The following is a 121896-nucleotide window of genomic DNA, read 5'->3' as shown; positions in this document are numbered from 1 at the left end:
GTTAGTGGGGGTTTTGGGGTGCACTGGGGGCTGGCTGGGGGGTGGCTGTGTTGGTGGATGCACCGGGGGCAGGTTAGAGGGGTTTCGGGGGGCACTGGGGGCTGGCTGGGGAGTGGCTGTGTTGGTGGGTGTGCCGGGGGCAGGTTAGAGGGGTTTTGGGGGGCACTGGGGGCTGGCTGGGGAGTGGCTGTGTTGGTGGTTGCGCCGGGGGCAGGTTACTGGGGTGTGCTGGGGGCTGGTTTGAGCAAGGCTGTGTTGGTGGGTGCACCGGGGGCAGGTTAGAGGGGTTTTTGGGCTGCACTGGGGGGTGGCTGTGTTGGTGGGTGCGCCGGGGGCAGGTTAGAGGGGTTTTTGGGGTGCACTGGGGGCTGGCTGGGGGCTGGCTGTGTTGGTGGGTGTGCCGGGGGCAGGTTAGAGGGGTGCACTGGGGTGCACTGGGGGCTGGCTGGGGGGTGGCTGTGTTGGTGGGTGCGCCGGGGGCAGGTTAGAGGGGTTTTGGGGTGCACTGGGGGGTGGCTGTGTTGGTGGGTGCGCCGGGGGCAGGTTAGAGGGGGTTTTGGGGTGCACTGGGGTGTGGCTGTGTTTGTGGGTGCGCCGGGGGCAGGTTAGCAGGGTTTTTGGGGTGCACTGGGGGGTGGCTGTGTTGGTGGGTGCGCCGGGGGCTGGTTTGGGCGAGGCTGTGTTGGTGGGTGCGCCAGGAGTCGCTTGGCTACGTTGGCCGTACGGGGGTGGAAGGGACCCACGTCCCGCTGGCGGACGGTGACGCGTGTGTGCTCCTGTGCGGCCGGGCAGTGCCGCTCCCCGGAGAGAGTGGAGCAGCAGGCGAGCCGGGCCCGCTCGGGCGGAGCAGCAGAGCGCATTGCCCAGCCCCGCCCCGCCCCGCCCCCGGCGCACGCTCCTCCCCCCTCCCCGGCTGTCTCGCGGCTGTGCCCGGGAAGGCGGGCAGACTGCAGCCGAGCGCCCCGCACCTGGCAGCTGCGGCAGCCGCTGGGCCGGATAGTTGGCGCTGCCCGGCAGGACCCATGGAGCCCGGGGGCACGTGGATCGCTGTGCTGCTGCTCAGCCAAGGTGAGTTCGGCAGCGGGCTGCTGGAATAGGGGGTGGGGCATCCTGGCCCCGCCGGGATCCCTTTGCTGGCGGCCAGGGCTGGAGCCCGGAGATCGCCCCCTAAGGGCGCAGCCGGGCGTGGGGCAGAATTGCGTCCTCGGGATGAACTTGCTCGGAAGCCCAGGCGGCCAGGCAGGCTGGTGCTGCGGTGCCGGACGTTGCTCAGCCCGCACCCGGGGGGCGGGTGCTGGGACGGGATTTCACAGCAGCTCCCACCTGCTGCACAGGCCGAGCCCCTGCGCGAGTAGAACCCAAGTGCCGGATGCACCGGCTCTATTTCACCGCTGAAGTCCTGCCAGCTTCACGCTGCCACGAACCCAGCCCACAGAATCACAGGGCTGGAAGGGACCTCAGGAGGTCATCTAGTCCAGCCCCCTGCTTCAAGCAGGATCAACCCCCACTAAGTCATCCAAGGCAGGACCTTGTCCAGCCGGGACTTAAAAACCTCAAGGGATGGAGAATCCACCACCTCTCTAGGCAACGCATCCCAGTGCTTCACCACCCGCCTGGTGACGTAGTTTTTCCTAATATCTAACCTACACCTTTCCCTCTTCCACTTCCGACCATTACTCCTTGTTCTGCCATCTGACACCACTGAGAACAGTTTCTCACCCTACTTTTTAGAGCTCCCCTTCAGGAAGTTGAAGGCTGCTATTAAATCACCTCTAAGTCTTCTCTTCTGTAAACTAAACAAGCCCAAATCCCTCATCCTGTCCTCATAGGTCTTGTGCTCCAGTCCCATAATCATTTTTGTTTCCCTTCACTGAACCTGCTCCAGCAAATCCACATCCTTTTTATACTGGGGGGCCCAAAACTGGACACAATATTCCAGATGTGGCCTCACCAGTGCCGAATAAAGAGGAATAACTGCTTCTCTAGGTCTGCTTGAAATGCTCCTCCTAATGCACCCCAGTATGCCGTTAGCCTTCTTGGCTACAAGGGCACACTGTTTACTCATATCCAGCCTTTCATCCACCATAACCCCTAGGTCCTTTTCCATCGTACTGCTGCTGAGCCAGTCAGTCCCCAGCCTGTAACAATGTTTGGGATTCTTCCGCCCCAGGTGCAGGACTCTACACTTCTCCTTATTGAACCGCATCAGATTTCTTTTGGCCCAATCCTCCAATTTATCCAGGTCCCTCTGGATTTTCTTTCTACCCTCCAACGTATCTACCTCTTCCCCTAGTTTTGTGTCATCCACGAACTTGCTTAGGGTGCAATCCAGTCCCTCATCCAGGTCATTAATAAAGATGTTGAATAACACCGGCCCCAGAACTGAGCCTTGCGGCACTCTGCTTGAAACAGACTGCCATCCAGATATTGAGCTATTGACCACTACCTGTTGGGCCCAACCATCAAGCCAGCTTTCTATCCATCTCATAGTCCAAGGATCGAATCCATATTTCCTTAACTTATGGACAAGAATGTTGTGGGAGACCATATCAAAAGCCTTGCTGAAGTCAAGGTATATCACATCCACTGACTTCCCCATGTCCACCGAGCTTGTTACCTCATCATAGAAGCTAATCAGATTGGTCAGGCAGGACTTGCCCCTGGTGAATCCATATTGGCTACTTTTGATCACCCTCCCCCCTGCCCAGGCTCCAGTGTACTCTGAGCTCCTTCTCAGTTACTTTCCCTTGGCTGCCCTCTGAGGATAAAGTGTTGTGGCATCTGTACTGTGAAAGGGGATAACACAGACTCCTAATCAGGGCTGGAAAGGTAAATACTAAAGAAAGGGGAACTGTCCATTCCTTCAGCCTCTTCTTTATATAACTACACTAAGGGACTGGAAACCGATTTATAAACTACTGGTAAACTATATCCAAGAGATGTTTGCCTTACGCAAGTGTCACAAATCTTTGTTTTTCAAGATGTCCTAGAGAAACTGGTTAGCATCCAGTTAAATTTGCTCTGTAACAGGTCATGTTGTAAGTTTCCTGCGTCAGTGTTCCACTTTAAGCCATTTTAAGTGGGGGCATGATGTTCTTTCTTGTGGATTCTTTTTTTTTTTTTTTTTAAGATTTTCACTTCCCTCGACTCTTTTTCCACCCAGTGGTGCTGAATCCTTAGGACAGCAAAATGTGAACATCCTCTTCTTGTTCTTGGATGACTGTGTAACTGTTATGTATATTTACATGGGAAATTATAATTCATGATTTTCAGTTCTCGTAAAATTCCTCCCAAACACTTTGGCTACGTCTACACTAGATGCTTCTCTCTACAGACGTTACTGTTGGAAGAGATGTTCCAACAAAACTTCTGACAACAGATCCTGTCTACACGTAAAAGCTGATTGGTCTTTTGATCCGCTCTGTCTACAAAAGGGTCCACCAGAGCATCTACACAGCTTTTTTGTCAACAGCTTCTGTCAACAAAATGCATTTTGTGTGTAAATGCTCCATGAGTTTTGTCTACAAAACCCTCTAGTGTAGACGGAGCCTTTAGGTTTAAATATTACTACTTCCATGTATCTCTGTTTACCCAGTCTGCTGAAGAAGAGCAACCAAAAGCAAGATTTTACTTGTGAGGTGTTCCAACTTGTTCTGGGAAAAGTGGTGGAATGTGTGACTGGAGGGTGTGAGTCAGAAACAAACATGTTAACCTGTGGTGAGATTTATGGTACAGGCAACCAGTAATATTATAATGAAAGAACCTCTTAAGCCATCAAAGTGTGAAACGCCCACTCTGCATTTTTGTCTAATCCATCCTTTATTCTCCTGGTCACAGTGACTGCATACCAGGGGGATAAATACGTCCACTAATTCACAGAGTAAAAGATCTGAGACAGGGAAAGGCATTCTGAAGAACGGTGTTTAAGGGGGTGAATGAGAACTAATTCTATGAGCAGGTTCCCCCTAACAATAAAAGCTGTATGTAAGGGGATGCGTCCATGTGTATATTAAATTATACATGTTGCCTAAGCAAAATATCAATTCCTATGGTTCAAATCTGCTGTGATTTCAGTTTGAGATTTATTCTGAGGGCTAAAAGCTCAAGTAACTGCTGAACTGTTACTTTCCTAGGTCCTCGTCCTGCTCCCCCTGAACTCAGTAGCAAAACAGCCACTGATTTAGTCAGACTCTTGCTTGACTTAAGTGATATAAGGCCAAAGACCCTTATTCTTCTCCCAGTCAAACTGATGTAAATGCAGGATAACTGCACAGTCTTTAAGGAGGCAGCTCTCAGTTTATGCTAGTGTAGCTGAGCGACAAGGTGGGTGAGGTAATAATTTTGAGTAGACCAACTTCTTTTGGGGAAAGAAACTAGCTTTTCAAGATGTACATGTGATAGAAGAATTACCCAGGTACAGATTAAGCTCACTTATCTCATATTTGGATAGTTCCATTTAAATCAATAATCTTCTGTGCAGTCCTAAATTTAGTGCGGACTCACTTATTTGGAGGGAAGAATGGAGGAACCATTACAATGCTGTTGCATTCAGTCAGATATCTAGATGTTTTCAATGGATCATACCACAAAATGGCTGGAAAACACTCCCAGTGAAAGTGCTGTGGATTTGGTTTGTGCTGGCTTATGTATATGCTTTATTTTCTACATGATCAGTTCCACCTCTCTCTGGTAATTTGAGACTACAGATGTTCTCGCTAGTTGTTGTTGGGTTTTTTAATCTTTTTCTGAAAGCTAGGCTAGGTTATGTTTACTGTGGTTGGTGAATTTTATGTTTAGAAAGTAGATAGCACATTGTGGGTGCTGCAGTACAAGTGACTTGACTTGACTAAAACCCTTGTACTCTGGATGGAGCATAGGTCATCTACAAGTCTCCTCCACTTCACTCTATCTTGGGACAAAACTTCTAGCACCAATAATACGTATAAAAAGTTAATACCTAAAGGGATATCTGATTGTATGCCAAACTACTGCCTTCATTATATTTTAGCAGAATACCTATATTTGGTTGACAGTAGTGGGTTGTTTTTTAGTTTATCAGAAATGAATAATTTGCTATAGGCAGAGTTTGGCAGTACTGCCTCTTCTTAGAGCCCCTGGCACTTTCTGTTATAAGATTCTGGTTTTAGTGGCTTATAACTTTGCCAAACTGTAACTGTTTGGGCTGAAATTTTCCATGCTGGATGTCTGCATCTGGTTTAAGTTTTTGGGAAATTTAATCCACAGGGCAAGCTGTCCTGCTGCAATGCTGTTTCCCCAGCAAGAGCACTGGGAACCCTCATTTGTTCTGGCCTGGTGGCCCCACAAAACGTTAATCTTCCCCTGCTCAGTACAGACCTACTTTGGCAGATACATTTCCCGAAGGTTGTTTCCTAACTGACCATACTCCAGCCCAGGACACAGCAGGTGTAGCTGTGTGATGCTGCAGCTGTGCTTCTGGCAGGCTTGCGCCTAAACAGAGAGCAAGGAAACTGTCTCCCCTGTGGTCTCAACGATTCCCCCACCCTCTTCACCTCCCAGATGGCCCAGTCAGTGTGGAAGATAAAGCTGTCTGATTGGAATGGCCCAGAAGGGGTCTATGAGAAGTAGATGATTGGAGTCCAGTGAGGAAAGAGAAACCCATCAGATGAGGAATGAGGATCTGTCCAGGAGGTAGAAATTGGGAATTGCTGGAAAAGGCAACTGGTTACAAGGGATTTGGAGATTGATAGGGAATTGGGAATGGTTGACGAAGGAAACGGAGCCTGGCACTGATGGTAGAGCCATGATTGAAACTGGGGACTAGGATGAGATATCTGAAGAGTAGGTGAGAAAAATGGCACTGGGATGAGGCATCAGAAGTGGGGGCAGAGCAGACTGGAAGAAGGACAGGTTGGATGAGCGGGGCCAGAAGAGCCTGTGCTCACTGGAGCATGTGAGTTTTTCCAGAGCCTCGAACAGAGCCCAAGATTTCTGGGTCTCACCATTCTTCTCTGAAATCCCCTTTTAGGGGATGTTATAGTGAAGGAGACTGTTGTGTTTGGGACTCTTGCCTCATTTGTCCCAAGAATTGGAAGGTGTGTATCTGTTGTGGTTGCTTGGAGATGGTAGGCCTAAGCCCATTGTAGCTAAAAGGCTCTTCCTGTTATCTGAGGGTGAGATGCCAATGACTCTGAGCTGCACGTGTACACTGGGACAACAAATGAGAACAACAGGAATGGAAATGAAAGCCATATAGGGTGAAAACCGGGTAACTGGAACGGGCTCCACTGCTCTGCAAAGACCTCTAAGAAGTCAGAGGACACCACAAGGGGTAACTCTGTCCAGAACTCAGATAGAACAAGGGAACAGAAATAGACGGTTGCTTTTGACCTTTATTTGTGCCTCAGTTTTCCATCTGTAGGATGGCAATAATAAACGCTCCTCATCTCCTAAGGATGTTGTGAAAATAAATTACTAGTAATTCATATGTATGAATCACAAATCCAGTACCACTGCGATGAGCGCCATATCTGAACCCATAAAGAAATTAATAATTCTCTTTTTAGAGTGAGGTTTGGTTAATGTGAAGTAAATAAGGAACAGGGCTACATGTTGAATAATGGAGAGAAAGCAACATGTTTTATGAACGCTGTCCATTGTGTGCATGAAATGAGTTGGGGTCCCTGTGGAAAAAGTAGTATGTGATCATGTATTTAAAGGCCATATCATAATGCATGTGCACAAAGCAGCTGAACTAGGGTTGCACAGACAACCTTAATTGAGGAATATGAGACTTTGCAAACCTAGTGTTCCTTTGTTTTTTAGTGGAGCTCTGGGTGTGCAGTATTAACTAGAATTGGCTAAAGGTAGAACTGTTTTTGCAAATTCCTCCCATTCTAAACTATGAGGATTGGGTTATTAAAGTAAGAGTATGAATCTTTGTGAAACCAAAGTTGCCACTGATTTTACCTGTCTTTGATTCCTATGTGTTAGTAAAAGCATTTATTAAAAGTTATTTCTTAAGAGATTTTGTTCTTTACAGTATTATACATTTCAGTATCTCTTCTTTCACAATGACTTACATAAGACCTATATTTTACAAATTAAATTAATAACAGTTAAATTAATAATAAAAAGTAAAATAGTTTTAGAAAGTATGCAATGAATTAATTGTAAGCAAAATATGAATGTTTATTTCTACATAATTTGGAAATATATAAATATGGGATTCATTGACTTACACTTTAGATTTAATGCTATGTTGCACTAGAAATATCTGGTCATGAGACATTTTCCAATATGAATTTATTTTTTAAGATTCAGTAGAAGTCTTGGTATTTCATATGATCAGAACACTAAATAATCAAATACTCCTCACAGTTTAACTTATTTCTTGACCGCTAGTCAATATCCATTACATTTTTCATTGGCAGTCATTTTAAATAAAAGAACATATTTTACACTTAAACTTCAGATAAATAGGTGTTTGAGAGAGCAGCGAAGTAAATGTCCAAACAGTTAAATGGGCCTAAAATACTGGACTTTCGAGATAGTGAAATACATGGGGGTTTATATATTTTTAACAGAGTAAACTAAGTGATTAGCACTGGGTAGAAGTTTTGGATGTTCACAAGCCAGTGCTGTCATTTTCATTTAAGTTTCCTTTGTTAGGCTTTGGGCAGGCTCATTCCCATTTCCATGGTTACTGTGTCAAAATGCAGACAGGACACAAGCTGGATTCTGATCAGAATGCTTCATGCAGTTGCATACCAGCACACGCTGTCTGGTTGTTTTAGGACATTTTCACCAGCAGTTTTAAAGTTTCTTCACACTTACCATGTTTCCTACTTGATTTAGGATTTCCGGCCTCATAAAGTGAGAGAAACAAAGAGCAAGATAAACTTGGTTTTGTGTGACTAAACTAGCTGTGGGTTCCCATTCAGATGAGCCAAGGACACTAGATAAGCTTCTCAAGCTTAAGTTTTGGTTTCTACAAAAAAAAAAAAACATAACAGAATGATCTTTGTTTACAAGCCTCGAAGGTAAGGAGTGGCACTTGAGTATATTAATAATTGTTTGAACAAGCCTCTTTGTGTAGAACACCCACCCGTAACGCTGGAGAAGAGGAATGAAGTGAAATTAATGTGAACAAATAACACCATGCAACACTGGACAAATGGCAGTCTGTCTGTACTTAAAGTATACACACACACATCCATTATATATACACATCATTTGAAAGTTATACGATGGAACATTCTATGCAATCTTATATTTTTGGGGTGACAAATTCCACTACACCCAGTAAAGCCAGCAGGAGCTGTGTATGCTTTGCCTTTCTGCAAAATCAGGCCGGAAGTTTTGTTGATAAGTTTTAAAATTATTTAAGCATTTAACAGAGTGAGCAATTGCAATCCTTGGCAGAGGAATTAACCTGCTCCACAACAAAGGACGGGATTTGTTTTGGTTTTCTCCTGAAGAGCTATACTTTTTCAATAAGGATTCAAATTCTGGGTCAGAAGTACTCCAAGCTAAAAGGGGAACTATTTAGGCAAAGAAATAGAATAAAGAGATGAGCTCTTTGAGGGCTGTTGTGGAGTATTTAGGGTAGATCAATGGCATCTGCAGGGCTATGTAGATTAATTTTTATGCATTCTTTAGACCCATTCAAATCAATGGACAACCACCTCTTGCCATTTCTCTGCCTCATGCTGTCCACTTGTTCACCTTTCCATGTTCAGCAACTTTTACATCGTTAGAAAGAAATGTCACATATTAAATAACAAGGTGTGTTGGGGCAGCTGTAGGGGAGGTGGGCTGGTAACCAACTTTGGGCCACACATGGCCCATCTGGGTTCTGTGTGTGGCCTGCAAGACACATTGTTGACTGTTTCCCATGAGAAGGGTTGCCAGATTCAGCTGGTTTCCATCCATGTTTTTTTCCCCCGGACAGCATCACAAAAGTGGCACACACGTAAAGGAAGGGCACGTGAAGTGAGATGCATGCCGATTGCACAGTGCGCTGACTGTGAGAGCTGTGTGCTCCCACTACGTCCAGTCAAAGCACTGCTACATTTCAGCTGGCATACCCAACAATTTCTAGGTACACAAGCGCAGTTAGACAAACTGCCCGATCCTGAGTGACTGGCTTGGTTACAACAATCTTGCAGCCCATGGAGATGAAGGAGAGCTATTCATGGAGCCCACTCACTAGCCTGGGTTACTCACTAGTGCAATAGACAATAATGAATGGTCCTTGAGAATGACCAATTGCCCATAGAGGCTGCATTTCCTGATGTCATGGAAAGAGCTGCACAGCCACTCCTGGAGGCTGAGATTCAGAGGATGTTTGCAGGCACTCGCTCATTTTCCATGAAGGATTTCAAGTTTGGGGACAGGGAAATGACAGGGTTCCACTAAACCTTCCTGCCAAACACTATATATGTAACACCAGCAAGGGGTATAATATAGACATTTAGCTTGGGATGTTCACTATACTGATGACACAAAACTTGAAATGGAGACAGGACAATTTTCACCAGTGGAGTGTCTGGTCCTATGACTTTTTTCTTTAACTCAATATAGACTGTCCTGTGAATCGGTGTTTTAATTTGGGTGACAGAGAGTAGACAAAATGCAACCCAAATAAGACTGAGGAAGAACTCATGGATGCATACAGGCAATCATAAACAAGGAACTTGCGAGAGACTTCTGTGTGCCTCTGATTCAGGAAGTATGTTGGGACAAGTGCCACACTTTAATTGTAGAATCTATTAAGGCTTTTCTTCAGTAAGAGACATACCCAACTTTAAGATCCTGAGTGGTTCCGTTGACTTCAGTGAGGCTACTTGCATGATTAAAATTAGGCAGATGCTTGAGTACAGGGCCGAATCTTTAGTAAATTGTTATATCCTGAAATTGTACATCACTGTCAAATATGCTTTGGCTATTATAAACAAAGAAAGATGGGGAAAAATAGTTCCCTTCCTGAACTTCTCTTTGAGCAGGCTTAAGTGTAACATGGTATTGTTCATAGTGTAGTTTGTGCTAAAACATAACAAAATAACATGTATAAGGTTTACAGTAGACCCCTGAGATATGCACACTCGAGATGTGCATATCATGGGTTAACCTCACTCAGAAAAGCGGGGAAATTAACCAGCTCAGCTGCCACCCCTGACAGGACCGGGGAAACTGACACGGGGCAGCTGCCCAGTCAGTTTCCTGGCTCTGCAAGCGGTGGGGAGCTGGGAGCCAGGCTGCTGCCCAGTCCCTAGCTCCTCTTCACTCTGTGGAGCCAGGAAACTGGCCAAGTCTGGTGCCCTCATCATTTTCTTGGCTCCCCTGAGTTGTGAGAGAAATTTGACTTATGCGGGGGTTGTGGGAACGCAACCCACGCGTAAGTCGGAGGTCTACTGTACAGAGAATTTGGGTAATGTTTCATTGTTTGTACTGAGATACTTGCAGTTCCAATTTCAAGACAAACATAATGGTAAGTATTTAACAAAGGAAGTTGCTCAATATCCTCAACATTTCAGTAAGCAGGTGTGGAGTGATTTTTTTTTTTAAGCTCTTATCTGTAAATGGTTTGCAGGAATTGTGGGCAGTGTTTCAAGTTAGTCAACAAAGGAGTGGCATAGTAAGGCACTCTGGAGCGTCTTTATGTTACACGAGCAGAGGTAGCCAGTGCTGCTCAGCTCTTTAACTGAAGTCATTTTCTGAAAATAAATGAAAAATATAAATGCTGCTGGCATTTTTCAAAAATGAAGAAAAATGAAGGCTGGGATGAGGGACAGGGGTGAGTGACCTGGGGCAGAGAGAGGGTGGGGTCTCAAGGGGGGGTTCGAGATGGGTTGGCACTGCAGAAGTCATGACAGGTGGGAGGTGCAGAAGTTAGGGCAGGGCTCTACGGGCAGCGAGCTGGGAGGTGGGGGTGAATACTGCCCCCCCATGGCATGAGGGTGATTCTGCTCCGGTGGCAGTTCCTCTCAGGGCTGTGCTCCCCATCCAGTGACTCCCCCTGAGAGGGAGGAATCTGAAGCTGTGTGCTTGTCAGGTGGGGGCTGGGGCTCTGCAGGGTGGCCTCCTGCAGCCCCTCCCCCTGAGACTGCAGCACACTGAGGGCAGCCCTCAGCCTGCTGCTGCCCCCCCAAGCATGCAGCTTCTCCAGGGGGGTCTTTGCTTGGGGTAGTGGCTGCCCCATCCTCCAGTCTGTTGGGAGTGGGGCAGTGCTCTGCAGGCTGACGTGGCCTCCAGCTGCCTCCACCCCACCCTGCACTGGTCTCTGGGGGGCGATGCATCCATATGCAAGGGAGAAGAGGGAGGGGAAAGGGATGACCTAGCCCACGTCTCTGCAGACCTCATCTCTCCTTCTCCCCCACCCAAACATACTCAGACGCCACTTCTAGGCCATGACTACGCTGACACTATTTTGAGCACAATATTCTAGTTCCAGAACCCCTCGTCGTATGAGGGGTAGCAGAAACTTGGAAATAGCCACTTATTTTGAACTTCAATGCTGTGTGGATGCCACCAACTTCAAAATAAGTTAATTCAAAATAAAGTGTGCAATTTGCATTGCACAAATTACATACATTATTTTGAGTTACGGCTACAGTGTAGCCTTAGCCTCAGGTGCTGCAGGACTCTTCATTGTTTTCACAGATCCAGCCTAATGGATTTGTTAGGGCATATGTTTTTTGTGGGTAAAACCCACTTCATCAGAGGCACTGGACTGGAAATACAAAGGTAGGTATATATGTAAGAAATTGCTGCAAAAGAAAGAAGTGATTCTCCATTATAAGTTAGGGTGAGCAGTCAGGGTGCTGCTTTTGGTATGATTAAAGGGGTAATAAATACCATCACCTCAATAAAATTCATGCTGCTTTTCCTTTATTAAGAGAGATCACCAGCTAAAGGAAGATTAGTTGACAGTAATTATTGAGAATAACGTCTACTCACCTTCCTCTAACTGGTGATATCTCCTAATATAGGAGGAGGAGCAGCTGGAGTGAATGCTTCATGAGAAATCATTTTTTATCACATGGAAACAGATGAAGTTGGTTATTTTTATTAATGTTTTTGGAGGTGGCATAATTTGAGATTGTGGGGCTATTTGTTAATGCTGCATTTTTCTTAATCTCTGTTCACATCAGAGAAACTAGAGTAGTCGAAGGACTGGGCTGTAGGCACTCTGTAATTGTTCCAGGCTAAATGAGAAGCAAAAGTTTCCGAGACCATTTCTGTGGCATTCCGTAATTTATTCTCACTTGAGTTTACACTAGGCATGTGTCAGGATAGTGTAATGAAATGGATTTGCACACTTGCACTTTTTGTTATCGAAACCAAGCAGGAAACTTTCAGTCTTTCAGGAACTACTAAAAAAGTAGTGCGTCCAGGTGTCTGGTCAAAAACAGAACCCAACAGCATCTGCTCAGTTTTCTGCGGGTGGAGGAGGGAGGGAGGTGCTGGGACATCACTGGCACCAGCACCTAATTGGGCAGGGCTGCCACCTACCTGTGGTGCTCAACCCTGCCTCTACAAGTGAGCTCTTCCCATCAGGGCAGGGAAGAGAGAGAAACAGAGTGACGGGACAGGGGGAATGATGTGGGGAGAGGTGTTTTGGCCCTCCTGTTGGAGTGTCCAGTTGGCAGCCTTAAACTCAGCCCTTGTACGTCCAGTAAAATGTTGAGGTTTCTTAATATCATATCCGCTCCTGGGATCGAAGTAGGAAGCATATTTCATAGAAAATGTCAAGAGAAAAGCAAATCACCTCTAGTATCTTGGGAAGCTGTAATTAATTGAAATACATCTTCTAACTCCACAGTAGGAAGATAGAAGAGTCAATGAGAAAGATCCAGTAGGACTTTCCCAAACCTTCCCAGCATTTCACTCACAATTTGTGCAGACTTTAGTATATTGTATACTTGTATGAAGTGGTCTCTGTCAAAACATTGGATACTGTGATAAATTGCAGTTACCCAGTTGCAGTTCCTCTGACTTGCTGAACTATGCTAGAGTTTGGCCCTCTTCCAGCAGGAAGTCATAAAAGTTACTCAGCTAAGCCAAAAATAATCTGTAGAACTGCTGCTAGATGTGTTCCAATTATTTTAGTTTTTGTTTTCACCTGTAGTAACTACATTGAAGTGCATAACGTTTGTTAATTATAAAATGGCTTCAGACATTTTTCCCTATGCAGGGCTGCAACAAGGGGAGGGTGGGGTGCAAAAGGTGCAGCTGCACCAGGGGCCAGTACTGCAGTGGCTGGGAGCTCTCAGCCTTTTAAATCACCCCTGGAGCCCTGGACAGTGAAAGATCTGCAGCCCTGGTGATATTGAAGGGCTGGCCAGGGCAGGCTTCTTCTGGGTGGGCAGGGGAGAGGGGGAAGGCGGAACCAGCTCACCCAGCATCTAGTGAAGACTTTCAGCAACCCTGAGCCTGTGTTAATTATTAAATGGTTTCAGACATTTTGGCCCACACAGGGCTGCAACAGAGGGTGCAGGGAATGGGGTAGGTATGGCAGTGACTGGGAGTGGAAGCCCTGGGCCTTTTAAATCACCACTGGAGTGCCAAACAGTGTATGCCCTGCAGCCCGGGTGGTGCTGAAGGGCTGGCCCAGGGAGGCCTCTTTGGGAGAAACAGTGATGTGGAAGGCACTTATTTTTCTTAAAGTAACTCATTTATTGACACTATGTATACAAGTCTGTGAACAGAAGTAGACCCAGATGGTGCAAGCATAATACCCTCTTCCAGAAATATCAAGCAGCCAACTTGAAAAACTCTAGTGAAGGTGATTGACGGCAGAGTACACAGTACTGCTCTTTGCCACAGCTTAAGCTTCAATATAAAATGACTGACAGTATTTTTTCAAACTTGCTTGCATGTTCAGGTCTGGTATACAGCTTACATTTAGATCAACCAGGAGCTATACACTCACAGCTATGAAAAAGTTCACTCTCTGTGCAATATAGCTATGGCAACCTCCCCTCCTGGCCTGCAACAGAAGATGCAGTTAGGTCAATGGAGGTGTATTAACTAGCTACTCGCTCTTGAGGAAGTAGATTACTGATAGTGAAAGAAAACTGTGGTGTGTAGTGTCTACACTGTCGCTATAATGTTTGCACTGCAGTGCATAGTTGCTATGCCACTGTAGCCCTTGTAGTGTGGACACACCCTTGAAAGAATTTAAAACTTCCTATGACAGCACAATCTGGTGACCCTCTCGTATAGCTCCTGATGACTCCTTCCTATGACACTATATTAAGTCATACTGTATTTCTTCCTGAGTTGTTTCTTTTTGTCTTTCTCTCTCCCACTTATCTTTCTCATCCTTTCCCTATGTTTGATCACATTTCAAACTGAGATTTGCCCCCTTTGTTCTGATCATAAGATGTAATGGGGCTGCAACATGAATACAGATTCCTAGCAGAGAATTCCCCTGGTATATGGGAAATTCCCTGCTGGTAGTAGGGGTCTCAGCCTGTGCCAGCTAGACCATTCTCCCTCTTGTTCAGCGATGTTGGGAATGGAAAGTGGCTGTGGTGGAGCCCTGCTGTGCCACACCCCGTCTGCAACAGGCTTTATTAAGAAGCCTACATCCGGGGTGGGGTGACCATCCGTCCCAGTTTTGGCAGGACAGTCCCGTCCCATACTTGGAATGTCAGGATGGCATCCTGATTTAGTTGGTCAAAGGGGCTAATTGCCCCATATTTTTAGGCAGCTGCCGCCGGCTTCCCCTAGCTGGGGGAGCCAGGACCTGGACCCGGCTGTGGCTGCCCCCCCACCAGCTTCCATAGGCTGGGGGAGCCAGGAGCTGGAGCATGTGGCAGTGCAGCTTCGCCCCAGCTATCAGCCCCACTCCTCTAGTGGTGTGGCTGCTCCCCAGCTACCACCCTGGCTCCCCCTGTGGTGCGGTTGCCCCTCAGCTACCCCTTGGCTGGGGGAACCAGGAGCTGGACCACGTAGCAGTGCGGCTGCCCACCAGCTTCCCCTGGCTCCCCTGCAACTTCCCCCAGCTGGGGGAGCTGGGAGCTGGACCCGTGCCATGGCTGCGCCATGCCCAGCTTCCCTCGGCTGGGGGAGCCAGGAGCCGGAGCGGCAGCATGGTGGCTCCCCAGCTGGTGGAAGCCAGGAGCTTCTCTGGCAGGGTGCCAGCCCCCACAGGGCAGCCACCTCCTGACTCCCAGATTGGGTGACCATCCATCCCCTTTTGGCCGGGACAGCATCATTCCCTGTGTCCCATATTTGGGCGGGGGAGACATGGTCACCCTAATCATGGGTGCAGTTTTGGAGCTGTATGGAAGCAGCTCTTAAGCATCATCAAGACTGTGGTTGCCTCTCAGATTCAGGGTGTTGTAACCACCTCTGTAACATACCATTCTCCCAGCTGCACTAAGAGGAGTTTTGATGCCATTAAACAATACAGTGGACAGTTGCGTGCATATTTAAAGCAAAATGCGGTCATGATTTTGGGGGAAGATCCAGTTCTTTGCTGAGATGTCGACAGTTGTGTGGATTTTTAGCAGTATTAATACTGAATGGAAATACAAATGGTAGCATGGTGTAAATTATATGGGCTACCTCTGTTGATGTGATTATATGACCTGATGGGTACATGATAAAGAAAAAATTACACTGTATTCATTGGAAGAAGGATGACAGAGTCACAGAAAGTTTTCCTACTGGGAGAATAGATTCAATTATATATTCTGCATTTGTACTACATGTAAAACTTCAAAGCAGGTTCCAAGTCATGTGTTTTCTTTGAGTCTGTACCATGTCTTTATAATTATGCTTGCTTTTGCAGTATTAGACTTTTTTCTGTGTGTCCAACATGTAATTAATTACATCAGTGAATTTAATATTTTAGCCAGTGCAGAGCTTTGGTGTAATAGAAATGTGGACTCATTTTAATATGCTGTGGCTTGTGTCAACACTTCGAACTGTAGTATTGTCTTCTCACTGTGTTAAATAAATAATTACTGGAACTTACGTGTGTTTTTAAATTTTCAACTGAAGACAAAACAGTGCCTTTGTGACATATCTGGACTGATAATCTATTAGACACACAACATTTTTGTTGCAAAATCATGTAGTAAATAACCACATACCAATAAAATCCCCTTTTGTTTTTCAATATTTGGTTGATACTGCTAAACATAAGAGTGTTCATGGTCTTGGAGATAATCAAGCTACTGAATAATAAATTTAATTAACTTTCCAGGACTTGTTCAAATATTGCCCTTTAGGCACTTTTTAACATACTGATTTTTTTTTAAAAAAAATCCTTTTGGGTCCTGTGATGGGTGGGAGGGCTGTTATTAGGCATACCAGCCATTGAGTCAACTCAATTACCTATAAAGGGTTAAAACGAGAGACAGTGGATCCCTGAAAATCTCCAGTAATTGTTGGCAGACAGCTTGGTGAGCCAATGGGAAGCGAGAGTGAAATTTGAATTGGTAGCAATTATCAACCTGACATGAAATGATTCTGCAACCAGATGAGGAATTTTTTGAGTAATATTCATACCTAGAAGTGTCTGAATCTTGGGACAAGAGATATGTGCTGCCCATACTTCTGTCTTAGGCAGGGCCAGAAGGGGAGGTGGCAACTGCTGGGTCTCTGCAGCTTCAAACCCAGCTAAGGCAGTGGGTTAAAATCCCTTTTCCCTCTCGCAGATGAAGCAGGGACTTGAAGTGGCAGTGTCCCACATCCTATGTGAGTGATCTAACCACTGGGTCAAAAATCATGTGAGAACATCTCCTTAACTCTTAGCAAGGTAATGATCTACTTTCAAGAGATCATCAGTGGATAACGGCTGTTTGGTATGACTAATATATGATTTCCTGTCTTAAGTTCAACTCCAATATGCAAGCTAGGTGTATTCTTCTGTGAGTTACATTTTGCTTTCTCTTCATATATTTTGGGTTCAGATACAGTTTGAGGAAAATTTATTGAAATTTTGCTTATTTTGTACCCACCAGTTTCACTTTTATGATGATGTATAATAGAATGGATTGTATTCCGGTTGCCTGTGTCCTTGACTGTTAAACCTTTTAAAATCTCTTCCAAAACTGGTCTTGGGACTGCCAAAAAATTCAGGCACAATCAGTGCTTTCATACCCATTAAGGCTGAAGGAATGCATTGAGCTGTGACCATATTTACTAAGCAGAGTCTTCACTGGCTGTTGGTGGATGGGGTAGTGCCCTCCCACCTGACTTTTCATTGGTCTGTGTTCTCCATTACATCTTCCACTGTCCCCACCCCAGCCTCAACTTTCCAGGGTACTACTCAATCCCATTCAGGTTGAACCTCTCTAGTCCAGCACCCTGGGGACTTGACTGGTGCTGAACGAGAGAATTTGTTGTACCACGAAAGGCTAATATTGTATTGTCTATTGCCCAGTTCTTAAGACTTCAAAATGTGTCACAGACTTAAAAAAAAATCCTTAAATACCCCTGTTCTATGGAACCCTTAAACCACTATCCTTAATCTAACTAATCTTAAAAGTTCCTTAAATTTTCATGTAAAATGACTGTTAATACGTAAATGTTAGGTGATGTCTGTGCAGACAGAAATAAATATAAATATCCTTTATGGAATGAAGAATCGCCATTCTTTTCAGCTGTGCTGTTTTTTGATGAGCACGTAGGTATATTTTTATGAGTAGTGCACATAGTCAGAAGTGATCATTATGTTAACTTTTAAATGATTCCATATTAACCAGCTATACCAGTACAGTAAACCCTCAAGATATGTGCGTGTTTTCACCTTGGTGCAAGTGCAATGCTACTGGTCATTGGGGTTAGGTTATTAAACTCTTGTAACGCTGACAGACCTAGGTTGTTGGCAGGAGAGTTTGAACCTGCAGCCCTAAGGACTAAAGCCCTCTGCTCTACCACATAAGCTAAAGGCCAACTGCCGCAGAGACAAAGCTGTAGAACAGACGTCACTCCCCGTAGTACGTGGTTTCAGTGTCTCTGCAGTTGCACTCTGTGTACCCTTACTGTCATGCCCATATAGTACACTGACATGCATTTATATAATCATAGAGGGCTCTTGGTGTGTAGGCGTGGGAGATACACTGATTTTTATTGAGTGTGTCAGAGACCATATTTTTGACTTCTATATGAATGGGAGTTGGCATAGCCAGATGGACTACTTCAGTGGAGTCAAAATTCTTTGTTTAATTTATGTTTAAAAAATGTTAACCTTCCTCTTAACAGGCATTCTTCATAATTGCTGTGAAGCATACAACGTTGGGCTCCCAAAAGCAAAATTGTTTTCTGGTCCTTCAGATGAGCAGTTTGGATATGTAGTCCAACAGTTTACAAATCATCAAGGCAAATGGTAAGAGTTTAGAGTTCTTTGTCTTGTGAAAAGATTAAAAACAAGTATGATGTAACTTTTTTCCTAAGCGCAAACCGTTACAAAGCTCATTTGAAAGTATTTCTGTTGTTTCATTTTCCTTTTAAAAATAAAATCTTGCTGGTAAAATACTAGTTGACTTTATTTGACTAAAACTAAAAGGGGACAAAAGACACAAACATTTAATGTTAAGTATTTTCAAAGGAATGCAATTTGATGTCATTGACAAATAGCATAACTTTTATATTTATGCCCTCTGGGGCATCTGGCATTGGCCACTTTCGGAAGATAGGATACTGGGCTAGATGGACCTTTGTTCTCACCCGGTCTGGCCATTTTTATGTTTTTAGGAGTAGCAGATGTAATATAATTGTTTTTGAAATGACGCGTCAACTGGTATTGAACAAATGTTTCTTCCTTGAGGGCTGGTCCCTACTTTCATTCAGAGCTGCCAAAAAGAGGTGCTGGATGGGAGGGTGGCAAAGGAGGCAACTGCCCCAGGGCCTGGTGCTTTAACAGGCCCTGGAGCTCTCAGCTGCTACCACCACTACCATGGCAGCAACAGCACCCAGATACCCAGGCCTTTTAAATTGCTGCTGGAGCTCTGCATGACATGATCTGGGCAGTGCTGAGAGCTGGTTGGGGGTAGCCAACCCCACAACCTTGCCATTGCCATCCAAAGCCTCACCCCTTTTGAGGGAACCTGGAGCTGAAGCCCCTTCCTTACCTTTTCCATGGCTCAGTGAAATCTGTTGCCAGCTCTCCCACATTGCACACATGGGTACACATGTGCACAAGGCTCCTGAGCCTGGAGAATCTTTCAAGGAGCATCTTTTGGTCAGAACCTACATTTTGAATTTCCTCATGCTCATTACTGAGGCCATAACGGGAGGGGTAGACCAACCTTCTTGTCAGGTCCTTTCTAATGCTACTTTCTACTGATAAGAGGGAAGATTCTTTCATGGATTGAGAATTGGTTAAAAACAGGAAACAAAGAGTAGGAACAAATGGTAAATTTTCAGAATGGAGGGGGTAACTTGTGGCGTTGGCCAAGGGCCAGTCCTAGGACCAATCCTATTCAACTTATTTTCATCAATGATCGGGAGAAATGGGTAAACTGCGAGGTAGCAAAGTTTATGAATGATACTAAGCTGCTAGTTTAGTTAAGACCAAAGCAGACTGTGAAGAACTTCAAAGAGATCTCACAAACCTGAGTGATTGGGCAACAAAATGGCAAATGAAATTTAATGTGTATACATATAAAGTAATGCGTATTGGAAAAAAATAACCCCAACCATACATACAATATGAAGGGGGCTAATTTAGTTACAACAAATTAGGAAAGAGATCTTGAAGTCATCGTGGATAGTTCTCTGAAAACATCCATGCAGTGTGCAGCAGCAGTCAAAAAAGCAAACAGGATGTTAGGAATCCTTAAAAAAGGGATAGAGAATAAGATGGAGAATATCTTATTGCCCTTATATAAAGCCATGGTACGCCCACATCCTGAATACTTTGGTAGACGTGATCGAGATAATGTCAGACAACATGATGACTGTGTTCTGTACATGATAACTGTTTTTTGTACAGACATGGAAGGGCTAAAATCCTTTCACAGTGTGTGGAGGTGCTCAGCTTATGGAACCAGTGTATCGGTTCTGCAGCATACCTCCCAGAACTCACTGGCAGATGACCTCAACAAGCATTTCATCATCAATCACAAGCGGCAGTTACAAAATTCAATACTATGAGGAATCCTGCAGCACCTTTAAGACTAATAGATTTATTTGGAAATAAGCATCATCAAATGCATCTGATGAAGTGGGTTTCTGCCCATGAAAGGTTATACCCAAATAATTTTTAGTCTTTTAGGTGCCTCAGGACTCCTTGTTCTTGCAGATGCATACTAACATGGCTACCCATCTGATACTTGTCATAATTTCGTAGTGAACATACTTACTCAGTGGGCCATCTTGGAAACTGCTAACCTCCCAAGTGAACAAGAAGCTCTGTGTTTATTTTCCAAAGCAACGCAGGATCAGACCTCTGATGACAGTGCCCTCCTAAGCTACGTCTACACGTGTCCCAAACTTCGAAATGGCCACGCAAATGGCCATTTCGAAGTTTACTAATGAAGCGCTGAAATGCATATTCAGCGCTTCATTAGCATGCGGGCGGCAGCGGCGCTTCGAAATTGCTGCCGCTTGCCGCCGCGCGGCTCGTCCCGACAGGGCTCCTTTTCGAAAGGACCCCGCCTACTTCGAAGTCCTCTTATTCCCATCAGCTCATGGGAATAAGGGGACTTCGAAGTAGGCGGGGTCCTTTCGAAAAGGAGCCCTGTCTGGACGAGACGCACGGCGGCAAGCGGCTGCAATTTCGAAGCGCTGCTGCCACCCGCATGCTAATGAAGCGCTGAATATGCATTTCAGCACTTCATTAGTAAACTTCGAAATGGCCATTTGCGTGGTCATTTCGAAGTTTGGGGCACGTGTAGACACGGCCCTACTGTCCTGGACAGGCTATAGCCACTACCCCACATTCTAAGAAAATTCATGACAAAGCATGAGTTATTCTCATTGCAATAAGTTGTCCCAGGCAGTTCTGTTTTTTGTTCCTCTTATGAATGTCAATCTGTAAATGCATCAGTATTCAGTCCTTTCTGGACCTGCTAACTCAAAAGAACGGCAGGATCAAAAATCCCAGCCCTGATTCTCTTTTTCTCATGGCTTGGTATTAGATAGGCATTTGGTTTAGAGCATTCATCTTCAGAGACTGTTCAAATTATTTCACAAACCATATGCCTTCCCCCTGCTTTGAGTTGTGACAGGGTTCCTGGTACAGAAAGAACTAAAGAGGTGGTCAGTTTGCTTCTCACATTATAATCAGCCACAGAATTGTGCTGCTTTCATTTAAAAATTGTTTGAAGTCTTTAAGTTGTGAGAAAAACTTTAAAAACATGAACATGAACTGAGTGTAATTTAATATATTGAATAGTAATGTGTATATATAAACTTCTTAATCACAAACATTAAGGCATTTGTAGTAAAAGAGGTATCTACTATATACAGGCTACGTCTACACGTGCACGCTACATGGAAATAGCTTATTTCGAAGTAGCGACGTCGAAATAATCTATTTCGATGAATAACGTCTACACGTCCTCCAGGGCTGGCAACGTCGACGTTCAACTTCGACGTTGGGCAGCACCACATCGAAATAGGCGCTGCGAGGGAACGTCTACATGCCAAAGTAGCACACATCGAAATAAGGGTGCCAGGAACAGCTGCAGACAGGGTCACAGGGCAGACTCAACAGCAAGCCGCTCCCTTAAAGGGCCCCTCCCAGACACAGTTGCACTAAACAACACAAGATCCACAGAGCCGACAACTGGTTGCAGACCCTGTGCATGCAGCATGGATCCCCAGCTGCAGCAGCAGCAGCAGCCAGAAGCCCTGGGCTAAGGGCTGCTGCACACAGTGACCATAGAGCCCTGCAGGGGCTGGAGAGAGAGCGTCTCTCAACCTCTCAGCTGATGGCCGCCATGGCGGACCCCGCTATTTCGATGTTGCGGGACGTGGATCGTCTACACGTGCCCTACTTCGACATTCAACTTCGAAGTAGGGCGCTATTCCCATCCCCTCATGGGGTTAGCGACTTCGACGTCTCGCCGCCTAACGTCGATGTTAACATCGAAATAGCGCCCAACACGTGATTTTTGGTTCTAAAGTAAAAACATAATATTAAATCACATTTTTTATTATTCAACTTTGAGAAGCAAATACAACAGTAGCGTACGAATGAAATATAATGGTGTGAAAATTTCAAATTAAAACATGTACTGTACAAACATACAAAAGCACACACTACACATCACTCACATAAACATCAACCCAGCCCAACATGCCCACCACCCCGCCTCACATGAAGGTAGTCTCCTCCCTGGGAGGGAGACGGCAAGGTCTGGTTTGTTGTGGGCTGCAAAAAGAACCCCGATTGACCCCCATGCAGCGTGGCCATATGTTTGACCTGCTTGCTTTAAGGGCTTTCTTCAACAGGGCAGTGAAGGAGGGAAGATTATGATAGGGATGGACAGAAAGGAGAGGAAGATTATGGAAGCAAATTTTTTTGTGCTTTAGTAATTAAACTTAAAATATGTATGTTAGGCAAGGGTGGGCTTTTGAAGGATTTATTTGAAATGTCTGAACATCCCAGCATACAAGGCTGAAGATGAATATTCAGATTGTGCATCTTAAAAGAAATCTGTGCAAGGATTTTTTTTTAGTGGTGTGATTTTTATAAGGTTCATGAACAAATGAATGAAATATTTTTAAAGCAAATTTTAAACTAAGGTCTTGTAGACTAACAGGTTTGGAGTAAATGTTATGGTAATACCCAACCATTTGTTTTTGTCACTAAATGGCAGCATATACATGGACATTTGCAAATGCTGGTTAAATGGCTTCATTGCCACTTCATTGCAACAGTTTCAGTATTGTGTTAATATGTCTGGGAGGCTGGAAGGCTTTTTCACTGTTAAACTACTAGAGATTCCCTCTGGAGGAAAATTCAGTATGCTGCAACGGCCAACTGTGAGAACCTGCAGGAAGGCTAAGAATAGAGATAGGAAGAGGCAAGAGGTTGGGCACTAAGGCTAGATCAACACTAGGTTAGAAAGTCGATTTCCAATATGTAACTCTAGCTACGCCATTAGCATAGCAAGAATTGAGATATCACAATAGACTTTGTTGCCTAGTGTAGTCCAGAATCTGTAGGCTCACACCGATATCCCTTACTCCACGTAATAGCATGGAGTACGGGAGTCAATTGCCAAGCCCAGAGAGGTCGATTTTGCTGTGTCTTAACATAGGCAGCAAAATCAAACTCCAGAGGATCAATTGCACTGTGGTCAATCTTCTCTTATGTATAGATAGGATACAGCTAGGCTATATGGGGGTGATAGCTCAGTGGTTTGAGCATCGGTCTGCTAAAACCAGGGTTGTGAGCTCAATCTTTGAGGGAGCCATTTAGAGGTCTAGGGCACATAGATTAAAAAAAAATCTGTCAGGAATGGTGATAGAGCAGGGGACTGGACTCAATGACCTCTGAAGGTCCCTTCCAGTTCCATGAGATTGATTAGCCCTAAGACTCTTAAACCTGCCATCCATGCTAACAATGTAGTTTGTGGGACCAAGAATTAACTGTCTCATGCTGTTGATTCTTTTCTGTCTCGAAACAAAGAAATCAGCTATGCATGAAAATCAATTGTTAAAATACCTTTTTCTCTGAATCACAGGTATATCCATATGCTTCTTTAAGGCAGTCCAGGAATATTACTAACACTGAAGCAAACATCTTACTCTGGCGATTGCTCTTTTTATTTATTATTGAGTTCCAAGTAACTAAAAAAACATGTGGCATATGTTGGCTGTATTACTTTAACATTTATTTTAGCACTTAAAACCAACAAAATGGTTTCAAAAAAGTAAATTGTCAGTTCTGCTTTTAATAGAAGTCCTACAACAGATGGTGGTTTTCCAGCATATTACTTGATTTGAAAAGCAGCCAAAAGATAGACAGACACATGAATAATCATTTTTGTAATACACACCCAAAGTCAGCGACTGCAAAGGAGACACCTTTGTGGCTGCTTTTATTGCTATGTGAAGCCACATAACCTTTTTATTATTATATTATAACTCACTCTAGGGTAGTCAAATAGGGAAGACTGAGTAAATATTTGTCACAGCTTTGAAATGTATCATTAATACCATGTATTTAGAAAGTTACTATGAAGACATTAACAAGAAGAAGTCCAGTGGCACCTTAAAAACGAACAATTTCATTGTAGCATAAGCTTTGGTGAGTTGCAACTTACTTCACTGGATGTATGAAATGAAAAGAAACAGATAGTGGGGGTACAGAGATGTGAGTGTTATATCAGAGTTGATTCAGTCAGGGTAGATATGGATAAGAAGGTGAAAAGACCTAAAGTGGAAAATTACATGTTGTATTGAAACAAAGCAGTCTTGTGGTACTTTAAAGACTAACAAAATAACTTATTAGATGATGAGCTTTAGTGGGACAGACCCACTTTTTCAGATCTGGAAAATTCTGAAAAAAAATTCTGAAAAATCTGAAGAAGTGGGTCTGTCCCATGAAAATTAATTACCTATAGCTCAGTGGTTTGAGCATTGGTTTACTAAACTCATGGTTATGAGCTCAATCTCTTGAGGGGGCCATTTAGGGATCTGAAGCAAATAGGGTTAAAAAAACAAAACAAAAAAGGAATGGTGCTTGGTCCTGCCAAGAGGGTGGGGGACTGGACTGGATGACCTCCAGAGGTCCCTTCCAGTTCTGTGAGATGTGTATCTAATAAGTTATTTTGTTAGACTTTAAAGTGCTACAGAACTGATTGTTTTGTTTTGTGAAGATACAAACTAATGTGAAGATACAAACTTTTGTGAAGATACAAACTAATACAGCTACAACTATTACAACTACCTCTCTGTGACTAGTCACCATGTTGTATGTATGTAACAGTCTAGAGAGGTTAAAATGTTCTCCCTCTGGTTTTTCTAAGTTACCGTGTCAGAGCCTTGATGAAGATACATGAATTTGCCTTTAGGTTGTCTGTACCTGTGCTGTGAGTGCCATTAGGGCTGGCCATGAAAAATGTTGTTTCAACATTTGTGCGATTTTTCCTAATATGAAGCAAAAATGAGACTTTTCAAAATGTTTCATGGAAAACAAAAAAGTGAAGCCAAGCCCTGAATGGCCCATATCTCTATAATTAAGCCCCCCAACCCCCACCCCAGGATGTAGCAGACCCATGTCCAAGTCCATAACCACTGGGTTATGGTTATTGTATAGTTATTGAACTATTTACACAAAATGGAACAGCTGAACAGGAGAGCTTGAGACTGACTGCAGCCCTGTAGCAGTCTGGTGTGGCCAGGGAACTCACTGGGTTGTGCAAGTACAAGGTTCAAATCCCTGCACTGAATCAGGCAGAATAGGGACCTGTGAATCTGGGTGTGCCATGTGTTAAGTTCTAACCATTGGCTATTCTGGAGTGTGTCTGCCTTTATCCCCAGAAATTCCTGTTCAGGCTGTATGTAAATTTCCCAATACAAGTTTCAGACCTGAATGGAAAAAGAGATGTTGTAAAGTTCCCAAGAGACTTTAGCCTCAGACAGACAGATTCGTGCCTGTTGGCATCCCTTTTCTTCAGACAGGCTTTCCAGGTTGGTTCCTGCCTTGGTACGAGAAGCATCATGGGCCTCAGACTGAAGTATTGTCTTGGCTTGTTCATTAGTCAGGGGGAGCAAAGAAAAGGAAACAGGAAATTTTATACTGACAGCTACTAAGATCTTCAGCCCTTAATTGTGAACACAGATGGGGCCTTTTGTGGCATAGCAGAGCATATTACAGAGTTGCTGGTGTATCCCAAAGATAATTAATGTTGTACTTTTGATCTACCCTTACCAGAGTCTGTGTCATTTATCATTGTCTCTGCACATTTCATTACTTGTGAAATTCAGACTCATTACTCTGTGGATATAAAATACAAGTCAGTTTCAAAGGCTGACTAATATAATTGACGGTAGTGTCTCAGTTTAGTCATTATTTAATTGCATAATTCTTTATAAAACTACATCCTATTCAGAGCAAGTTGATGAGTCTTATTAGATCTTGTATAAAGTGTGTGTGGTATTATTTATTTAAAAACAAGTGTTTCCAAAGTTTTAGTAAGCATCATGCATTCCTGGTAGTAAACGTCATGTATTCAACTTTATTTTATGCTTTACAAATAGAACATGCTTTCTTTATTTTAAAGAGATACAAAGCATTAAGCTTCCAATCTAACCTCCTCTTGCTAATTTTCCTATTTCCAAAGTTTGTTTGTTTGTCTTTCTTTCTTTCTTTCTTTCTTTCTAATATATAACATAATATAACGCAAATGGTACAGTTACAGCATAACAAGCATTCATTGGACATGTGGTGCTTAACTGAAAAAGTTACCCCTTAGAACTTACAGAGTAAGAGAAAAATATTTAATCATAACATACAAATGTAAGCAGCAGTGATGGGTGAAAAAAACTGTTAATGGTGAATGCCTTCAGCTTTGTCAGCTCATCTGTCTTAAGAGGGAAACCTAATGTTTCTAATACCAAATATCATGGTAATGGAGCTGGCTGGTCCTTTTCCCCCCTTTCTGTTCTTACAAATTGCCCCCACTTCAGGTCTTGGATCCCTTTCTGTTGCCTGTTTCTGGAGGAATGGTGAGATTCTACCCTCTCTTAGGACGGGATCTGAATGCAACGTATCAACGGCTTTTCCCTAGTCAGTTCCAGCTATGTTTCAGGCATATGTACGTCCTCCATTTTGGGACCTTTGATTAGTGATATAGTGACCAACAGCCGTCTTCAAGCATTTTCATTTAGCATTTGGAATAAAACATTAGAGAAGCATGTGTGATATTAGACCCCCATATTTTTATGGAAATATGTTTTTGAAGCGTCATGCAAAAGGGATCAAGTAGCCTCTCACTCAAGAGCCTGTGATCCCCGGAATGTGTATATTCTGTTTGTTCACATGTATCATTCTTGTATGTGAAGTTAAAAATATGAAGTGTAACCATGTTTATTAAAGTCTTCTAGTGTAAGCCATAAGAGATGCTTAAGGAACTTAATGGCTCGGTGCTGAAGACAATGACCTGTATATGCTTTTGTTTTATGTAAGCCCAAAATGTGATTGGTCCAACAAAGACGTGACCATTCCACCTGCCATTGGAATCCATCTTGACTTTGGTGTTTTCTTGTTGGGTTAGGGAGGATGAAACAAAGGATTCCCCCATCAAGGGCCACTAGAAGGGGGCTTTCTGTGACACAAAAGGAAAGGAGGGACCTTGCAGCTAACCATCTGCTGCTTGAGGGGGCTTCTTAGGTGAGTGTCTTGCAGAGCCCTCCCACTCCCAGCCAACACCCCGGCCCAAGTAGGAGGCTAGGGTGAGGGGCAGCTTGGGTGCTGGGGGAAGACCCAGTGAGGGGGGCTGTAGCATAAGACATGAGCAGCCAGGCCAGGGATGCAACAGGAAGGGAAAATAGTTATGGGGACAGCCTCCATAGAAGGGCTTTTGGGGTAGGGTGCAGAGCAGCAAATGGCTCAGTCCCCTCCTCCTACAGCCCCAGGGATGTACATGTTGGCAGCTATGCCACCAGCATGGCCTCCCAGGGCTTTTAAGTCACCCAAGGTGGCAGGAGGACCTGGGACAATGTTCCGGGAGAGTATGGGAGGCAACAGGGGGCCCAGGGAAGCATGCGGAGTCAGCAGCACCTGGAGACCTCCACTTCCTAGGAGCCATTGCCAGAGGAATGGTGCCCCCAGATACGTGTGGCACCCCACACCTCTGCTTCCTCCAGAGCCTGCACCCACTTTCCCTCCAACTCTCAAACTCCCTCCCAGAGCCTGCATCCAGGACCCCATCTCCTGTTCCTGGTCAGAGCCAGCACCCAAAATTCTCCCCCAGAGCCTGCGCCCCAGACCAATGGTGCCGCTAATCTTTTCCCTCCATATGCAGAACAAGTGTTTATATGTGCCCCATGGCATTTGTGAATGTGCACCACCAGTAGACACAGAAAAACTGAGCTGTGGGTGCTCTGCTAATCAGCTGGGTGGCATTTAAATCTCTCTTGAGTGGCTGCAGAAGTGCTCAGCTTAGAGAGAATACTGTCCCCAGACTGCCATTGCATGCACATTTCCTCCCAGAGCCTGCAGCCCTGTCTGCATCCAGACTCCATCCCAGAGCCTGCCCTCCTTCTCTTCCCCCAAACACCCTCTCAGAGCTTTAGACAGTTGGCGGGGGGGAGCGGGCTTGGGGCATTTTAGCTACCACCAAAATTTTTGCAAACCTGCCACCCCATTTGTCTGTGCAGTTCAAGATGTTTGGGTTTGCTATGTTTCATCGGAGGTGGGGTGAAAATGATGTTCCTGGTTTGAGTCTGCAGTTTGCTTGTGTCTTGGTGGGGCTTGTACAGTCAGAGGAGCTTGTGGGGGAACTCAGGGGCAAATTGGGTAGCATCCCCTGTAGGCTCTCCTGACTCTGGATGACATTACCCTAAAACAGGTGATAAGGAGGCAGAACGTGGCCTTATTCAAAAAAGGGAAAACCAGTGAGAGATGCTGGTCCCCAAAGAAGTATAGCAAGAGCAGGACCGTTGCTCTAAGCTGTACCAGGAGGTGAGACCATGCAGCTGTTCCACAGAATGCTTGATTTTGGTCCAGCCAATTTCTCAGTCTTAAACGTCTGTTTTCTGCACCCTGCAGACATGGTAGAAGTGCAGAGAAAAAATGACAGGGTACTGCATTGATTGTACCATTTCTCCTCTCTGTACGTCCATGAAAAGCTTTTAAGAGCTTTGCTGTTCCTGAGGCAGAGTTCTTATCATGTAAGAATGAGCGTAATGGGGGATTATACCTCAGCAGGGAGCCTTCGTGTCTTTACAGGCATGCAAAGTCCAGGTCTGTCTCACATAAGCTAAGAATACGAGCCAGACTTTTTCTCCCTGTAGCCACTGTCCCAATAAACGTTTCTATTTTTCACAATTGAACGTTTTCATTACTCAAATCAAATGCAGGAAAATGGCTACAGGATACAGGCTGTGATTGCCTTGGGCTGTTGGCCGCCATTTTGAGCCAGTGATAGAGTTTGAGGGACAGGGGCAGGAGGGTGTTATTCACTGGACAAGAGAGATACAAAGAAGAGAGGAAAATAGGTAGATAGGTATGTGCCTTCAGTGGTGTGGCTTTTGTAAAGGACAATAGTCAGGGCTTTAGCACAGGTAAAGCCAATTGCCTGGCTGTAACAGCTGCTATTTTGATAATGTGTGTGGGGAGGCTGGACAGTCATGGGAGAAAAGGTTGTAGAGCTGGAGATGGGGAAAGGTTCCTAGCTAGTGGTTAATTTATGTCTGGGCTGAGCCCTGGGCCTGTAGGCTTGGTAGCTCATAACCCTGGCACCTGTGGGCTTATTGTGCCAATTACAAAAGTGTAAAAAAAAAGAAAAAAAAGTTGGTTGAGCCTCAGCACCTTTTTCATTACAAACTTAGCACTGCTCCTAGCTCACCTCCAGTTACAATGATGGCATCTGTGGGGCCTCTGGAAGAGAAGCTAGCTCAGTGGTAATATATTTAAAAGGTAAACAGTTAAGTGATGAGGTTCCCTTAGGATCGCTCTCCTAAGTCACAGCCTTGGTTCCTATGTGGGAATTAGACTTGCTTCCTACCTGGCTAAAGATCTCTTCACTGGCCTCCTTCTGATAACTCTTGCTCCTCTGCCTGGCTAGTGGGCCAGCAGAGTTCACAGTTTTCTTGGGTTAAGTAGTGGTGTAATTGATCAAAACACTCCCCAAAATGGACAGGTTCCATTTCCACTGTCAGAGCTTTACATGATATGTTTGGCTTTAATGAACATTTATAAGGATATAGAAATGGCCATAATGGGTCAGATCAGTGGTCCACCTTGCCCAGTATTCTGCCTTCTTCCAGTGGCTAATGCCAGATGCTTCAGAGGGAATGAGTAGAACAGGGCAATTATCCAGTCATCCATCCACCCCCCTTTCATTCAGTCCCAGCATCTGGCCATCAGAGGCTTAACCATCTTTGCTAATAATCATTAATAGACCTACCCTCAATGATCTCATCTAAATCTTTCTTGAACCCAGTTCCACATTTGGCCTTCACAACATTTCCTGACAACGAGTTCCACAGGTGGGTTGTGCATTGTGTGAAGTAGTATTTTCTTTTTTGTTTTAAACCTCTTTCCTGTTAATTTCATCAAGTGATCCCTGATTCCTGTGTTATGTGAAGGGGTAAATAACATTTTTTCATTCATATTTTCCACCCCACTTGTGACTTTTATAGGCTTCTATCCTAACACCCTCTTAAATTTCAAGCTGACCAGTCTGTCTTTTCAACCTCTTGTAATATAAAAGCTGTCCCATACCCCCAATAATTTTGGTTGCCCTTCACTGTTTTTTTCCCAGTTCTAATTTATCTTTTTGAGATGTGTGACCAGAACTGCAAATAGTATTCAAGCTGTGGGTGTACCATATATTTATAGAGCAACATTATAACATTGACTATGAGCTATCCCTTTCCTACCTTTGGATTCACTTTTTTTACCGCTAACACACATTGCACAGCAAATGCAGACATAACCAAGTTAGCATAGTTTTGGCTAGATCAAAACTGGCTTGAATGAAGTGAAGCCACAGTACATCAGGAAGCTGCACAAGTTAGTCTTGCCTGCCCGGGACCCCGGGTATCTATACTTGAGTAGCCCCTCTGGCATCATTGATTTTACTGTTCTCATGGTTGATATTATAGAACATGGTGAACCTGTCATGGGAACCCAAGGGTTAACGGTGACCAATTGACATGTTCTTAAATACCGCTTGTCCCTTTCTACAACAGGTGCTGAGTCATGTTTAACATCAGGTTAATTTAAAATAGCATGTTAATTTAATAAGGTTTCTAATGTGATTTACTTTCCCAGTATAGACATGGCCAAAGTTTTTCAGAGGAAATGAAAATTAGTGCAGTGGGTTATGAGAGCTTCTGGCCTTACTTGTACGTCTACACTGCAGTTAGATACCAAGGGATAGCCCATGCCCACTGATTCAGGTTCACAGAGTTTGAGCTACCAGGCTGTGGCACAGACACGCAGGCTGGAGCCCAAGTTGAAGGCCCTAGAACGTTGTCTTCAGCTAATCCTGAACATCTACAAACACAATTCAATAACTGCTTTGTCTGAGCCTGAGTCAGCTGGAATCAGTCTGCTGTGGTTATCTAACTGGAATATAAACAATTCCTAAGATTACATCTACAGAGTCTGCAGCAAGGAGCCTCTAAGACCAGGTGGTCATGGGATGGGACTTACACTGCAGCCCTAAGAATATCTGTGTAGATGTAGCTCAGGCTTTGAAACTTGGGAATGGTGGCAGCCTCCCTAGGTTTCAGAGTCAAAACTCCATCTCAAGCTGCAGCCAAAAAATATAGTCTACACTTCTGATTTTAGAGCATTAGAAGGAGCCTGAGTCTGCTGACCAGGGTTCAGAGGCTTGCTGTCATGAGCTACCGCAGACTGTCTAGCTGCACATCCACACACGGAATGGGAGGGGGCAGGTGTGTTAAGGGTGTGAACACACCCTTCCGTCCAAATATGGGTTCTCTGCCTTCCTTCCTGCTGTGCTGTGCAGGGGGAACCTCTGGGGTATGATGGAGGAACCCAAGGCACCCTGGGAGCTGTAGTTCCTTCGCCAGCTTCCAGGGCTCGAGAGCTGGCCCAACATCAGGGAAGGGACTATGTTTTCAAGCGTGCCCTTGGCTGCTAGCAAGAGCAAAGGGAGGGGAACGAATATTTTGGAATATTGTTTTTCACTTAAGATATTACAGCAAGATCCCAGACGGTAATTTCTGCAAAACCTTTATAAGTGTATACATTTTTAGTATGTTATAACAAAATTATGTTACCAATTACTGCTTCCACTCAAATTGTTTCATTAACCTATCTTATATAGTTTCTCTACATGACTATTTTGAACTCTTTTATATTTAAAAAAATTGTGGTTATGTACAACAAAAGCACCCCCCTCCCCACGGAAATTCCCACATAGGGGCCTGAGATGTACCCGAAGGAGCAAATAATTCCGCTAATTAGTTTTCCTGGAAGAGCAGAGATAGGGAATGATCACAGAATAGCAACACTTCCACTGTCAGGGAACTTCTGGCAACTGACAAATAAGGAAACAATAACTGTTAATTTACTATTATAGGCATTAAAATGACTGCAGGTCAGCTATTTAAGTACAAAATTGTTTTGTTTTTTTTAATTGGAGATACACATCTTCTAGAACTGGAAGGAACCTCAGGAGGTCATCTAGTCCAGTCCCCTGCCTTCTTGGCAGGACCAAGCACCATCCCTGACATCTATTCGCCCCAATCCCTAAGTGGCCTCCTCAAGGATTGAACTCACAACCCTGGGTTTAACAGACCAATGCTCAAACCAGTTTTCTTTTGCTGGTTTCATATTTTCAGATGTTTCTATATGAATTAAATATACTGTAAATATCTGGCTTATATATAACACATGATTACAGGATGACTCCAACACAGTTCTGACAAGTATGTGACAGATATAGATTAATATATGGAGAATTTCCAAAATCTATTAAGGACAGTCATCTTGTTTCAATAAGTAGCTTGTTTTTCATAGCTTACATATATTTTTGGAAACTTTTAGAAAAAAATTACCAATAGTTGTTCATAAGATACATATTTACAGAGATTGACATATTTACAGATTATATGCAAAATAGCATTGCAAAATATTTAAGTAGATAACATCAACTTGAAACATCATCAATTCTAACAGATACATTTTGTTTCAAATGTTATTCATGCCCCTAAGATTCACTGACAGTTTTTGTTTTGGTTTGGTTTTACAATGAAATTTCCCTGATTTTGGTGTACAGTAAACCCTCAATTTTATGGACCATGATGGACTTCAGGGAAAAACGGACATTTGTCAATCCTCCGCGTTGTTCCCAGAGTCTGCTTAACTGGGGCCTGTAAAATCCTAAATCTCCCCTCCCCACCCCAAAAAAAGTATGTAGAATGACTTACCACTGCTGCGGCTGGAGGGGCTATTGCTTCCATCAGCTGGAGCTGCCATGCACTCCTCCCACTGGGAGGTGTGCATACATGGGCAGATGGCACAGATATATGTGCCCCACCCGTGGAGGACGGAGCATGTGGTGGTGCCGGTGGTGGAGGTGGCCCTTCCAGGCCCCAACGCAGCCTCCAGCAGCAGTGGCTTCTGCTGCCACAATGGAGTCTCCAACCATGGCAGGGCCCCCAGCTGCGGAGGCAGTTCCAGCTCCATCAGCAGTGAGTCGTGGGCATTTTTTTGAGGGGAGGCCTGGTGTGGGGTGGGCAGTAAACCTTCTGATTTAACATACTTTTGGGTTTTAGGGGCACCCCCTCCATTAGTTAGTTAAGTGGGTGGTTTACTATAAATGGTCTTCTGTTATTTTGCCCTGGAGAGGCACACACAAAGAGAGGAAAGTGGCGGTAAAACAGCCGAGAGGGATAGAGTGAAATTTTGTTGATGTATATTAGAACTTTCTTGTATTTTAGGTTTTCTTTATTTACAACAACAATATTGTAACCTCAGTTCACTTCTGGTAAATATGGAGTTTTTTGAATCCAATCTTGCCTCTCCCAGGAATTTGTTCATTGATTACAGTGAGAATAGGATTGGAGCAGAGTTACACGCTGTATTGGACAGCATAGTTATTAGTGTTGTAGTGCAGTCATAAAGCTGCTTTTCTTCATTGCAGTTGGCCTTTGTCAATAATCATAGATCCACCTCTCTGGACTACACAGAAATCTGTCATTCTCACATTTTATAAAGAGATATTTATAATACCATATGACACGTTTGGAATTGCTGGAAGTACATAAAATACTGGCCACTTACAAAACAAAGTATTTCAAGCTTTTTTGGTGTGGTTGTGGTGGTGGTGGTGGTGGTGGTGATGGTGATGTATATAAGCTCTGTTTTTAGCAAGATAACTGAGACAAGCAGCCTTAAAAAAGCTCATATGCAGGAAAGGCTTAGTTACATTCTAAAGTTTTGTTATGTTTTTGCTATCTGACTTATGCTGAGAAAGCGAAATAGGGTTATTTGTCCTTCATACCCTTTTATTTGGTTGCCATTAAATATATTGTGAGGTACTGTTTTGTCTGAATAACTGAAACATCCCTTATTTGTTAAAAATGTAATATTTTTACAAACCAGATTTATTGAATTCCTGTGGAATTGAATAGCAATTAAGTCAAGTGAAGCCTATGGCAATGTAGAAAAGTTATATAGAAATTCTTTTCAAAATACATAATGAAAAATATGGCTGCTATAATTTTTGACTTTTGTTTCTTTCCACTATCCTATAGAATTCTCTGGGAGGTGGTGGATGCAGTCTTCTTTAGAATTCAACTGGGTTGAATTCAATTTAAAAAAAAAATTGAAAGATTAATATTTTCTATTAAACTCCAAAACATTTTGAAATAGGACATTCTCCTTGCAGTATCTTTGGTTTTTCATTGTCCTTCCATATAAATGCTGATTACTGTCTCTGGTTAATATTCTACAATCAAAAGGTGGTTAGGGTGTATAATAAACCAGATGTATAATAAAGCAGGAGGGCTTTCCTTTCTAATCATTAATTAAGTGGTTTCATAATCTGGTGTTTGAGACATCACTGTTATACGCATGAAAATAGTTCTGTTTACCAACATTTCTCCTGCATTTTCTATGGTATATAGAATTTTCCTTTACTTCCAGTCCTAAACTATTGTCACTGTCTGTCCAAGGTTAGAGAAAGTTTAGGGTTGCCATACGTGCACTTTCAGAAAAGAGGACACCTCTAAGAGGGAGTGTCGCTGTAACCATATCTACCAACTCACATTGTATTAATGTACTATATATATTAGTACATTAATACAATATAATTTGATACGTACAGATACATTACCTCTCAGAGGCGCCCTCTTTTTTTGAAGGTTCAAATATGGTAACCCTAAGAAAGTGAAATGCATGTATTTATAGTTCATGTCCCAAGGTATCTGCAATTAACTGGCTAATGTTTGACTTTTGTTCTGCATTCCCCAAATGCGAGGTGACAGAGAAGTCTGAATGCTGCAAAGGGTGGGTGTGTGTGTCACTTGAATTCACTAGAATCAGGGGAGAGGGAATCATGAGAAGACTTTTGACAAATTAACTAGAGGTTACTCATCTTAAAATTCTTGTCTGGGGTGAAAGAGACACAACACAATGTGTTATCATAGTTTACAGAATTTCCGGCGTTTTCAAGGGTAATAGCAGAGTTCAAGCTCAGACTTGGGCAATATACTGTCTCTGTAAAGATGCTGAGTATAATGTCTCCTATCAGTTAAAAAGAATAATTGAAAAGAAATAAGTGAACTGATTACCTGACAACTCTTTAGAATGTTTTTTTACTGTCAAGAAACTGCAGATTGTAATTTCCCAATTTATTATTTGTCTCTCTCTATATATATATATATTTTAAAATTAATTACTGCTAATATATTTGTGATTACTGATACCATTGCTATGTTTGTTTGACTTAGTGATTGATATAACGTATTACTAAAAACCACACAACTGATTAAAACATTCTCTGAATACTTAACTTTCCCATTCCCAGACACTCTCCCCATTTTCCACCAGGGTTCTCTGCTATGATACTTGTGATGTCTTTGTGTGGTGCATTCTGGGAAGTCACAGCTGAGCAAAGCACAATGTTGGGACATTTGGAAAGGGAATCCTTTTCTGTCTTTTGGTTTTAGCCAATCAAGCTACTCAAAACATTTGTATGGTCTAAATCTTGTGAGTTCCTCTTTAACTTATCTATGGGGCTTCAGGCTTTCTCATTGATTTTCCATTTACCTTTAATGAGTATGCTACTCTTCATTAGAATGCAAGGAAAGAGTGAGTCAGTTTCCGTTTGTGTGTGTTTGTTTGTTTTTTGAGGTTGATCGTTGGCTCGCCTTGGAGTGGATATCCAGCTAACAGAATGGGAGATATCTATACATGTCCTGTTGAATCACTTGAAAACACGTGTAAAAAACTGAATTTACAAAGTAAGTTATAATTAATGCAGACTTGCTGCAATTGTCTATTTTGCCTCACTTACATAGCAGGCCAGATTATTTAATAAACTCCAGTTAGGCCATCAGCACAGACGTAACTACCCTGATAAATTTCAGAAGGTCACTGTATTGTCCATGTTTTCTAAGTAACATAACTTTGACGCTACTTGTAGCTGTTTCTCTATAACTCTTAATTTTGCTGCCTTATCTTTCTTTCCTCATAGATTTCCCTGGTACATTTATATCAGCTGTATGGTAATTGTATAATTAGTAGTAGTAGAAATGGTAGTATATATTATTTCTATTACAGCAGTGCTTATGGGTTCCATTTAGGGATCAGTGTGCTAACATTTGCAAACACCTAAAAACAATTTATGGAACAATTTACAGTCTTACTGTAAAATGAAACTGTAGCCAACAATCAGATGTAGCAAATAGTCAGGGCAGCATAAAGAAACAATGGGATGATAAAGAATACCGTATGGTCAGAGACCTGTTTTAAGTTTTATTTTAGGTGCCTCTGGAACAAAGCATTTCTCTCCACATGCAAATCTTCCCATCATCATATATTTTGTGTCTGAAATTTCTATGATTTGGCTTTATCCAGTTGAGAAAAATCTGATATCCCAGGTAGTATAAACAATGAGAGTGGGCACTCAGCCTACTCAAAACATTTGTAATTTATATAGTTAAACTACCGCTAAAGGAGTTTGGCTTCTTTGTCTATTTCTGTGGCTCTTGAAAGCAGGCAATCTTCTCATAAATGCTAATGGCCATGTCTACACTAGCCCCAAACTTCGAAATGGCCACGCAAATGGCCATTTCGAAGTTTACTAATGAAGCGCTGAAATACATATTCAGCGCTTCATTAGCATGCGGGCGGCCACGGCACTTTGAAATTGATGCGCCTCGCCACCGCGCGGCTCGTCCCGATGGGGCTCCTTTTCGAAAGGACCCCGCCTACTTCAAAGTCCTCTTATTCCCATGACCAGATGGGAATAAGGGGACTTCGAAGTAGGCGGGGTCCTTTCGAAAAGGAGCCGCGCGGTGGCAAGGCGCATCAATTTCGAAGTGCCGTGGCCGCCCGCATTCTAATGAAGTGCTGAATATGTATTTCAGCGCTTCATTAGTAAACTTCGAAATGGCCATTTGCATAGCCATTTCGAAGTTTGGGGCTACTGTAGACGTAGCCAATATGTGACAAAGTCAGGTAATATTGCATATTTCTAATGCCAATTATCTGTCTTCTGTTTTGACCCAGAAGATTTTGTGGGATGAATTTTATGAAAAATACTTCGTCCAAATTCTGGTTCCTTAAGCTTAAGTGTTGATTCTGTAACTGAGAAAAATATAATAGCTATGTAGCGGGGTTTGCTACCCTTTAATCTCTCTTATTTTTAGCTTTAACAAGCATCCCAAATGTTACGGAAATAAAGGAACAGATGAATCTTGGCTTGACCCTAATAAGAAACTCAAAAACTGGAGGATTTTTGGTAAGTGACAAAGCTATATTGAGTGAGTAGTAATCAATTAATTTCTACTGCTGACCATTGATGAAAATGTAGCAGCAGAAAGTTTCCTCATTTTTAAATTAACTCTCAGCTGAAAATGTTTCATTAAAGAATATAGCATAATACATATTTCATATTACCTTTGAAACATACATTAAGTCAAGTTCCTCAAATGTCATTTAAGTTGAAAAGTAAAACACTTGTAAATTAGGAGTTGCTCCCTTCTGCATCTATCCAATGATCCTGTGTTGTTTTTCAAACAAAAAAAAAAAGTATATGATCCTGTAATTAAAGGCTGTATCATAATGCGCATGCCCAGGGAACAGAGTAAAGTTTGCAGAGAAAAGAGGAGATGGCCCAGGCTATAGTCATTGATTTTTTTTTTCCTTGTATTCTTTTGACAGCAGTCATGCGAAATGTGAGTGAATTATAATAACCTCAATCTAAGTTCCTTTTGCAGTAGGTCAGTCTGTTAATCCAGGAGATGACAAATTTTGGATTTCAGTCCACTTGGGTAAATTGGTGGGGGTCCACGAGACATTTTGCTGATGTTGATTGTCTGTAGGCATGGTCCTTTGTAGCTCGCAGTAGCCATGGGGTTCACCATTTCCAGCCAATGGGAGCTGCAAGAAGTGGCACAGACTGCGGGCACATGCGGTCTTCTTCTTTCCATAGATCTCATTGGCCAGGAACAGTGAACCGCGACCACTGGAAGCGTAGGAGGCCATGCCTGTGGATAGCAAAATGTTTCATAGCCTGACAGCAGATTACCCTGGTGGGCTGAGAGCCCATTAATCCAAAAGTTTTTCTCTCCTAATTTCCAGCTGGTGCCTTTTATAGAAGTCTATATTTTCAAAGATAGAGCATCCGCTTACGTGAATAGGTCTCCCCCATTGGGTGTCCTCATGGCTTCACCTTCACCATTCCAGCTTGTGGGGGAAGACCAGCTGTACCCACAAAGGGATGTGGTAGCTTGCATGCTGGGGAACTTGAGTGAGAATGACTCTTATAATTCCCTGTGGTGTGGTGCAGCACCTTCAGTACGAGCTACTTCCTAACTGCTACAAGGGAACCCCAGAGAGGTGTCAAGGCGAACTTCATTGAGATTGAGTAGTAGAGCTAAAGCTCTAAATCTTACCACAAAATTAGGTCTTTTTCTTTGAATTTTGGTTGCCTTTTTTTTTGCCCATAAAATCTCATGGCCAACTTTAAAAAATGTTAGCCTAAAGCAGTCGGCAGCTGCAGAATTTTTCTCTAGCTCACAATACAGAATTACAGTTAAACATTTACGCCAATTTTGAGGCAGTGGAAGCAATATGAAACTAGTGCCCTTTTACTTTTAATTTTCAATAGGTGAGGGCTTTTTGAAAATACCACTTGAGAGAGAGACAGATGAATGAGATCTGTAGGCAGTTAAAACTGCACTGGGATGGAAATTCATATATATAAATATATCCTACTCTACTTTTGTGACCCTCTAAAATATCCTGTCTTTTGATAAATGAAGTATGATCCTCTATACCCTCAGATGGCTTTAAAACCTTTCATTCTCCGTTAGCTCCAAATGCAGCTATCACATGCCATCCTTGTATTCTGCAGGTGCTGCAAAAACAATTCCTTACAGTTTACATTATGTACAGCCTGTTTATCTACTGTGAACAGTTATGCTCAGAGTCACCACAGCAGTGAGAGAGCTCAGAAAAGTGGTGGATGATAAACATGTTTATCTATCCTATTGATTCACTGTTATGATGCATATATACTCCAGTTTTAAGATTTATATATCATATACAAAATACACTGCCTAATGTAGTGAAACCACATATATAAAGCAGACACTTTACTATACTTTCTTTTCAGTTTGAGGTAAAAATAAATTCTTGAAGTGGCTCTGCATATTCCCACTTACGGGTACACTGCACTACACTAGCAAGTCCGTTTGGAAAATCAGGCCCTCTTCCAGAAGAACAAATGGAGCATCCACAAATGTGCTCTTTCGAATTCCTTTTGCAGTGCTTTTTCAGGAGGCCCTTTTCCTCTCCCAAATGAGGAGAAATGCTTTTTCCCTAAAGTTTCTTTCAGAAAAAAAGCATATGTAGATGCTCCAGGGGACCTTTGTTTGAAAGAGCAGTATTCATGGTACCAGATTTTTCAGCCCCTGGCCCATTCTTTCAAAAGAGCAGGGTATGTGTGGATGCTTTCTTTTGAAAGAGCAGATTGCTCTTTTGGTCCACTTTTTGTGTGTGGACATGCTCTTTCGAAAGAAGATCTTCCGGAAGAGATCTTCCATAAGGTCATCCTTTGAAAGATCACTATAGTGTAGACACGGCCGTGATGTACTGAGGAGTGAGTCTATGAAGGAGAGCTTCCTAATGGTGCAGGAACGGGGTGTGAGGATAAGAGCACTCTGACATTGCTAGAAGGTGTTTTACTGTAAGGCACCACAAGGCAATTCAGTGTTCATAAGGAGGAATATGCAGAGCCATATGGAAGAACTCTGACAAGTAACCTTCATTTTTCAGCATGTCCCATGTATCTTTTTGATATAATATTTTCTCTGTTGTCCCTTATGTTATTATATTCAAGAATTTATTATCATGGCTGGTCTCTTTTAGCCAATACAAGCTTTGATGGATCACAGTGCTTAAAAATATGTCTAATGTCAAACAAGTAACTCCATTGAAATCAGCGGGGCTACTTGTGCTTAACAGTCATACTTCAGTGGAATTGGCACTAAAAGCTCTATTCTTTGATGCTTTAGGGAGATAAAACTGTGACCAAATCCTGGATTTTTTTGCCTTTTAGATGTAAGAGGCAGCATTATTTATTACCCATTATAAACATCAGTGATAAAAAATGTAGCTATTTCGTGTAGAATTATGTAAATGGTACCATCTACACACCCACGCTTGAGACGCTCTTTGTTCAAAAGCGTTCCTGATCCATGTACAATTCCCTGACAGGATATCACAAGTCTGATTATGTTAAGATTGTTTAACAGGAAGGAAAAACAGGTTTTAGATAAATTGGAATATAATTGTTTTGTACATTAATGCAATGTTTCTGGAGTTGCAAAAATGTGTGCAGGGTATCTGAAGCCTACAATAAAACCAAGAGCCAGAGCTGGCCAATATATGTCTCATTTATAGTGCTGTGTTTCAACACCATACTTTCTTGGCATCCCTAGTGGAGAAGGTGCTTTGGGAATCAGAAGAGTTTTGACTGTCCTCTGGCTGACCCCAGGATCATGGTTTGTGGGCAGAAGGCAGGCATAGAAGCTACTTTTGTTCTACCCACCCCCGTGTGCTGTTCTGGTGTACTGAAGGATGACAGCACACAGAGCTTCAAAGTGTATACTTTATTTTTTTTATTTTACATCGTCCTTAGAAAAAACAAACAAAACCATAAAAAAACCACAAGCCCCTTTGAATCTGCTCCTGCCTAAGACACATCTGTTGTAACAGAATGAATACTAGAGTAGCAGTAGTCAACCTGGTTTATCCTACACAAGTGAGTCACATTTTGTTCTAATTGCCCTTTTTAAAATATAAACAATTGCAATCTACTGATCTAAAATATTCCAGCAAACCATTCTAGGGATAGATTTGTAAATCATACAGCATGTTCAATTAATCCATCTGTCATGAGCCTTAAAAATGCTGTTTGTTTGTTTGCTTTTAGTTTGTTAAAATATAAAATAATCTAAGTAGCCTACCTGTAATAATTGAATACATTCACTGTGCAAGATAGAGAGCAAGTAGGAAACTATTTTGTTTCAGGAAGAAGGGTTTTGTTTTTGAAGGAACCCCATCCACAGGGGTGTCTTTGCTTCTGGAAAAGCATCTTCTGGAAGTGAGAATATGCAAATGAGGTGCAAGATACATAGAGGCGTGCTTCATTTGCATTTTTGATCTTGCTCATTTGCATTCTACTTCTGAAAGCAGAATGCAGTGTAGACACAACCAACCTGTATTCTAAGGGCAGAACATTCCTTCTTTTCTTTGTTTCACAATTCTGTAGAAGTATTTAGGTGGGGCTTTTGAAAGATGCTATATTGTCAGTACTAGAAAGTATTCTCTTGACTAATGATAGATTAGGTATAGTATAACAGTGGCATTGGAAGCTTCTTCATGCTTCCATCAGTATGCCTTAAACCTGTCAGGAAAAGACAAATTCTAGGGTTCTGTTTTTCTTGTTAATCAACTCTGGTTTGGCTGAACTGGTCCTTGTGTTGTGGAAGCCTGTGCAACAAGAACTTGACGGAGACATCTGCTCATATCACATAAGCTACTGAACAGCTCTCATCTAAGAGCAGCTTTAGGGTGTACTCATTTCATGTTTGTCAAATTTAGATCAATAAGCTAGCGAAGGTATGTAAAGGAGCCCACTCTTGTGCATCATACAGTCCTGTTTATACATTTAATAGCGTATATTCAGTTTTGTTTTTCAAATCCATTTTTCTAATTAGGTGCTTTAACTTGTGAATGCTTGTGATGCATAGAAGGAACAGAAAAAAATTAAAGGTTGTAAATGACAAAAAATAGCCTTATGCACTGTTGTTGTAGTCATATTTGTCCCAGGATACTAGAGACACAAAATAAGTGAGGTATTATCTTTTATTGGACGAACCTAACCATGTGTCTCTAAAAGTATGTCTTCACATTTGTCCTTTTCTTTTTCTCCTTATTTTTATAACAGCCCTCTTAGGATCAACACTGGAGTTAGTACAGAGAAACAAAAAAGTTATGTCTCAACCACAGTTTTGAAATATATTTTCGTTTGCAATAAAGAATTCAAAATTTATTAAATCTGTTTTTTAAATTGTATTTATTCATAATGTAGACACAAACTCACACTGCATGAGCCACCACTGCCACACGTCATTAACAGGTAGCACAGGTATTCTGCAGTAGATACTAAAGGCAAACTGTTACTCTGTGTGTACACACGTGCATATACACACACGTGTATATATGTACAGTCTCTCTCTATATAATGTGTGTGTGAATGTAAGAACCAACTCACGGTAACAGTGCCACCTCGTGGTCAGTCTCAGTCAAAATAATATCTACCTGTTAGAGCTATTCTAATCTCCTGTGGTGTATCTGAATGTGGTACTCTCATAAAGGTACCTAAAGGAGTGAAATGACAGGATACATGTTGTTTTTATATTCTTATTTTACTTTTCAAGACTTGTGGGCCCTTGTGGGCCCAGCAGTGTGGAAGTCAGTACTATGCAACAGGAGTCTGCTCCGAAATCAGTTCAAGTTTCCAGATCTTAAGAAGCTTTTCACCTGCTCTTCAAAGTAAGGCACTGCATGTAAAATAGATTCAGAAATACGTAAATCAGTTGAAACGAAGAGAAATGTTGTCATGTACTTGAATCCTAAAGTGATTACATTTGGATTTTTTAAAGTTCAGTGTAAAAAGAGCCAAATCCGTAGGTTCATAGTCAAGGCTTGAGTCTGATCTCACTTGGTAAAAATCGGTAGTAACTTCCTTGATTTTGGTGCATTTACATCTGTGTAACACAGGTATAAGTGGGTTCAGTATCAGGCTGGGATTTTATTCTCACCTCACACAGGCAAACCTCCTGTGTGTTTGCTTCCATGTGGACTAAAGTATGAACACCTAGCTGGGTTTGGCTCCTAAGGGCTACGTCTACACGTGCATGCTACATCGAAATAGCTTATTTCGATGTAGTGACATCGAAATAGTCTATTTTGATGAATAACGTCTACACGTCCTCCAGGGCTGGCAACGTCGACGTTCAGCTTCGACGTTGGGCAGCACCACATCGAAATAGGCGCTGCGAGGGAACGTCTACACGCCAAAGTAGCACACATCGAAATAAGGGTGCCAGGCACAGCTGCAGACAGGGTCACAGGGTGGACTCAACAGCAAGCTACTCCCTTAAAGGGCCCCTCCCAGACACAGTTGCACTAAACAACACAAGATCCACAGAGCCGACAGCTGGTTGCAGACCCTGTGCATGCAGCATGGATCCCCAGCTGCAGCAGCAGCAGCCAGAAGCCCTGGGCTAAGGGCTGCTGCACACAGTGACCATAGAGCCCTGCAGGGGCTGGAGAGAGAGCGTCTCTCAACCCCTCAGCTGATGGCCGCCATGGCCGACCCCACTATTTCGATGTTGCGGGACGCGGATTGTCTACACGTGCCCTACTTCGACGTTCAACTTCGAAGTAGGGCGCTATTCCCATCCCCTCATGGGGTTAGCGACTTCGACGTCTCGCCGCCTAACGTCGATTTCAACTTTGAAATAGCGCCCAACACGTGTTGCCATGACGGGCGCTATTTCAAAGTTGACGCCGCTACTTCGAAGTAGTGTGCACATGTAGATGCGGCCAAGGTGTAAATTGTGTGTTCAGTGTCCTTTTCTCTTTTAGACTGTTCCTCCTTCATAGATGTTGTTGTTGTGTGCGATGAGTCAAACAGCATTTATCCCTGGACTGCTGTGAGAGAATTTTTGAAAAAATTTGTCCAAGGCTTAGATATAGGCCCCACGAAAACTCAGGTAAGTAAAAAACCAATTTTTGAAACATAAGAGACATAACATAGTTTTATTAGCCATGTATGAGAGACTTAAGGGAAGTTAAGTTTGATAATATAAAGCTAACCTGTGGTCTGACCCTGAGAGATACTGAATAGCTAGATCTCCCATCAGAGTCACTAAGGTTTGTAGCTGTTCAGCATCTTTCAGGATCTGGGCTTCTGTCACAATGCTAACTAATGTTTCAAAATGAATATTTTATTTAGATGAATTTACTCCAGTACAAAGATTGTGTCAAAAGAGAGAACTAGATTATTTCCAAGCTGCTTGAAGCTCTATTCTCTATTTTATAATAAAATTGTAACAATCATTAAATTTAAACTGTGCTCATGTATGGAGAGCAGAATACACCTCTTATCACTCCAGAGTTGTGTAGTTCACTAGTTTCAGTGTGGGTAAAGTTATTGTAAAACCTTTCCAAAGCCTACAACTTCGGAGCAAAATTTTCCATGCTTGCGTCTCTCTGACAGTGATGATTTGGGGAAAAGTTTAATAACAGTTCTTAATCTGATGATAAGGAGGAATTATTTTACCAGGCTTTGTCTATCTTTCCCCTCTTCTCTTCAGTTCCTCTCTGGGCTTGGGCTGGTCTCTCCGCCCACTCAGTCCTTCACTGGGAGGCAGCCCAGGCTCATGCTTTTCCCACTTACCAGTTCCTCACCTGGAAGCTCCATATCTCCTTTCTCTTCCCTGGAGGTGATGGTAGAACTCCAGCTGTCAGCCTCAGCGTGGCAGAAGCAGCGCAAAAATAAAGGTGACAAGGGGGTGCTGACTCTGCTGTGGCAAAATGATGGCAAATATTGCTTTTTACATTGCCTCCCTTCCTTCTGTACTGCTGCTGACATGGTGCTGACTCCAGAGCTGGCTGCTTGGCCAGCAGCTCTCTCTGGTTTGCCTTCAAAGCTAAGTGTGGGAGAAACAACTACAGACACAAAGAAAGGAGGGTGTGATTAAAAAAAAAAAAGGTATGAGAATCACAAATCTAGACCATCCCTGACAGTTATTTGTCTCACCTGGTCTTACATACAGTAAAAGCCTTGTTATCCAGCACTCTGATAACTAGTGCTTTCTACTAACTGCCACACAGAATAGGTGCTCTGGGGCTGTGCTGCCAGGCTGGCCTTCTGGCCAGGACCAGCTGCCATCGGGCAGCAGAGCAGGGCTGGCAGCTCTGCTGGGGTGGTGGCAGCAGGCTGGCTTCCCCATCCCTTGGGAGTGGAGCTGGCCCTCTAGCCACTGTCAGCTGTTGGCCCTGCTCAACTAACCAGAAAATTTGATTATCGCACAACCCCTGTTCCATCTGGATGCCAGGTAATGGAGCCTCTCCTGTACCTTCAAAGGCCAGAGATTATACAACATCTCTAGGTAATTTGTTCTGTTGCTTAACTACCCTCCTAATAGCTAACCTAAATCTTCCTTGCTGTAGTTTAAGACCATGGTTTCTTATCCTCTCTTCAGTGGTTAAGAAGAACAATTGATCAGCCTCCTCTTTGTAATGACCTTTTACATACTTTGAAGACTGTTATCATGGAGTCTCTCTCAATCTTCTAGTTTCCAGACTAAACAAGCTCAGTTTTTGTAATCTTTCCTGATAGGTCATGTTTTATAAACCTTTTGTCATTTGTGCTTTCCGGTGTCTGCCTCCAGTTCCTCCACATTTTTCCCAAAGTGTTATGTCCAGAACTGGTTCTCCAGTTGAGTCCTTATCAATACTGAGTGCTAAAATTACTTCTTGTGTCTAGCTTATAACACTCTTGCTAATATGTCTAAGAATGACGTTCACTATTTTGCAACACTATTACACTGTTGACTCACACGTAGTTTGTGGCCCACTATAACCCCTAGATCTTTTTCTTTAGTATTCCTTCCTAGGCATTCATCATTTTCCATTTTGTGTCTGTGCAACTGATTATTCCTTCCCAAATACAGTGCTCTGTAAATTTCATCTTACTGTATTAAACTTTAATCTGCATTAAATTTCATCTTACTTTAAACCATTCCTCCAGTTTGTAAGAGCACTTTGACTTCTCATCCTGTGCAGCTCTTGTGCCCTAATTTGACAAATGATTTGGTTTTTTAATTCTGTGCAGTTGATTTGAATTCATGACAATCTAATTGTTTTTTGCGGTGGTGTTTAGGTGGGCTTAATTCAATATGCTAATAAACCAAGGGTCGTGTTCAGCTTGAACAGCTACAGAACAAAAGATGAAGTTGTTGAGGCAATGTCACAGACCTTTCAAGGAAGTGGAGTCTTGACTAATACTTTCCAAGCAATTAACTATGCAAGGTAAAGTACGCCCATTTTGCTACTTTGGCATATAAAGTTCTGATTTCTGAAGGTGTTGAGCACCTCTTCAGAGCTTAGTACAGGTTGAACCTCTCTAGCCTGGCACTCTCGGGAACTGAGCAGGGTTGAATGAGTGAATTTGCCAGATGATGGGAAGTCAGTATTGTCTAGCAGCATTACCAACACTTCCACTGCTTACTGGGCTCTTAAAGATATTTTGGGGTAAATTACAGCTAAATAACAGCACAGAATTCTGACAGCCAGGACTGGTGGCTGTAAACAAACTTTATGGGACCACAGAAAACTTGGCAGCATCCATGATGAGTGGTTGTCTAGCTAACTAAAAATCATGCCAGATTACGGATGTTGTCAGACAGTGCCAGACTAGAGGTTCAACCTCTACTGCCTCTGGTCCCATTGGGAAACAAAGCGCTCAGAACTTTTCAGAAGGATCAACTTCTGAGAAAGATGCAAAATGACTTAAGGCGCAAATTTTACTCATAGACTCAATGAGCATACACACATTTAAATGTTCACAAGATAAAGCTTTGGTGGTTGTGAGAGAACCAGGTCAGAATCAAACCCTTTCTTCAAAGGGACTTTTGGCTTTGCAGTGTTAACAGCAGTAAAAAGTATAAAAAACTTATTTTATGCAGTCAAGTAATTCTGAATACACACACAAGGAATGATCTGTTAAATAAGCAGGTGCTAGCTTTACACAATAATTTTTCAGAATAGTACAGCTCTTTTAATAGTGTTCTAAACACTACTTGACACAGGGATGTTGGGTTATTCATTTAGAGCCATATTCTGAATGCAACGGGGTCCAAATTTACAGCAGTGTCAGAGGGACCTTTCTCATTTTAGTTTCTATATCTGCAAAATAGAACTTTTGTGATTTCTTTTGCCCTCATGGGGGTATTGTGAATAGAGTGGGTCAATTTTTTTCACATATTTGTTCCCTCACCCAAATTTTCAGGTTTTGATGTTGGAATAGTGCTAAGGCAAAAAGTGCAATATGTGTTCAGCTATTATTAATGAATGATTTTGAGCGAGATTTTTCAACCTGTTTAGGCACTGCTGTGATACACCTACTGATTTAGGATCATAAATCTCATTTACAAAAGTGATTTAGGCACTTAGGAACCAAAATCCCATTAATAGTCCCTGGGCTTTAGATTCCTAAATGCTTAAAACCCCTTTAAAAATTCGAATTAGGATCCTGAATCAGTTGTGCATTGCAATGCTGAGTACAGCAACACCTAAATACCATTAAAAATCTGGGTCTGTGGTGCTACAATTAAACAAAAAAACTCCTACAGCTGCACTTTTTGTAAGTCAGTGATGGAAGCATTCATTAAAATGCACATACAAAATGGCATATGTTATATATGTCCACATTTAATAAATCTAGTGTGTTTTGGTTTGTTTTTTTTTCTTAATAAAATCACAGAGCTCACGCCTTTTCCACTGAATCTGGTGGACGGCCGACAGCCACAAAAGTAATGGTCGTTGTGACTGATGGTGAATCACATGATGGCTCAAGTTTGAATGAAGTGATAACTAAATGCAATGAGGACAAAATAACCAGATTTGGCATAGCTGTAAGTACTGGTATAATTAATACTGAAATTTTGGCAGGACTGACTTAATTAAAAATATTTATTGTTCTTGCATCATTATATCAGTAAGACTGGGATTGGGAGGAAATTATTGTCAGCCACTTGTCTTTATATTTGTTAGAACATAAGAACATAAGAATGGCCATACTGGGTCAGACCAAAGGTCCATCAAGCCCAGCATCCCATCTGCCGACGGTGGCCAATGCCAGGTGCCCCAGAGAAGGAGAACAGAAGACAATGATCAAGTGATTTATCTCCTGCCATCCATCTCCTGCCCTTGTTATGAAGGCTGGGGCACCATACTTTATCCCTGGCTAATAGCCATTTATGGACCTAACCTGCAAAAATTTATCAAGCTCTTTTTTAAACCCTAATAGAGTCCTGGCCTTCACAGCCTCCTCGGGCAAGGAGTTCCACAGGTTGACTGTGCGCTGTGTGAAGAAAAATTTCCTTTTATTAGTTTTGAACCTACTACCCATCAATTTCATTTGGTGTCCCCTAGTTCTTGTATTATGGGAAAAGGTAAATAATTTTTCTATATTCACTTTCTCCACACCATTTATGATTTTATATACCTCTATCATATCGCCCCTCAATCGCCTTTTTTCCAAACTGAAAAGTCCCAGTCTCTCTAGCCTCTCCCCATATGGGATCCTTTCCAAGCCCCTAATCATCTTAGTCGCCCTTTTCTGAACCTTTTCTAATGCCAATATATCTTTTTTGAGGTGAGGAGACCACATCTGCACGCAGTACTCGAGATGTGGGCGTACCATAGTTTTATATAGGGGAAGTATGATCTCTTTTGTCTTATTATCGATCCCTTTTTTAATAATTCCTAACATCCTATTTGCCTTACTAACTGCCGCTGCACACTGCGTGGATGTCTTCAGAGAACTATCCACTATAACTCCAAGATCCCTTTCCTGATCTGTCGTAGCTAAATTTGACCCCATCATGTAGTACGTGTAATTTGGGTTATTTTTTCCAACATGCATTACCTTACACTTACCCACATTAAATTTCATTTGCCATTTTGCTGCCCAATCACTCAGTTTGCTGAGATCTTTTTGTAGTTCTTCACAATCCCTTTTGGTTTTGACTGTCCTGAACAACTTGGTGTCATCTGCAAACTTTGCCATCTCACTGCTTACCTCATTTTCTAGATCATTGATGAACAAGTTGAACAGGATCGGTCCCAGGACTGAGCCCTGGGGAACACCACTAGTTACCCCCCTCCATTGTGAAAATTTACCATTTATTCCCACCCTTTGTTTTCTGTCTTTTAACCAATTCCCGATCCATGAAAGGACCTTTCCTCCTATCCCATGACCACCTAATTTACATAAAAGCCTTTGGTGTGGGACCGTGTCAAAGGCTTTCTGGAAATCTAGGTATATTATGTCCACTGGGTGCCCCTTGTCCGCATGTTTATTAACCCCTTCAAAGAATTCTAATAGATTAGACAGACACGACTTCCCTCTGCAGAAACCATGCTGACTTTTGCCCAACAATTCGTGCTCTTCTATATGCCTTGCAATTTTACTCTTTACTAGTGTTTCTACTAATTTGCCTGGTACTGATGTTAAACTTATCGGTCTATAATTGCCAGGATCTCCTCTAGAGCCTTTTTTAAATATTGGTGTTATATTGGCCGTCTTCCAGTCATTTGGTACCAAAGTGGATTTAAAGGATAGGTTACAAACCACTGTTAATAACTCCGCAATTTCACATTTGAGTTCTTTCAGAACCCTTGGGTGAATGCCGTCTGGTCCTGGCGACTTGTTACTATTCAGCTTATCAATTAATTCCAAAACCTCCTCTAATGTCACTTCAATCTGAGTGAGTTCCTCAGATTTGTTGCCTAAAAAGGCTGGCTCAGATTTAGGAACCTCGGTAACATCTTCAGCCGTGAAGACTGAAGCAAAGAAATCATTTAATCGCTCCGCAATGGCACTGTCTTCCTTGATCGCTCCTTTTATATCTTTATCGTCCAAGGGCCCCACTGCTTTTTTAGCAGGCTTCCTGCTTCTAATGTATTTAAAAAACATTTTACTATTGTTTTTTGAATTTTTGGCTAGCTGTTCCTCAAACTCTTTTTTGGCTTTTCTTACTACATTATGACAGTTAATTTGGGAGTGTTTATGTTCCTTTCTATTTTCCTCACTAGGATTTGACTTCCACTTTTTAAAAGCTGCCCTTTTCTCTCTCACTGCCTTTTTAACATGGCTGTTTAGCCATGGTGGTTCTTTGTTAGGTTTCTTACTGTGTTTTTTTATTTGGGGTATACATTTAAGTTGGGCCTCTAGTATGGTGTCTCTAAACAGTTTCCATGCAGCTTCCAGGGATTTTAGTTTAATTACTCTACCTTTTAGTTTCTGTTTAACTAGCTTCCTCATTTTAGTGTAATTCCCCTTTTTGAAATTAAATGCCAGAGTGTTTGACCGCTGTGGTGTTCTTCCCAACACAGGAATATTAAAAGTTATTATATTGTGGTCACTATTTCCAAGCGGTCCAGTAACAGTTACCTCTTGGACCAGATCCTGCGTTCCAGTCAAGACTAGATCGAGAATCGACTCTCCCCTTGTGGGTTCCTGTACTAGCTGCTCCAAGAAGCAGTCATTTAAGGCATCAAGAAATTTAATCTCTGAATCCCGTCCTGAGGTGACATGCACCCAATCAATATGGGGATAATTGAAATCTCCTATTATTACTGTGTTTTTTATTTTGATAGCCTCTCTAATCTCCCTCATCATTTCAGCATCACTATCACTGTCCTGGTTAGGTGGTCGGTAATATATTCCTAATGCCATATTCATATTAGAGGAACGAATTGTTATCCATAATGATTCTATGGAACATTTTGATTCCTTTAGGATTTTTACTTCATTTGATTCTATATTATCCTTCACATATAGTACCACTCCGCCACCCGCACGACCTGTTCTGTCTTTCCGATATAATTTATATCCCGGTATGATAGTGTCCCACTGATTTTCCTCATTCCACCATGTTTCTGAGATGCCTATTATGTCAACTTCCTCCTTTGATATGAGGTACTCCAGTTCACCCATCTTATTAGACAGACTCCTAGCATTAGTGTAAAAGCATGTTAGAAAACTACCACTATTTATATGTCCGCCTTTCACAGACGCGTTGGATTTTTTTATGCACGATTGTTTCACATCTGATCTTGCCCATATATTATTTCCCACGTTCCCTATCTGACTAACTTCTAGGGAATCCCTGTCTATGGAGCCTCGTGTAAGAGAAGTCTCCGTCCGATCCAGGTGCTCCCCCGCACCAATCGGCTTTCCCCCACCTCTTAGTTTGTTATCTTTGTTATCTTCAAAACAAATAGGATTTGTTTATCCTCCATTATATTCTTCTTTAGTTCCCATTGTATATGAAAGACAAGATCCTTTGAAGTTTGTAAGTTGCTCACTAACGTGAATTCAGAATACTGGGCTTGATGCTTCACTGCTCTGCACCTTGGATAGTCATTTACCACATGTGAAAGCATGGGAAATTCTACCATTCTTCTTTGATAGCTTTATACGTTCACTTTGTGTTCATTCAGCATAGATGGAAATGACTGTGCCATTTGCAAAGCGAGGGAATTCAAATTCTATTTATTTACCTTAATATTTATTATAAATGGCAGAATATTTTGCATTTTTTCTAATGCATTCCAACTTTATCTACATGCGTCAAGAGGCTGATGTAAAATCCATGATGCAAGGTATGAAGGCTCAGGAGAAACTATACAATTTTCCAGTCACGTATCAAATACTTATGTTTGTATGTGTGTGTGAGAAAGAGAGGCTGAGGGAAATGGATCCACATTAGGGTTTCTTTTTCTCTCATTTCAAGGTTTTGGGATACTTAATCAGAAATGAGCTCGATACTGAAAATTTAATTAAAGAAATCAAAGGAATTGCTAGTCTTCCAACAGAAAAGTATTTTTTTAATGTATCGTCTGAGGCTGCACTTTTGGAAGAAGCAGGAACACTGGGAGAACGCATTTTTAGCATAGAAGGTAATGTACCTATTGGGGCTGAGGAGCTGTTGATAGTTTACACTAACTGAGGATTTGCTCTCTTCTTTATCAAAGGATTACAGTCTGACTTTGCATGAATAGTAATGTGACCCATTCATTATTAAAATTTCAATAAACATTACTATTACCTTTTTACCAATTAGATTTTCATACTATCAAAACAAAAAGCAGTCAAGTAGCACTTTAAAGACTAGCAAAATAGTTTATTAGGTGAGCTTTCGTGGGACCGACCCACTTCTTCAGACCATAGACAGACCAGAACAGACTCAATATTTAAGGCACAGAGAACCAAAAACAGTAAGCAAGGAGGACAAATCAGAAAAAGATAATCAAGGTGAGCAAATCAGAGAGTGGAGGGGTGGCGGGGGAGGTCAAGAATTAGATTAAGCCAAGTATGCAGACGAGCCCCTATAGTGACTCAGAAAGTTCCTGTCCCGGTTTAAACCATGTGTTAATGTGCCAAATTTGAATATAAAAGCCAGCTCGGCTGCTTCCCTTTGAAGAACAGTGCAAAAATTCTTTTTCAGTAACACACATACCTTTAGGTCATTGACAGAATGCCCCATTCCATTAAAATGTTGACTAACTGGTTTGTGGATCTGGAGTGTTTTGATGTCTGTTTTGTGCCCATTAACCCTCTGTCTAAGGGAGTTAGGAGTCTGTCCAATTGTATGGCTACATCTACACTAGAGGGTTTTGTTGACAAAACCCATTGGAGCATCCCCACTAAAAATGCGTTCTGTCACCATACTGACAGCACTTTTATTGGCAGCCTTCTGCCTCTCTCCCATGAGGCAGAACACCTTTTTCAACAGAGTCTGTCAACAAAAAAGCCATGTGGACACTCTGGGTCATTGGGCAGCCTTCTCTATTGTGCTTTCGATTGGCCATTTTGTCAAGAGAGCGGCTGGGCAGTCTGGCCACTCTCTGTCAATAGAGCAGATCAACAGAGCAATCCGCTTTCATGTGTGGGAGCAATCTGTTGATGGAAGTTTTGTCGGAAGATATATTCTGACAATAACCTCTGTTGACAGATCACTGTTGTATAGACATAGCCTATGATCATTGTGCATATTTTGAATGAACTTTTGGAAGCAAATTATTTATGTGATAATTTGTTCCAGTCAAGCTTCATCTGACTTGAGTGGCAAAAGGAGTGGCCTAATGTGTGGCAATAATACTGTTCAACAGACTTAATGATTGATGAATAACTTTTGAAATAATGGTTATCGCAACAGGTACAGATCAAGGTGATACATTCCAGATGGAAATGTCACAAGTGGGCTTCAGTGCATATTACTCACAAAAAATGGTATGTATGATATATTTAATCATTTAGTGTGTCATGCTGGTATGATCAAAACTGTATTGACTGAAATATATAATTGTATATTAATAGGTACATTTATAATTTAACCTAATAAGTATAATAAGCAACAGTGAAATGTACACATCTAATTTAATTTATACTTTCTTCCAATACAATCTGGGAAAACAGAGTGCAAGTTGTTAATTAAATTACAACATGGCTGGAGAATGGTATATTTATACATTCATAAAAATACTCAATGTTGGAAAGCAGAAAAATATTTTTTATTATAACAGTTTCCAGAAACAATAATTAATTTGAGTAAGGGCTTCCATTCAGAGCCCTCGTTTTTTTCAGTTTCCTTTAATTTTCTCAGACCAATCCGGATTTTTTAGTATAATTCTTTTAAATTTGGTCAAAATCAGATTAGCTATTTCTCAGTTCACCAAGCATGAACAATTCTCCTGCACTAATTGAATATTTTGAGCTTGAATAACTCAGAAAATTGAAACAAACTATTTCAAAACTGTGGGCATCATGTTACTCTCTCATTTTTAACAGGGCTAGGAAAGAGTTTTTCCCATATCACAATGTAGGCTTTGGTGGAGTGTTGCTTTTTTCACTTTCTGCACCATGAGTGTCAGGGAAACTTTTTTGCTAAAAAGAATAAGGTAGTAGGCCAAATGTCATAACTTCTTTCGTAAGGTTGGATGGATGTTCAGTGCCAGTACTGCACAGGGAAAGCACCTAGGGACCAGATAAATGGCCTGGTAAAAGACTTAAAAGGAGACACTGGATAAAGGAATAGAATGGGGCAAGAGGTTTGGGGATTCCTCTGATTGGAATGGCAGGGAGCCAAACCTCCACCCCCTTTTTCATTGCCAGCTTTAACCTTCCTGCAAGGATGGTAAATGGTAAAATCCAAGCCACGGATTGGCTGGAGAATCTGGATGGAAATAAGGGGGACTTGTGGAGCCTGATGGTAATACGTTAAAGTATCATGGCTTGACCTACACTGTATATTTTATCTGCTGGGTAGTCTCAGACAGCTGTATAGTAAGGTTGCAGCCTGATTAAAACCCATAACAAGTATCTCCTGTCTTTTTTTTAGTGTATCCAGACATGTTAGTAATATAGCCATTTTTAATTTCTTCTCTAAAATAAATCTATGTATCTATCTATCTATCGCTATAGCGATAGATAGTTTACATGAATAAGAAGAATTGCAATATTAATGCAACATTAAGCTGTTGAGACAGTTAATGAGTTAATTTTGGGTCATAGCAAAAATTAAGCAATTGCTGTCAAGTTATTCAGGCAAGTTGCATATGCGCAAATATTTCTGTTCCCGTTTTCCTTTTTAGGGCCTCAGTTCAATGGGTTTCCTAAGTACATGATTAACTTTAAGAACAATAGTGCCAAGTTTACTAACATACAAGTTATGAACTGATCAGTCAATCACACACCTCACTTGGACCTGGAAGTATGCAGTTATGCAGCAGTCGAGACTGCCCCCAAAAGGCAAATACAGTTCTATGTACTATGTTAAAAGTATTCCACAAAAAACATAAAGGGAAACCAGCGTTTTTCTTTTGCATAGTAATGTTTCCAGGCTGAATTAAGTCCTATGTTCAGTTGTAATGATTTGAATCTTCAGAGTTATAAACATTTCAGAGTTACAAACAAGCTGCATTCTTGAGGCATTCATAATTCTGAAGTTCTGCTATAGTCCAGTTGATGGTTTTTGCAAGTAATTACCATATGTAAAGTGTTTATACATAAGCAATCTTAATTGCACTCCTTTTAGTGGTCCATCTACTCAGTCAAATTTTGTCAATGTTTTTTGTCTGCACTGTTGTTCCCAATGATTAAAGTTATTGGGTACACAGGAGTCAGGATTACAGGCAGGTTATGACTACTTCATTTAACACACATCTGAGGGTTAAGAATATCCAAACACAATTAATTTCAACAGACTGTATCATGCTTATGCTGTACCTTCTGTTTCCCTTATACATATTGAAGGTATAAAGAAGGTTGCTCTGTTATTCTCTCTCTCTTTTTTTTTAAAAGGATGTTCTGATGTTAGGTGCTGTTGGAGCTTATGATTGGAGTGGGACTGTAATTCAGAAGAGCTCAAACCAAGTGATTACATTTCCTAGTCAAACATTTGAAAAAATTCTTCAAGACAGAAACCATAGCTCGTATTTAGGTAAGACGGGGGAGGCAACATTTGTTACGTAGCATAACATTGCTTGTGTATCTAACATTTATCAAGCACAGGCAATCATGGCGAATTACTTTCTAGCAGTCTCCTGTTAACAACTGATTTGAGGAGAGAGAGGAATTCTGTACGTAAATGGATTCACTGAAACTGAATGAAACATCTGCTGTTTTTAATTATTTTTAAAACTCTGAATGTTAAATGAATTATGAATGACATAAGATGGAAAACATTGGGACACATACATTACTAGAATGTAAGAATTTACAGAATTTGAAAAAGACTATTTAGTTCATAATACAGGGGTCTGTTTATGTCCCTGATTTCTGTTTGTCTGTACGCTCTCTAGCTGACCTTAGGTCAGAAGCTTATGTTCATTCCTTCATTGGCTGTTTTCCAGTTTGGTTCAAGATTTTAGTAACATAACTACAGTTTCATAGACATTTGACTATATCTGCTATTAGCTTTCTGACTTACTTTTCTGTTGTCACCAAAGCCAATTAGCTGTACAGCTTAGTAACACACAATACACCACACTAATACAATATGTACTTTGGAATTGTAAAAGCCAGGAATGAGTTAGATATCTTGTTATATACAGGACACCACCAGTTTTGTTTGGACTTTCATTGTTCGTTTAGGATAGATGTATTTTCCAGTTTCATGAGTGTTTTCTAATTGATCCCTTGAAGCGGGAGTGGTTACCCCACTATAACTATGTTGCTGTAGGCTGTGGACTTTTCACACCCCTGAGCAATGTACTGATATCAATGTAAGTCTGTAGTGTAGACCTGGCCTTGTTTTACACGGATAGACTTTATGCAATTCAACTTCTTAGAATCATACGACTGAAGGGACACAAGAGGTCATCTAGTCCAGCTGCCTGCCTCAGGGCAGGACTAAGTATTCTCTAAACCATCCCTGACAAATGTTTATCTAACCTGCTCTTAAAAATCTCCAGTGATGGAGATTCCACAGCCTCCCTTGACAATTTAAGTCCTTTGCTTTTTGTCCTGTTCCAAGAGATGAAGAACAAAACTTTGCTCCTTCCTCGTTGCAACCTTTTATATATTTGAAAACTGTTGTCCTGTCCTCTCTGTCTTTTCTTCTCCAAACTAAATAAACACCATATTTTTTTTCTTTTTTGTCTCATAGGTAATATTTCCTAGAACACTGTTCATTTTTGTTACTCTTCTCTGAACTTTCCCCAATTTTTCTATATCTTTCCTGCAATGTGGCGCCCAGAACTGGACACAAAATCCAGCTGAAGCCTAATCTTGAGGAGTAGAGTAGATGTTCATCTACTTGGGAAGTGCAGAATGAGAATGGACACACAGTACTTGTGTGGAGTAGCCACTGAGCTTTAAATTGATGCTCCAACTTATAACCTTAGTAGTCAACCCCTAACTTTGTCTACTTTACTAGATAATCTCACAGCTGTCATGTTGACTTATTTTCTAGGTTATTCTGTCGCTGTTATCTCAACTGAGGACACTGTCTATTTTGTTGCTGGTGCACCAAGATCCAACTACACTGGCAGAATAGTGGTTTATGAGACTGACAGACAGGGCAGAGTCACAGTTGTTCGGTCCTATAAAGGGGATCAGGCAAGTACAATGATTTTGTTCATGGACACACATTTTGTAGATGTCTATTTTTATTGATGCAGCACTGAAACTGGTTATCCATGGTTGTCTACAATAATGTATGTCTTTTTAAAAATCATTTTTCTTGCAAAAGGTTTAACCTCATGTCTGTCCCTGTTGCTACGCTCTTGTCGTGAATTTGAAAGTTTCAGTGACTTTTGTATAGTCTCTCATAGAATCGTGGCAATTAGGTAAGAAAGAAAATTTGTCATACTTTGTGTAAATACCTCTAGTTGGGGGAGGGTATTCTGGAGGGCAGATGGTACTGCAAGATTAATTTGCAAGATCAGGATACTTCTTGTTTGCCATTGTGAAAGCCTTGCCATGGTGGCGAAAATTTTTGAATTGTTTTATGTTCAGAAGACAGATGAAAATACAAAAGTAAATCACAGGTCAGTTTATATCATGCAGATTTTAGCAGAAAAAAGAAATACATTGCATGTCACTCTTTTTTCTTCATTTGTAATCTTATTACACTGTGTTAGTGCCATAACAACAGTATGAAGGTGTCAAAAATAATAAAGAGAAATAGGGTAGGTAAGGTAATAGCTTTTACTGAGCCAACTTCTGTTAGTACAGAGACAAGATTTCTGTTCTCCCCAGCTCTGTATAGCTCAAAAGCATGCCTTCTCTCCAATACAAGCTGGACAAATAAAAGATGTTACATCACCCACCTTGTTTCTCTAATATCCTAGGACTGGCATGGCTACAACAACACAGCATACAAAAAAAGTATATTCAGTAAGTGGCTTAATCTTCAAACAAGTAGGCCTGCTACCCAAGTAGCTTTTCTTGTGTATAGTCCAATTTAATTCAGTTAGACTGTTCACATGTCCAAGTGTTTGTAGGGTCAGGAGCAAAACCAGTGGCTTTTTGTTTTTGTTTTTGTTTTTGTTTTTGTTTTTTACAAAAGACAAATAAATTGCCTTTGTCTTATCCATTCCAGATTGGCTCATACTTTGGCAGTGTGATATGTGCAGTGGATGTTAACAGAGATTCTGTTACAGATGTGCTCCTAGTAGGTGCACCAATGTTCATGAATGACCTAAAGAAAGAAGAGGGAAGAGTTTATATGTTTTCTATCACAAAGGTAAAAATACAAGGCGGGGGACAGGTATAAGTTCATGTTCTGGATACAGTACTAGCACTGAGATCTGATGCTCTGATGAAAGACCCAGAATATTTAGTTCTAGCATTCAAGTTCTTGTTCCGGTTTCCTGGGACACAAGTACTGCTGATGAGAAGCAGACTCCATTGTTGTCTGATTTGTCACCTAAGCCACATTATAGTCTTTCTGCCCCCATCCCCCCCCCATTGACTAAAATTTTTAAAATCGAAGATTAACAAACATCTGGTAGGCATTTTCAGGTGAATACTTGTTTGTAGTAAAGTTCCTGAAATGTTTGTCATTTGTGAATAGTCTTATAAATGAATGGTGGACACCTGAATGTTCATGGTAGAGGTATAATGTGACTCCATGCAGCACAGAAAACACAGCAAAGGGTGGGAAGTGTTACTGTGCTATTAGCTCTAATTGAAACAACTGATGATGGAGTGGGGAGAAAGGGGTCAGTTGCCCCTGGGACAGGTGTTTAGCAGTAGCAGCAGCTGGTACTCTAGGCCCTTTGAAGTGATGTGGCAGCACTGCTCTGGTTGCACGCAGCTGCAAGGGAGTTGGTGAGGGGGAGGTAGTGCCACGGTCTGGGTGGCACTGAGAGCTAACTGGTGGTGGCTCCACCCTTTCCACTCTTGGCGCCACCCCTTCTGGGGCAGAGGGCCAGCCCTGCCCTCCCACCACCTTGCCTTGCAGTCTGCGGTGGCTGTCAGCACAGCTATGTAAAACTAGCACATTTGGTACTTATGCACCATAATCATGTGACCTTACATGTATGTCTTTGAGTAGCAATTCAAGATTGCAAAGCTGTTTCCTATGTAGAAGACTCAATCCCTATGTGCTCTGAAACTTTTCTGCATTTGACTTTTTTAAGCAGGTAGGAGCCTGAGAAACAAGTGCAGTTTCAGAGAAAGAGTGAGGTGCTAGGAAGTAGAACTTACGCTGCGCCAATGAATGTGGAGAGTACTGCAACTGACAGAAAGGAATCCAGACTCCTCAGAGTTCTAATTATGCTTCTGTCAATAGCATTATCTCCCAGGCTGTTAAGCAGTGCCAAAATGTTAATGAGGAGAGCTGAAAAGACTTTGATAATGGGCAAAAAACCAAACAAACAACAATTCTCCTCACCCCCCAAACTGTGATTAATATTTTAGTCTTTGTTAAATGATGACAAAGTTATTTAAAATGTTAATTTCAGAATGACCGAAAAGTGATATAAAAACAATGTGGACTTATTGTAATTTGCCTGTAATTTGCCAACAGGAATTATGTACTAGCTATTGATGATAACCATTCGAACTAGCATTGCTAATATTTTTGTGTACAAAATAATAAGAATACATGGCAAACATAAATACATTTTGGCAGTGCTTTTTAAGATAGATAATGCAATGCTACCATGTAGGCAGTTCTTCAATGCTTTTTTTCTTCAGTTGCAAATGGGATGGTCAGGAATACCAGTGTTTTCACAAATGGATTTTGTGTTAGTGCATAAGAAATTTAATTCTGCCATGAAGCCTCTACAAGCTCCATGCCAGTCCCAAGCCTGGATGAAGGAAGAGGATTGGTCAGATGTGTGTCAATGTGCTGACCATCAAACAACAATATAAATGAAATCTGATGCTAGTACAACTAAATGATAACAGATGCCAGCTCAGACATCACCCGGATAAACAAGGTCTGTGATACCAATTGAGAGATTGGGCTTGGGTCACTAAGTTGGCTCCTGAAAGAAAATTACAGCTAACACATATGCTATCCATTGGAACATGGAACGTCCGAACACTGGGCAACTGGAAAATTAGAGCTGCTTCAGAAGGAGATGGAGAGATACCGATGTGATAAACTCGGACTGGCAGAGATGCGTTGGACGGCATCAGAAGAGATATGCAGTTGCGAAGTCACTTGGTCAGGAAACAAAACAAAGCATGAAGCAGGAGTTGGATTTCTTCTTAGCAAAACAGAAGAGCATTATTAGGCTACAAACCAGTGAGTGCAACAATGATGGTAGCGAGATTCGAAGCAAAGCCGTTCAGCGTCTCAGTCATTCAGGTGTAGGCACCCACGTGAGACAGTATGGAGGAAGAGATTGAGCTATTCTATAAAGACTTGACGAAGACGGTGGAGGAGATACCGAAGAAAGGTGTGTTGATCTTCGGAGGAGATTGGAATGCAAAGGTTGGAACACATAATGAAGGTTTGGAGAGAGTCATGGGAAGGTTTGGATATGCAGAAAGAAACAAACAAGATGAGAAACTGCTAGAGTTTGCTACAGAGCATGAGATGGTGATCTGCAATATGAGATTCCAACAAAAGGACTGGAGGAAGTGGACATGGCGATTGAATGATAGGAAGTCCAAGAACATGATAGATATGATTTTGATTAGAAGAAGATGGATAACACCAGTACAGCAATGCTGAACTTTCCAAGGAATGGATATAGACTCAGACCACAGTCTTGTGATCGCAAACATCAAGGTAAAGCTCAAAAGAAAATTTAAGACACAATTTAAGAAAAGAAGAAACATGACGAGGTTATGTGAGCAAGAAACAGGGAATGCATACAGAACAGCACTCAAAGAGAAGATTAAGAATATCGCCACAGAGAAAGACCTAGATAAGAGAGTCACAGGGATAGCCGTTTTTATAGAAGAGGCAATTGAGCAGACTGTTCCAGAAAAAGAAAAGATCAATAAGAATTGGATTACCCAGGAGATACTGAAGTTGGTTCAAGAGAAGAGAGCACTGAAGATCCGAAGAGATGTTTCTGAGATGGCAGAACAGCAATATAGGATGAAATGCAATGAGGAAAGGAAAGCAGCCAGAAAGGATAAGGAGAAATGGTTAGAGGAGCAATGTGAAGATATAGAGAGGTATTATGGTGAATGTAAGACCAGGGAGGTGTATAAGACAATTAGGAATATTAATAGGAAATGACAACCAAAGCAGATGGCGATCAAAGATGAGATCGAAGAAGTGCTCAAGAACAGGGAGATGATTGTGCAGCGATGGACGAGATATTGCACCAATCCATACAAAGTACAGTTGGACCCGAGTGTCTCAGAGAGACTGGCTGAAGAACTGAAAGAGATATGTGCACTGAGCATCGAGAGCGAGACTGATATTTCGAAGGAGGAAGTAGAAAAAGCAGTGAAACAACTAAAGAACGACAAGAGCTCTGGAAATGATAAGATCACGGAGAGATGATCAAATATGGCAGAGAAAGCATGATTCAGGAAATATACTGACTATGTAATACAGCATGAAAAGAAGGGAAGGTGCCCAAAGAATGGACAAGATCTGTGCTAGTGACAATACCCAAGAAAGGAAGTACGTTGGAGTGCAAGAGCTACAGAATGATTGCCCTAAGGAGTCATCTAGGCAAGGTGCTGATGATGATACTGACTGAGAGACTAAGATCGCAGATAGAAGAACATATAGCAGATGAGCAAGCGGAGTTCAGAAAAGACAGAAGTACCATACAGCAGATATTGGCACTAAGACTGATAGCGGAGAAAGCTCAACAAAAGAACAAGAACGTATATATTTTCTTTGTTGATTTTCAAAAGGCATTTGACAGTATAGATCAGAAAGTGACTTGGGCAGTGTTGGAGTCATACAGAGTGGATAGCAGACTGATACAGTTGTTGAAGGATATCAATGATAATGCGGAGGCAGGAGTGAGAACATGCGGGGAGTTGGGAAGTTGGTTTAAAACAAGTAGAAGTATGAGACAAGGAGATCCAATAACATCAAGTATCTTCATCACACATCTGGAGAGAGCGATGGAGAAGATCAAGGAAGAGGAGAAGGGATATCTGTGCATGGGAAAAGAATTAACAACTTGAGGTTCATGGATGATATAGTTATCATTGAGGAAGATGATCAGAAGCTAACAAAAATGGTGCAGGTGTTAAATGAAGAAGAGAAGTGGTATGGACTGATTATGAACATCGATAAAACAAAAACGATGGTATTTGGAGATAAGGAAATAGGAAGGAAGATCAGTGTCGATGATATTGAACTAGAAAATGCAGAGAAGTTCACATATCTGGGGAGCAACATAACGTATGATCTAGTCGGTAAGAAGGAAATAGCGACTAGAATAGCGAAAGCAAGAGCAAATTTGAAGGTGATGGATAAGATCTGGACAAGCAAAGCAATTAGCTTAAGAACGAAGCTGAGCATCTTGAAAACGCGTATTCAGCAGCATGTTGTACGGATGGGAGACATGGGTGATAATGAAAGATTTGAAAGTAAGAATATTGGCATTTGAAAGGAGTTATTAGAAAGATTCAGAGAATAGGATGGATGCAGGTCACCAGTGAGGAATTATATAGAAAGATACAGCCAAAAGAGAACCTGCTGCAGAAGGTTATAAAACAGAAGATACAACTATTTGGGCATATTCGCAGAATGAAAAACGAACAAAAAATCAAGACCCTGGTATTTGGCATAATGGACGGTTCGAATAGGAGAGGCAGACCCCACAGAGAATGGATAGATGATACAGTAGATGGTGCAGAGCTGGTGTACAGAAACTAAGCCACTCTGCACTGGACAGGGAAAGATGAAAGGAAATAGTGAGAGAGGCATCAGAGGCCAACGGGCACTGAGCCCACGGTTATTGATGATGATGATGCATAAGAAATTCCATTTCTGTTTCAAAGGATTATGTTCAGTTACAAGAATTTCCATTCTCTATGCATAAAAATTGATAATCCAAAGTTGGCCACATTATTTGTGGATTCCAAGGCCAGAAGGGACCATATTGTGATTTGCTTTGTGTGACTTTCTAGTACAGGTTGAACCTCTGTAGTCCAGCACACTCTCTTATGGCAACATCTGTATTCCAGCATGATTTTAGTGAGCTGGACAATCACTTATCACTGATGTGGCCAAGTCTTTCGTGATCCCATGAAGTTTGTTTACAGCCACCAGTCCTGTCTCTCAGTATTCTGTGCTGTTATTGAGCTGTAATTTACTCCAAATGTCTTCTAAGAGCCCAGTAAGCAGTGGAAGTGTTGGTAATGCTGCAAAACAATATTGACTTCCTATGATCCAGCAAATTCTGTTGTTCAGGATGGGTCAGGCCAGACTGGTCACAGACCAGAGAATTCCCCTAAAATACTTCCTAGAGCATATCAGAGAAACACCTACTCAGTGATAGAGAACCCCGATGACCCTTGGTAAAGTGACCCACTAGTTAAATTTTGAACAGCAAAAGAAATTATTAATGGATATTTGAAAAATCATGGACATTTAAAACAATCAGTTGAGGAAACTCAGGACTTTAAAGATTTATAAATACATTTATATGTGCAATTAATACTTCTCTATGCATCTATGCTCTAATTTTTCTGCTATAACATTTGCTAGGACTGGAGGACCCAACAAAGGTATATAAATATGTAACATGGGGGCAAATGAAATTCTGTACTCGCAAGTCCAAGGTAATGCACATTGGCAAATAAAAGTGTAGCTATTTTTTTTCCTTTAATCTACTGACAGAGAGGTGTTGTTCTTGTCTTTTTAAAAGGGAATTTTGGATCAACCAGAACTCTTAGAAGGTCCGCAAGGGTTAGAAGATGCTCAGTTTGGATCTGCTATTGCAACCCTTTCAGATGTTGATTTGGATGGTTTTAATGATGTGATAATAGGTGCACCTTTAGAAAATCAGAACTCTGGAGCCATTTACATTTACAATGGCAATCTAAGGACCATACGTACCAAATATTCACAGGTAAATAACTTTGTTACCTAGTACTTATTCAGAGGCTTGTGATGAGATACAAAATTCGGCTAGAATCAAAATGAAAGATTTGATATGAGGGTTTTTTTTTAGTGGGTGTTTCATCTCCATTAACTACTCTGCCCACCAGCGCTGACAGCCGTGCAGGACCAATGGGGATAGGGGGGTCTGCCTCTATGCCCTGAACAAGGTGTGGCCAAAGGCAGAAGGGGCAGGGCTTAGAGCAGTCAATCCTGATGGGGTTCCCCCCAGTGCTTCCTCAGAGCCATGCACAGAGAGACACTGGGCCCAGGAGCAACTGCCCCCTTTGTGTCTGCACCAGCCCCCACCTTTACCCGTCCCCCCGCCATCAGCAGGCCTGACAACGTCAAGTTCCGCCGTCTTTTGTTGGCTGTTTTCAGCACCACTTCTTTTAATTCCACCATATGCCAAACTAAACGCTCCCAGGAAAACACTTGTGCAACTGATATCTAGGGGCACGGAGACAAGTGTTATGAACATTTGTTGGAGGAAGCCTAGCCAGATCCCATTATATCTGTATTTTTACTCTTGTGCATCAAGTTGACTTGTTTCCAGAAAAGATTTTAGGGTTGATGCACACCAGAAAATATCGGGTTAATTCCAAATGTGGAAGTTTTAGAAATATAATATTTAAGGAAAAGACTTTGAAAGGCACAAATGGGAATTAAGTATTCAAATCCTATAGATTAAAATAATACTGTAGTGTGTTTTTTCTCATGCGAATTGTCCCGATGCAAAAAAAGTTTTGTTAGAAGATTTGTTTATTTTCCTAATCCTTGAAAATTGATTGATGTGAGATGGAAATAAAGCTTTTTAATAATGACCTGTTGGCATGCAGCAATCTGTCTGCTTGGTCAGTTTGCTTCCAAGATTAAAAAGAAATCTTTACTGTTACAGAAGAAGGGACCCTTACCAGTAATAGAGACTCCATCCACAAAAGAATTTGTCTAAACAAATATGTGGCATACTAATAGAATAACTGTGAAAATCAAATGCTTATGCTGCTGTTTGTCAATAATCAAGCTCTATTTTTCTAGAAAATTTTAGGGTCAGATTCTGCTTTCGGACAGCAACTCCAATACTTTGGAAGATCAGTAGATGGCCATATAGACTTAAACAGCGATAACATTACTGATGTGTCTGTTGGTGCTAATGGAAATGTGGTTCAGCTCTGGTTAGTCAATTATATTGGTCAGATAGAGTTTTAATGTTTTTGATACAAATAGTGCATTTGTTTAATGAAATGGCAAAAAATGCTCCAAACTGTTCCTCCCTACTCCCCCGCCTATCGCATGTGTATGGCAATAACGTGGTTCGTTTATCATGGTTATGCTAATATCTAGTTGAAAAATATTGTTGGATTGATGCTACTTTTAGTTGCCATAGGAACAATGGACGTGGCTGTTTTGAAGAGCTGTTCTATAAAGTAAGCAAATAGAGCAGTGAAATAAAATTGACATCTGCTTCTGACAAAATTAAGTTTTTTTGTCCTGTGGACAACACTTATCTGCCAAGACAGTTTATGAGTTTAATCACATAAAGAAAAGAACACAAGCCACAAATATTGTGCTTTCCAAAGCCATATGTTTATAGCAACTAGACATCTGTGACTGGCCCATGCCAGACAACTTGGCTTTGGGGCCATTTCATTGCTGAGTAGACTCCCAGGCTCGGGCTGAATCCCAAGCTCTGTGACTCTCCAGGCCCACGGGGTCCCAGTCCAAGTTTGGATGTCTACACCCCAATGAAACAGCTGCAATCCTGTGAGCCCAGTTTGGCTGGTACAGGCCAGCCATGGGATTTTCTTTGCTGTGCAGTTCAGGGGTGGCCAACCAGTTAGAGAAGAAGAGCCAAAATAGTGGTGGATAGAGTGCAAAGAGCCATATATTATATATTTATTTACATTTATATTTTATATATATATATATAGATAGATAGATATAAAAAATATATATATAGATAAAAATAAACATATCGTATGTGGCTCAGTGCCCTCCCCTCACCTTTCTTTTTTTTTAATATGGATATATATGTATCTCATAGAACTGGAAGGGACCTTCAGAGGTCATTGAGTCCAGTCCCCTCCACTTAAAGCAGGACCTATCACCATCCCAAACAGATTTTTTTTTAATCTCTTTGTCCCAGATCCCTAAACAGACCCTTCAATGATTAAACTTAGAACCCTGGGTTTAGCAGGCCATTGCTCAAACCACTGACCTCCTCCTTCCCCCAAAAAGGCTTGTGTGCGACTTGAACCCAGGCCCTCTCACACTTGAAATGAGGTTCATACCCCCTAGACCAAGCAGTCACCCTCATAAGGGAAGCTGCACACCACCCCCCAAGAGCCAGGCACCCCCAGGCTCCCACTTGCTCTAATTCCATGCTGGCAACTTGCTGGAGCCATCGCCACTGCTGCCACCATGTTCTTCTCCCACCAAGTGGTGGGGCATGTGTGCAAAGTAGGCAGGCGGCACTCCCAACATGTGGCTCTAAGGAGGAGCCGCCACTGTGCCACCACTGCTGCCATGCATTTCACCGCTAAGCGCAGGGTGCATATGCGGTATTGGCATGGCACCCCCAGCATGCAGCTCTGAGGAGCCACATTTAAAAGCTCAAAGAGCCACGGGCTGGCCTCCCCTGGTGTAGACACACCTAATGTGTGCATCACATTGTATGGTGCTGCTAAGTTGAGACGCAAATTGATAAATAGATTCATTCCTCAGTTATCTATCTCCTCACCACATCTCCCTAAGGATATTATAGAGACATATTAGGAAATATGAGTTTGCACTAGTAACAGAATTAAAAACATAAATAAATTGCCACCTCTTGTTTGCATAATAAAATCAAATTATCTAGTATTAAAAATTAATGATGATCTAATTTCTTTTAGCCACAATGGAATGCCTGTTTATGTCATTAAGCATTCCATGTGTAAATTTATTTTAGTTTCATCTATAACAGGTATTCATATCTCTGCTTTTCTCTAGAATTTGACCTGGCTTGATGAAAATAAAGATAATTGAAGTATCCATGTGTGAATTGTAAAATACAAAAAAGAAAATTAGTTGTTAACAAAGCATCATCTTGAATTTGCCTGGCAATATGTTTTTAGTTCTTCAAAATGGTTCTTTGGAATCTTGACCAATTAATATGACAGTTACACTTTTTTCACAAAAAATAATTGAGAAGAAATGTAGTTGCTCTGCTCCCAAATTAAGGTAGTGACTTTTCTAAAAGAACATGAGCAGTTTTCCCTACGGAGAAATACAAAGACTTGATTGTGTATTACTGTCTTATGAAAAATTATTTAAAATATTGAGTGTTAGTATTAATTGAGCATAAATTTCCCATGCTGTGTTAGTTAATGTGACAACATCAAGGAGACTTAAGACAGCTATGGAAAACAATAAGTTGATCAAAGAAAGATAACTGGAACCAGGCTGGCATGATGGGAAATTTTACAGTGGAGACCAATATAAAAACATTATAATCACAGATAGGCCTATCCCAGAACTAAGTTTCTGATTTACTGAGGATCCTTGAAATCATATATAGCCACGTCTTTTTGTTTCAGGTCACAAAGCATTGCAAATGTGTCCATAAGAGCCTCATTTATGCCTGAGAAAATCAGTCTGCTAAACAAGAACACGGAGATAGCAGTCAAAATATGTTTCACGGCCAAATTTAGACCTGCTCATGGAATTAAGCAAGTGGGTAAGAATACCTCAGATACTGCTTACATGAATTAGGTTGAAAGTCCAGCATAGTCTGTCAAGATCTCAAATGAAACCTGCAAGGAAAACATAAAAGAGGAAGACCTCAGACAACATGGAGAAGATCTGTTGAGATGAAGGACAAAAACTGGAGTACTCCTGGAGTCAGCTAGAAGTTTTGTCCCACGACAGAGTGAAATGGAGGAGACCTGTAAATGACCTGTGTTCCACTCAGAGTACAAGGGTTTAAGTCAAGTAAAGTTGTAATTCAGATATACTGAGGAAAATCAAAAACAAATATTAGATTCCAAGCCTATGAAAGAAGAAATCACTATAAATTTATATAGTGGGTGAAGGGTTGCTTCTTTGTTTTTCTTTAAATCACAGTGGTTATCCTTGACCTATTGTCTTTGAAAAGTGAGAAAGGAAATGTATTGAAAAGAGTGCAGAGTTGTCAAGACTGTCTTCTTAGCATCATGAAGTGCCATCAGGGAGAGAGAGAGTAAAGGCATGGGATCTCAGAGACTAATTTTACTGTGCTGAGCTCCCAGGTTGTCTTTCAGCTGTATGCCAATCCTGTCATCAACTTTGATCAGTTTGGAGAAGTAAAGGAGTCAGTTCAGAAGCTGGCTGGGGTACAGGGCTTGTTTCCATTCTGCTGTTTCAAGCAGTAGCAATGATCATATCTTCTCTCTTCAACAAAATTTTTCTCTCCCTGCTAAACTTCTCATACTGAACATGCTGCTTCCTCTGATGTGAGCAGACAGAAGTGCTTCTTGGATATGTCTACACTAGAAACATCTGTCAACAGAAGTGTGTTGGAAAAGATGTTCCAACAAAACTGTCAACAAAAGGGTCCCCCAGAGCATCTACATGGCTTTTTTTCTACAGTTTCTGACAACAAAATGCATTTTGTGTGTAGACACGCTGTGAGTTTGTTGACAAAACCCTCTAGTGTAGATGTAGTCTTGAGTAACAAGAAAAGAAAATTAGACAGGAGAGTCCAAACTACATAATTTTTTAAAAAATTGCAGCCCAATTTTGGGTCTTTCAATAGACTTGTCCATCACTATTTTTAAGAAATGAAGGAAATAGAAAAATGATATAAGTGCCCTTTAAGGACTTATAATTCAGTATTGTCAGAACTCACCAGATCAGTTGGACAGTACAAGCTTTATTGTTTGGCATCCCTGGGATGCTGGACAATAAAATAGACTGGCACACTGAGAGATCTGAGATATGATTGCAAAACATCTGTATTTGGTGTATTCCTGGCCTTGCAGAGTGACCCGTTGCTCAGGTTACATACTTCTGTAGTCTCAGTATATATTTGATTGATTTGTCACTTTTGAACAAGCTTTATGTTTAGCAAGCTACAGAAGCAATAAAATACTTCAGATTTTTTATGGCACAACCAGTTGTTCTATAATAGTGAAGCCTGATTTTGGTGGGAGCTGCAACAAAATTTGGACTCCACACAGATGTGTTATATTCCTTTTGTAGATATCAGATACAATGCAACATTGGATGCTGATCTTCAGTCTTCTAGAGTAACTTCTAGAGGATTATTCAAAGAAAACAATGAGAGATATATGCAGAAAAATGTTGTTGTAAGCTCTGCGGAGACATGTGTTGACCACATCTTCAATGTACCGGTAAGCATTCTCAAACATTCTCATGTGGCTTAAATCATTGAAGAAAGAAATGGAGGACTTTTACATCCCAAAAGTAGAATTTTATTTGGTAGTGTCAGTATCTTACTAAATATCTAAGTAAACCCGTTTAACTTTTCAGCTTAAAAATACAGGACCTCTGCAAGTGAATGGCAAAACTTACATTCTTAGATATTAAGGCAGGAAGGGACAATTATGATCATTTAGTCTGATCACTTTGATAGAGGCCAGAGAACCTCATTCAATAATTTTTGCCTCAACTCCATGATTTCAATGGAGTCAGACTGGACAACTCCATAGCTGGCTGTTCAAAGATAGAAGTGTTGAAAGGTTATTAATAATAATAATAATTATTATTAATAATAATAATAATAATAATAATAATATTTTTTTAAAAAAGCTAGGTAAACAACTTAGGCAGTCTTCTGGTATGTACCAGCCCTAGTAGGCTGCATAAAAGGGCTGCGGGAAATGAGTCAAGCTGGTATACAGAGGTAAAACACCCACTCAATTTTGCTTATAACAGTGAAACAGCGAAATTCCTAGAGACGAAGTAAACCCCTTGCTTGATCCTGAGAATGGTGATGAGATGTGTCAGGGAACTGGTTCTTTTATTCCTGCCTTGAATAAAGAATCTTTAAAAAATGTAAACCTATCTATTTTCAGGCAGTTAACTTTGCTACCATTGAAGTTTTCTTCCTTTCCTAATACACCTAACTGCCATTAGGGCAAATGTTTTGGGCCAGTACGTTGCACCCACCACCTCTTGATGCAGCCTCATTTCTGAGCTGTCAGCCATAGAGGTTGAGATGAGAGAGTTTTAATTAGGCCATACCTACACTTCTGAGAAGATTGAACCAGTCAGGGTCGATCTTCTGGAGTTTGATTTCATGTGTCTGGTAGAGACGTGCAAAATCCATCTATCTGGGGTCAGCAGTTGACCACTGTACTCCTCACTATCATGAGGAGTAAGGGAGGTTGATGCAAGAAACTCTCCTGTTGACCTCTCTCAGTGAGGACAGACAGGTAAATTGATTGCAAATACATCGATTCTAGCTACTCAATTGCCATAGCTAGAACTGAGTATCTGCAGTCAACTTAAGGTCTAGTGTAGACCTTAGTTTGTCATCGAACTGGGAAGAAGCCATTCACTACTAGGAAATCTGGAAGGGGAGAGGATGGGAGACTCACGCCACATGTTTAATGTTTCTCCTTATGTCATTCCTATGGACCCAGTTGCCATATATGGCAAAGTGTGGTGGGGGAAGCAAGTAAGACTGAAACAGCAACAGCAGGGACTTTCCAGGCTCCAGAGTCACATAAACAATTACAGTCACTATGAACCCTGGGTATTAAAAAGGAAATGCTGACACTAGTAGACTCTGCAGAAATATGGCTTAGCAGACCAGCACAGGAAGAAGTAAAAGATTAAAAAGAAGCAATGCTGCAATATTAGAAAATGAGAGGCAACACTTAATTTTAGTCTCTGTTGTTTACGTCATGTTGATCATCATTAAGGGACAATATGTAATACTGTTTTAAATTATCTGCTGTACAGCCACTTGCCAGCGAATATCTATGTGTTTTATAGGAGCCTTCTGATGTTGTAAACTCACTTAGTCTGCGCATTGATATTAACCTCAAGAATCCTGGCTCCAGTCCTGTCCTTGACATATATTCTCCTTCCACTGTGGCCTACAGTGTAAGTATAGGACATTAGTGTTTGAAAGCACACAGTGTTTCCCCAACATTGCTCCCATTGACACCATAGAGATGAAGGGGGAAGTTTAATGGTTAAGGCACAAGAAGGATGTGGTTCATTTCCCAATTTTGCATAACTTTATAAAAGTGGCTTAGTGCTTGTTAGGTCTCAGAGACATCTGTAAAATGGGGGTAATATTATTAAGCTACTCCAGAGGTGACAAATGTAAGCTAGAAATAATCAGTTATGATCCATTAATTATAATTTGAAACGAAAAAATAAAAAAGCCCCCTTTCTGTAGATCCCTTTCATTAAGGACTGTGGTGAGGATGAAATCTGCATTTCTGATCTTGTTCTTGAAGTTCAACAGAAAACTGGTGATGGGTAAGTGTTAAATAAAATGATTATTATCAAAAGCATATTTTAGTCATTTGTGTTCTGAATAAAAACTTAAGAGTTTCTTTGCAATGCAGCAAATATTTTTTGGAAAAAAATATATAAAGAGTATTGCAGTTTCTACTACTAGTAGAGGACGAAAAACTGTTATAAGCACAGATGCATGACGCTGTTGGAAGGCAACTGAATTCTTACAGTTACTTTGCTTTTAAAGAGAATTACAGCATTTCTACATTAAAACTTAATGAAATCCTTGGTAATGCATAGTCAAGGTTATGCAGCTTTACAGAAAGTGTTTATTCAGGTCAGTATTGACAGATGAGTTCACACTATTTAGAACAATTGGAAAAAGTTATTTGAAAGCTATAGCTTTAAGTATCCAGGACTTGGAAAATTGATAGTTCATCTGCGTTGTTGCTTAATGGAAGTATAATGCCTTTTAGTGATCTGAAGTTGCACTAATTACTACATTTATAATACCAAACACTTTTTCAACAGCAAACAGCCCTTTATTGTCAGTAGCAAGAACAGAAGGCTAACATTCAGTGTGAAGTTGAGGAACAAAAAGGAGAATGCCTACAATACCAGAATCCAGGCTACATTTTCAGATAACTTGTTTTTCGCTTCATCTTCTTTACCAGTATGTAGAAATATTCACCTCCTCTCAACTTTTCCTATTATTATTTATGTTTTTTCTGGTTTCCCAGAGAAATGTTTTTCTTTTTAGTACCGTTTTCCTAGTGAAGGCTGATGTACAAAGTATCCCTCCTGCCCAACTTATTCCCTAGGATACCAAAATCATCTTTCAGGTCTCTTACTAGCAGTCAGAACTGAACAGAGCATCTCAGTTCAATGAGGTCAAGGATGGAGATGGCCAGCTCAACAAAAATGCTGGCAGTCCATCTGGTCTGAGTCTGCCTCAGTATTATCATCACTTTTTCCATACCCTGGGACGTGGCATCATGTATCTATTGCTTGACCCCCCAGCTACACTTCTGAATACTGTTGCCATGCTACAGAGAGTTTATACTTGACAAATCAAGTGTGTAACATGGACAGAGTTTTAAAACACAGATTTTGGAACTAGAAATAGCATTACTGGCAAGGTCATGTGTTTCAGCTAGGCAGTCAGATCAAAGATGATCACTCTACCAGAAGCTATGCTTCTGATGGATTTTTTCTTGTGAAAAAGAATGCTACAGATTATTTTGGGGACTGGAATAAATCATGTATCTGAACTCTTGCTCCCAACTATTTAATGAAGGATAAAATCCAGACCCCAATGCCTGGCACAGGTTAAAAGCTGCTACTGGAGAGGTATATGACGAGTAGACTCCAGTAGTTAAAATATCTTATGCAGGATGCTTCCCAGGCTGTCTGTTGTGAGAAAAGAAGGAATAGGAGCATTCATGAAAAGACACATCTTTTGGCCCTGCCCTGACCTACTCAAGACCCATGTTCTCCTATATGCAAATAGCCAGGCCCCATGGTATTCACCTTACATCCAGACCCCAATGCACTGCACAAGCACAATGATTCCATTTCACAAAGATCCAAAAAAAGAAAATGGATCTTTTAAAAAAAATCCATTGGTTTCAAAAAAATTAAGTCTTCAGGAAAATCCATTCTCTCCTCCATACCCGCTGGGTGGGGGGAAAAGGGGAGTCCTGCTTCAGAGCAGAAAGGAGTCTAGAACCAGAATTGCATGGAATAAGACAATGGAAGATGAACTCCAGCATTCAAGGAGGGTCCTCAGTTTAAGTTCATATTTAGGTTAATCTTCTGAAAGGATCAGATCTGGTGCCCTGCACAAGACCCATTTCCACTAGCTTTGTGTGAGGGCTCAGGGATGGAATCCCCACTCTGAGCTTGAAACCTCAGTAAGAGTTGATGCTGTAGGTATTGCTACACCCAGAACAGGTGACTTCTCAGGTTCACTTTGGGGTCATTACTAATAATGCATATACTACTGGCCTCCAATCTATATTCCTTGTTTCTAAATGCAACCTTCTTGTGGGATATTACAGATAAGCAATTGCATGCAGGCCCACTGAGGAGATGTGGGAAGGAAGAGGTCAATTACCCTGGGGCCTGGCAAGTCAAAGGCAGCAGTAGAAGCCAGACCCCTGGATCCTCTAAACTGCTGTCCGAATGCCACTCCACATGCCCTATGTACCTCTAAGCACTGGGGTCTGGGGGGGGCAGCACCTGGGTCCAGGCAGTGCAGAGGACTGGCAGCCCTTCTCAGAGGTGTGGAGCTGGGTTACCCCACACCTTTTGTGGTGACCCATGGAAGTTGTCACCTGCACTGATTGCACAGAAGCAGTTTGCCAGAGGATTTACATACTCCCAGTCTGTCGTGTTCCTACTCATCACCTGACCTGCTCCAAATGTCCCCTGCCCAGCCTGCCAGTAGTTTGCCCCTCCTAGCCCATAGGGAACTACAGCTGGATTGTGGGTGGATCTGGCAGTATTTGGTGGATGACACGTTAAAAAAGTAATGTTTGGGAATTCTCTTGATTTCGTAGCAGAAGCTAATATCTGGGTTTTTTCCTCCAGGCTGATGGGACTGAAGTCTCATGTCAGATGGGCATTGGCCATAAATCAGTCATTTGCCAAGTCAGCTATCCTGTTTTTAAAGTGCAACAACAGGTACTGCTCCGATTTTGTGTTTGTCATAACTACCACAACGCTTATAGAAGTGTTTCTCTTCACTGGTGACAGGCATGTTTCCTGTTAATGCTTTGGTTAGATTCACATCTCTGCATTATATGTAATCTGTTCTGATGGTAACAAATGGTCCGAAGATCCCAGTAACTACAGGGCTGGGGAAGGAAGTGGCTCTGCAACATGCTTCTCCCTGCCATGCTACTGTAATGCTGTGAGGGTGGAGGTGGGAGCAGAAGGTAGGAAGCCGGCACATTTATGTTTTCACCCCAGAACACTGCTTTCCAGGCAGTGGTGGTGGTGTCCACAGTAAATGAGAAAGAAAGTAGTGGGGATGGGATGGGGGAGATTAAGAGCTCTGTTTTACCATGTTTTGAGTTGACAGATAGGCACCCATCAGAAGACTTCAGAAGGGCAGCCTGAGATTTTAGTTAGTACAGAAGGAAACAAGCCTGGAGTAGAGTAACACAGAGATGCCAGTTGAATTTGTGTTTGTGTCTAAGATTACCCAGAAATAAGATGTAGAAGGGGACGAGAAGGCAGAGCCTTGTGGAACTCCTACAGAAAGCTGTAAGATGGATGAGAGGCTCCAGTTAGAGAGACTGGAAGAAACACAGGAGAGGACAGTATCTTGGAAGTCAAAGAGAATAAGAATTTAAGAGGAGGACCATCGTCAACTTGAAGGCAGTCAAGGAGGATGAAGATGGCGTATTTGTTCTGTGATTCTAGCTAGGAAAAAAATATTAGAGACTTTGACCAGCACAGTTTGTTGAGCTGGGAATTACTGCTTGGTTCAGTCAACAGAAACTCCCTCTCCCTGGCTTCAGACATAACCCGTTTGTGAATGCTATGCTACCATGGAGGGAGGATGTGGACCAGCACTTGAATGGAGGTGTGTAAATCCAGGATAGGCAGCAGGGGAAAAGGTCTCCCATTCCATTGCAGAGTCATTTGAAACAACAATAAGCTTACCAGAAAGAACATCATCATCATCAATAACTATGGGCTCAGTGCCCGTTTGTGTCTGATGCCTCTCTCACTATTTCCTTCCATCTTTCCCTGTCCAGTGCGGAGTGGCTTGGTTTCTGTAGACTAGCTCCACCCCAATCTACTATATCATCCATACATTCTCTGTGGGGTCTGCCTCTCCTATTCAAACCATCCATTATGCTGAATAACAGGGTCTTGATTTTTCGTTCATCACTCACTCTGCAAAAATGCCCAAATAGTTGTAGCTTCTGTTTATAACCTTCTGCAACAGGTTGTCTTTCAGCTGTAGCTTTCTATATAATTCCTCATTGGTGACCTTCTGCATCCATCCTATTCTCAGAATTTTTCTATAACAACTCCTTTGGAAAGCCAATATTCTTCTTTTCGAATCTTTTGTTATCACCCATATCTCACATCTGTACAACATGCTGCTGAATACACACGTTTTCAAGGTGCTCTGCTTTGTTCTTAAGCTAATTGCTTTGCTTTTTCAGATCTCATCCATTGCCTTAAAACTCGCTCTTGCTTTCGCTATTCTAGTCACTATTTCCTTTTTACAATCTAGATCATACATTATGTTGCTCCCCAGATATGTGAACTTCTCTACATTTTCAAGTTCAATACCATCAACGCTGATCTTCCTTCCTATTTCCATATCTCCAAATACCATTGTTTTTATCGATGTTCATAAACAGTCCGTACCGCTTCCCGTCTTCATTTAACACCTGCACCATTTTTGCTAGCTTCTCCTCATCTTCCTCAATGATAATGATGTCATCCATGAACCTCAAGTTGTTAATTCTCTTTCCGCATGCATTTAACCATTCTACCTCTTCCTTGATTTTGTCCATCTCTCTCTCCAGATGTGTGATGAAGATACTTGGTGGTATTGCATCACCTTGTCTCACACCTCTACTTGTTTTAAACCAGCTTCCCAACTCCCCGCATGTTCTCACTCCTGCCTCCGCATTGTCACTGATATCCTTCAACAACCGTTATCAGTCTGCTATCCACTCTGTATGACTCCAACACCACCCAAGCCACTTTCTGATCTATAATGTCAAATGCCTTTTGAAAATTGACAAAGCAAGTGTATACGTTCTTGTTCTTTCATTGCGCTTTTTCCGGTATCAGTCTTAGTGCCAATATCTGCTGTATGGTACTTCTATCTTTTCTGAGCCTCGCTTGCCTGTCTGCTGTATGTTCTTCTATCTGCGATCTTAGTCTCTCAGTATCATCATCAACACATTGCCTAGATGACTCCTTAGGGCAATTGTTCTGTAGTTCTTGCACTCCAATGTACTTCCTTTCTTGGGTATTGTCACTAGCACAGATCTTGTCCATTCCTTGGGCGCCTTCCCTTCTTTCCATCCTATATTATATACTCAGTGTATTTCCTGGATCATGCTTTCTCCGCCATATTTGATCATCTCTCCCATGATCTTATCATTTCCGGGCCTTTTGTTCTTTAGTTGTTTCACTGCTTTTTCTACTTCCTCCTTCGAAATATCAGTCTCGAGCTCAATGCTTGGTGAACATATCTCTTTCAGGTCTTCAATCGGTCTCTCTGAGACACTCGGGTCCAACTGTGTTTTGTATAGGTCAGTGCAATATCTCATCCATCACTGCACAATCTTCTCCCTGTTCATGAGCACTTCTTTCTCATCTTTGATCGTGTAGCCAGACAAAGTCTCCCCCTTACAAGCCAGCTTGCTCGTTCATGGGGAATAATTGCAATCCCCGATCCCCATGTTAACACCTGTACTTTGTTAACACCTATACTTTGCTAGCATATAAGAAGTAAACAATAGCCTTTTGTAACCGTACGCTTATACCTGTAGCTTAATAAACTTGTAACTAGTTAAGATCCAAGCCTAACTATTTTGTTAACCCTTTTGTTACTGCAACACAGCTGGCACAACAAAAGAACTTTAACCGTTTGGTTACTACAGCCTGGCCGTGGGTCAGAGAGCTAGCAGGTCCCTGCTCTAACAGTAAAAAACTGGGTTGCTTAGGACCCAGGGGAATCCATCAGCCTGTCTTGGCTGCTTTCAGCGACGAGCTCTCTGCTCTTGTAGTTTTAAACTTGGATGATAACAAGGGCATAGTTGGTACCTCACCGCACATTACCCGGCCACCGGCTAACAGATTGCCATCTGCTTTGGTTGCCATTTCCTATTAATATTCCTAAGTGCCTTACATACCTCCCAGGTCTTACATTTGCCATAATACCTCTCTATATCTTCACATTGCTCCTCTAACCATGTCTCCTTATCCTTTCTGGCTGCTTTCCTTACCTCATTGCATTTCATTCTATATTGTGTTCTGCCATCTCAGAGACATCTCTTCTGATCTTCAGTGCTCTCTTCTCTTGAACCAACTTCAGTGTCCTGTGTAATCCACTTCTTATCGATCTTTTCTTCTTCTGGAACAGTCTGCTCAATTGCCTTTTCTATAGTGATGGCTATCCCTGAGACTCTCTTATCTAGGTCTTTCTCTGTGGTGATATTCTTAATCTTCTCTTTGAGCGCTGCTCTGTATGCATTACCTATTTCTTCCTCACATAGCCTCTCCATGTCTCTTCTTTTCTTAAACTATCTTACATTTTCTTTTGAGTTTTATCTTGATGTTTGCAATCACTAGACTGTGGTCTGAGTCTATATCTGCTCCTTGGAAGAACAGAAACATGTTTTCTGTGCAGGAAAAACATCACTGGATTGAATGTAAGCCCCTACTTCTTAACAGCTTTGGCTAAATTGCACCTGGTAGGGAATATTGATGGCCAAATGAATAAATACGGAGACATAAATTTCATTCACTTGAGTTACAACTTCAGGAGGTGCATAACCAAATAAGCTCATGAATGACGTTGACACAAAGTGGGTGTGTACTAATGAAGTGTGCTGATGACACTAAGAATTTGGCAGCACCGTCAATACAGAGTAGTGAATCACATACAGGAAGAATTGGAGAACCCTGAGGACTGGACTAATAGAAATGGGTTAAAATTTATCAGTTTGAAGGGTCATATGACTAACATGAATTTCTGTAATGCATGGGGGGGCTCATCAGTTGTAAACAATAAAGGAGGAGAAAGATCTGAGTACTTGAGTTGATCAGAGGATGACTATAAACCTTTAGTGTAATGCAGTCATGAAAAAGGCAAATGTGATTGTATGATGTCTCAGGTAACTCCAGTAGTGATAGGGAAGAACTAATGCCATTGTACAAGGCAATGATAAGGCCTCGTCTGGACTACAGTACATAGTTCTTGTCACCCATCATCAAGAAAAAATAATTTAAATTAGAACAGGTATGGAGAAGAGCTACTAGGAAAATCAGGGGAACAGAGATCCTGTCTTACAAGAGGCAACTAAAAGAGACTAGCTTGTTCAGTCTATGAAAATGAAGGCTGAGAGCTGTGCTTAAATTTCAGGGAATCACAGCCACAGGAAGCAAAAAATTAAAGCTCAAAGGCAGGTCACTGAGAAGGGAAGAGCTTCTACCAGAGATACTGCCACAATTCCCCAGGCTCCTGCCACAGGCTCGTGAAGTGCTGGCCTCTGTCCTGCTCCCTCTTGGGTGGACACCACCCAGGCATTGGTCTGTTCATCACTCTAGATGTTTATGTGGAGATATATAATTGAATGTGCTTGTAAGCACTTTTCTTATTGTATAATCTATTTACTTCTGTTTCTCATTTGTGTAGGTATCTTTTGATGTTAATTTTGACTTTAATCTCAAACATCTTCAGGATATGGCAAATCTAAGTTTTCATGCTTTGAGGTAAAGTACATTCTTATCAAGTAATTTCATTTAAAAAGCATCTTCTGCACAGTTAAAACAAATAATTTAACTGTTAGTGCTTATGTAAATTTGTTTTAAATGTAGTTATGACACACAAGTGAATGAACTGTTTTTGATATATAGTGAAAGCAATGAAGAGCAAGAAGTAGACAACCAGGTCTACCTGTCCATTCCTTTGCAGTATGATGCAGAAATTCATTTAACAAGGTATGCTGAATAAAGAAAATCAGTCATTTTTGTCAAAAGTATTAGAAGTATTATCTGAGAGACCTTAGAGTCACTATCTTTATTTGCCTACTTTATCAAGTACTAGAGAATTCATCTTATTCTGTTTGCATAATGTCATCCTGCTTTTGAAAAAGAAGAAGAAAACCAAATGCATAGCTTTATAACTAGTCTGTCGCAAGAGGGGGCGCAGGGCCTGGGGCAACCTCCCCAGTGTCCCAGGCATGGGGCCCTAGGCATTCCCCACTCGCTGCAGGACCTGTCCATACACTGACAGGGGATTATGGAAAATTATCATACCCTCCCAGCATCCTCTGTGACCCTCCTCTGTTTTATAGGATAACAATGGTTTAAAAATGTACTTTGGGTTAGGATCATTTATTTAAATATTGCTCACAATGTTTTAAATGTATGGTATTGTAAGTGAAAGGTACATTGGGTTTTAATGGTCACATAGGCAAAATGTATGCTTTTACAATCCCTATCCCCATCTATTTATATTATTTCTTATGTGGGAAAATTCCTCATTATACTCTACTTGAAGTTGCAGCTTTACTTTCCCTGTCCCTGATATATATCAATGACCCCCTGTAGTTACATGCTGCAGTGAGTATGGAGAAAGCCTACCTGGCACTACAGTGTATAACTACATGTACCTTACAAACCATTGCAGGTCTATGCAAATTTAGACAAGGAGATTAATTTTAGAATTTAGCCCTCAGATACTGTTTTAACAGCCCCAGTTTTGCGAAAGCTCTTGCAATATCCTGAAAGATCCAGATGAGACACCTCACAAGGTATGTCTGTTCCTATAGCAGGATGAATCCATAAGTTTTCTCACAAAATGTTTGCTGACCATCTCGGTCATGTTTGTACCCTTCTATGACAGATATTTTCATGTAAAACACCCTATTCTATAGTGATATTAGTGATAAAATGTATGTGACACTTTATCTGTTATCTTTTCAATAATCATAATTTTGGAAAATACCCCAATGTGAACATTCATTTTTGTTTTCAGCAGCAGTAATACATTCTTTATTTAATGTGTAGATTTGATCATTTCTGGCATTATCTCCCACTTTATGGTATAGCTTTCTTTGCTGCACTACCTTTCAAATTGTCTTCAAGAATTGGGCTCCAATAAGAAACTTTGTATTTCTGAAAAAAACGTTTAATAGTAAACTGAAAACAAAGATACAAATAGTTGAATGTATTTTTGTTATACTTCAAAGGTCTGATGTCCTGATTTATATTCAATCAAAAGGCATCCAATTACATAGCTGCCAAATAAAAATCTATTGCTTTGTGGCTGATTACCAGGTTTGCCCACATAAATTTCTATGAAGTATATTCTGACCCTAATATTCCTTCCACCGTGAATAATTTGGAAGAGATTGGTCCTGCATTCAATTTTTCAGTGAAGGTTAGTAAACATTTGTGTGGATGTAAATAGCTCTTGTCTTTCCATCTAGTCTGTATCCAAAGAGCAATCAAAATGATGGGCCTTGATATGTTTTACTGTACTGCTTTATGAATTTGGTCATTGAGGAAAATTATTCTAAATAGTGAAAGTGTGAATGCTTCACCACCATAGTGCACAAACTTCGCTTGCTTAAAGATAAGATTCCCATTTAGAGATAAGCAGTCCTATGCACATGTGTTTTTCCCATTGCTCACTTTTGCCCAAATCCTACATAGGCTTTTGACTGTGCTTTTCCTTTATGCACTATTAGTAATTAAGTCAATCTACCAGTACCTCTGTAGATGGAAAGCAATGGGACTATTCACAGTACATAAAGTTAAGCACGTTCAAAAGTCTTCACGGGATTTGGCCAATTGAAATAGGACATACTGATTTCTTTAGTTTGGCTAAATACTCAAGGCAGTGTTGAAGGAGATATATGAATTATTCGGATTATTGATAACAGTGCTGGTTATGTAATTCTGCAATAAGTTAAGTTGCAAATATGCAACATGGAAGAAACGTAAATGGTTGTTAAAAAAGCAGTCATGTAGCACTTTAAAGACTAACAAAATAATTCATTAGGTGATGAGATCAAAGATCTGAAGAAGTGGGTCTGCTCCATGAAAACTCACCAGCGTTGTTTAGAAAGTAGCCAGGCATTCAACATTATATGGTATACATTGTTTTCCATATAATGCTCGTATAATGCAATTTCTGCCCAGTTAGGTAAGTATAGCTATAGAAAAAAATTATTACAGTGAAAGTAGTTCAGAGTTTTAATTAGTCTGAGAGAGTTTGGTATAGCTGAATAATATGTTTTTTATCCAGTTATAGGTAAATAAATGAATAACTAGCTATTTTCTATTTAGATTACAACAGGAAGCATTCCAGTGAAGATGGCTTCTATAAAAATTCATTTGCCGCATTTGACTAAAGGAAACAATCCTCTGATGTATCTAACTGCACTGGAAACAGATCAGGTGAAAAATTAAATACATCAATTACAAGTTTTATACCATGTAATAAATGTAATTAGACTCATTAGAACATCTGAATGTGCTTCCTTTTATGTTTGTTGAGAAAAACCAGGGTCCAATATTCACTTGCACAATGTTTCCAAAATATTTCACACCTTGCACATCGGTCAAAGATCATATACATTTCAGTTGGACCCTCTTTCAAATCATAAATCAGTCTGTAAAATTTGATAAACATAAGCACTTTTTCTTAGAATTATAAATAACCTTTTAATTCTGAATTGTAATGGAAATCAGTACATTATTGGTATTTCTCCAAAACGTTCAGCATCATATATATGTATATAGTCAAACTAATATTCAAAATCACCCTTATGCTTACAACAGCTGTAATTCTATGTTTTCTTTCTAGGCCGGAAGTGTCAGCTGTGATGCAAAGATTAATCCTCTGCAAATAGGACAAATGTCTTATTCTGCATCTTTCAAGAAAGAAAACTTCAGAGCTACTAAAGAACTGGTAAGGAAAAGCTGTGATGGTATTATCTGTGGTCCCAGTCCAGCCTTGCATTCTGGATAGGCAGACTTCTTAGCCACGCAAGGCCTTATTAGCATGAGTAATTCTCCACACAGGCTCCACAGTCCATCTGCCTGGCTCATAATGCAGCATAAGGGCCAACATTTGTATTGTGTTGCTGCTTCCTCCTCCTTTGTGTGTGTATGTCTTTCTACAGCTAAAATTTCTGCAGTGTAACCACAGTCCATTTTTCCAGTGCATGCTACTCTGTGTGCATGCATGTATATATTATTGGTTGTGTGCAACTGGTCATCTCTTTGTCACAGAACAGTCCTTAGTATTACTCCTTGCTGCTCACTCAAACTCTGCTCTTTCTGGTGCTTGTGTCTGTGTAGTCTAGTAGTTTCCCTATACCAATTATCTAAGCACTAATACTGCTGCAGTGTTTGGACAATTGAAATCACTAATGCTAACTAAATTAATCCAAATAAATATAAATATGTGCTTATATAGTATTCAGAATCTATGTGAAATGAGACTTCTTTCTGGTGATGCCTCTAGTGTAGGGCTGAGGAACGCTGATGGGGAAGTATGAGTAAGCTTGCACTTGTATGGTTTGTGATGTATCTGCCCTATAGATAAACAGGGGGCTGTAGCCTCCATAACTAGCAATCCAGTATGGATTAGAAGCATGTAATTCTTACACACAGAATAACTAAGTCAAAAAATTTGTTCAGCCAGAACCAAGAGGTTGAGAATTAAATCTGTAGTGTGTATTAAAGCAAATTATGGTTTTTAAGAATCATGCTAATACCTCTTTTTTACCCTTCTGTGAAAGAACTGCAAGAACATGTTCTGTAATACAATTGCATGCAGGCTGAAAGACCTCATACTGAAAGGAGAGTATTTTGTCAATGTGTCAACCAGAATCTGGAACGGGACCTTTGCAGCTGTAAGTATCAAGTATCTTTTGGTTGGAGATGTTATACCCCGGTACATCATGCTAGCCTGTATTTTTGAAATTTAGCACTGAAAGCGCCCCTTCTACAGAAATTCCTTGCTCTTCTTTTATTATTTTGTCAGTTATCCTATATCAAAACATTGCAACTGAAGCTGAAATATACATTAAGCCTGTGTAACAAAACATTTAAAATTCCAAGTAGAAAAATAAACCCACTGCAACTCCAGTGGTGACACACATCCTCCTGGATGCTGGCACCTGGTGTTTGCTTTTGCACACCATCCTATAAACTCAAGTAATCAGAAACTGGAATTTCCATAGAGTTCAAAAAGATAACAAATGACAATAAACCAGTGAGAGTAGGCAGGTGAGACAGTATCTTTTTGTTGGACCCATTTATGTTGGTGGAGAAAAAGAAGCTTACATAGAGCTCGTCTAGGGCCACCATGCCTACAGCAATATTGCAATAAATTTTTTGTGAAAAAATAAATCTGAAAAAAATCTTCACTTTTGAACTGTAGCAAACCTTTATTTAGGCGTGTTGGGATTTTTTTATGTCCTTTTTTTCCCCAGTTTTGAGGATTAATATTGATCGTGTTAAATGTTTTTCAATTTTTTATATTAAGATTTGTGTTAATTTTATTTGAATCTAGTCACTCTGGGTTGGTCGTTTCCATGGCCAGGGGGTGCTTCTCTTCCTGACCGGGGGTTTTGTTTGCCTCACCAGCATCTCACCTTTTCTCCAACTTGTGCCTCTGGAGGCTGGGTGTCACTGGACCTGTGACTATGTGGGAGCACTCTGCAGCCTTTCTGTGATGGGCTGCAGAAAGTTCCCTGAACTGTTGCATGCCCTTTGACACACAGTCCCTGAAGGTATGAAGAGCAGGGAGCAGGCCGCATTCACACAATTATGAGAAGCTATTTATGCATATGTTTCAGTTCATCAGCTGAAATAGACAGGTTACTCACCGTAGTAACGGTGGTTCTTCGAGATGTGTCCCCGTGGGTGCTCCACAATAGGTGTCGGGCTTGCCCGGTGCCGCAGATCGGATCTTCCAAGCAGTTTCTGCCAGACCGCGCATGCGGCGGCGCGCGCGCTGCTCCCTTGCACGCTCCTGGCCACGTGCGCGATCTGGTCCCCGCCAGTTCCTTGACCAACCACCTCGGATGCTCCTGCAAAACACTAAACAGAGATCCGAAGCGGGGAGGATGGGCGGGTAGTGGAGCACCCACGGGGACACATCTTGAAGAACCATCGTTACTACGGTGAGTAACCTGTCTTTCTTCTTCAAGTGTCCCCGTGGGTGCTCCACATTAGGTGACTACCCAGCAGTAACCCAAGATAGGAGGTGGGTAATCGGATTATGTGCAGCTTGTCCCCGAGAGGACCGCTGTCGAGAGACGGGTATCCTCTTGGAATACCCTGTGAAGGGCATAATGTTTGGCGAAGGTGTCACAGGATGACCAGGTTGCCGCTCTGCAAATGTCTTTTAGCGCAATGCCCTTGAAAAAGGCTGTTGATGCCGCCACTGCCCTAGTGGAATGAGCCCTGGGAGTGGCCAATAAAGGAGTCTTTTTGAGTTCGTAGCACATTTTTATGCAGGATACAACGTGCTTCGAGATTCTCTGCGAAGAGAGACCTTCTCCTTTCGATTTGGGAGCGAGAGAGACTAGGAGTGTATCCATTTTCCGGAAGGACTTGGTCCTGTCTACATAGAAGGCTAGCGCCCTCCTCACGTCCAGGAGGTGTAGGCGTGCCTCTTTGTTAGAGTTATGAGGCTTTGGATAAAACGAGGGTAAAACAATAGGTTCGTTAATGTGAAACTCAGAAGAAACCTTGGGAACAAAGGCTGGATGCAGCCGTATGGTTACCGCCTCCTTGGAAAAAACAGTGCAGGGTGGCGTTGCCATAACTGCCGCAAGCTCGCTCACCCTGCGAGCTGACGTAATTGCGAGAAGAAAGGTTGTCTTTATCGTAAGGAGGCGGAGGGAAACCGTGGCCAAGGGCTCGAACGGTGGTCCCGTTAGCACGTTAAGCACCAGGTCCAAGTTCCACGAAGGTGGAAGCGGTTTCCGAGGGGGGTATAGGTTTACCAACCCTTTGAGGAACCTGGTAACCTCGTGTCTGAATGCCGAAATGGCGGCAAGGTGGACCTTTAACGAGGATAGTGAGAGTCCTCCTCTCTTGAGGTCCAGTAAATACTCTAATATTACAGGTATAGGCACTGAAAGGGGGGCCAGCTGTTTGGTAGAACACCAAGCCGTGAAGTGAGTCCATTTCTGCTTGTAGGTCTTCCTGGTGGAAGTCCTCCTGCTACTTTCTAGGACTTGCTGCACTTCCTCCATGCATGTGCTCTCTAGGGAGCTGAGCCATGGATTAACCACGCTTGTAGTTGCAGGCCTTGGGGGTGCGGATGCACTATGGACCCCTGGGCTTGCGTAAGCAGATCCAGCGCCACCAGAAGAGGCATCGGTGGACTGTCCGACATGCGCAGGAGTAGGGAGAACCATTGCTGTCGATCCCACGTTGGGACTATCAGGATCATTCGGGCTCCTTCCCTCCTGGCTTTCTGCAAGACTTTGTGGATCAGCACTGTGGGAGGAAAAGCGTAAAGCAGGGGGCCCCTCCACGAGATTGCAAATGCGTCCCCCAGGGACCCCCGTCCCAGTCCTGCCCTGGAGCAGAATCGTGGGCACTTCTTGTTGTGTTGAGTGGCAAACAGGTCGATCTGGGGAAAACCCCATGCGTGGAAAATCGGTCGTAGCAGATCGGGACGGATCTGCCACTCGTGCGTAAGTGCAAAATGCCTGCTCAGCTGGTCTGCCTTCACATTGTGAGCGCCTGGTAAGTACGAGGCTTTCAAGATTATATTGTTGGCGATGCACCAGTTCCATAACCGGACTGCTTCCGCACATAAGGCACGGGACCGAGCTCCTCCTTGCCAGTTTATATAAAACATGGTGGAGGTACTGTCTGTACTGATCCCGACGACTTTGCCTTGTATATGGTCTCGAAAGTGTCTGCAGGCGTTGAACACTACTCTGAGCTCCAGTATATTTATGTGCAGTGACTGCTCCGTGGAGGACCACAGCCCTTGAGTCACCTCTTCGCCCATGTGTGCTCCCCACCCTATGAGGGAGGCATCTGTAGTAAGAAAAACCGGTATTTGTGGTTGGTGGAAGGGTACCCCTGTTTGCAAGTTCTTGGGGTTTACCCACCATTGCAGGGATTTGCGCACCTCTGCTGTGGGCGACACCACCCTGTGAACGGTGTGTGCTGCCGGTTTGTATACGTTCGCCAGCCAGTGCTGCATGCTGCGCATGTGTAACCTGGCGTTCTGTACTACGAACGTCGCCGCTGCCATGTGGCCCAGCAGCTGTAAGCACGTCAGGACTGGCACCGTAGGGCTGAAGGTGATGACCTGCACGAGGGAGCCAATGGCCCGAAAGCGAGTCTCTGGTAGATATACTCTCGCTGTAATAGAATTTCTGCGTGCCCCTATGAACTCTATGTCCTGTGTGGGGTCTATCTTTGATTTTGCCAGATTGATAACCAGGCCGAGCGAAGAGAACGTGCCTGCTGTGACGCGTATCATGCGTAGTACCTCCTCCTTCGAGGCCCCTTTGAGTAGGCAGTCGTCCAGATACAGGAATATAAATACCCCCTGTCTGTGCAGGTAGGCTGACACCACTGCCAAGGTCTTGGTGAAGACTCTGGGGGCCGAGGAGAGGCCAAACGGTAGGACCTTGTATTGAAAATGTTCTTTGCCTACCATGAACCGGAGGAATCGCCGGTGAGCCGGATGGATAGTTATGTGAAAATACACGTCTTGTAAATCGAGGGCTGCAAACCAATCTCCATCGTCCAGTGCCGTAAGGATGGAGGCGATTGTGATCATCCGAAAGCGTTGCTTGCGCAGGTACCGGTTGAGGCCTCGAAGATCTAAGATGGGCCTCCAGCCTCCTGTCTTTTTCTCCGTGAGGAAGTACCTCGAGTAGAACCCTTTTCCTTGCAGTTGCTCCGGCACTCTTTCCACTGCCCCTATGAGCATGAGATGGTCTACCTCCTGCTTGAGCCTCGCTACGTGGGAGGCCTCCTGGAGGTGGGGCCTGGGTGGAGGTCGTGGCGGTGGGAGCGACTGGAAGGGGATGGCGTACCCCGTGGCTATGATCTCCAGCACCCATTTGTCTGTGGTGATCCTTTGCCACTGGTCGTAGAATGGTCGGAGGCAATGGTGGAATAGCCGCTTCGGATGACCTTGTGCGATGGTAGTGATGGCGCAGCCCTGGATCTGTGTGTCAAACTTGTGGCCTTTGGCCCTGCCCCGAGGACACACGGCTCTGTTGGGAACGTCGCCTGGGAGTTCTGTACTGCTGGTGCTGTTGGTGTCGCCCTTGCTCGTAACCCCTGTGGTACTGGGGACGCTGTTGCTGGTACTGGTACCGTCTTTGTTGAGAGTAGTACTTTTTCTTTCTGTATGGAGGGGTGTAAATCCCCAGGGTCCTAAGTGTGGCTCTTGAATCTTTACTGGAATGAAGGACCGAGTCAGTTGATTCAGCAAACAGCTTCTGCCAGTCGAAGGGAAGATCGACTATCTTTGCCTGCAGATCCCTCGGTATACCCGAAGTCTGGAGCCAGGACTCCCTTCGCATCACCACTGCCGTAGCTGTGGAACGTGCTGCTGTGTCCGCAACATCCAGGGCAATCTGAACTCCCGTCCTCGAGGCCGCGTAGCCTTCTTGCACGATGGCCTTGAGCACCGGTTTCTTGTCCTCTGGAAGCGAGTCCATGAGGGAGGTTAACCTAGTGTAGTTGTCGAAATTATGGTTCGCTAAGTGCGCTGCGTAATTTGCCATTCGCAACAGTAGAGTGGAGGAGGAGTAGACCTTTCTGCCGAACAGCTCTAGCTTCTTGGCATCTTTGTCTGTTCCCCCTGTCCTGAATTGAGATGTCTTTGATCTTTGTTGCGACGACTCCACCACCAAGGAATTTGGTTGTGGGTGGCTGAACAGGAACTCTATGCCCTTCGCCGGCACGAAGTATTTCTTATCCGCTCTCTTGTGGACAGGCGGAATAGTCGCAGGGGTCTGCCATATCGTAGTGGCGGACTCCAAGATTGCTTCATCAAGCGGTATTGCTATTTTGGAGGAGGCCGGAGGTCTCAGATTTTTGAGGAGCTTATGGTGTTTCTCTTGCACCTCTGCTGTCTGGATGCCTTGCGTGAAGGCCATCCTCTTAAACAGCTCTTGAAACTGTTTGAGATCGTCCGGAGGATGGACGTCCCCCGGGGCCGTAGCCTCGTCCGGGGAGGAGAGCGAGGAACCACTGGGGTACGCCTCTCTGGACCCTTCCGGTTCCTGTTGGTGATGGTACACCCTCTCGCTAGAGGCTTGCGAGGGAAAATCTCGGGGTTCCATAACCAGTCCCCCCTGAGATACTTGAGTCTCTGTCCCCGTTCGCGATTGCCCTCGGGGATACGAGATCGTCTGTGGGGATCTTTCCCTGGTAGATTGCCGGTGGTGTCTATGCCCCGCGTGATAGGGGCGACCATGGCAGTATAGGCACTGTTCTTGGGAAGGTGACCTAGACCACTCCCTTGGTGCATACCCTCTGCGTCTGCGGGAGTGAGATCGTCGAGAGATCTGGGACACTGGAGAGAGCGATTTTGGATAGTATTCCAGCGGCTCAAACCCCAGGAAGGGTGAAGGTGGTCCTAGCCAGGGCGAGGCTGGTTGTAAAAATGGCGACGGGGGCTCCGGGTAGGCTAGGGGGGGCCCTGCCTTCTGGTTGGAGTCTGCAGCATAAGCAGAGGGCTGAAAGAAAGCAACTCCGCAGCCCTGTCTGGAGAGGGGCTGCGGTGCCTCGTTTTGTGTGCAGCCTTCCCCCTCCCTTGAGGAGGTAACTCCGCCCCCTGGCGTGTAGGGGATCTCGGCCCCGTCCGCGCCGTGCTCAGCACGCTCATGGGCGGTGCCGCACGGGCGGTGTCCTCTGGTGCCTGCAGGCTGCGTGCCTGCGCGCTCTGCACCGCCGGTTCCCCGGGGGTCGGTGCCGCTGCTTGCGGTGCCACTGGTACCGGCGCTTGTTTAGCCGCCGCCGCCCTGCCTGCGGTGCAGGGTGGCTGTTTGATTATCGGAGGCTGAGCCGCTTCCACGTGGCTCTCCGTGCCGCCGCCGATCAGCTGTTGCTGCAGCTGGGGGCTGCGCGCACCTCCCGTCCCGCTCGCTGTTGCTGCCAGCAGGGATCGGGCTGGGGAGGCTTTCCTCCGTTTTTGCGCTGATGGGGTGAGGGAGGCGGCTTTCCTTTTATGGGCCCCGGAGGGTCCCTCCTGCTGCGGCCGCTCCAGCACGTCTGGCTGGAGGGCCTTGTCGAAGAGCAGCATTTTAAGCCGCATCTCCCTGTCCTTCCTTGCTCTGGCTGTTAGTTTTGCACAGAAGGAGCATTTCTGCGTGACACGGGACTCCCCCAGGCACCTTATGCATAGACTGTGCCCATCAGACGCTGGCATTGCCTCTCGGCAGGACTCACATTTCTTAAATCCTGAAGAGGACATTGTTGGTGAGTCTTTCAGTTGTTAATGGGTACTTAGCACCTTCTCTGTGCTGTGTTTCCCCTTCTCTGATAGCCTGCCGCGGCAGGAGGGCTGATGGCCCTAGGCTCCTGGCCTCCGGTGTTCCGCTTGTTACTGGGACTGGACTGAATGCCGTCCCGCTTGTTGTTTTTTTTTTTTTGTTTTTTTTTGAAAAATAACAACTGGCTAACTTGCAGTAGCCTAAGAACTTGAAAACTTTAAAGAAAAAACAGTTAAAACCATTGAATACGCTAACTTGGCCTTAGCCTAGTTCGGATTCCGCCTGCAGCCAACAGCAGTTAAGAGGAACTGGCGGGGACCGGATTGCGCCCGTGGCCAGGAGCGTGCAAGGGAGCGGCGCGCGCCAGCGCATGCGCGGTCCGGCAGAAACTGCTTGGAAGATCCGATCTGCGGCGCCGGGCGAGCCCGACACCTATTGTGGAGCACCCACGGGGACACTCGAAGAAGAATGATATTTACTGATAACTATGGATTTAAATCAAATCCTGCCAAGCCTGTCTATACTGGATTCTTATTAGAAATCATTTCAAAGTACCAAAAGCCCCAGAACTTGATGCCGTCATTACTGACCATTTTTTAATTCAGAAAAGGTGTGTACATCCAGAAAGACAGTGAAAACCTTTTGTCTGAGTGTTTTTTTAGAGAGTCACTTGTCTAGGAAACAGATCCCAGATGGAATTTTATGGTATGCTCAAAATATCATTTTAAATAACAACCCTGACTATCACATCATAAACTCCAACATGTCCTCAAAGACATAATACTAATTCTAAAGAAATTATTAGCTCTCTGAAATGAAACAATGTCTGTTTCTCAGCTAAGCATCCAACCAAAACTTTCCTAATACTCTAGAGCTGCGTCTACACGTGCACGCTACTTCGAAGTAGCGGCAGTAACTTCGAAATAGCGCCCGTCACGTCTACACGTGTTGGGCGCTATTTCGAAGTTGAAATCGACGTTAGGCGGCGAGACGTTGAAGTCGCTAACCCCATGAGGGGATGGGAATAGCGCCCTACTTCGACGTTCAACATCGAAGTAGGGACGTGTAGACGATCCGCGTCCCGCAACATCGAAATAGCGGGGTCCTCCATGGCGGCCATCAGCTGGGGGGTTGAGAGATACTCTCTCTCCAGCCCTTGCGGGGCTCTGTGGTCACCGTGGGCAGCAGCCCTTAGCCCAGGGCTTCTGGCTGCTGCTGCTGCAGCTGGGGGTCCGTGCTGCATATACAGGGTCTGCAACTAGTTGTTGGCTCTGTGTATCTTGCACTGTTTAATGAAAGTGTGTCTGGGAGGGGCCCTTTAAGGGAGCGACTTGCTGTTGAGTCCGCCCCGTGACCCTGTCTGCAGTTGTGCCTGGCTACCTTATTTTGATGTGTGCTACTTTGACGTGTAGACGTTCCCTCGCAGCGCCTATTTCGATGTGGTGCCGCGCAACGTCGAAGTTGAACGTCGACGTTGCCAGCCCTGGAGGACGTGTAGACGTTATTCATCGAAATAGACTATTTCGATGTTGGCTTCACGTGTAGACGTAGCCTAGGTTTGTTTGGAGTCTCAGGTGCATGACGCACTGTCTGTGTTTTGTCTGCCAAGTCTTGTGACTGCGTATTGAAATTTACAAGCAGGATTCTTGTAAACGTCAATAGTTGGACAAAAAAAAAAAAAGGCCCTCAGGACAGATTGATAGTGTAATAGGCTTATGAGAGTGTGTGAATCAAGAATTAGCCTGCCTTTATAGTGTCATTTTTATGTATTTAGTTTTTGATGAGCTAAACCAAGAATACTTAAATGTTAGTTTAGATATACAAAAGATCAAGATAAAAGGGTGTAAATGGCTGTGCATTGAGAGAGTAGGAGGGGTAGCAGGCAATGCTGGATACCTTCTAGCAGAAAAACACATCTGTTACAGAGAAGAACAAGAAGTCTTGTGGCACCCTATAGACTAACAGATATTTTGGAGCATAAGCTTTCGTGGGCAAAGACCCACTTGATCAGTGCCACAAGACTTCTCGTTGTTCTCAAAGCTACAGACTAACACGGCTACTTCTCTGACATCTGTTACAATTTTCCTTCTCCTCTCATACCTGCATAACCTCTGCTGAACTGTCAGTACTCCAGCAAGAACAGCCTTTTATAGATGGCAATGCACATCATAATCCTTTGCATTTAGGCTGATGGGCATTCTGTAGGAGAATGATGAAGGTCATGCATGCATCTGAGAAGCTGAAGAGTCAACTGTCAGGCAGAGAACAGTAATTTAAAAGATAAAAAGACCGTATCTTTATCGCACCTAAATTAGCTCCTCCAGTACTTCATGGACTCTTTGGAGATCTGCCCACATTCCTCAGCTAACAGCAGACCCATTCCTGCAGCCTGCTTTTGGACTGGTATCCCTGAAAATGTTTGTCAGATATGGGAAGTGTCACATGGAATGCAGCAGTGCTGAACTGGGAATGTCTGAACTCATGTGCAGGCTCCTCTACCATTGGAAATGTCAAGGAACAGAAAAGGGATGTCTAGGTCAGGCACAAGAGGAGTTTTTAAAAGTATTCAAGGCTTTTTTTTTTTTTTTAACCTCAGCTCAGAAAGAAAGAGGTGGAGCAGGTGCCGAGGAGTGGGGAAGAACACACAGTGCTAGGAAAAGAAAAAGGGCAGGGGAGAAAAGCAGCAAGAAGTCGGACAGAGACATGAGGGGAAAGATGGAAACAGCACACTCCCATTTTCCACTTCATTTAGAGGCCAGAGTGATGTCCCCATTCTGGGTTATGCTGCCTTTCCATTTCTCCTCCACTCTCTGATTGTCTTGTACTGTCACAGCTGAACAACAGCAAAAGCAATAATTTCAGCTATTTCAATAGCTTGTTTTATCTGAACTGTAAGATGAAAATAGTTGTTTTAAAATAAAGTCTTAATTACCATCTGTAAGCAACGCAAGATTGAAGTCCACATTACTGGCATATTTATGCATTGCTTTCCAGGCAGTATTGGCTCGTAAGGCCATGACAAATGTAATTCCACTTTTAGTAATACTATACTTTCCTTCAGCCATAAAGTATCATTCACTTAAGGAGAATTATTTGAAAACATCTTCATTATAGGAATGCTTGATTAGAAGTTTACAAGTTTATTTTTCATTTGCAGTCAACTTTCCAGATGTTACAGCTGACAGCAGATGCAGAAATTGATACACATAACCCAGAATTATTCGTAATTGGAGAAAATATCCTAACTGTGAGTGTTGTCCAATGGAACTGTTTCCTTTCTTTATATTTTACTAAATCTAAAGACTAATATTTGATTTTAATGTTACTAAAGGATATGTGGTGAGGCACAGAAAATTTGCAGATGTGCTTGAATGTTAAGTTGGTTTTATTCACTTGTCTGGCTTTAGAGTTGAAAATGTCACAGTTTCAACTGGCTAGTGTTTCTGCTAATGCTGTTTAATTTACATGAGCTGGCACATCTGAATTTTGTTGTGAATAAACTTCAAAACAGCACATCTCAGTAGAAATCTCTGGATATATTTAATTATCTTAATGTTCTAGTGACTTTTATCTTAAATGCTCTTTGTACATATAACTATGGCTTAGACTGTTTCTTCCCAAGGATTTCATTCCTTAAAATGCAAATTTAAATCATGCTGGAAAAATGCCTTGTTACAACAACACCTTTACAGTATAAACAAAAACGTCTCCTTCCATTGGCCTGGGTATGTGTTGACATTACTTCATTTGGACGCCTGGCTTTGTATTTCTTTTTAGAGAACATCCTAGTGCATCTGATTTAAAAAATAGAGCAATTTTGAGGCCTTTGGGGATCAGAATGCAACTTAAGGAACATGTTTATAAGGGTGTCAGATTGGTGATGATAATGTGCATCAGCACTCAGTAGTAGCTAATGGAAAATCCAATTAAATCTGTACCAGGGAAGTTATTGATTGACCTATCTCCAAGTGGAAATGACGCAGCACAGTACTGTTTTTGTCATCATTGTTCCCATGGAACATTGCACATTCTAAAGAGATTCTAAATGGGACCCTTTGTATGCAGGCATATATTCAGTTCTGGAGAACAGTTGAAAAGAACAGGAGGTGCAGGAACAATTTGCATAATAGCGATGTTGAGAGCTGTTGACCCAAAGTGGAAACCCTGTGTGTAATGGAGACCACTTCAAATCAGGGGGTGCTACTGCACCACCCCATACTACTAGTTCCAACACCTACAGAAAGGAAGAGAGTATGTTTGTAGGTTTGGCATAATTTCACAATGTTCCCCCTCCCCCACCCCACCTCAAAATGGATGCCAGTGTTTGGACTGGATTGAGGCTTGCAGTGTTCTATATCATAAAGCATGGATATCTCAAATGTCTTTCTCTTTGTCAAAACAAAGCAGCAGAAATATAGTACTTTAAAGACTACCAAAATGATTTATTTGGTGATGAGCTTTCGTGGGAAAGACCCACTTCATCAGATCAATCTCATTTACAAAGGTCGGTGTATAATGGAAATAATAAATAAATAAATAAATAAATTGTTAGTTTTTAAAGTGCTACATTTCTGCTGCTTTGTTTTGTTGGAGTACAGACTAACACGGCTACCTTTCTGTTATTTCTCTTTGACATTACCTAAATTTCAATTCATATACTTTAGTTATACCAGCAAAACAAAATTATGAAGCTTACTGTGCCTTAAATATTGAGTCTGTTCTGATATGGCTATGGTCTGAAGAAGTGGGTCTGTCCCACGAAAGCTCACCTAATAAATTATTTTGTTAGTCTTTAAAGTGCTGCTTTACTGCTTTTTTGTTTTGCCTGTAGACAATGTTATTTATGATTAAGAAATTAATCCTACATGAATGTTAAGCTTCTTGTATCTATAATAATCTTTTGTGTGTCCTGCATTACAAGTATTTGATCCACAGCTGAGCTGTAAGGGATTCAGAGTTACGACAACATACTTTCAACAGAGAGTTAAATATATACATATATATACTAGGCAGAATGAATATTGGAGGAGTGCGTGTGTATCCTCCACTTTCTAGCAATTTCAGATAATTTGAAAATAATATAATTTCTAGTTGTCATTGGGTGTAATTCTGGTCACACTGAAATCAGTGTGAGTTTTGACACTGATTTGACTGCTTCATACTGCAGGTGTGATTTGGCCTTTGGTGGGGTGGGAGTGTTACTCTGAACATTTCTCTAAATAAACTGGACCCTCAAGACTCCCTGCCACCAGAGATTGTACCTAAATTCAGGTTTTCATTATGTCTTTCCCTCACCTCTCAATTTTTTTCCTTTCAATGGCTGAGAATCTCTCCCCAGATACCTTATAAAATCACAAGATTTTAATTTATTTTGTTGAGCTATTTGAGGCATCGTATGTATTGTTGCTCCCTTGTGCTACCTTGCAAGTTGGGCCACTATTTGGCTTTAAGAGAGTGCCATTTGCAGACAGTAACTTCCCAACTGAAGATTGGCCTTTTAAAGGGAGGCTGCTTCTGCATTATTCTAATATCTGTACCAGTACCAGCCAACATCACATCAAAGTAACTCTTCCCCTGCTGAAAATTAGAGAACCTTGTTTTCATCATAAATAAATTGAATGTTGTCCCCTGAGTAACTGGGGCAGGGAAGAAGCTTTTTAGATGTATTTGGTATCAGAAATTTTCAGATTTTTGCCAGTTAGAAGAGACTGCCAGTTGGAGAACAAAGTACAGAAAGTTTATCTGCTAAAATCATTATTGTGGCTGATCAGTTATAAAATGCATGAAGATTGCTACAGTGAAATGGATACACATAACCACACCTAACACAATAACAGAGTTCCACTGCTAAAGTCTTAAATCATGGAGGTGTCAGTGTGGGTTTCACAGGAAGCTTGAAACTACATTCCATCAGACAAAGCTGAGAGCAAGCAACCCTGAAAGAATACATTGCTGTGGTTTATCAGGTTTCACAGCAAGCAAAACCCACTGCCATTATTTCTCATTATAAACATAACTCCTCACATTTAAAAATTAAAATGTGCCTCCAAAAAGTTTAAAGTTCCTGAAACTTGCAAGTAGTAGTACCAAGATGTTAAATTTACAATTCTTAGGCTTACAGCTCTATAAGGGCAATGTTAAATAACCATCTATGTTTATAATCAGAATTATCCCCATGCACAGCTAACTAATTCCTTGGTGGCTGATGCCTGGAAATGTGTTAATTTCCAGTTATTTTGGGAGTGCTGAATTCAGATAGCAGATCTTCTGACCAGTGAGAAGCATGACTGTGTGTCTAGGAACTCAAGGGAAGAGCAGTTTCCATCACAATTCCACCTTTTCTGTCGCTTCAAGTTGGCCCACCTCCTCTTGCTGTTGGGAATGTTCTACCATGTCCCACCTCCCTCACTGCTCCCAGCACTGTGCCTCAGGCCAAGAATTGCTAGTGGAAACCTAACATTAATGGCAGGGAAGAACTAATACAGATTTCAGAGTAGTTTCAAGTAGGGTGTTAGGGACCTGAGGATTGTAGACCAGGAAAACATCAGCTTGCTGGGGTGAGATGGTACATCAGCAGTTGGGATGAGTATAATATGTTGATTTTTGCATGTGTGAGCGAATTATGATGTCTTCTTGAGTACTATGGGATACTATGATCAGTTTGGACAAGCTGGACAAGTACCGGAAGCCTTTTTTTTTTTTTGAAGATGAAGGACCAGCACCATCCCAGTCTTAGCCCTAGCTCCACGTCTGTCTTTGTGCGTATATGTAATGTATATAGCAATCGTCTCAGCCCGCACTGCACGTATTTGCTGTGGAAACAGAAGGAGGTGATGAAGAGGAAACTAAGCTTCCTCTTTGTTCGATGGGCTCTGCCAAGACAATCTTGTTCTTATGTGTTTGTATGGCACCTACTATGATGGAGCCACCATTTGTTGCAGGAGCACCACCACAATGCAAATGCTTATTAGTAACAGTAAGAAGCAGCTAGCAAATCAGAAAATAAGAATTCTGATGCAGCCCTCCAGCCTTTCCCTGGGGAATCTGCACAGCTATTCTGGCTCACTAAAAGATCAGGATTATTGTTAATGCTGATACATGACAAATAAACTGTTTGGTTTCAGATCCCAGTGATAATAATGAAGCCTGAGGAGAAAGGAGAGGTACCAATCGGAGTGGTGATAGGAAGTGTACTTGCAGGACTCCTGTTGCTGTTAGCATTGGTTGCTGTTTTATGGAAGGTGAGTGGATATTTCATCTGTTTAAAAGGAAACTGTCTGAATACATCAAGGCTAGAATCTTAGGAATTACTGTGTAATCATGCCAAACAAGTTTTTAACTGCAACTTGGGGAGCAAAATATTTTATGAGCATTGCACCTTCCTTGTGAGAATCCCAAAAGTATTACAAGGGATCATCACAGCAGCCCCAGGCGCTGGAAGAAAGTTCTAGGGAAGAGCAGTTTCCATCACAACTCCACTTTTTCTGTCACTTCCAGACATTTGTTGTAATACACATCCAGAGTATCTGGGCAGGGCCCTGTACTGGCTAGGGGAGGAGCTCTGTTGGTAACTGAGCCAGGCCCCACGCTGGCCAGGGCAGGAGTGGAGCTTGCACAGTGTTAGAGGGCTGGGCTGGGCTCTGCACGGGCCAGGGCTCCACTGGGGGGCTGGCCAGGGCCCATGCTGGCCAGGACAGAGGCTGGGGCTGGCATGGTACAGGTGGGGCATCCACTGGAGGGTTGGGCCAGGCCCCATGCTGGTGGTGGAAGAGGGGCTGGAGCCGCTGGGGGGACACGTGGTAGAACTTTGCCCAAACAGATAGGTGGACAGACACAGCAAAAATAATGTGTGATACATTTAATCAACAAGGAACTGGTGCAGGGAACAGTTAAGCACCAAGTTATTGTATACAACACAACACATATGCCACCAGCCTGCATCTATAACCCACTAGCGGTGCTCTACACATACCTCCCATGTTCCAAGAGGACAGGCTGGACAGCAGGAAAAATAAGCCTAAGCTGCCAGCCAGCTGACCTTTAGGTCAAGCTGCTCAAGCTGCAGAGGCACCTGCACTAAACTCAAGAGGTTCCAGGTTTGAGTATGCCTGGGGGCAGTCACACCTAGTTTTGGGAAAAGCAGCAGTTTGTCTCTGCACCATACCATTGGTATTTGAAAGGCTCCCTGGGGAGCTCGTGAAGCTCCTACGTACAAGAATAAAGACACTTGGGGCTCATTTACACTAGCCTCCTCCTTCAAAGAGGGCATGTGAACAAGACAGATTGCGGAACAGCTATGAGGTGATGCACTGCATATGCAGCTCCTCATTAGCCTAATTCCTGCCACACAAACTTCAAAGTTGCTAACTTTGAAGCACCAGCAAGCCGTATAGCTGCAGGCACTCGGAAGTTACATTTTGGGAGTAAGGGCACTTTGAAGTTGCACCAGCAGTTCAAAGTGCCCACAGCTACATGGCTTGCCACTGCTTCAAAACTGCTAACTTTGAAGTTCGTGCAGCAGGAATTAGGTTAATGAGGTGCTGCATGTACTGCACAACACCTCATTGCTATTCTCCGCTGGGACTCATTTACATGCCCCCTTCAGGGGGGGAGGGGGGAGATAGTGTAGATGAGCCCTTGGCAGCACAGCTCTACTCCTTTTGCACTTCATTACACCAAGCAACAGCTTATTTATTTTCTTTTTATTAACAATTCATGTTTGGGGCTATACAGCATGGCAACTTGAACCTGATGGATGGGGGAGGGAGTGGAGGCACACCTCCTCACTTCTGAATTTTTTTTTCCTTTTTCTTTTTTTCTTTTTAAGAATCTACTGAGAGAGCCAAGAATCAGGTTTAAATTACAGATTCCTATTTAGAGCTGGTCCAGAAACAATAGTTTTCTGCCACCAAAAATATTGATGAAAAATAAAAAACTGTTTTTATGTTGGTGTTTTTGTGTGGAGGAGTATGAAAAAAATCAGTTTACAACTTGAAAATTTTAGATAAACATCTGCTTTCTCTCAAAAATTAGTATTCGTCAACAAAAAGTTCTGATGAGTGTTTTTCTAACCGCTCAGAAATGCACTTTTCACCAACTAAATAAATGGCATGTGTGGGTCGTCTAAAGTTAGTACCTGTCATTATCACCACAACCTACCTACCTGACAAACTGTTTTCAAAACTTCTTACAGCTTGGTTTCTTCAAAAGAAAATATGAAAAAATGTCAAAGGATATAGAAGACACTGATGAAATTAGAGAACTCACAAAGGACAAAGACTGAACACAATGGTAATGGGAACACCAAACAGACCCTGTGAGCCATAAACGATGGCTGTTGTCCAATCAGATCTTCAGCTGGAGTGCCTTAAAACTGAATAACTGATAAACTTGTTTTTTTTTTTAAATGAATGAAAATGCTTTTTTATAGATGACGCTATTTTACAGATTCTTATGTTTTGTAAGAGTAACTGCTGGTCAGTTTTCCCTCCACAAATGACTCAGTGTATTTTCATGTACTTTTTTTGTGCTTGGAACAGGCAGGTCTAGATCCGAAATCCCACTCTTGTTCCACAAAAAGTAAAACAAAGTTACCGATTCAGACTGTTTTGGAACAATATCAGTCAGTGCAGGTTAATAAGCTCCTGGGTTCTTATAAAAGTGACTTTTTCTGCTAACTAAAACTAGACACAATCAGTGCAGGATGAATGTTGATTCAGGATAGGGAAAAGAAAAGGTCAGTTTACTGTTTATTAGCTACATTTTCATTGCCTTGGAGAACTGACTCACATTTCCCATCAAATGTGAGTCTTAACTAATCCATAACATTTCAGTTTGTATATATTATAAAATGAACAATGCATCGTGAGTTGGTGATGAACGACTAGGCCCTAGTAAAGGATGTCTGGATGAGGACACCATACCAAAGTACACCACCATATTCCTTTCCCTAGAATGACAAAAATTAATTTTTACAGTGTAGGGCATTGGGAAAGGACTTCTACGCAAGACATGCTCCTGGCCTTAGTGCTATCCTTGTATGTTTTGTCTCCTTTAGGAGCAGAGCATCTGAATTTGAAAACCAACTGTGACATGCTGTCATTACTAGGTGCTATGATGGCAATTTTCAACTCTAATCCAAAGAATTTAAATTTTACTTCTCTGAAACCTTGGCTTGTGCCATTTGCCATCTCACAAGGAAGAAAAAACAGGCCTATATTTACATTTTAATAAAAATCACTTACTATACTTTTAAATTTAGATGGCATTCTTCTGTAATCCAAAGAGCAAAGCAGAACTGAATCTTTATGTGGATGCATAATCCTTACTCACAGAAGTAACCCCAAAGACTACTGGCATAAATAAGAGGCGGCAAGATTTTGCCTTAGTTCAGTCTCATGCCAGTTACCTCACAACAAACACATTGCCTGTTGTGATATGCTTTTCTTTACATATTCTGGATGATAAATAAGGCAATAAAATGAAGGGTGTAACATTTTTAAAGGGACCAAAATCCCATTTTCAAAAGAGACTTATAGTCTTAGGAGTCCTGTTGATGTCCAATTCTACTTTCAAAAAAGCTTTTTAAAAGTACCACTTCTATGAATGTGAAAATCAGTGGGACTGAGTCTCCTAACATTACTTAGAAGCTCAAAAATAATTCTGTTACCTCTTAAGTGTACAAGTCACTCTTGAAAATTGAACTTAAGCTCCTAAATCACTTATGCCCTTCTGAAAATTCTGGCCCAAAGTTGTCTGTCTTAGTAGCCAGCCAATTCACCAGCTTTCCTGGCTGGCAGAGGTACTGTTTGGAAAAATAGCTGAAGTGGTTTCAGTCTATTGGGTGCTTATTTTATTCTACAAGGGTTTTTTTTTTTTTAAATATATATTTTCACATATTTTTAAGGTGACATGTTGAAAGCTAATCTGGATCTCAAACTCGACTGTGTGACAGTTAGAGTTGCTGCCAGTAGCTGATAGACTAATTGAGGTTTTAAAAATTGTGCTAAACAATTCTTGAAAGAACAAATTTCTGATTCACAGATAACCCTGGCTATATTGACTTGCACATGCAACCTAAGATTGAAGATAATAATTTGTCTCCAGCCTCAGTTCTCTTAAGACCTTGAAAAAAAAAATTGGAACCATACCGTATTTACAAACAAAACTCTTATATAATTAGTCATGTGCATTCAAAAGCCAAAAGGAGCAATTTAACAGTGATATGAATGGTAAAATCTTTCATTTCATGTGCCTTTTGCTGGTACATGTAATGGAACCCAGCCCCACAGCCAGTTTTCATTATCAGTCAAAAGTTGAATGTGCAGGTGAGTGTAGTACATGCAGGGTTTTAGTTAGGTTAGCAGCTTACTGAGAAGGCTGTGGTTACATTTGCTGGACGTGTGACTTGGTTTTTTCAGTTAGTACTGTTCTCAAACTACAATGAAAGCACAGCATAAATAGAGTTTTGCATCTGACACTTAGCCATTTCTTGTTACTAGTTTGGTGGGTTTGATTATTTGTGTTTGTATGGGTTTTTTGTACATGTATTTTTATTACTGAAATAGTGTCATTTTATAACTAGTAATTTTATTGCACTTTTGGATGGGCATAGCCTCAAAAATAATGCTGGAAATGTGACATATTTTGTACTGTGTGTAACAGTTTGGGGAGTTTAGTTTTCAAAACACTGTAAAGATGTTCAGTTTTATCTATTATTTTGAGGTGCTGGGCTTTGATTTTAATCTTGCTTGTAATGGCATAAATCAGGAATATGTCAAGTGAAACCAGAAGCGTTTCACAGTGTAAAACTGGTTTGAGAGCTGAATCTGAGTGGCTGAGATTTTGGCAGTATGACCATATAGTCTCAAAAATTAGTCTCTTAGAAGACTGCACACTGCCAATAGGGAATGTGAGACAGAGATTTACTGCAAATGATCAGATTGAGGACTCAGAACTAAATTGTAAACTCCGGGGCAGAGAGCATCTGTTATAACAGGCTTTATGTAGCTCTAAAGACCTGTAATACAAATTATAAATATGAATGCTTTGTTACAAATCTGAATACAAAATGGCTATGTCTACACTTGCCCCTTTCTTTGAAGGGGCATGATAATCAGGGTGACAGGAGATTACTAATGAAGTGCTGTGATGCATACGCAGCAGTTCATTAGGCAAATTCTCCCCCACGGCAACTTCAAGGTGGCAAACTTCAAAGTGCCGGCGTGCCGTGGCTCAACTAGAAGCCGTTACATTAAATGCAACCAAACATTTCTTTGCTAAAGTAACAGATTCTTAAAGTTATGAGATTACAAGGTGATGATAAATTGGTGAGGCTGAGAGAATGTGTCTCAGACTTTATCAGTTTTAGCCACTGCTGTAGCAATGCTGTTAAGCTCAGATTTACTCAAGTCATAGCGTACAATGAGACAATATAGCTATCGAAGAGGGTTGTACCAATGCAGCCTTATCAATGTAGCTAAAGGTCAAATCTCTCTAATCTGGAACTCTCTCATCCAGCAACATCCACAATCTGGCATGATTTTAGTTAGCCAGACAACCACTTATGATTGTGGCCAAGTTTCCAGGATTCCATGAAGTTTCTTTACAGACCAGCCCTAGCTCTGTGTTCTGTGCTGGTACTGTGCTGTAATTTACCCCTAAATGTCTTCTAAGAGCCCAATAAGCAGTGGAGGTATTGATAAATGCTGCTAGATAATAATGACCACACACAGTCTGGCAAATTTTCCCATTCAGCACTGGTCAGGTCCCAAGGGTACCAGACTAGAGAGGTTCAACCTATAGTTCCCACATACTCTCTCCTTTCTAAAATTACAACTTCACACCTTGTTTGCCCTTCCATCTCGGAGCAGTTTGTAATCTTCCCCCTCCAAGCTGACAGCTGAGTGATCCTCCAGTCCTCCACTCATCTGCTTTGTTCAGTATGGACCTAGCTTCTCTTGAGTCCAAACGTTCCTGCTGCCACTACTCAACGTTAACTAGTTTTTCACATAATGGAAAAGAGTAGGCCCTGGCATTTCACAGAGAGCTTGCTGGCTAGGGGAAAAAGAGAGACTATCTGGGAGAAAGGAACAATCATGAATTCCAACCTGGCCTGCCTCCCAGCATTCACAGTCTCCCTGAAGCACACTGCACCCTTATGGAGAACCCTAGAAATCATCCAGTCAATCAACCAAGCGCGAGCTGCTTTTATAAGGTTTATCTATCATTATTTAACAGCATAGGAAGTATTTTACTTTCCTTGCAAAAAAAAATTCTGGATTTAAACTGTAATGTTCCTGGGACAAAGAATCAGAAAAGTGAAATGAACGGAAGTGTAACACTTTAAGCAAAGATGTTTGGTTCATCTTATGTATAAGTTGCACCTTTACACCAGTCTAGAGGTTTTGTAGAATTATGCTGCCTAATTAAGCAGGGTGACACATTAGTCAGTATTACAGCCCAGTTTCACACTTGAAGGAGCAACATATGAAAATAAAGGTAACTAATATATCACCATCTGGAACATATGTTGGTTACTTTTTAATCAGGCTAAAAGCTTCTCTGTTTTGTTACCTTTTAAATATAATGAATTTGTACAGTAAAATGGTGACCTCACTGAGAAATGCAGCTAAGATTTAAAATCTTCTCTGTTGACATTTCTGCCCTGTACTGTATGTATACTTTGCACTTTGCTAAGGAATGCCACAGCACCTACTGAACCGGAGGGATTTGGGTATTTTGTTTAATAAAATAAAAGGCAACACTGCTTGGTGGGCACATTCAAATCAGAACTTCTGTTAAAAAGTGTGCATTATGATCTTAACTGTTTTACAGAACTGTAACTATCTGGCTGACTATAAAACTGGATTCAAAACATTTAAAAGGGCATCAGAAAATTTAAGTCATTCATGTAAGTTTTAAACCTATCATTTAACCAATTAACTCCCTAATATTACTATTACTGAAGAGTTTAAAGAAAATTCAGTTTTTTTTAAACGATATATATTTGATAACTGTGTTATCAGTTTCACTCCTTTTCCTGTCTAGCCACGGTCCTCTGTTTGTGTGGGTCTTTCACACAACAAGCATAATCAGAGGCAGACTCAAAAAGTAGGTAAATATGTTTATAAAACTACAAAAACTGGTAGAATAGAGTAGCTATAGGAAAAAGGTACTACTTTTAACTCCTCTTTAAAATGATTTAAAATTGGCTGTGTGAGCCTGTGTCCTTTAAGCCAGCTTGATCTGAGCCTCGAAACTATATTTTTCAACACACATCAAAGTCATGGAAGGTAAATGCATAAATATGTGACTTAAGGTTCCTTTTAAAAAGATTTTCATCCCCTATCATGCTGCCACCTGCAGCTGTCTCTCTACTGTCATCTACTGGATAAATCCTGATCCACATTTCCCCATTATCCATTATTTTGTAGCAATATCCCAGAATGTAACTGATTAAAAATCAACCTAAGCCACAATAGAAAACATAACAGAATGGAATACAATGAAGGTCAGAAAAACAACTAAGAAGTTGCTCAAGTATTCAGCTATAGATGATCATCTATACAAAGCATGTTTATACTCTCAAATACTGCACATCAGGAATTGAGAATTATTTTCCATAAAAGGAGTAGTTCTGCCCTCAAATCCAATTTTTTGCATCCATGCTGTAACCCTTTCCTACTTCTACAGATCAACTATTTCTACAAGGTGTTCTCCATGGCCCTGCACTTTCCTTAAAATGCCAACTCAGCAGCACACAATCAAAGGTATATCAAAAACAGTATATATAGCTACAATACCTAGATTAAAGTTTGAGGGGTTTTTTTCTTCACTGCAAGAGACCGAGTTACATATTGCAACAGGACATCTGATGTTGTGACTGAGCACTAATGGTTGCAGCTGTTTACAATGTTTAAGGAAGGCAAATAGTGTGCAATCTCTTGCACCAGTGAATTGTAAAGGTTTCTAGATCATCGTTAAAGCACATCACCATAATGTTCTTTTGTGGTTTATTTGCTGCATAAAATGGTATTTCCTCTAGTTTATTCTGGTTGTGCTGCTTTAGCTGGGTATCCTTCAGTCATATTCTGAAATGGAGACAAAAAGTGGACTGATGAGATCTCAGTGGTCTTCATATGCTGTTTGAATGGGTCAAGTATCTTAACTTCCTGTCTTTACTATACCTCCCATAACCTTTAACTATATGGCTATACATATACGTGTATAAGCTAGACATATATGTGTATAAGCATTCCTGGAGTTTTTCCAATTTCTCTTTTATAATCCAATTGAAGAATCCAAAATTACACATTTCCAAATTGAGATGTACTGTTCTACACTGGAGTCTGAACTGTAACGTTTGTACCTCAAAGGATAAACACATAAAATGTTGGTGTGGTCTTAGGAGGGACACTGTAATACAACATGCCTCCACTTCCTTATTCTGCTTGCTGGGAGGGAAGATAGCATTCCCCTTTATCTGCGATCCTCCTTCCGGCTGCTTACATGATGGGGCTGTACGAATGATTCCTCATGGTCTCTTTCGATAAGATCAGTTAGAGAAGGACCCATGAAATCCATGGATTAGATGAGTTGCCTCCAACCCAGATAAGGTTTAACTGATTGAAAAATGTCATATCCTGTATTAATGCTAGCACATCAGCACTGCAATGGTTTTGCCTGGTTCATAGGTCTAACAATAAGATATGTAGTCCTATACCTCTCTTTATAAGCAACACCCCTCCACCCCACTTTTTTTTTTTTTGCACTCTGTCCCAGGAGCTGGGCCTTCCCTGGAAAGAGATTCACATGGAGACACTGCTGCCAAAAATCTGAAACACTGAGTATAATCAACAAGGAGTACTGTGGCACCTTAAATACTAACAAATTTGAGAATAGATGCTGCAGCCCACTAAACCTTGTGTCCAAGTAAATGTTAGTCTTTAAGATCCCCCAGGATTCCTCATTGTTTTGGCCAAAAAACAATTAACACAGCTACCCTCTGAAACTGAGTATAATTGTGGTTTGAAAAAACCCCAACAAATATTGATTTCTGTAGATGTGAGCTTCATTCAGTTTTGACAACAATGAACAATCCATAGTTCTCCATTTACACATACCAAAGTGGGGAAAATTCAGTCTTTAACTCACTCTCTACTACCCAGATATAAAACACCAGTGACACAGAAGACATGTCAGTTGCATACATGCAAAGAGTGACTTCTCTTCTTCCCAGTGTGTGCTGCTGCCATCAGTATGTAGTCCTTCAAAACAGTAGCACCCAGTTTAAAAATCACACTTCCGTTTGCAGTTGGGGATTTCACTTTGTTTTAAAACAGTCTAATTAAAATGAACACCAAGGAGTACTGTGACTGAAAGTCCTTTTCTGTTTTTCGTTTATGCAGCTGACAGTGCCTTTTAAGTGTCACTGAGTAACTAGTGAAACAAGTACAACCCACGTGTTGTGTAATGTGACCTTGGGCAAGTCACTATACCCGTCCTCCTTTCCCTTCCCACTCCTTTTTGTTCTATTCAAGACTATAAATTCACTGGGGGCAGAATCTATCTATCTATCGCTAGGTTTGTACTGAGCTAAGCACAATGGGGCTCTCACCTCTTGGAATTACTACAATACAAACTGATAATATTTGGATATGCAAGTCTCACTAACTAATTAGTTCTTCCTGCTAAATTTACTTAAAAATATTAAGTTGACTTTGTTCCAAGATGACAATTGCTTTAAGCAACTAATTAATAAAACTTCTCACCTTCCTCACTCCAGATATTTCAAGCTCAAATAGTTCAAGTCAGATAGTCAACATTGTTTTAATTTGTAACAACTATTGGCTTTTTAAAGCCATATCATATCATAGAATCAGACAGATGCAAAAACTGCCTCAAAAGTAGTCACTTTTATATATCTATTAAGGTTCAGCAAAGTCTGTGTTTTATTTTTAATACAAACTTGTGCATGACCTCACGCTGAATAAACAAGCTTCATATTTCTTTTAATGCGATGGACCCAGAATGTCAACCACACAGTACAAATACTTCTGTGAAGCACAACTACTTGGAAATAATCATTAGTAACTCTGGGAATAATTTATTTTTCTCTGCTTGTACCAAAAATGTTTAACTTACTGTCATTAAGATATTTTGACACTAAGTTGACTTTGCAGTCATAGAAAACTAACAAGGTATTTTTAAGACTAAAGAAACCAAAAACCACAAACATGATTGTCATATTGTGAGCTCCAGTACTGGCATGAATACACAAGCTGCCAAAACAAAGGCAGCATGTAATATATAAAATTAGACTCCTTTCAATTAAAAATTTTTGGGGGGATGCTTTTAATAAAATTGGCCACATATTCAACAGCTGCGTGATTTTACAAAAAATGAGATACCTGTGAACTTAATCTAATTAAGATACAGTAAAATAGATAGACAGTAGATTCAAGTGTTTTGTTACAATGCATATGCTTTTACTAGTCAGATTTAATGTAGAGTAAGTACAACTAAAAGCTGACCTGCATGCACTGTAGAGTGAGGCGGTTGGTTTTAATAGTGATTTAGAGGTGGAGTTACTTTTCCACATCTGCCCAAAAGCATTCCTTGTTTTCTTTCCAGGAATATTCCTCCTCATAAATCTCCTGCAAAGAGAAACAAAGAATGAGAAGTGCTTCAGGAGTCTGCTATATAAAAATGCAAGCAGTGTACAAAAAACTGCTTTTAGTTACAGAGTACAATCCGTTTGTATAGTGTTTGATAGACAAAGAGAGGATGCTGTCTGAGATATATACAGTGCCAGCCCTGGATTCTGCAATGAATTCCACAGAGGCACGCATCCAAGCCAATGCAAATTCCCACTGAAATTAGTTGGGCTCCGTGCACGGTCCATCCCCACCAAGTTCATGAATGAAAGCATAAGCTGCAGCAAACATAGTGCTCATGTTGATCAAACTTTAATGTGTTTGCCTTCTACATGATTCCATATTAAGCAACTGAACCTTCATTTTAGAAAGGAGGATCTTTCATATGTTCATAAAACCAATTTAAAAAAAAATTGACATCCACAGTGTTGGTAGCTGACAATCAAAGGCCAAGTCCTCAGGCCCAACCATTTGGAACCAAGCACCAGTCTTGTGTTAAGAAACAACTCAGAATGACACAAAGAACAGATCATCCTTTCTCAGACCCTAGCAACAATCCCCTTACATCCCTCTGCAATGTAAATCACAGAAAGGCTTATACAACTATTAGACCACAGGGACTGTGAAGAATGTGAATACCAGAGATGAAAGTATTTGTAAGCTACAACACTTAAACTCACCTTTTTCCATATTGGAACTGTTGCTTTCAAAGCGTTGATGCAGTACTGCACAGCCTCGAGAGATGCCACTCGGTGTGGAGAGGAGACAGCTACAATCACACTTGCTTCTTTCACTGGAACTAAACTAGGGAGAGACGGGAATAGGACAGAGGACTTAACAGTTGTAGTATATTAGCATCTGAAGTCCTCAGCAATGGCTAGGCCCCACTCTACCCAGACACTTTATGCAACACACAGTAAATCAGCATCCTTGTCCCACAAACAGCTTTCACTCTGGAAAAAAAGAGAAAGCCATTCAACGTGAATCTGCAACAGATGTTAAAATCCTATGCTTTTTCAAAAAGCATTTCCTCAGTTTTTATTGTTTAAAATACTTAGAGGACTAGATAAGAAAATTGTTTTAGATAACACAGTGTAGAGAACTTTGCTAACACGCATACATGATTGCTCCATTCCAGGGAACCTGAGTTTCGCAATCAGTAAGTACCAGTTCTAGCCTGCAATACTCTGTTTGCCTGCAAAATCCTTCCTTCACAGTCTGTATAGGTTAACCTGACGATAGAAGCTACCTGCTACAAGACAGGCCTCGCAAGGAAAACAAGAGAACACCACTGGCCATCACATACAGCCCCTACCTAAGGCCTCTCCAACACATCATCAGTGATCTGCAACCCATCCTAGACAATGATCCTTCACTCTCACAGACCTTGGGAGGAAGGCCCACCCTTGCCTACAGACAGCCTGCCAACCTTAAACAAATTCTCAGCAACAACTATAGATCACAACACAGTAACTCTAAACCTGGAACCAATCCCTGCAAAAAACCTCACTACCAACTCTACTCACATATCTACACCAGTGATATCAACCATACCATTAGGGGCTCCTTTACCTGCACATCTACTAATATAATATATACCATCATGTGCCAGCAATGCCCTACTACAATTTACATTGGCCAAAGTGGGCAGTCTCTATGTAAAAGAATAAATGGACATAAATCACGACATCAGGAACGGTAATGTACAGAAACCTGTGGGAGAACACTTGAATATCCCTGGACACTCAGTAACAGATTTAAAAGCAGCAGTCCTAATACAAAGAAATTTCAAAAATCAAATGGAGAGAGAAATCTCTGAGCTGCAACTTATTTGCAAATTTGACTCCATCAATCAAGGACTGAACAGACTGGGAGTGGCTGGCCCCTTACAAAAGCAGCTTCTCAGCCCTGGGTGTTAATATCTCTCCATTAGACTCCAACAATGGACTACATCCCCGTCTGATCTGGCTTGTTTTTAGCTCTTTTGAAACATACTGTTGATGATGGGCCATTTCCCCCTTGCTGAATAGATCTGTCAGCTCTAGCCCTCCCTTTTACTGAGACCCCATTCTTTAAATACCCCTCTGGAAACCCCCTCTCCACGCCCCCCCCCATGCATCTGATCAAGCGGGTCTTTTCCCATGAAAGCTTATGCTCCAAAATATGTTAGTCTATAAGGTGCCGCAGGACTTCTTGTTGTTCCTGAGGATAGTTTGGCCCTCTAATAGGATGCTTCTGCATCCCAATTAATTTATAAAGATTTCTAGTTTTAAATCATATATTTCATCTATTGTGGTGCATTTTGTTAAAATAAACGAAGTCTCACATTACCAGAGTTCAGCAATACTATGTTATCTTTGCTGAGAGGCAGGAAGACAGCCATTTGTGATATGCTCAGATTAGCCTCTGATCCTGAAACAGGCTCAACCCACACCAAAACCAGAGTCTACCCCTGTGATTTCATCACAGTATAGAACTGAACTGGCAAGATATTTTAATATGCCATTACTTTTCAAATGACCTGCATTTTAAACTCAAGAAATGGGTAATCTGCAAGTCTTGAGGAAAACACTTAGGCATCCAGCCAGTACAACAGGCAATTCCTATTTTAAGCATATTCTTGTATAACTTGTGGTAAACTTGACTTAAGTTCTGAAGGGAAAGGCTTGGATTCTGTGTACGTCAGGGCAGAGGAGGAGAAACACTATGGCAGTTTCGGATACATTGAAAATAAAATGCAATTGTTTCAGGCTATTTTCAGTACTGTTTTGTACGTGGCTCAAGTTTTGAAGGTTTAACAACTGAGAGATGGGCAGTGCTTTTTTAAAAGTGACCACTCACTGCAGCATAATTTTGCAGTGAGGGGTGAATTCAGTGGCAAGTTTCACAGCCTACAATGTATGCAAGTGCAAGCAGCCAGCTCCATAATGACATTCATTTTAGATTTAGACAAACACCGGTTGGGCATACATACCCAAGTCTGTGGTACACTGCTATATGTTTAACCGAAGGCCACTTTTGTCTAACATCTTTACAGATTTTCTTGATTTCAGCTTCTGCCATTGGGGCATATGCTTCATACTCTAAGTGAATCACTTTTTTCCCTTCAAAGTTATTCCTTGTAGTACCTGAAAAATAAACACATTACTGAAAACAAATATGTTAGTTACTGCTATTGCAATAATACCTGAGAGGCCCAATCCTGGATCACGCTGTCCCTCTGTGTAAAGAAAGAACAAAAATGTGCTCTTAACCCCCAATAATGTACAAATTATATACTTCTTATTCTGGAAAAGAATTAATCAGCTTTCTACAGACATTTATAAACAGATGCCTGAGGTACATCCATTGCATCAAGTGACAAGACTTGGTCACAAACAAGGAACTTTGGAACAGAGCAGGACAAGAACCAACTGATGTTCAAATCAAGAGAAGAAAGTGGGAATGGCTAGGCCACACTCTCAGAAAACCATCATCCAGCAAGCCCTCAAATGCAACCCACAAGACCTCAAACAACGTGGAGAACATCTACTAAGACTGAAGGACAACAACTGGGGTACTCCTGGAGTCAGCTAGAAGTTTTGTCCCAAGACACAGTAAAGTGGAGGAGACTTGTAGTACAAAGGTTTAAGTCTGCAAGGAACCTCAAGTGATTGTTTGGTTAGTACATTAACAATGCTTAACGTATAAAAAGGACATAATTTGATTCAAATATTTTACATGCTTGAAAGTTACCGATGCCTAAGCTGGCAAAAATCTTAACTGGCACAGATCTGGCCCTATAGGTTTAGAAAAATAGATGCACAATGGTACTCATTTCTGAGCAGAAAGTGTATCAGGACCTATATTTTCACAACCCTAACTACAAACCAGAATTGGGTCACATCTCTTCTGTTCTACAGGTACTATTTTATGAAGACGTAAGTTTCATACAGGCTACTCTGTCATTTAAGTCCAGCCCTATGCTGAAGTGTGGTAGACGGACAATCCCGATCATCCGATCATGGTGCTGACAGAACAAATAGTTCTGTCTACTTCCCATGTCCCTTTGGGTAAATTGTTCTGGGGGGGAATAATTAGATATCCTTGTAGTCTCCTGAACATAGGGACTGTAATTTTAGCTATTGATAGTATTGGTTTGTCCTGGAGACTTATTTTGTAAATAGTCTCAGAAGCAAGAGGTTGAAACCTGTGAGGTGACCCATGCTCTACTTATTGATGTATATACATGCACATATTCTAAGAGCATTAACTCACCTATGAATAAGGAAACAGCCCCACAGCATGGAGAAACCACCAGGTTTGAGACTTCATCTGCAGAGAGTTTTTCATAGTTCAGTTTGATGAAATCCTTAGGCTCATCTTCACTTTCATTCATGACTTCCCTTGAAGGAAAAAGAAAGCTACAGAATTCAAAGATATAAGTTACTTTTCTAATTGTACTGGCCATTTGAAAGCTGTTCTAATACACCAACTCCAGAGCCCAGCCTGCAGTGGGATCAACTAGCACAGACACTTCTGCTAGCATACAATACTGTATGGCTGGCTGTAATGAGAATGCCAAATTTTAAACTGTCTGGCATTAGGAGGAGGCAGGGAATACTATTACAATAAAAATATTATCCCTAGAGATGGACACCTCCACTGTTTATGGGAACAAGAGGTGTCACTTAATCCGGGATATCTGTGGAGGAATTCACTTAACAATGGTGAGCTAGATTCTGATCTCAGTTGCACCCGTGGAGTTATCCTGATTTCTATTTCTGAGTAGAATTTCACCAGCTAAGACTACTTAAAAGCAGAGAGGCTCTCTTTGCAAAAAAGTGAGGAAAATGAAATTTAGTTTTCAAAGGCTGCTTTAAATCATCTCTTTAGCATCAGAATTTTAAAAAGAGTGAAAAAAGGTTCCTTTCTATTGTGATATTAGCTAACCATGAGGATGGATACCCCTGCAGAAAGCTAACGAAGATTAAAAACACAACAAAATCTTAAATAATGCAACATTTGAATGACTACATTAACAGACGGACTTAGATGCCCAAGATCCATCGTTAGGAACCACTAATCTTAACAAAATCCCTGCTTCACTGTCACCAAACCCCATAGGCACTCAGCCTTCCTTAACACCTGCATTTTTGCACTGTAAGTTCCCCAGGGCCTATTTTTTTGCCCGAGCATGCATACTACTGCCTCTCGCTAAGCAGCCAGACACCCAAGCCCTAGTGTGATGCACAAAGCAAGAGGAGATTGGCATTTCTCCTCCTAACTCACCCGTGGGCAGATCCTGTAGGATTGCTCCAACCATGGCTAAGACCACACTAACTCTGAAAGAAGCTTCACAGCTGAGAATCCCAAGCAGGAGGCGGCACTCAACTCCTTGCGAGAGCACGGACTTAGGACACATCCTTTACTTTGGTATCTCCCATTACCTAATTTATACCACTGCCAGCTTAACGTGCTGACTTTAGAGAATCTCATTGTTTTGGTGCCCACCTATCTTTAAGAAGCCTCTCTGCCTAATTCAGGCACTGTGAATCCTAGTAAGTAGTCTAGGCAACCAAGTCCCTGTGTGCATCTAATTTACTCCTGCTCCAGTTTATGCCAGAAGTTGAGACTAGGCACCAGATGATGGATCACTTGATCACCTGTTCTGTTCATTCCCTCTGGGGCATCTGGCATTGGCCACAGTCAAAAGACAGGAGACTGGGCTTGATGGACCTTTGCTGACTCTCTGTGGCTGTTCTTATCCACAAATCAGTGGACCTCAACAAAAAGGAAAATTAAGAAGAGAATTCAAGCAATGTTTCAATGCAAGATCAACCCCCAGAGGCCCTTTACAGGAAGAAACTATACATACCTAAGTGTGTTTGCATGGACTTAGCCTCCGCTGATAGGTGGGATAATGGCGACCTCGTCACCTGATTGCAGGACCAGAAGCTGATCACCAAGGAGCACGTATTCCCGGCGAACAGCGAAGACCACTTGATCCTGAATGGCAGCAAGTCTGAAGAGGATTAGTATTAACAAATACATTCAAGTAAAGCGTCTGAATGAATTCTTGTAGTTAAATGTGAACAACTAATTGGTACACAACTCATGGCATCTGAAGTCAATAATATTACCATGTCTGCATCTCCATTTGTACTTTTTAAAAAAAAAAAAAAAAAAAATACAACTGTACACCCTTGGACTTAGTGGTTATCTTTTCATGGGTAAGGGTCTATAATGAACCAAATCAATATAATTTTTAAAGATAGGAACTAAGCTGGTGATTTCAACCAAAATAAAAAAAAAAATCAATTATGAAGGTAACAGGAGTGCAGTAGAAAAGAACGGAAAAAGCTTTATTTTAAAAAGGAAAAAATAAGCATAACAGGAGAATTTTACTTTTCACTTACAGCATATAACACAGATGTAGAGAAACACTATTGCCCCAAAGCAAGTAGATGTGCCCACAGGGCAAGTAAGAGTGCCAGTGTGTAGTGATCTGATTAGAAGACAGTGGTGACTACTGACCAAAAGGCAAGATACAATTTCATTTTCCAAGCGAGGCTGGGTAAGTTATATAATATCTCCAAGAGCTTTGCATAATTTGCTACAGTAAACACGGTAATGTGATTGTATTTCAAAGGGAAATTAAAACTTGCAAACTACAGGCCACCAAATGATCAACATCATTGGTTTTGCTAACCAGTCCAGTAATAGGCTGCATGGTAAAGTACATTCCAGTTTGTTTATTTGCTGCTACCACAAAACCCAATTTGGTTTCATATTGGGTGAGGCAAGACCCTTCTCTAATATTAAATTACAGGTTGTCAGTTACAAATTTAGCTGCTGCTGGTAATGCCAGCCAGTTTAATGCAAAGATCAGTGACATACTCACTCTTTTGAACATATTTGTACAAAACCTATGTGTTCACAAATAAGATGACATGTAGCACAATTTAAAACAGATTTTACTACTTTTATTATATTTTTTAAAAAATAGTGCAGACATTTCATACACTTATATTACATTTGTAACTCTCCTAACAGTTTTTAAAAACCACCACACTTAAGGCGCCCTAGGCGTATGCTCTAAAACTACCTCGGATGCCCTTTAACAATTTCTTCCCACAGCTGCAGAGATGTTATTTGTTGGGGTACAGAAATTGTCTCAGAGCGAACACCTGCCAACTCAGCGCTCCTGGCAAAGTACAGCACAACAACCTGTTAAAAGACAAATTGCCGTTCAGACTCCACTCCACTCCTCTCCCTGGGGGACATTTATAGTGCAGGAAATGGGCCCCAAACCCATCAGCTCCATACAAGAAAGGGGGCTGCAGTGTAAGGGTTACAAGTTTTTTAAAAGCCATGTGCAAGTAGCCAGTGAGTCTCCACTTTCGCTTTCCTTCCCCGCGACAGGGCCTGATCTCGGCTGGAGACGGAGAGCCCTAGCGCTCGTCCGAAGGCCCCAAAGCCCCGGCGGGGGAATTAGGCCCGACTGGCAGGCTCAAGGGGGCGGCCAGTGCACTGCAGAGTGACTGGTGAGCGCGTTGCTCGCCAGGGGGAGCCTGCGTTACAAGTGCCCCGCCACCGGCCCATTCCCCGCACCAGCGAGGGCCTCTCTCAGGCCGGCCCTGAGCCGGGGAGTGAGGGGCCGCGCTCGGGGGGAACAGGGAGCCAGCCCCGCCGCGCTCAGGGCACTTTCCGCCCGGCACCGTGTGACCACCCGCCGGCCCGGGGCGGGCTACGCACCTCGCAGCTCATTGACGGAGCGCGGCGGGTCTGCACCCGCTTCCCGAGGGGGAGCAGCGCCTCCGCCCGGGCCCCAGCCTCCCGCTCCCGGCCCGCCCACTGGGGTGGGGCCTCTGCAGGGAGAGACCAGCTGGCCATGGGCGGGCAGAAGCGGCTCCAGCCAGCCCCAAAGCGGGGCCGGGGCCGGGGCCGGAGTCGTAGCGCTGGGGGGCGCCTTAGCCGCGCCTTGGCGATAACTGCAGCAGTGGGTGCCCTGGGAGAGGGCGGACGTGGAGCCCCAAGGCCCCGCGGGGTCGGTCTCGCAGGCTGGGAGCTGCACTGCCGCCAGCCCCGCTCCAGGCCCTCTGGCGGTGGTGAGGCGGCTCGGCTGCGACAGGTCCCCAGGGCAGCGGGATCAGAGCGAGGGGGTGTCTGCCAGGACAGGCCTCGCACTTCCAGGCCTGCTGTGAAATCGGTGTTTGTAGCATCAGTGGAAAGAGGCGCCGGAGGTAGAGGTCTTATGAGGAGCAAACCAGCTTTCCCGGACTCTAATTACCAGTTAATTAGGCTGTCAGGTCCTCAAGGCAGAGGCCAAGGCTTTGAGTTTGTTCGGTGACCTCCAGCACTGTTTTTGGACAAAAAAAGCAGTCAAGTAGCACTTTAAAGACTAACAAAATAATTTATTAGGTGAGCTTTTGTGGGACAGACCCACTTCTTCAGACCATAGCCAGACCAGAACAGACTCAATATTTAATGCACAGAGAACCAAAAACAGTAATCAAGGTGGACAAATGAGAAAAAAAAATTATCAAGGTGAGCAACTGTTTTTGGACAGTGTATCAATTACTAGTTTGCATCCAGTCTTCCAGTTTCATGGTCTAAACATGCAATGCAATGTCAGAGGGTCTCAAAATGTCCATAGTATGCATCACAGTTTAATGCAGAGATTGTCATGTAGGTCACCTGCCTTTCTATTTACTGTGTTATCTGATGAGCACAGCAATTGAGTACATGTACCAGTAACAATAAGACACTATTTAATGGAGTGTAAGCTAACTCAGTACAATTAACAACTGGAAATAAGGAGGAGCATCTACCATTGGGTGAGATGTAAACACTCTGAAGACCAATAAAAACTGTTGCACATACCACAACTTGAGAAACCTCTGTCCAGGCGGAATTTCTGCGTTGTCAATATACTGCTCACCTGCATCTTCACAACAGCAGACTAGCATCCAAATCTTCCTGTAAATGGAAATGCCCTGTCACATAACCAAGAGGAGAATGTCTGATACTTCTTGTTGATGTGGGGTTTATGACACATATTTGACCATTCCTGATTTCATCCAAGTAACTCAGTAGTACACATCTACCCTAAACAGATTGTTACAAACTCACAATGAATACTGTGCACTTATAGCAGAAGCTTCGGTCCAATAATCTCAAAGTACTCAATGACTGAGAGAAAATTATAACTTTGGATTTAGCAAGACTGACTTATGAACCCACAGGAAAAAGTTAAATTGCTTTCCAGCGAGGATGAATATCAAAATCATAAGCACATTTTCCACAAAATGTCTGTGAAAGTTGCTGTTGAACACAACAGGCTCATTTTCGTTTTGGTAGGGGACATCCACGTCCACTGCATTAAACATCCCACACTGCTCCAAGAGGTTTAAATATTTCTGTAGCCCTAATAACCTAATGTTATAGGGAATCACACCACTTAAACCTTCCATTCAACACTCTGAAATTGTGCCCTGTAGTCACTAGTTTGCCTGGACATTCAAAAGTTCTGTTCTATAACTTCAAACATTTTACTGAAATCTTACCATATATTTCAGAGGCAGCCTTGTCAGTTTGTTTCAGCAAAAATAAGGAGTCCAGTGGCACCTTAAAGACTATCAATTTTTATTATGGCATAAGCTTTCATGAAAGATGGTTAGTTTTTAAAGTTCCACCAAACTCCTTGTTGTTTGTACTGTAAGCTTTTAAAGGAACAAGTAAACAATATAAAACTGGAGTTGCGACGCTGTATCGGCAACCTCTAGCACTCCCATTATCCCATGTTTAGACCTTATTTGGAGGGTATCTGGAACTTTCGTCAGCCTACTTCACTCCCCTAATTATTTCAATATATCGTGATAGAGAGAAGATTGGTGATAAAACACAAGGGGCCTACAGGGATCATAACCCCTTCCCAATGTAATATCTAGTGGTGGCCTAGCTACATGTTCCATTACATAGCTGCCATTTTGTGGTGCTGTATGCTTTAATTATGAAGTGGTGAATCATTGAGTTTCAGCCAATCATGACCATTTTGATGATATCAGACATGGTATGCTTTGTATGAAATATCACAGCCATAAATAAAGAACGATGATATGGTTATGGGGTGCTGCCTTTGGGTACAGTGTGTCACAATGCAATATGTACATTTGAAACTTCATAAGGCAGTTTACCAAAGTTAAAAGCAAGTTTCATAACTTCATGGGAACAGTAAAGTGTGAAGTGCTCATCTCTTACAGGAAGCCCAAAAAACTACAATTTCCCTGACCCTTTTCTAATCACCACTTTTTCTGCTTAAATGAAGATGTGGAAGTAGTGATAAAGCACTAAAATAATCAACCTATAAAATATGGGAAAATGAGGAAGTAAATGGCATTGAACATAAGTAATAAGTTAAAAAGGTAGGCAACTGAAAAGGGAAGCCAAAGAAATCAATGAAACATCATTAGCCAATAAGGTGAAAGACAAAAAAGTAAGATGATATACTGGGAATGAAAAACAGCCATCCTAGTTATGTTACAAGTTGATGATGTTAAAATTATAAATTGCTGTGTTCAAAAGGCAAAAATATTCAATAGCTATTTCACTTCTGTGTTTGGAGTGCAACAGAGGTATCAATTCACCTCAACTGTTGTGGATACGTCAGAATAAATACGATGAGTAACAACTGAGGTTTGAGGCAACATCTGGTAAAATTAAATATTTTCAAATCTACAAGCCTGGATAACATAAATACACAAGTTTTAAAGAAACTAGCTACAGAGTTTGCTGAATCATAATTGTTAATTTTTAACAAATCTTGGATAACTGGAAAAATTCCAAAGGATTGAAGAACTGTGAACATAGTGACAATATTTAAGAAAGGGTAAAGGGGATGACCTAGAGAAGTATAGACCTGTTAGCTTGATGTCAATTCCAGGTAAAATAATGATATGGTTAATTCAGGATTCTGTTCACAAATAGAAGCTAAAAAATGTAAGAAAAGCCTGTCAGCATAGTTTCATGGAAGGTAAGTCTTATCAAACAATCTCTTTCCTTCTTTTCATAAAGGATTACAAGTCTGCTTGATAAAGGTAACTTTTGATAATAGTATAGCTGTATTTCTGTAATGCATTTAAGCTATTGCCGTATGGCATTTTGATCAAAAACTTGCATTATATTAAATTAGTGGAGCACATGATAGATGAATTTAAAGTTAGTTTGCAAATAGATCTCCTAGGGCTTGTCTACACTACCACCTTCCTTCGAAGGAAGGATGGTAATTAGGGTGTTGGGAGTTTACTAATGAAGTGCTGCCATGCATAGGCAGCACTTCATTAAGCAAATTCCCCCCTGCCTCAACTTCGAAGTTTTAAACTTCGAAGTACTGGCACGCGTCTAGCCACGGCTCACCTGCTGGTACTTCAAAGTGCTGGGGCAACTTCGAAGTCCGTTTACTCCTTAAAATTTAAAACTTAGAAGTTACCGCAGGGAGGAGGGGGAATTTGCTTAATGAAGTGCTGCATATGCAGCATAGCACTTCATTAGTAAACTCCCAACACCCTAATTACCATCCTTCCTTCGAAGGAGGGTGGTAGTGTAGACAAGACCTAGGAGATAAATAGATCCACAGGTGGTTCATAAAAATGCAAATTTACTCAGATTCCTTGTCCAGCTTTTTAGAATCTGAATTTTGAGGGCTGACCGGTTGGTCATATCTGAGTGCAGTAGTAAAACTACCCTTTTGGTCTACTCCTGATCTTCACACCAACTCTAGCTGTTTTACACTGTTCAGGAATTGCTGTTTCCCTAAGTTCTTGTGATATTTCCTATGGGCACTTATTTATTTTTTTCTTTCTCTAGAGGCGAATGCAAACACAGCACATAATCTGATTTTACTTGGTCAAAAAAGATGGTGATCTGATTTATTATTTAATGTTCTCTTTTTGTCAAAATTTTTTTGCATTTCAATTTATATTTTCAACTTTGTTATTGTTATTCTGTCCTTACATTTTAGTTATAGGACTATTTAGCTGATACTGTAGAGTGTTTGGTTTGGATTGAAATATACTCAATGATACAGTACTTAAAGCATCATATATTGAAATATTATGGAAGTATGTAAACTTTTGAACTAATTCATAGGTATGCTGAAGACCAGTTGTAAAAAGGAGATTGGACACCTACAACTCCTAATGAAGCCAATAAGATTCTCAGGCCATCTGAGGAGTGATACACTTATATTTTAAATGTGGAGAAAATATTATGACAATGTTTATTGACAGTGTTTCTTAGCTTTTTTCCCTACCTGCAGTCACCAAACCATCAACTTCTCTTTTTTCTTTAACTCCAAACTCCCAAAATCCTTTCTGGAAATCTCCCAGAATCCTTTCTGCTATTTCAGCAAAGCAAAGCAAAGCAAACCAAAGCAAAGCAAAACTTTAAAATACAGTACAAGTTGAACCGCTCTCATCAGGCACCCTTGGGACCTGACTGGTGCCAGATGAGAGAATTTGCTGAATGATGGGAAATCTGTATTTTCTAGCACATTACCAACACTTCCACTGTTTGCTGAGCTCTTAGAAGACATTTAGGAGTAAATTACAGCTAAATAACAGCATGGAACACTGAGAGCCAGGACTGATGGCTAGAAACAAAGTGTATGGGATTATGGGAACCTTGGCCGCACCTACAATAAGGCGTTGTCTGGCTGACTAAAATCATGCTGGATTACAGAGTTTGCCAGATGAGAGAATTCTGGACTAGGGAAGTTCAACCTGTTGTATTTCAGTTAATGGTTTTTAAAAATTTATTGTACCACATCTAACCTAAGTGCATTTTTGCAAGCACTCCATACAATTTTGGCCCTTTTTGAGCAGTCACTGAAATCAATAGGAGTAAAACTGTTTACACTAGATCCCAGTTGAGTATCTGGCCCATAGATTCAGTAAGACTTATTTATACACTGGAACTTTATCTCTAAAACATTAAAGTAAAGATTACAATCAGTAGAAAGTTCAGCAAACCACAAAAACGTAAATTACCTTGAAGTTGCAACTACACAGCTCAGAGCCACTGAGCTTACTGTCTTCCTGCAACTATGATGGCAACACTATCTGTGGCTCTGCAGGTAAGGGTGAGCTGAGTTTTAAGCTCAAGTTTTCAATCTGGAGGTATATTGTACGGCAGTGGCGGGCAATCTTCAACATCAGGATTCTCTGTGCAGCCCACAAGACATTTTGTTTACCATTGCTCATGCAAAAGGCTGCCAGATTCTGTTTTTTGTCTGCACAGGTTTTTTAACAGTATTAAAAAAGAGACCACACTTCAAGCAAGTGCATGCGGCGTGAGGTGCATGCTGATTGCACACTACAATGTGAGAGCCGTGTACTCCTCTGCATCCAGTAGAATTTCTGCTATGGCCCAATTGGCACATGCTACGAATTATAGATATGCAAGCACAATTAGCAAACCTACCCCATCGGGAGAGGCTATCTAGATTATGACAATCTCACGCCCACTGACATGAAGGAGGGCTACTCATGTGGCCCACTCACTGGCTAGGTTGACCCTCACTGGCTTAAATGATGTTAGATATATGTTGTATATGAAATATTTTGGTATCCATTTTGGGAATGGGCACTACAAAATGTAGAATATTATTTCTCTTGAGGGGACCTAAATAAGAACAGTGAACAGAAAAGGCAGCTCTTTACGTAAGCATATGATGAGCTGTGTTCAGAGATGTCCATTTTGATTCCATATGGTTAGTTTACTGATACTGTTGACTGCAAGCAAAATACAATTTCATTTAAAATAGAACTACCTGTAAATGGGGCACTCATGCAGAAAGCTAAAACCCTTGTCTACTTTGGAGGTACAGTTCAAGATTGCTTCTACTTTCCTTAAGATTTGTGTGTTATTTGTGCTTACTTGTATGAGGCATTTTACAATGAAAGACCCTTTAAACCTGGGTGATCTTTGGTTCAGGGAGCAAAAGATTAGTTCCAGATGGGGTCATGCTCGTCTAGTCCTTCAAAAGTAAGTACTGCACCATCTGTTTTGTAATGGACAATTTCAAAGAATGCCAAGAGGATGTTAAAGACATTGGTCAAGTGACCAGAGATACCCTCTCTCACACACAAATTCTACAGGTCATAGTAGTTAAGACAAATTCATATATTCACTTTGCAATTACTCTGCCACCAAGGGAATTCAAAAACAATTATCTGTCCTTTCAGAATTAGGTTCTGAAAATGTGTTCCACAGTATGACTATTGTTACTAGATTGGGCCAAATTCAGATGGGAATTGGGTGGAGTGACCGGAAATCAATGGAAACCTATCCTCTTACATCTGGTGTGAATGGTTTCTGGTATGTACTGAAAACAATTTTGTTTT

General features: G+C 41.8%; 3 protein-coding genes across 3 annotated transcripts; 1 reads left to right on the top strand and 2 right to left on the bottom strand.

Annotated features, from left to right (window-relative positions):
• Positions 1-937: 937 nt before the first annotated feature.
• On the top strand, positions 938-103648 carry ITGA2 (integrin subunit alpha 2). The gene is made up of 30 exons (XM_074995581.1): positions 938-1068; positions 18205-18328; positions 35960-36069; positions 37480-37571; positions 42781-42895; positions 43994-44121; positions 46296-46444; positions 47898-48048; positions 51937-52102; positions 53362-53435; positions 55506-55644; positions 57118-57263; positions 58249-58392; positions 63956-64159; positions 65227-65363; positions 67767-67906; positions 69409-69560; positions 71170-71280; positions 71582-71664; positions 72175-72316; positions 74236-74328; positions 79043-79119; positions 79264-79347; positions 80689-80791; positions 81703-81813; positions 82223-82327; positions 83163-83276; positions 93013-93102; positions 96980-97096; positions 99049-103648. The coding sequence occupies exons 1-30, from the start codon at positions 1023-1025 to the stop codon at positions 99136-99138; spliced, it is 3537 nt and encodes a 1178-aa protein (XP_074851682.1). The 5' UTR covers positions 938-1022; the 3' UTR covers positions 99139-103648.
• Positions 103385-111893, bottom strand: LOC142013771 (molybdopterin synthase catalytic subunit-like). Its single transcript, XM_074995583.1, has 5 exons — positions 111770-111893; positions 110487-110640; positions 108193-108316; positions 107390-107512; positions 103385-104947 (listed from the first exon to the last, which is right to left on the bottom strand). The coding sequence occupies exons 1-4, from the start codon at positions 111888-111890 to the stop codon at positions 107444-107446; spliced, it is 468 nt and encodes a 155-aa protein (XP_074851684.1). The 5' UTR covers positions 111891-111893; the 3' UTR covers positions 103385-104947; positions 107390-107443.
• Positions 111894-113377: 1484 nt separating this feature from the next.
• Positions 113378-115331, bottom strand: MOCS2 (molybdenum cofactor synthesis 2). The gene is made up of 3 exons (XM_074995584.1): positions 115250-115331; positions 114600-114721; positions 113378-113516 (listed from the first exon to the last, which is right to left on the bottom strand). The coding sequence occupies exons 1-3, from the start codon at positions 115259-115261 to the stop codon at positions 113390-113392; spliced, it is 261 nt and encodes an 86-aa protein (XP_074851685.1). The 5' UTR covers positions 115262-115331; the 3' UTR covers positions 113378-113389.
• Between the last annotated feature and the right edge of the window lie 6565 nt (positions 115332-121896).

Source organism: Carettochelys insculpta, chromosome 5 (genome assembly GCF_033958435.1).
Source record: "Carettochelys insculpta isolate YL-2023 chromosome 5, ASM3395843v1, whole genome shotgun sequence".
Taxonomy (NCBI): Eukaryota; Metazoa; Chordata; order Testudines; family Carettochelyidae; genus Carettochelys; species Carettochelys insculpta.
Note: the sequence above shows the minus strand (reverse complement) of the source record. Positions and strands in the feature narration are given on the sequence as shown.

Excerpts from the sequence above, each read along its gene's own strand:
- LOC142013771 (XM_074995583.1), bottom strand. The coding sequence starts at position 111,890 with ATGAATGAAAGTGAAGATGAGCCTAAGGATTTCATCAAACTGAACTAT. Across the intron at positions 110,641-111,769 it reads GGCTGTTTCCTTATTCATAG|GTACTACAAGGAATAACTTT; the intron begins GTGAGTTAATGC and ends TTTATTTTTCAG. Across the intron at positions 108,317-110,486 it reads GCAGTGTACCACAGACTTGG|TTTAGTTCCAGTGAAAGAAG; the intron begins GTATGTATGCCC and ends GTCTCTCCCTAG.
- MOCS2 (XM_074995584.1), bottom strand. Across the intron at positions 113,517-114,599 it reads ATTGTTAAAGGGCATCCGAG|ACTTGCTGCCATTCAGGATC; the intron begins GTAGTTTTAGAG and ends AATCCTCTTCAG.
- ITGA2 (XM_074995581.1), top strand. The coding sequence starts at position 1,023 with ATGGAGCCCGGGGGCACGTGGATCGCTGTGCTGCTGCTCAGCCAAG. Across the intron at positions 67,907-69,408 it reads TCATGGAATTAAGCAAGTGG|ATATCAGATACAATGCAACA; the intron begins GTAAGAATACCT and ends TTCCTTTTGTAG. Across the intron at positions 79,120-79,263 it reads CTAAGTTTTCATGCTTTGAG|TGAAAGCAATGAAGAGCAAG; the intron begins GTAAAGTACATT and ends TTTGATATATAG.